The following is a 144,179-nucleotide window of genomic DNA, read 5'->3' as shown; positions in this document are numbered from 1 at the left end:
AATTGGCATTTGATTGCACTCACCATGTCATCATCATCCTCGTCAAATAGGGTGCGGGTCACCTTCCTCATAGCCATTTCCTGAATAGAGAGAAAGATCCGTTGCAATGTCACAAACTATAATATGAACATGTTTGTGGGGCAGGCCGTCATTGAAAATAAGAATTTGTTCTTAAACTGACTTGCCTAGTTAAATAAATGTCAAATAAATAAATAAACAGTGAGTGCCCACCTCTCCGTTGGCACTGATCAGAGTGGTCTGGAAGTGGTCTCCACTGCCCCATGAGGTCTGGGTCTTCCACACCAGGTCAGAAGGGGGGTTGTGGCTGCCGCCAGCTGCAGATGCCCAGATCTGATTCCCCATAAGAACATTCAGAAGTATTTTCATTTTTTTCACAGATAAAATGACCATGTTTAACACAATGGTAATTGGAGCTTTTCAGACACACTTACTGTGACCCTCTGTCCAGCCTTCAGGGTGAATTTAGGGGGGAACTTGAAGGTGACGGGGGTGCCGGAGCCAATCTGTCGCTTCAGCTGCCAGTTTCCCAGGTTCTGGTCCTGTGGGAGTGATGTAGAGGATGGATTTACTGTAAATCCCTAATTAAAGTGCTAAAGCAGTGGCAGTAGATTTGTAAATGTCACTCTTCAGCCTCATCCTATCAACCTAATAAGAAAACAAACTGACTTTAATGTGTAAAATGCCAAACAAGCCCTTCTCACCTCATCTGCTTTGTTGCTGAGCAACACATACTTCCCATCCAGGTCCACTTCATCCACAGTGACACGTCCACTGGCAGAAGCCTGCTGGGTGATGCGTGTTCGTGCCACTGTGCCTCCTGTCAGGCCTGAGGCCTCACTGTCGGTGTTGTTGAGACGCCGCTTCTTGGTAGAGGAACTGCAGTGGACGGTATGGGTGCCTGATCCACTTCCTGTCACTCGCGTAGTGGGAGGGCTGGGAGACAGACGCAACCTGGATGGAGTAGAATTGATCCATGGGTTTTAACAACCGAGAAGGGAGGAGAGCAAGAGTAATTTGTGAATGACTGAGTTTGACATGTATTTGTGCTTCTGACCTGTGTATACAGTACTTTGTAATACTGTATGTGCCACATGTGCCTGTTTGTAGCCCTGTGAGTAAGTACATGTAAAGTATGTGTGTTTTGTCAGTATGTAAAAATTTACAATATGCATTAGTATGCATTACAATTAGTATTGTAGAAATTGCTTTCAGATGTAGTATTTCTAGTTCGTCCCATTAGTTAGAATACCCGACAGATCATCAGTCAATCACCACCAAATTTCTATCCAATCAGAGACATTCTCTTTAGCCTGCTTGTTGTAAGTACCGCCTCCAAGTTGTAATTGCTTATGTATCGTTATTGCTAGCAACTAGCTAGTTAGCCAGGCTAACTATTTTCTATGCATCATGCACACAGTGCATTGCAGTTATGTTTATGCTTGAGATTTAAGAATATTTATGTCCTTTTATTATCGTGGTCAGAGTTTGTTTACATTGTACAGCCTGCTGGTTACTGCGGCAGCTTATTAGAGATAGCAGGTTTAAGTTGTGTTAGTGAGCGCTCTCGCTCTGTCCACCATTTTCATGGTCAGTACACAGTTATTGCACCAGTGGTCACGTGTCCTTGCGGGCCACTTTATAACTTACCGTCTATGTTAGCATACTAGAACTGTATTGTGTAGCAGTGTATAGACTGCAGATGTATTCTGCTATTGTGATTCATGTTCTCCTATACTGCATTATATTTTAGATGTAATGGAAGCCTATTACATACACCATATCATTTTAAGTCAGTATTGTATTCACATCTGTGTGAAGCCTTATTTCATTACATTTACATAGCAAATTGTAGTAAGCTTATCTGGTTAAACCTTTATACTGTATGCATCTTATAGTAATAATCACATTATTGTGTCCTATAATATGTTCGTTTTTCTATTCCTTGTAAAACCACATCCTACAGTTGTTCATTAAAGAACCCTAAAAAGTACCAGTGTGTAGTTCATGGTGGTGAGGTGACTAGCCAATTAAGACGGCATCCATACTGCTCTAGCCGGCAGCCCTTGTAGTGATTCAATATTGAAACCAGCAAGCTAACTTAGCTATCAGAACAGGTTTAACCCTGCCCTATTTTACAAGTATTGTATGTGTGACTATAAAATGCATATTTCTATGTCTTCAGTATACCTCTGCTCCTCTCCCTCCAGTAGCTTTCTGTAGGCACAGATCTCCATGTCCAGGGCCAGTTTGACATCCAGCAGCTCCTGATACTCATCCAGCTGCTGCTGCATCCTCTGTCTCATCTCAGCCATCTCTCTCTCCTTATCCCCCAGCAGACGGCGCGTGGTGTCCCTCTCACGAGACAATGCCTCCTCCAGGTCCCTCACCTTCGCCTCACGGGCTGCCAACTGGAATGGGTGGAAAGGTTCTTATGAAATGGGTAAAACTTACTTATTGACAGGGTATACATATTTTTAACAGCTAAGCTAGCTAGCTAACTCAGTCTAGTTGTTTTCTCAAGGTCAGGGTCGGATGTTCCTTGCAACCGGGAACTAATCTATTTTTCAAAATTAAATTTGATAAGATTTCACAAAGAAGCAATTCAGTGAATAGCCTAAATTGGAAAGGTTTCCTCTACCGACCTTGAGTAAAATCACATTTTAACTTACTTTAATGGTTGTCTGTGTGGTTGGACCTTTTCCAGGTAGGAATGTGAGAAAATATATCTATCTATCTATATCAGGAAAGTACGTCAACTTTTCAAAGCGCTGAAAGAGCGTTCAGATTTCTATCACCTGAAACGTGCAGAAACATGTAAACACGTTGCACAAGCTCTAGAAGTAGGCATGCGTCTCATGCATGTATTTTCATCTTGTATGAATTCATCAGGTGATAGAAATCATCTGAAAACACTACCAGTACTTTGAAAAGTTGATGCAATTATCTAAAGGACCAACCGCACAGACTGGTAAACTGGTAAAGTACGTTTAAATATAATTTTGTTTAACATTCTTGCTTGTAGAGCTTGTGAGAAGAAATTTTCCAAATAAATGTAAGGCAGCCCAGCCCTAACACCTGACATTCTGCTAATTATTTGTATTAGGCACTATTCATTTAACTATTCAATTCTCTCTTGTTTTGGAGTAAGATGGATGTCTAAACCCACTAACTATTTACATAGGCATTCTTTGTATGATATGAAATAAAGTGTTGATTCTTTGAATTATGTCACGCCCTGGTCTAAGTATTTTGTGTTTTTTCTTCATGTATTGGGTCAGGCCAGGGTGTGGCATGGAGTTTTTGTATTGTGGTGTGTTTTGTCTTGGGGTTTTGGTGTGTATATATTTGGGATTGTAGCTAGTGGGGTTTTCTAGCAAAGTCTATGGCTGTCTGGAGTGATTCTCAATCAGAGGCAGGTGCTTATCGTTGTCTCTGATTGGGAACCATATTTAGGCAGCCATATTCTTTGAGTTTGTCGTGGGTGATTGTCCTTAGTGTCTTACTTGTACTCTCTGTTAGTTTGCACTAGATAGGCTGTTTTCGGTTTTCATTACGTTTATTTGTTTTGTAGTGTTTATTGTTTAGTCGTGTTTACGTTTTGTTTAATAAATATGGATCGCAATCGACACGCTGCAGTTTGGTCCGACTCTCCTTCATCACCACTAGAAAACCGTAACAGAATCACCCACCACCAACGGACCAAGCAGCGTGTCAACAGGCAGGAGCAGCCCAAAGAGGAGAGGCGCTATAAGGAGTTCTGGACATGGGAGCAAATCCTAAACTGAGAAGGACCCTGGGCTCAGCCTGGAGAATATCGCCGCCCCAAAGAGGAACTGGAGGCGGCGAGAGCGAAGAGGCGCCGTAATGAGGAGGCAGCACGGCGACTCGGAAGGAAGCCTGAGAATCAGCCCCAAAAATGTCTTGGGGGGGGGGGGGGCTCAGGGAGAGTGTGGCAGAGTCAGGAGTCAGATCTGAGCCAACTCTCCCTGTTTATCGTGAGGAGCCTAGGAGGAGACCCGAACCAGAGCCGGTGTTGGAGGTGAGCGAAACAGAGACCGTGAAGGAGTTAATGGGGAAATTGGAGGAGAGAGAAATGAGGGAGTTGCTGTGTTGGTGCTTTTTGCATGGAATTCGCCCGACGGAATGTGTTGGGGATTTGATGGCACCTGGGTTAGCGCTCCATACTCGTCCTGAGGTGCGTGTTAGTCGGCTGGTGAAGTTGGTGCCAGCCTCACGCACCAGGCCTCCTGTACACATCCCTAGCCTTGCACGTCCTGTGCCAACACTGCTCTCAAGATCTCCAGTACGCCTTCACGGTCTAGCCCATCCTGTGCCACCTCCACACTCCAGTCCTCCGGTAGCAGCTCCCCGCACCAGGCTTCCTGTGCGTGTCCTCGGTCCAGTAACACCAGTACCAGCACCACGCACCAGGCCTTCAGTGCGCCTCGCCTGTTCAGCGCAGCCAGCGCTTTTCTCCTCTCCTGCGCTGCTGGAGTCTCCCGCCTGTTCAGCGCAGCTAGCGCTTTTCTCCTCTCCTGCGCTGCTGGAGTCTCCCGCCTGTTTAGCGCAGCCAGAGCCTTTCTCCTCTACAGCGCTGCCGGAGTCTCCCGCCTGTTTAGCGCAGACAGAGCTGCCAGCCTGCAGGGAGCAGCTGGAGCAGCCAGAGATGTCAGTCTGCATGGAGCAGCCAGAGCTGTCAGTCTGCATGGAGCAGCCAGAGCTGTCAGTCTGCATGGAGCAGCCAGAGCTGTCAGTCTGCATGGAGCAGCCAGAGCTGTCAGTCTGCATGGAGCAGCCAGAGATGTCAGTCTGCATGGAGCAGCCAGAGCTGTCAGTCTGCATGGAGCAGCCAGAGCTGTCAGTCTGCATGGAGCAGCCAGAGCTGTCAGTCTGCATGGAGCAGCCAGAGATGTCAGTCTGCATGGAGCAGCCAGAGCTGTCAGTCTGCATGGAGCAGCCAGAAATGTCCGTCTACATGAGGCAGCCAGAACTGCCAGTCTGCATGAAGCAGCCAGATGTGTCAGTCTGCATGAAGCAGCCAGAGCTGTCAGTCTGCATAGAGCAGCCAGAGATGCCAGTCTGCAAGGAGCTGCCAGTCTACATGGAGCAGCCAGAGCTGTCAGTCTGCATGGAGCAGCCAGAGCTGTCAGTCTGCATGGAGCAGCCAGAGCTGTCAGTCTGCATGGAGCAGCCAGAGCTGTCAGTCTGCATGGAGCAGCCAGAGCTGTCAGTCTGCATGGAGCAGCCAGAGCTGTCAGTCTGCATGGAGCAGCCAGAGCTGTCAGTCTGCATGGAGCAGCCAGAGATGTCAGTCTGCATGGAGCAGCCAGAGATGTCAGTCTGCATGGAGCAGCCAGAGCTGTCAGTCTGCATGGAGCAGCCAGTCTACATGGAGCAGCCAGAGCTGTCAGTCTGCATGGAGCAGCCAGAGATGTCAGTCTGCATGGAGCAGCCAGTCTACATGGAGCAGCCAGAGCTGTCAGTCTGCATGAAGCAGCCAGAGCTGTCAGTCTACATAGAGCTGCCAGTCTGCAAGGAGCTGCCAGTCTACATGGAGCAGCCAGAGCTGTCAGTCTGCACGGAGCTGTCAGTCTGCACGGAGCTGTCAGTCTGCAAGGAGCTGTCAGTCTGCAAGGAGCTGTCAGTCTGCAAGGAGCTGTCAGTCTGCAAGGAGCTGTCAGTCTGCACGGAGCTGTCAGTCTGCAAGGAGCTGTCAGTCTGTAAGGAGCTGCCAGTCTGCAAGGGGCTGCCAGTCAGCACGGAGCCGCCAGAGCTGTCAGTCTGTAAGAAGCCGCCAGAGCTGTCAGCCTATATGGAGCAGCCAGTGCCGCCAGTCTGCCCAGCGCCGCCAGTCTGCCCAGCGCCGCCAGTCTGCCCAGCGCCGCCAGATCTGCCATTCAGCCAGACTCTTCCAGTCAGCCAGACTCTTCCAGTCAGCCAGACTCTTCCAGTCAACCAGACTCTTCCAGTCAACCAGACTCTTCCAGATCTGCCAGTCAACCAGACTCTTCCAGATCTGCCAGTCAACCAGACTCTTCCAGATCTGCCAGCCAGCCAGGATCTGGTAGATATATCTACCTGCCTGAGCTTCCTCTCACTCCTGAGCTTCCTCTCACTCCTGAGCTTCCTCTCACTCCTGAGCTTCCTCTCACTCCTGAGCTTCCTCTCACTCCTGAGCTTTCTCTCATTCCCGAGCTTCCCCTCAGTCCCGAGCTGCCTCAGTCCCGAGCTGTCCTTCAGTCCCGATCTGCTCCTCAGTCCAGTTGACAGGTGCTAAGCTACTTCTCAATACATCCTTCCTCGATTCCTCTCCTCCTTCTCAAAACCCATTGGAGAAGGTCAGAAGGGTAGCTACCTTGTAGCTTCTCATCCAATACAGTTGCAATACAATACAGATGAGGAAATGGGATGTGAGGAATCAAGGAAAGACAAAGTGCGACAAAATCCTAGTAACCATTGAGTGGTGATGTCACCCACCCTTAGACCTAAAGGGTGAGGACTACTAGGCCATGGTCGGCGGTGAGGGTGGACTATCCAGGGAAGAAGGGAGAGGGGACTAAGACATTAAAGGAGTGGGGTCCACGTCCCGCGCCGGAGCCGCCACCATGGACAGACGCCCACCCGGACCCTCCCTATTGTTTTGAGGTGCGTTCGGGAGTCTGCACCTTAGGGGGGGGGGGTTCTGTCACGCCCTGGTCTAAGTATTTTGTGTTTTTTCTTCATGTATTGGGTCAGGCCAGGGTGTGGCATGGAGTTTTTGTATTGTGGTGTGTTTTGTTTTGGTGTGTATATATTTGGGATTGTAGCTAGTGGGGTTTTCTAGCAAAGTCTATGGCTGTCTGGAGTGATTCTCAATTAGAGGCAGGTGCTTATCGTTGTCTCTGATTGGGAACCATATTTAGGCAGCCATATTCTTTGAGTTTGTCGTGGGTGATTGTCCTTAGTGTCTTACTTGTACTCTCTGTTAGTTTGCACTAGATAGGCTGTTTTCGGTTTTCATTACGTTTATTTGTTTTGTAGTGTTTATTGTTTAGTCGTGTTTACGTTTTGTTTAATAAATATGGATCGCAATCGACACGCTACAGTTTGGTCCGACTCTCCTTCATCACCACTAGAAAACCGTAACAAATTAAGTATAGTGTATTTTATGGTGATTTAATATTCCCCGTTTGTCTGTTTCATTTGATTGTCACTCACTCTCAATTTGTCTGATATTGCATAGATTTGCAGCTGATGTCCTTGATCATCGGTGTAACAATCCCTGTATGGCTGACATGGGATGCAACCCCTGTCTACAACAGCACTTCATACCCACAAACCAGCATCCATTATCCTAGTTGGGCTAGGATAACAGTACTTTAGGTCTAAGGGTGGGTGACATCACCACTCAATGGTTACTAGGATTTTGTCGCACTTTGTCTTTCCTTGATTCCTCACATCCCATTTCCTCATCTGTATTGTATTGCAACTGTATTGGATGAGAAGCTACAAGGTAGCTACCCTTCTGACCTTCTCCAATGGGTTTTGAGAAGGAGGAGAGGAATCGAGGAAGGATGAATTGAGAAGTAGCTTAGCACCTGTCAACTAGCTAATGTGCGACACACTCACACATCCTTCTCCACACCAACCTCAGCAGTCAGCAGAGCAGAATGTGTGAACTGAATCAATCTAGCACCCCCATTGGAATGTGACACAAAAAAAGGATGGTGTGCTTTAGGACCATGTGGACACCTCCGAGCGGTCGGGTAGGCTGTTTGGAGAGTTTATCCAACTGGATTAAAAATAAATAATAATGTCCCCCCCCACTTCCGAAGTTGCACCCCGGTTTAATTCTGCTACATTGACTCAGATCACACAGTCGGTGGCTGAGTTATACTGTTGGCGGAGTAGGAGGATGTGAAAGGGGTGTGACTGGAGCAGAGGTGAGTTCTAGTAGCCAATGTAATGTGATGTCTTCCCCCCTGAGACTTAAAGTAGTGTCTCCTGTCCATCATGAATTTATCTATATCTTAATACAATAAGCATATCAGCTGCAGGAGGATTTTGCGTCAATTTGCTTCATTCTGCTACACTCACTGTCCTCCAGTGGTTGGCAAGCTAACTTCAAGTGTCATTTGATTATGTTCGTACTATGTTCGTTCTCAATTCATGGAAACATGAGTCGCAAATGTCTGTGTCCAGTTGCAGCGGGGTCGTTTGAATTTAGAAAATGCTCTGTTATTAAAATAAATAAATGTTATTCTCCATGAAGTAGTCCACCAATGTGTATGCCGCCATATCGTGACATCTGGCACTTTGCGGTGGTTCCACCTGTCTTGATCAATGAGAGAACATTTGAAATAGACAAGATGGCAGCTTACACATTGTTGGATTACTTCATGGCTCAAAACATTTATTTATTTTAATAATTCAAACGGACCCCCTGGAACTGGACATTTTATGAGACTCCTGTTTCCACAAATCGAGAACAAGACAGTATCACAAATACCAGGTTAGTTGAAAAACCTTAGGCAATGTTTTATATTGGCAAACCTGTAACTCCCAGTATAATGGGTAAACATCTTTTGGGGTTAAAGCACATTATCTGGTGTTAAAATCTGTAGCTCAACCTACCCTTGTAATAAAGAAAATAAAAATATATTTCAACTTTATTTAACCAGGAAGGCCAGTTGAGGAACAAGTTCTCATTTACAACTGCGACCTGGTCAAGATAAGTGTGTGTGATATACAGTGTGTGCAAATGAAGTAAGGAGGTAAGGTAATAAATAGGCCATAGTGGTGAAGTAATTACAATTTAGCATTTAACACTGGAGTGATAGATGTGCAGATGAGGCTGTGCAAGAAGAAATACTGGTGTGCAAAAGAGCAGAAAAACAAAAACAAATACGGGATGAGGTAGGTAGTTGGTTGGGTGGGCTATTTACAGATGGGCTGTACAGCTGCAGCGATCCGTAAGCTGCTCTGACAGCTGATGCTTAAAGTTAGTGAGGGAGATATAAATCTCCAACTTCAGTGATTTTTCCAATACGTTCCAGTCATTGGCAGCAGAGAACTGGAAGAAAAGAATGCCGAAGTAGGTGTTGGCTTTGGGGATGACCAGTGAAATATACCTGCTGGAGTGTGTGCTATGGGTGGGTGTTGCTATGGTGACCAGTCAGCTGAGCTTTGCCTAGCAAAGACTTGTAGATGACCTGGAGCCTGTGGGTTTGGCGACAAATATGGACCAGCCAACGAGAGCATTCAAGTGGCAGTGGTGGGTAGTATATGGGGCTTTGGTGACAAAACGGTTGGCACTGTGATAGACTGCATTCAATTTGCTAAATAGTGTTGGAGGCTATTTAGTAAATTACATCGCCAAAGTCAAGGATCGGTAGGGTGAAGAGTGGAGGCTTTGTTGTGAAAAAGGAAGCCGATTCTAGATTTAATATGAGTCTGGAAGGAGAGTTTACAGTCTAGCCAGACACCTAGGTATTTATAGTTGTCCACATATTCTAAGTCAGAACCCTCCAGAGTAGTGATGCTAGTCGGGCGGGCGGGTGCGGGCAGAGATCAATTGAAGAGCATGCATTTTGTTTTGCTAGCATTTAAGAGCAGTTGGAGGTTTGTTAACACAGTGTCCAAAGAAGGGCCAGATGTATACAGAATGGTGTCATCTGCGTAGAGGTGGATCAGAGAATCACCAGCAGCAAGAACGACATCATTGATATACACAGAGAAAAGAGTCGGCCCGAGAATTGAACATGCATGCATGAATTTAACATGCATGAGCCCAAGGCTTTTACGGTTACAGAAGTCAACAAACGAGAGCGGCTGGGGACAAACAGGGCCTGGGTTAACCTGACACGCACAGGAGAGAACCATTATTATCAAATATCACTGTCATGATGGTATGCAGAAAATAAAATTTTAAGGTTCATTTAACTTCAAAATACATCACCAAATATGTTGCTTGAAATAAAACTAATGTTATGTACCATCCTGGTGTGATGATATGCAGTTCAACTTTATCCCCACAAGGTGTCAGTGCTAGCATCTGTAAAGTTCAGTTTTACTGTAAACACACCACTAACTAGGTCTTGGAAAGTGAGGCTGATAATACATGATTGGCACAAGCTAGCGGTTCATTAAAACTAGTTTGTTTCTTTTAAAAAGTAAGCGGGCAATACACTTGGGTAAAATATAGTTGTGTTTTGGAGGATGCAGACGAAGAACTGAGTGACATTGGTTAGAGGGAGAGGGGTTGATAGTTGGGTAATTACTGCTGCTAGATAACTTATGAGGTAAACAATGTGGCAGTCAAACATTGAATTTATATGCTAGCTACATCGTAACTTTGTTGGCTGTCGTGAGAGATATTCATTTATCTAGCTAGCTGGCTAACAATGTAAACTGATATTTTTCTACCTTCATATCACGCTAGCTCCAGTGATATTATTTGCTGTGCTAGCCAAATGAAACACCAGAGCAAACAGAAAATATACAGGAAATAAATGTTGTCTGATGATTTTGTTTAGTGGATCTGGTATTAATAAGTCAATGTGTGTATATTAGTCATTTCCTTTCCACAAAGGTAATCACAATTGTTAATGGCATGAAATGACAAACTTTCGCGAGATAATTTTACTTCTGGGTAACCGAGATTAACTGTGGAATCTTTTGGTTGCACATGTGTATATAACGTGTTATTATTTTGACAAACCTGCACAAATACTATACCTGTTTTTGCAGCTGGCTGAGTTGGGAGGACATAGACTCGATGCGTACTCTGGTCTGCTGCAGCTCCTCATGGGCTGCCCCCACCAGGTGACTGCTCCTGTCAGCAGACTGACGGGCATTCTCCAACTGGCAGAGAACAACAAAAGGGCATCAGTCCTTGGGAGCATGGGGACCAGAATCAGTGGTCGTCTAAACTGATGCTATTCATCCCGTAGCTATGCTGATGAAATGTACTTCAATCAAACTTGTGCTCAAATTTCTCAAATGGTAGCATGCATGTTGGCCTGCAGCTTTCTGAATATAATACTAGCAGGCACATTGCACATCATGAAGCTCTCTTTCTCAACCTCAAAATCTGATGGATGGGCTACCTTAGATGTATAGGTTTTCTCTATGTCATCCTTGTACATCTTGATCTGTAGCTCGTGCTGGGAGCGCATCTCTATCAGGGCCTCGGCCAGCCTGCTCTCAAAGTCCTCCTGTTTTCCGTTACCCAGCTCCACCATGCAAGACTCGTGGCGTCTCTTCGTTTCTCTCAGCTCCTGTAAGAGATTTATCAACAAAACAAAATCTTAAGGACCGGTTTCCCCGACTCAGATTAAGCCTGTTCCTGGATTCAAAATAATTCTCAATGGCAAGTGTTTGTACATTCACTCTGCCAAAACAGTACACAGTAAAGGCTCCCGCATACATAGGTTTGGTTTGCTTCGAGTAGAACTCGGCTAGGCGAAACAAACACCTGTGCTCCCACATTCCCTCAAGTCCTTCTCTTGAATAATGAGGAAAAAACGACAATATTACTGTTTTTTGTCCCTCTTGAGTCACTGTAGCAACAACATAGCCAGAAACACTTCCACAAAATATTCAGGGAATAAATACATTTATTTTGAGGGCTAACATGCTGACCACACAGCCAGTGCTGCATTTCAGGTTAAATTACAACCCAATGTTTATATCCCAGGACAAATTAGCTAGCAACAGCAAGCTAGCTTGCTAAATGTCAATGAATATTTCATTTGTTTCGACCTGTCCCCAAACTAATATAGTTGGTTCAGAGTTTGTTTTGATATTTCAACCTACGTGTCCTGATCATGTCCGGTGTGGATGGACCAAATCAACATGCGTGCGATGGCACATGAGGATGCACGCATCTAGTCTAGTCTATTTATTTATTTTATTTTACCTTTATTTAGCTAGGCAAGTCAGTTAAGAACATATTCTTTTTTACAATGATGGCCTGGCAAAAGGCCTCCTGCGGGGACAAGGGTCTGGGATTAAAAATGTAAATATATGACAAAACACACGACACAACAAGAGAGATACCACAACACTACATGAAGAGAGACCTAAGACAACAACACAGCATGGCAGCAACACATGACAAAAACACGGTAGCAACACAACATGGCAGCAGCACAAAACATGGTACAAACATTATTGGGCACAGACAACAGCACAAAGGGCAAGAAGGTAGAGACAACAATACATCACACGAACAGCCACAAGTGTCAGTAAGAGTGTCCATGATTGAGTCTTTGAATGAAGAGATGGAGATAAGACTGTCAAGTTTGAGTGGTTTTTGCAGCTCGTTCCAGTCGCTAGCTGCAGCAAACTGATAAGAGGAGCGACCCAGGGATGTGTGCGCTTTGGGGACCTTTAACAGAACGTGACTGCCAGAATGGGTGTTGTATTTGGAGAATGAGGGCTGCAGTAGGTATCTCAGATAGGGGGAGTGAGGCCTAAGACGGCTTTGTACATTAGCATCAACCAGTGGTTCTTGCGACGGCTATATTGAGATGACTAGTTTACAGAGGAGTATAGAGTGCAGTGATGTGTCCTATAAGGAGCATTGATGAAAAATCTGATGACAGAATAGTAAAGAACATGTAGCTAAGGTGTTTGGTAAACTATTTCTCAAGTGAAAAATGTGCACGAAAACTAGTAATCTCATTGAGTGAAGAGGAAGAGGCGACTCCAGGATGCTGTCCTTCTGGGCAGAGTTGCAAAGAAAAAGCCATATCTCAGACTGGCCATTAAAAAGAGACGATTAAGATGGGCAAAAAAAACACAGACACTGGACAGAGGAACTCTGCCTAGAAGGCCAGCATACTGGAGTCGCCTCTTCACTGTTGACGTTGAGACTGGTGTTTTGCGGGTACTATTTAATGAAGCTGCCAGTTGAGGACTTGTGAGGAGTCTATTTCTCAAACTAGACACTAATGTACTTGTCCTCTTGCTCAGTTGTGCACTGGGGCCTCCCACTCCTCTTTCTATTCTGGTTCGAGCCAGTTTGTGCATTGTACAAGATCTTCCGTTTCTTGGCAATTTATCACATGGAATAGCCTTCGTTTTTCAGAACAAGATTAGACTGACGAGTTTCAGAGTTTCTGGCCATTTTGAGCCTGTAATCGAACCCACAAATGCTGATGCTCAAGATACTCATCTAGTCTAAAGAAGGTCAGTTTTATTGCTTCTTTAATCAGGACAACAGTTTTCAGCTGTGCTAACATAATTGCAAAAGGGTTTTCTAATGATCAATTAGCCTTTTAAAATTATAAACTTGGATTAGCTAACTCAACGTGCCATTGGAACACAGGAGTGATGGTTGCTGATAATGGGCCTCTGTACGCCGATGTAGATATTCCATTAAAAATCAGCCGTTTCCATCTACAATAGTCATTTACAACATTAACCATGTCTACACTATTTCTGATCAATTTTAAGTTATTTTAATGGACAATTTTTTTATTTTTTTATTTCCCCTAACTTTTTAACGGTAGTGTATGTGCGAATTGTTTTGACGGGGAAGCATATGGTAAGCTTTTAATTTAGCCAATTACCTTTAGCTGGCGAATTAGCTTTAGTTGCCTCAATAAATGCTTTCAATATCGATTTCTACAAATTATAGTTGGTTTGAAGTTAAGACATTGAAATTTGGAGCTATTAACCTTTTCAAATATTATTCCATGTACATTTTGTAATTTATTGATGGTCCTTAAATAGCCCCATAAGGATATTGAATGTCAAACCAAATTGACCATGGGCATTATGATGGGGTCATGTGCAGCTGCGCTCCTAATTGATGATTACTTTACTGCTGCCAGCTGTGGGCATGAGGGCAGGATTAACATAAACCCAACCCAAGGAAAACTGTTATGGAACCCTTCATTACGTGACATACCATTTATTCCTATTGTCTCGCAAATCTGAGTTTTGTACGAGACTGACTTTATGACAAAAATGATTCTATTTACACTTTGTAATCAATTTTAACACTATAACAAATGTTTCTGTCTCATATCGATGCAACATAGACTGTTTTCAAACAAGAAGTTGCTTTTTAGGGGCAGTTGCTGTTTATTCTTAATCGAGAAACGTTACTGACCCATAATGATTACTACTAGTTTTACTGCAAACTAGTCATGGAGGTCTTGTTAAAATGTCTTAAAATGATGATTATCATCATCATGGTAACAGTAGTGACAATGTCCGACAGTCTGACCTCAGTGTAGAGGTTCTTCTGGAACTCCAGCTCTTCTTTTACTGTCTGGATGCGGTTCTCTCCATCCACTCTCCTCAGCATCTCATCCTGCAGCTGCTTCTTAGCATCGCTCAGACTGGTCTCCAGCTGATCGAGTCAGAAAGAGAAATAAGATTTTAGGGTATGGCATTCACACACATGTAGGCAAGCGCACACAAGCATGCACACAATGAGAAGAGATAACAGTGTCAACTAGATGAAGAGATTGAATCAGAATGAACTGGAGTGAAAAAAGTCAGTGACTCACAAAAGCAATAGTGGAACAATAGTGTTGGACAATAGCTGTGTTGAATGGGATTGATAGTGTCTTGGAGAACCAGACAAATTGTGAGTGCGTTCACCTTGGCTAGCTGGGCCTTTAGGTTTCTGACCTCTGCCTCAAGGTTGCGTTTCTCTCCCAGGGCAGTGGTCAGGGATGCATCCTTAGAGTTCAACAAAGCCTCCAGGTCCTTCAGCCGGAGTAGCGCCCCCGCCAGGTCAGACTCCTTCTTTGTGTTCCTGAGGAGACATGCATTCACTGGAATCACTGGTTTGTATGAACATAATTATGATGAGCAGTCTCTTGGAGTGTTGAGTAGATTTTTATATTAATATAATAAAAAAATATGTAATTTTATCTGTCTCCAATCTCAATTGCTACAGAAAGAAAATGTCAGTGACAAGAATGTACCTACACTGACTTGATTACCTACACTGATTATCCCTTCAACAAATAAATCATGTAGATGTAGAACTGTTTTTCCAACAGTTCCTTTTTTTCATTCATACAGCTGTATCCTGTGGCTATTTTAGGGAGATGAAAGCCTGGAGGAGAAAGGTGGGAAAGCCTGGGAATGGGTGGGGGTGTTTCCAGCCCTGTGCTATGAGTCATAGTTATATCTATATCCATCCACTGTGACGCATATGGTAGCCACAAGCCACAACCGTCTTTGTTTGGTTGAGAGACTGCCATGGCAACCCGGCCTGCCTTTGCCAAACACAAGGCTGTCACCATCTCAATATTTATGAAAAAATAATTGAAGCGGGGAGTGGAACACTCCAAACACTGCCACGTATTGTACATTTAAGTTGTGTCCCAAATGGTACTCTATTCCCTTCACAATGCACTACTGTTGACCAGAGCCCTATGGGCCATGGTCAACAGTTGTGTACTTTGTAAGAAATAGGGTGCCATTTGGGACACAGAATGATGACTGGAAAGCACAAACGGGAAAGAGTTAGTCACTGGGCATGGATGCTGTATAGTAGGATGGGATGGGAGCTGTTTGGCTGGATGATGGTTGCAGTCAAACTACATTGAGCAATGAGGAAAATGAAGGAATATGTCAAATAAAACCGAAATCATTTGACACATGCAGGAGGCGTAGGAAGTGGGTGTGTGTAGGCAAACTACAGTCACCGGACAGTTTCATTTGGTGCACCACCCTGTTCATGAAAATGGATCGCTCCTACAGTCACGTGACCATAGCTTGTTATGTAAAGAAGGCAGACAGGCATCGAGGGCATTCAGTTACTGTTCGATTGAACATTAGAATGGGGAAAAACTAGTGACCTAAGCGACTTTGAGTGTGATACAATCATCAGTGCCAGCCACGATGGTTCCAATATCTCAGAAACGGCCACCCTATGCACAAAACAGTACTGTAGTAATGAGGTATAGGCCCAAAATATTATCACCGCCTATTGGCTTTGCTTTCAATTCCCCTGCCAATGCATTGTTGTTCTTTTCAGACAATTTTTTGAGATAGGCTATATGATCACGCTAATAGATCAGTTGTTGTATTACTTATGAGACACAGCTGAGTGAGCATAAATTTGAATAATTTGCTTTTTTAGTGGGCTGATGGAGCCTGCATCTGATAGTCAGTCTGAGCTCAGCAGAGGGAGAGGGCAGCAGACGGTCCACCTCTCAATGTCCCTCCACTCTCCCTTTCCTCCGCTGACAATGACTGAAATGGACAGCATCATCCAGCTGATGGTGAAACTCGAATCGCACCATATTTTGTCTGCCTTATGCACAAATTAATGTTGTTACTCCTATGACCAGAGAAAGTGAAATATTCCTCGGTATTAAAAATGATTAAGTAGGGAGAACGCACATTTTATGACTTATAAAAGTGTTAAATAGAAAGTGTTGACAGTGCTGAGTAAAAACTTTGACATGAACTCACTCATAAAAATAGCAGCTCTTTGCTGTATTCATTGACAGTCTGTCTCTAGTCATGGTTTTAAAAGTGTAGAAATCTCACAGTATCAACACCTGCTATATTACTGCAGACACGATAATCTGAGCCATCTGATTGGCCATTGGTAGGCCAATGCACTTGATTTGCTATATGAAATGGTTCAAAATGGGAACACGTCGCCTACCTGGCGTGTAGGGAAGCTGAATTGAGTGCAGCTACCGCCAACAGCATGAGACTAATAAAAAAAAATTGGATCGCAAGGCTTATCGTTGGGTTTTTTACAGAAATGTTTGGCGATTGACTAGGAATGCCGGTTGATGAGCACTGCAATAGAGCATCTTTGGGATGGGATGGAACGGGCTGTTCGCAGCATGAATGTACCGCCTTCCAATCTGAAGCAACTGCGTGATGCCATCGCATCAGCATTGACCAACATCCCTGTGGAATGTTTCCGACGCCTTGTAGAATGCCCTGAAGAAATCAGTCTGTTCTGGAGGCAAAGGGGGCTCTGACCCGGTACTAGATTAGTACCTAATAAACTGCCCGGTGAGTGTATATGCTACTGATAAGCACAGAAACAGCGTACTTCATTTCAAATCCTTTCATGCATGATAAGTGATACATTTTAGGCTAATCCAAATTACCTTAAAGCCTGATTAAATTGTTTTTGAGGTCAAAGGCAAACAAGCTTTTGATCAGAATCAGAACGTCTTCAAAAGGCATTCAAGCATCCAAGTGCTCACAAGAATGGAGATGCAATACAAAACATCTGGATCTGTTCAGATCTTAGGAAACTGTATATTTGCATACATTTTTAATCAGAGAGACAAAATTTCTGTTGAAACCTCAGACATAGTCAATGCATGCTCTTGAGTTGGTTCCCCAGTGGTTGTTATATAACCACTGGAGACATTGTGGCAGTATAACTTTTACATCTTAAACCTATTTGGGTGAGTCAGAGAACCCAAACTACTCCAGAATGGAAACAGTAGGCATGGAAAGTTTGAATCCAACGCTTAACCATCACACACACTTTCATAAGTTCAACTGACTCTGTAAACCTGTGCAAAATGTGCCTAGCTTTTCTGGCTGTCACAGAATGATGTAATCAGACATTCTTACTCTAATTAATATTAATAGTCTAATAATACTAAACTCAGTTCAACTAAATGGCACATCAATGCTCCACCGCTCTCCCTGCACTCTAATGACACACAGACACACAAACACACACACACCAGGACATTACAGTATGAATGTGTTGTGGTCTTTACAGGGAAGTGCGCAATAGCTATATGGCAGATTATCTTTCTTAATTGAGGGCTTTATCAATTGCATGGTGGGGCTTATAGGATAAAAACATGTTTTTTATATTGGAATATACACCGATGCTGTAGGTACCTGGCCTTGAGCTCCTTGTAGTCCTCCCGCACCTTGCCTAGTTCCAGCTGCAGGCGTGCACGCTCTTTGGCCACCGAGTCAAGAGTCTGCCTGGCGTCAGCAAGCTCGGCCTCATAAGCAGCCTTCATGCCCTTCATCTCCCGGCTAATCTCGGTCTCCGATTCAGTAATGCGTAGCCGCAGCCCTGCATTCTCAGATTCCAGCGAGCGCACCTTGTCGATGTAGATGGCCAGGCGGTCATTGAGGTTGCACAGGTCATCCTTCTCCTGCAGCCGCGTGATGCGGTTGGGGGAGAGCGGGGTGCCCACGCCGCGGGGGGTTCGATTCTGGTTAGGTGTCGTCATGATAGGTGAAGGTAGCCTAGTCTGTACAGGGAGATAAAGATCTTTGTCAGAATTTCAGAACAAGGCCTATATCAAAGTAAATTAACTTGTCATTTGCATATGAATACCACAAACACTCAAATAATCATGAACTTCATATAATCATAAATCTCAGCACTGTTGCCATAGGCCTTTCTAGACAGTAGATTCCAACCCTACCGTTACTCTTCTTTACAATGAGCTGCGGTTGTGGCAACTGCTAGCTAGTGTGTGGACAATAATTGCAGTTTTCGATGTATCAGTTTGGATATAGGTAAAAGTTGGAGTACAGTGGAACATCCCATCCCTGCATTGAGTCCCTTTTTCCGACCCATATCTCGTGCCGGCTCTGCAGTCTCTTAATCTAACCGGGATTGTTCCGACCCCAGTGCAGCTCAGTGTTAACAAGCATAACGGTAAGGTCGGAATCTGCTGGCTATACATTAACATGCAAAAATTGAAAAATGTTATCTAACATTCCAAAAGAAAGTCCTGCTGCTGGAATTTGAAAACAACTGAGTCTAGTCATTCAAAACTTTGGCCATAGAAAGGCTAATCATAATTTAATTTGTATTTTTTTTAAATATATTATCTGTTGGCTAGTCTTTATGTAATTGGATGATCAACTCAAACAAAAACATAAGTTGTGTCTCTATTTCATAGGACAATCTTCCATGAGTCTTACCTTGAAAGGTGGTGTAGGAAGGGGGAAAATGTAAATCAGCGTTTGTCTGATGGTCAACTTGTCTTTCTGACTGTGAAAATAGCTCCAGTTGTCAGTGTATGTTCTGTAAATGAATTACCAGCCTAGGAACACTGTCTGAGAATCAGTCTGTTAGTGCCCATATAGTTGACCACAGAAAGAGAGAGAGAGAGAGATTTCCTCAATGCTCCGCCTATCTTCCCCTCTCTTCATTCACTGGGTGTGTGTGAACTTTAGGGATGAATGTTGAATAGCCCAAGTAAATTCATGATGCTACATTTAAATTGCAAAACAATTGCTCAACACTAAAAGGGCTAATGCAAACATGGTTTGTCAGCATTCAATTCCATGCTTCTTTTATTTCATTTGTGTACAGCTTTTGCCTCTACATGAGTATATCAACTATGAGGTTATAGAAAACATTTAATATTTGATGGTAGGCTATGCAGTCAGAAGTCATCCCTATTCGTGGCAGCTGAACACTTCAATATAAACCCAAAATAATCCCTCACAAACAATGTGATTAAAAACACAAATGGGTATTTACATTGATGATTATTTCAAGACAATATTTAGTTCCAGTAAAGCCATAATAACTAGGCAATGGAATTCTGCAGACTGTGGTGGAGAGCAACTGTAGCTATGACTCATAGACAAGAGGAAAGAAGTAGCCTAGTCCTCCCTAGTGCTACAAGCAAGGGAAGCAAAGCAATCACTTGGAAACCAATTGTCACACCCTGGTCTTAGTATTTTGTGTTTTCTTTATTATTTTGGTCAGGCCAGGGTGTGACATGGGTTATTTATGTGGTGTGTTTTGTCTTGGGGTTTTTGTAGGTCATGGGATTGTGGTTAGTGGGGTTGTCTAGAATAGTCTATGGCTGCCTGGAGTGGTTCTCAATCAGAGGCAGGGGTTTATCGTTGTCTCTGATTGGGAACCATATTTAGGCAGCCATATTCTTTGAGTGTTTCGTGGGTGATTGTTCCTGTCTCTGTGTTTGTTTGCACCAGATAGGCTGTATAGGTTTTCACGGTTATTGTTTTTGTATACTGTTTGTGTTTTCATCTTTATTGAAGGTGTATACAAATAACCACACTGCATTTTGGTCCGATCCCTGCTACACCTTCTTTTCAGAGGAAGAAGAGAACCTTAACACCAATAAAGATATGTGTTTTAATAAACTAGTGTTTGTAATCAAATCGTGAGAAAGATTGCACACTGAATGTTTATTTTATTTATTTTATTTCACCTTCATTTAACCAGGTAGGGCAGTTGAGAGCAAGTTCTCATTTACAACTGCGACCTGGCCGAGATAAAGCAAGGCAGTGTGACAAAAACACAGAGTTACACATAAACAAATGTACAGTCAATAACACAATAGAAACATTTATGTACATTGTGTGCAAATGTAGAAGAGTAGGAAGGTAAGGCAATAAATAGGCCATATAGGTGAAATAATTACAATTTAGCAATAACACTGGGTGATAGATGTACAGATTATGATGTGCAAGTAGAGATACTGGGGTGCAAAAGAGCAAGAATATAAAAAACAATTTGGGGATGAGGTAGTTGGGTGTGCTATTTACAGATTGGCTGTGTACAGGTACAGTGATCGGTAAGCTGCTCTGACAGCTGATGCTTAAAGTTAGTGAGGGAGATATAAGTCTCCAGCTTCAGTGATTTTTGCAATTCATTCCAGTCATTGGCAGCAGAGAACTGGAAGGAAAGGCAGCCAAAGGAAGTGTTGGCTTTGGGGATGACCAGTGAAATATTCCTGCTGGAGTGCTACTGGTGGGTGTTGCTATGGTGTCCAGTGAGTTGAGATAAGGTGGGGCTTTACCTAGGTGACCTGGAGCCAGTGGGTTTGGCAACGAATATGTAGCGAGGGCCAGCCAACGAGAGCATACAGGTCGCAGTGGTGGGTAGTGTTAAGGGTACAGGTTCCCCAAGGGGTACTCCCCACCACCCTCAACTGAAACAGTGGCGCACAGAATGCAAAAATATTCGTAGAAATATTTAACCTCCACACATTAACAAGTCCAATAGCTCAAATGAAAGATAAACACCTTGTTCATCTACCCAGCAAGTCAGATTTCTAAAATGTTTTACGGCGAAAACATAGCACATATTTATGTCAAACCACCACCAAAGACACAGCTCATTTGAATAGCCATTATGAACAAAAGATGCAATCAACAAACGCAGGATTAAAAGAAAAATAATTCACTAACCTTTTGAAAATCTTCATCAGATGACAGTAATAGGACATGTTACACAGTACATTTATGTTTTTTTCAATAATATGCAATTTATATCCATAAATCTCTGTTTACAATGACGCCATGTTAAAAAAATGCTACTCAAATGTCCGGAGAAATTATGATAGCTCCATCATAAACTTTGACTAAATATACATGTTCTACATATAGTTAGAAAGATACACTGCTTCTTAATGCAACTGCTGTGTTACATTTATTTTTAACGTTACTGAATTCGTTCACTAGGCAATAATATGAGACGGCGCTCAGACATTAGCAATATTTCTCCGCTATGTTGGAGTCCACAAAAACACAAAATTACCACATAAATATTCCCTTACCTTTGATGTTCTTCGATCAGAAGTCGTGAAAGGAGTCATACTTACCGAAAACAGCGTTTGGCTTTCAAGTCTGTGTCTTTGGGTTATCAAACGCGACAAATTCCGGCTGAAATGCAGCCAAAATTCTAGGGGTTGCGCATCAAAACTTCAAAATTACATATTATATGTCGACTAAACTGGTCAAACTAAGTGCAGAATCAAGCTTTAGGATGTTCTAAACGTGCAAAACAATTATCAACTCGAACAGACAAACTGACATCGTTTGGTGAATCCTGGAATAAAGAGATCTCCAGACGCGACGTGCGCATGGAAGTGCATGTATTTTCGCATGACCCGAAGGTTTTAGCCCGCCAAAGGGTGAGAGAGCGTGCGATTTTCACAATGAAACGCCCCATTGAAAGGAGACATCGCGCTGAAGAGATAGAAACTGTTCCCAGATCCGTAGCTGGTTGGGAAGGGTGGGGGCCATGATGTCAAAGTTGGCCCAACTTTCCTGATGACGAGAGAGTTTGGGAGAATGGCTGCCCTGAGAGTTCTGCTTTACATACAGACATAATTTGAACGGTTTTAGAAGCTTTAGAGTGTTTTCTATTCAATAATTATTATTATATGCATATATTAACAATTTTGGACAGATTTTTTTTCTGTTTACTATGGGCACGCAATTCCTCCAAAGGGGGCAGTATTCAGACCTAGCCCTAACATATATATATATATATATATATATATATAGGGCTATGGTGACAAAATGGATGGCACTGTGATAGACTACATCCAGTTTGCTGAGTAAAGTGTCGGAGGCTATTTTGTAAATGACATCACCGAAGTCAAGGATCGGTAGGATAGTCAGTTTTACGAGGGTATGTTTGGCAGCATGAGTGAAGGATTCTTGATTTACTTTTGGATTGGAGATGCTTAATGTGAGTCTGGAAGGAGAGTTTACAGTCTATCAAGACACCTAGCTATTTGTAGTTGTCCACAAGTCAGAACTGTCCAGAGTAGTGATGCAAGTCAGGCGGGCGGGTGCGAGCAGTAATCTGTTGAAGAGCATGCATTTAGTTTTACTAGCATTTAAAATCAGTTGGAGGCCACGGAAGGAGTGTTGTATGGCATTGAAGATCGTTTGGAGGTTTGTTAACACAATGTCCAAAGAAGGGCCAGATGTAAACAGAATGGTGAACAGAATGGTAAACAGAATGGTGGATAACCAGCAGCAAGAGCGACATCATTGATATATATACAGAGAAAAGTATTTGCACGAGAATTTAACCTTGTGGCACCCCCATAGAGACTGTCAGAGGTCCGGGCAACAGGCCCTCCGATTTGACACACTGAACTCTATCTGAGAGGTAGTTGGTGAACCAGGCGAAGCCGTCATTTGAGAAAGCAAGGCTGTTGAGTCTGCCAATAAGAATGCGATGATTGACAGAGTTTGAAAGCCTTGGCCAGGTCGATCAAGATGGCTGCACAGTACTGTCTTTTATCGATGGCGGTTTTGATATCGTTTAGGACCTTGAGCGTGACTGAGGTGCACCCATGACCAGCTCGGAAACCAGATTGCATAGTGGAGAAGGTACGGTGGGATTCGAAATGGTTGGTGATCTGTTAACTTGGCTTTCGAAGACTTTAGAAGGGCAGGGCAGGGTGGATATAGGTCTCTAACAGTTTGGGTCTAGAGTGTCTCCCCGTTTGAAGAGGGGGATGACCACGGCAGCTTTCCAATCTTTGGGGATGTCAGACGATACGAAAGAGAGGTTGAACAGACTAGTAATAGGGGTTGCAACAATTTTGGCGGATAATTTTAGGAAGAGATGGTCCAGATTGTTGTGAGCCCAGCTGATTTGTAGAGATCCAGATTTTTCAGAACATCAGCTGTCTGGATTTGGGTGAAGGAGAAGCAGTGGGCAGCTGGGAGGAGGTGCTCTTATTCTCCATGGATTTTACAATGTCCCAAAACTTTTGGGAATTAATGCTACAGGATGCAAATTTCTGTTTGAAAAAGCAAGCCTTAGCTTTCCTAACTGACTGTGTATATTGGTTCCTGACTTCCCTGAAAAGTTGCATATCGTGGGGGCTATTCGATGCTAATGCAGAACGCCACAGGATGTTTTTGCGCTGGTGAAGGGCAGTCAAGTCTGGGGTGAACCAAGGGCTATATCTGTTCTTAGTTCTACATTTTTTGAATGGGGCATGCTTATTTAAGATGGTGAGGAATGCACTTTTAAAGAGCAACCAGGCATCCTCTACTGACGGGATGAGGTCAATATCCTTCCAGGATACCCAGGCCAGGTCGATTAGAAAGGCCTGCTCGCTGTAGTGTTTTAGAGAGCATTTGACAGTGATGAGGGGTGGTCGTTTGACCACGGACCCATTACGGATGCAGGCAATGAGGCAGTGATTGCTGAGATCCTGAGTGAAGACAGCAGAGGTGTATTTAGAGGGCCAGTTGGTCAGGATGATTTCTAAGAGGGTGCCCATGGTTATGGATTTAGGGTTGTACCTGGTAGGTTCCTTGATAATTTGTGTGAGATTGAGGGCATCTATCTTAGATTGTAGGATGGCCGGGGTGTTAAGCATATCCCAGTTTAGGTCACCTAACAGTACGAACTCTGAAGATAGATGGAGGGCAATCAATTCACTTATGGTGTCCAGGGCACAGCTGGAGGCTGAGGGGGGTCTGTAACAAGTGGCAACGGTGACATACTTGTTTCTGGAAAGGTGGATTTTTAAAAGTAGAAGTTCAAATTGTTTGGGCACAGACCTGGATAGTATGAAGGAACTCTGCAGGCTCTCTCTGCAGTAGATTGCAACTCCGCCGCCTTTGGCAGTTCTATCTTGTTGGAAAATGTTGTAGTTGGGTATGGACATTTCTGGATTTTTGGTGGCCTTCCTAACCCAGGATTCAGACATGGCTAGGACATCAGGGTTGGCGGAGTGTGCTAAAGCAGTGAATAAAACAAATTTAGGGAGGAGGCTTCTGATGTTAACATGCATGAAACCAAGGCTTTTTCGGTTACAGAAGTCAACAAATGAGAGCTCCTGGGGAATGGGAGTGGTGCTGGGGGCTGCAGGACCTGGGTTAACCTCTACACAACCAGAGGAACAGAGGATGAGTAGGTTAAGGGTACGGCTAAAAGCTATAAGAACTGGTTGTCTAGTGCGTTCGGAACAGAGAGTAAAAGGAGCAGATTTCTGGGCGTGGAAGAGTAGATTCAAGGCATAATGTACAGACAAGAGTATGGTAGCATGTGAGTACAGTGGAGGTAAACCTAGGCATTGAGTGACGATGAGAGGTTTTGTCTCTAGAGGCACCAGTTAAACCAGGTGAGATTGCCGCATGTGTGAGGGGTGGGACAAAAGGGCTATCTAAGGCATATTGGGCAGGGCTGGGGGCTCTACAGTGAAATAAGACAATAATCACTAATCAAAACAGCAATAGACATGGCATATTGACATTAGGGAGAGGCATGTGAAGCCGAGTGATCATCATCCAATGAGTAGTAATAGGTGAGTCAGGGAGCCGATTCAGTAGTCACTACTACACTAGGTAAGCTGGAGACATGGCGATTCAGACAACTAGCGGGCCGGGCCTAGCAGAAGGGCCTTCGGCGATGTCGTAACAGAAGAGACTGTTGAGACCACCTCGGACGATTACGTCGGCAGACCAGTCGTGATGGATTTGCGGGGCTCCATGTCGGCAGTAAAGGGTCCAGGCCAATTGGCAAAAGAGGTATTGTAGCCCAAGAATTGGCTGGTGGACCTCTTCGGCTAGCCAGGAGATGGGCTTAGCTCGAGGCTAGATCAAGGCTAACTGGTGCTTGCTTCGGGACAGAGATGTTAGCCAGGAGTAGCCACTCGGATTGCAGCTAGCTAGCTGCGATGATCCAGTGTAAAGGTTCAGAACTTGCGGTAGGAATCCGGAGATGTGGTAGAGAAAAAGCAGTCCAATATGCTCTGGGTTGATATCGCGCTGTGCAGACTGGCAGGTATTGACCGAGCTGAGACTGGCTGGTGTCCGAGTAGCTTCTGATGGGGGATCTGGTTCTAAAGTATAAAAATAGCAGACCCGTACCACATTGGGTGAGACGGGTTGCAGGAGAGTATATTCAGTGTGTAGATGGAAAGTGAGATTAAAATATATACGAAATATATTTTAAAAAACGAGGAAAACGATATTTGCATGGGACAGTACAAGACACACATCTGACTGCTACGCCATCTTTGAACCACTTTTGTTTCAGATTGTTTCAGAATTCTAGGCCTATATTGTAGACTAATTTGTGTTCTTATAAATGGAGGACGTAGGCTTGGTGTACTATGATCTTACAGAATCATAGACATACATTGAGTGTACAAAACATTAGGCACACCTAACACCCTCCTAATTTTGAATTACCCCTTTTAACCTCAGAACAGCCTCAATTCGTCAGGGCAAGATGTCAAAAGCGTTCCACAGGTATGCTGGCCCATGTTGACTAGAAGTTGGCTGGTAGTGGATCTCTACTTCAAATAGCTTGTTCCATTTCCTCCCACAGATGCTCAATTGGAATGAGATCTAGTGACTGGGCAGGACACTAGGGATTAACATGGAGAACTAGGATCCTGGGACTGTCCTGGGAAAACTTAACATTTCCTGAAAAAAACTAATGCCAAGAACCGGGAAATGACAAAAACATCCCCAATGTCACACTAATACAACTCCACAAAATAAACAGCAGCAAGTTAGCAAAAAAATGAATAGCACATTATCCAAACTGTCACACCCTGATCGGTTTTACCGGTCTTTGTGCTCGTCTCCAAACCCATCCAGGTGTCGCCCATCTCCCCCATTATCGCCTGTGCATTTATACTTGTGTTCTCTGTTTGTCTGTTGCCAGTTCATCTTGTCTTAATAAGAGGCGTGTCTTAATAACAGTGTGTTTCACGTCTTCCTGCTTTCTCAAGTTTATGTTTCCTAGTTTCCCCGGTTCTGACTATTCTTCCTGCCCTGACCTCGAGTCTGCCTGTCGTTCTGTACCTGCCTGACTGACCCAATTACGAACCTCTGCCTGCCCTGACCCATAGCCTGCCTGTTGTTCTGTACATTATTGACGGACCTATTCCTGATCTTGACCTGTCTTTTGCCTGCCCCCTGTTTGGGCCAATAAACATATGTGATTCTAACTATCTGCATCTGGGTCTTATCCTGAGTTCTGATAGTACGAACTGGCCATGATAAGACTCAGCAGGCAGACCCGCTCCACAATGTTGTCTCCCAGAAAGGAGCCACCAATGGAAGACACGAGGAGTTAATGCAATGCCTTATAGTGGGACTCCTGACCCTGGCGGAATGCCATGACCAGGTGTTCGATACATTGCTGGAGAAATTCAGCGGATTCTCTACAAGGCAGCAAGCCACACCATTATTTCTCCAGACTTTCAGCAGGCCCGCCACCAGCCTACTCCAGTGTCCCGAGATCCCTGCTTACATCATCTGGAGCATTACGCTGGAGATTCTGGAACCTGCCGGGCCTTTTTATCCCAGTGCTCCCTCGTCTTCGAGCTGCAGCCTTCTTTGTTCCCCTCGGACCGCTCGAGGATAGCGTGCATCATAACGCTGATGTCCGGGAGGGCACTTGCCTGGGCTACGGCGGTGTGGGAGCAACAGTCTGCCGTCTGCCTCAGTCTGTAGGAGTTTGTGGCAGAAGTATGGAAGGTGTTCAAGTCTCCATTGTCTGGGAGAGAGGCTGCTCATAAACTGCTCCAGCACAAGACTCCCATAGTGTGGCAGACTACACGGTGGATTTTCACACGTTGACGGCTGAGAGTGCCTGGAACCCGGAAGCATTGTTCGACATGTGCTTCACAGATTATCAGAGGTGATCAAAGATGAGCTCACAGCCTGGGAGTTGCCCATGGACCTCAACTCCCCCATAGCCTTGGCCATCTGGATCGATGGGCGGCTACGAGAACGTAGGAGGGAGAGGAAATCTGTTGCGTCGCTTTCACTCACACTCGATTCCCACCTCGACTCCCGGACTCCCAGAAAACCCAGAAGGCAGTTCCTGAGAAACTCCAACGTCACCCAAGTGCTCACGAGAATTGCCGAGGGCTGTCAACCCTCCTCCTCCAGAGCCCAAGCTACTGGGAAGGGCTCGATTGTCTCCAGATGAACGTTTACGCAGACTGAACACCAGGATCTGTCTGTATTACGGGACTACAGAACATCATCATCACACCACCACAACCAGCCTGCAATGTTGACATGCGGCTTGATGGATGCATGTACTCATGTGGTTTTCTCCATAACCTAGTGCAGTCATAAACTGTGATCATGTCAGCCGACACTTAAGCCATCAACTCGCTGTCAAGCTATCAGCTCTTCAGTTTCCACCTGAATTTGCGTATGCGAATAGACAACACTTTACAGTATCGAATGTTTTCTAGTAGGGAAACTGAGTCATATGCAATCAGGCCTTCATGGTAGAGTGGCCAGACAGAGCAACTCCTCAGTAAAAGGCACATTATGGCCTGCTTGGAGTTTGCCAAAAGGCACGTAAAGACTCTCAGACCATGAGAAACAAGATTCTCTGGTCTGATGAAACCAAGATTGAACTCTTTGGCCTGAATTCCAAGCGTCACATCTGGAGGAAACCTGGCACCATCCCTACATGGTGGTGGCAGCATCATTCTGTGGGGATGTTTTTCAGCGGCAGGGACTGGGAGACTTGTCAGGATCGATGAACGGAGCAAAGTACAGAGATCCTTGATGAAAACCTGCTCCATAGCGCTCAATATTTTATCAATTTTAGAATAAGGCTGTAACTTAACATTTAGAAAAAGTCAAGGGGTCTGAATACTTTCCGAAGGCACTGTAAAAGCTAGATTTTAGCAAAAGTATAAACAACTGTTTCACAAATCCTCTTGTTACTTTTGATAAACAAATGTATTGAGCTAGCGATCTGCCATTCTGGGCATTACATAATAGGCTGCACTAGCACAACTAGCTTGTGTCCACAACTAGTTAGCTTATAACTTTATTAAAAAAATAAATTAAAAATTAAAAAAGCTTTATCCACTGCCTCTCACATTTACCCAAAGCCAACAGTACAGTGGTACTGTAGGCTCAGCTGGAGCAATCCTTGAGTGAAAAGTAAATGGCAGCACTGCAAATAAATGCAATGCTAATTTGTGGTGAAGCCAAATCAAGTAACACTACTACCAAATATTTATATAACTAACCCAAGGTACCCTAATTTCTCCAATTAATCTGTTTTTGCTGTCTTTTGTCACTTGAGTGGCCTCTATTGTCATAATGTGGAACTGAAGACTTGACTGTTTAGCGAGAACAAGGAGAAGTCCTTTGTCATATATGGCCAAATGCTTAATTCTTAGGTTGATAACAGAAATTGACAGAGAAATATTTGAGTGAACATTTTATTTCAGGGTATAAGGGGAAGAGACATTACAGGCTATCCAAAAGAAAACCATCATCCTCCCCCTGGCAGATATCAGCCCTAAATCATTAGATGTAAAACCTGCATAAATATATGCAGGTTTTATCACATCTCAGCGATATGCTGTCTTATATCAGGTGTTTGACACTTAAAAGCAAATCAAATGAGTGCATTAAATGATTAGAGTATACTGTACAGTGCGTGTCTGACTATTATTACAGGAGTTTAAAAAACAGTAGCCTACTTTGAGCTAAGAATAAGTGCTAACAAAGTAACAAGAAGCAGACCCCTAAACAGTAATAGGACAATAAGAAATATAGGATATCTTTAAAAAAACTAAAAGTTAGGAAAACCTATGTGCAACTATAACACATTGACGAGATTGGTTTGACATGAGCGAGACATACTGTAAGAACAATGTGCTGGTGTTACATCAATACATATATCGGGTACATGGGCTTCGATACAATACAGGAACGATACTTTTTAGGGTAAACCTACCTAACCACACTAAGGATGATTACAGTTGAACACAATGTACATCTGTTGAGGCAGGGAACTTTGGCTAGCTCCGTTATGGCCCACTTAACCCCTTAGATTCTGCCTCTCAAATGAACATGCAGATGCAACAAAATAGTGAAATAAAATGTTCAAAAGTTATGGGGTGGCTTTGCCCAACTGAACCCCTTCTGCAGAATCCATACTGTGACCTGTAAGATAATGCACACAGAGATGGTGCATTGGCTGAAAAATTTACACTTATAACACACAGAAACATCCAATAGCACATTTCATTACCTCACAGAACATAACTGTTGAGATGAAGTAGTAGGTGCCTGCGTCAAAGTCCTTGCCATGCGATGACTCTGTATATCTTCCTTATGAGGGCCTCTTGGCACTTGGAGACTGCAGGATGAGCAAACTTGGACCCTTCTTGTCTCATCCTGAAGGATCCAGCCACTTGCTCATCCGGTCATTTGTGACTGTGCCGTAGGGAAAGCTCTCGGTATGCAATATAATAGTTAAGTGAAAGGGTACTGTTAGTCATGCAAATTGTAATTGAGAGACTCATCAAGACAATCAATTTCTTCAGACAAGAAAATTGTCTCAATGTCTTTGTCAGTGAGGGCATCAACGCCGAAGTGGCGGTGGAGAGCAAATGTTCTGGAAAATACCAAGTAATAAAGGTCATTTTTTATTGATCAAATGTTGTATTCCAATAGCAAAATTATGCATCAACTACGAGGTGGACTCCAATTACATACCTGTCATATGTCATCGTCGTCACCACATACTCTGCCAGAGACGCAGCATGGTATCAACGAAGATGCCACAATGCTGACTCATCGAGTTCCCGTGTCTCCACCACAAGGCAGTGAGTTCTGCCATCTACATAAGCAACAATATGATCGAGTTGAACATCTTCATTCAGACCCTTGGTTCAGAACCTGGAGCACAGGCTGCGTATTTAAATAGAGCGATGGCTTCCGGAGCAAACAAAGACTCCAGTTGTCAGAATTTGTCTGAGCCTGGCTCCATTCATTCCGATCCCAGACGTTCCTGAAGGCATTGCTGCAATAAAATACAGGATATTGTTATGTAGCCCTGTACAATCGTACCCAGCAACTTTTGCTAATGTTTTGTTGTCTGAGTGAGGGATATGCTGAACATTTATGAGGACAATGTGTTTTGAAAGATGACATTATAAATATCACTGATGTCATACAAGCAAGCAAAATCTCAAAATTTGCACATTTCCATTTCATAAAACTCGTCATATACAGTCTCAACGTTTATGAACACTATGTTTGATGTACAGTTACAAGATGACATGGCACCATACCCTGGGTTATTCTGAACAGAATCAGCGTGTTTGTCTATTGTGAAGAAAATTCACCATGGCACACACACCTGAATGCACTCATAATGACTCCTTCTAGTAGCACCAAAATTGTGATCCGTTTCCCTGAATTGTATTGTGAAAGCCTAACACCAATATCGTATTTTATAACTTCACTAGTCATGTTGGTAATAGAACAATCTTTCAAATGATGCCCACTTTACCCAGATTGTGATTTTACAATGGACCCTTCCTGAGGACGCGGCTGGGGATGCCGTCTGGGCCGGCAGCCTTGCGAGGGTTAACACGTTTAAATGTTTTACTCACGTTGGCTGCAGTGAAGGAGAGCCCGCAGGTTTTGGTAGCAGGCCGTGTCAGTGGCACTGTGTTGTCCTCAAAGCGAGCAAAGAAGTTGTTTAGTCTGTCTGGGAACAAGACATCGTGGTCCGTGACGGGGCTGGTTTTCCTTTTGTAGTCCGTGATTGACTGTAGACCCTGCCACATACCTATCGTGTGTCGTTGAATTGCGACTCTACTGACGCTTAGCTTGTTTGATTGCCTTGCGGAGGGAATAGCTACACTGTTTGTATTCGGTCATGTTTCCTGTCACCTTGCCCTGATTAAAAGCAGTGGTTTGCGCTTTCAGTTTTCGGCGAATGCTGCCATCAATCCATGGTTTCTGGTTAGGGAATGTTTTGATAGACGCTGTGGGTACAACATCACCGATGCACTTGCTAATTAACTCGCTCACCAAATCAGCATATTCATCAATGTTATTGTCCGACACTATGCGGAATATGTCCACGTGATCGAAGCAATCTTGAAGCATGGAATCCGATTGTTCGGAACAGCCTTGAGCAGACCTGAGCACGGGCACTACCTGTTTTAGTTTCTGTCTATAGGCTGGAAGCAACAAAATGGAGACGGGTCAGATTTTCCAAATGGAGGATGGCTTTATATGCGTAGTGGAAGTTAGAATAACAAGGATCCAGGGTTTTGCCAGCTCGGGTCGCGCATTCGATATGCTGATCAAATTTAGGGAGCCTTGTTTTCAGATTAGCCTTGTTAAAATGCCCAGCTACAATAAATGCAGCCTCAGGCTATGTGGTTTCCAGTTTACATAGAGTCGAATTATGTTCTTTCAGGGCCATCAATGTGTTTGATTGGGGAGGGATATACACGACTGTGATTATGATCGAAGATAATTATTCTAGATAATGCGGTCGGCATTTGATTGTAAGGTATTCTAGGTCAGGTGAAAAAAAGGACTTGAGTTCCTGTATGTTGTTATGATCACACCATGTCTCGTTAATCATAAGGCAAACACCCCCGCCCTTCTTCTTACCAGAGAGATGTTTGTTAGCGCGATGCATGAAGAAGCCGGGTGGCTGTACCGACTCTGATGACGTATCCCGACTTAGCCATGTTTCCGTGAAAAACAAAGAACGTTACAATCTCTGATGTCTCTCTGGAAGGCAACCCTTGCTCAGATTGTCTACCTTGTTGTCAAGAGACTGGACATTGGAGAGTAGTATGCTCGGAGCGGTGCATGATGTGCCCGTCTACGGAGCCTGACCAGAGCCTGACCGCTCCGTCTGCCCCTTCTGCGGCGCCATTGTTTTGGGTCGCCGGCTGGGATCCGATCCATTGTCCTGGGTGGTGGACCAAACAGAGGAGCCACTTCGGGAAAGTCATATTCCTGGTCGTAATGTTGGTGAGTTGACATTGCTCTTATATCCAATAGTTCCTCCCGACTGTATGTAATATAAGCTAATATTTCCTGGGGTAAGAATGTCAGAAATAACACATTAAAAAAATACTGCATAGTATCCTAGGAACGCGAAGCGAGCATCTCTGTCGATGCCGGAAGTTAGAGCATGCACAGACCAGCTGGCTGGTGTGTTTACGGACATATTCAATCAATCCTTATCCCAGTCTGCTGTTCCCACATGCTTCAAGAGGGCCACCGTTGTTCCTGTTCCCAAGAAAGCGAGACTAGTCAAGGACCATGTCACCTCCACCCTACCTGACACCCTAGACCCACTCTAATTTGCTTACCGCCCCAATAGGTCCACAGATGATGCAATCGCAATCACACTGCCCTAACCCATCTGGACAAGAGGAATACCAATGTAAGAATGCTGTTCATCGACTACAGCTCAGCATTTAACACCATAGTACCCTCCAAACTCGTCCCTGGGTCTCGACCCCGCCCTGTGCAACTGGGTCCTGGACTTCCTGACGGGCCGCCCCCAGGTGGTGAGGGTAGGTAACAACATCTCCACTCAGCTGATCCTCATCAATGGGTTCCCACAAGGGTGCGTTCTCAGCCCTCTCCTGTACTCCCTGTTCACCCACGGCTGCGTGGCCATGCACGCCTCCAACTCAATCATCAAGATTGTAGACGACACTACAGTGCTAGGCTTGATAGCCAACAACGACGAGACGGCCTACAGGGAGGAGGTGAGGGCCCTCGGAGTCTGGTGTCAGGACAATAACCTCACACTCAATGTCAACAAAACAAAGGAGATGATCGTGGACTTCATGAAACAGCAGAGGGAGCAGCCCCCTATCCACATCGACGGGACAGAAGAGAAGAAGGTGGAAAGTTAAGTTCCTTGGCGTACACATCACATCAAACTGAAATGGTCCACACAGACGGAGTGGTGAAGAAGGCGCAGCATCGCTTCTTCAATCTCAGGAGGCTGAAGAAATTCGGCGTGTCACCAAAAACACACAAACTTTTACAGATGCACAATTTAAAGCATCCAATCGGGCTGCATCACCGCCTGGTACAGCAACTGCTCTGTTCACAACCGTAAGGCTCTCCAGAGGGTAGTGAGGTCTGCACAACGCATCCCCGGGGGCAAACTACCTGCCCTCCAGGACACCTACACCACCCGATGTCACAGGAAGGCCAAAAAGATCATCAAGGACAACAACCACCCAATCCACTGGCTGTTCACCCTGCTATCATCCAGACGGCGTGGTCAGTACAGGTGCATCAAAGCGGAGACTGTGAGACTGAAAAACAGCTTATATCTCAAGGACAGTGATTTTTACTAAAGTAGGAGGAGGAGGCCGTACTGACCAAGATGCATGCTGGCCATTTCGGAGTGAAGGGCAAGTTTGACAAAATCAACCCAAGCTTCTTCAGACGTAGATTTGTCAAGGAGGTGGACAGAGGCAAGTGAAACAATCTTTTGTTTATTGTATTTGAAATTATTATGATATCAATTAATGTCATATCAGAGGACACAATGTTTCAATTTGTCACTTTGTGCTTATAGGTCAGTACCTCAAGCCTGCCAGAAGTTTGAGAGGGTGAAGACTGTGGTGAAGCCCATCAAAGTTGTTTCACCATGATACATCGGAAAGTGTCCCAATTCAAATTTTGCCCTGATACAGTGGATATTTAGTCAGCCATTTAGTCAGCCACCAATTGTGCAAGTTCTCCCACTTAAAAAGATGATAGAGGCCTGTAATTTTCATCATAGGTACACTTCAACTATGACAGACAAAATGAGAGAAAAAAATCCAGAAAATCACATTGTAGGATTTTTTTATGAATTTATCTGCAAATTATGGTGGAAAATAAGTATTTGGTCAATAACAAAAGTTTCTCAATACTTTGTTATATACCCTTTGTTGGCAATGACAGAGGTCACATGTTTTCTGTAAGTCTTCACAAGGTTTTCACACACTGTTGCTGGTATTTTGGCCCATTCCTCCATGCAGATCTCCTCTAGAGCAGTGATGTTTTGGGGCTGTTGCTGGGCAACACCGACTTTCAAATCATTCCAAAGATTTTCTATGGGGTTGAGATCTGGAGACTGGCTAGGCCACTCCAGGACCTTGAAATGCTTCTTATGAAGCCACTCCTTCGTTGCCCGGGTGGTGTGTTTGGGATCATTGACATGCTGAAAGACCCAGCCACGTTTCATCTGCAATGCCCTTGCTGATGGAAGGAGGATTTCACTCAAAATCTCACGATACATGGCCCCATTCATTCTTTCCTTTACACGGATCAGTCGTCCTGGTCCCTTTGCAGAAAAACAGCCCCATAGCATGATGTTTCCACCCCCGTGCTTCACAGTATGGTGAGAACCATAGTTCTTTGGATGCAACTCAGCATTCTTTGTCCTCCAAACACGACGAGTTGAGTTTTTACCAAAAAGTTATATTTTGGTTTCATCTGACCATATGACATTCTCCCAATCTTCTTCTGGATCATCCAAATGCTCTCTAGCAAACTTCAGACGGGCCTGGACATGTACTGGCTTAAGCAGGGGGACACGTCTGGCACTGTAGGATTTGAGTCCCTGGCGGCATAGTGTGTTACTGATGGTAGGCGTTTGTTTCTTTGGTCCCAGCTCTCTGCAGGTCATTCACTAGGTCCCCCCGTGTGGTTCTGGGATTTTTGCTCACCGTTCTTGCGATCATTTTGACCCCACGGGGTGAGATCTTGCATGGAGCCCCAGATCGAGGGAGATTATCAGTGGTCTTGTATGTCTTCCATTTCCTAATAATTGCTCCCACAGTCGATTTCTTCAAACCAAGCTGCTTACCTATTGCAGAGTCTTCCCAGCCTGGTGCAGGTCTACAATTTTGTTTCTGGTGTCCTTTGACAGCTCTTTGGTGTTGGCCGTAGTGGAGTTTGGAGTGTGACTGCTTGAGGTTGTGGACAGGTGTCTTTTACACTGATAAGTTCAAACAGGTGCCATTAATACAGGTAACGAGTGGAGGACAGAGGAGCCTCTTAAAGAATAAGTTACAGTGTTACGGTTTTCTTCTGGTGAAAGAGAGGCGGACCAAAAAGCAGCGTGGTTATTTATAAACATCTTTAATAAAGATGATAACGTGAACAATATACTTATACAAAACAAGAAAACGTGGAAAACCGAAAACGGTCCTAACTGGTGCAAAACACAGAGACAGGAACAATCACCTAGGAAATACCCAAAGAATATGACTGCCTAAATATGGTTCCCAATCAGAGACAACGATAAACACCTGCCTCTGATTGAGAACCACTCTAGGCAACCATAGACTTTCCTAGACAACTCTACTAAACACAACCCCATAAATCGAATAAACCCCTAGACAAGACAATACACATAAAATCACCCATGTCACACCCTGGCCTGACCAAAATAATAAAGAAAACACAAAATACTAAGGCCAGGGCATGACAGTCCCCCCCCCCAAAGATGCGGACTCCCATAGGGGAGGGTCTGTGTGGGCGTCTATCCACGGTGGCGGCTCTGGCGCGGGACGTGGACCCCACTCCAACATAGTCTTAGTCTGCTTTCTTAGCGTCCTTAGAGTGGCGACCCTCGCCGCCGACCTTGGCCTACTAATCTTAACAAAGGGCCCCACTGACTGAGGGGCAGCTCGGGACTGAGGGACAGCTCGGGACTGAGGTAGCTCGGGACTGAGGGGTAGCTCGGGACTGAGAGGAAGCTCAGGACTGAGAGGAAGCTCAGGCAGGTTGATGGCTCTGGCAGATCCTGGCTGACTGGTGGCTCTGGCAGATCCTGGCTGACTTGCGGCTCTGGCGGATCCTGGCTGACTGGCGGCTCTGGCGGATCCTGGCTGAATGGCGGCTCTGGCGGATCCTGGCAGACTGCCGGATCCAGGCAGACTGACGGATCTGGCATATCCTGGCGGCTCTGGCGGATCCTGGCTGACTGGCGGCTCTGGCGGATCCTGGCTGACTGGCGGCTCTGGCTGCTCCATGCTGACTGGCGGCTCTGGCTTCTCCATGCTGACTGGCGGCTCTGGCTGCTCCATGCTGACTGGCGGCTCTGGCTGCTCCATGCTGACTGGCGGCTCTGGCTGCTCCATGCTGACGGGAGACTCTGGCTGCTCCATGCTGACGGGAGACTCTGGCGGCTCCCCCCCCCCAAAAGAGAGGGAGACTACGGCTGTGCTCGCAAGGAGGAAGGCTACGGCAGCGCTGGACAGGCGGGAGACTCCGGCAGCTCTGGACAGACGAAGCGCACTGCAGGCCTGGTACGTGGTGCTGGCACTGGTGGTACTGGGCCGAGGACATGCATAGGAAGCCTTGTGCGGGGAGCTGCCCCTGGAGGGCTGGTGCGTGGAGGTGTTACTGGAAAGACCAGACCGCGCACTGGAGCTCTTGAGCACCGAGCCTGCCCAACCTTACCTGGTTGAATGCTCTCGGTTGCCCTGCCAGTGCGGCGAGGTGGAATAGCCTGCACTGGGCTGTGCAGGCGAACCGGGGACACCGTGCGTAAGGCTGGTGCCATGTATGCCGGCACTGGAGACCAGATGCGTAGAGCCGGCTTCATGGCACCTGGCTCGATGCCCACTCTACCCCGGCCGATACGAGGAGCTGGTATGTACCGCACCGGGCTATGCACCCGCACTGGGGACACCGTGCGCTCCACAGCATAACACGGTTCCTGCCCGGTCTCTCCAGCCCCCCGGTAAGCACAGGAAGTTGGCGCAGGTCTCCTACCTGGCTTCGCCATACTCCCTGTGTCCCCCCTCCAGCCCAATAAATTTTGGGGGCTGACTCTCGGGCTTCCATCCACGCCGCCGTACTCGTCTCTCCAACTCCATTCTCCTATAACCCTCCTCGCCCTGCTCCAGCGAATCCCAGGCGGGCTCCGGCACTCTCCCTGGGTTGACAGCCCACCTGTCTATTTCCTCCCAAGTCGTATAGACCTGACTTCGCTGCTCCTGCTGCCGCTGCCTGTCACCTGCCTCTGATTGAGAACCACTCTAGGCAACCATAGACTTTCCTAGACAACTCTACTAAACACAACCCCATAGATCGAATAAACCCCTAGACAAGACAAGACACATAAATCACCCATGTCACACCCTGGCCTGACCAAAATAATAAAGAAAACACAAAATAATAAGGCCAGGGCGTGACATACAGGTCTGTGAGAGCCAGAAATCTTGCTTGTTTGTAGGTGACCAAATACTTATTTTCCACCATCATTTGCAAATAAATAAATAAAAAATCCTACAATGTGATTTTCTGCATTTTTTTTCTCATTTTGTCTGTCATAGTTGAAGTGTACCTATGATGAAAATTACAGGCCTCTCTCATCTTTTTAAGTGGGAGAACTTGCACAATTGGTGGCTGACTAAATACTTTTTTGCCCCACTGTAAATTGTTTTGTAATGGTTGACCACAGCAGAGATCAATATGATAGAATGTGTGTGTGTGTGTGTGTGTGTGTGTGTGTCAGTATCCTTACAAATATGAAAATCTGCATACTGTATGACACAGATATGGGTAAAAATAAAGTGATATTCTCTCTAACACTTTAAATGTTTGGGGTGGTGTCTGACGGCGAACGATCACTTTACCAAGTGCGTGGAGGCCACACCATTAAGGTCAGTAAAGCAAGAGAACGTGCTTAACTCTAAATCACCTTCTGCAACCTATTAAAAAGGGTCCTTGTAACCAAAAATGTTTTTCCGTTTTGTATGATACCTATCAAGGACGAGACTGGCGAGGCCACCTTCAAGGCGATGATGGACATCTTCAACACCCACGGTTTTCCTGAGGTCATCTTGAGTGACAGAGGTCATGAACGCTGTAATAGGTTATATTCTGTCACCATGGTTTGTTTTATTTATTTTTTACAATTTGTTTTTGTTTTTCCATGGTACATAATCATACATATTTCAGTATCTTGCATTGTCAATAGATATCGCTTTTCCACTCCCTTCTCCAGGTTTGGATGACTGGACCAACCAGACCCTCAAGACTGCCATGGGCAAGTCCCTTGAAGGGTACCAGGAACGGTGGGAGAACAACCTGAAGGCAATTCTCTTTGCACACAACAACAGCATCCAGGCCTCACCGAGTACGGACAGGAGCCGCAACTGTTGACTGAGGTAAACAATGCAATTGTATAAACAATTATTGCATATACTGTAGTCTTTCAAATTTGTGATTGGCAAATTACTTGGTTTGGAAGAAGGAAGAAATGATGGCAAGACCTGGGGACCAGCATACGGTAGGCTATACCTTCCAAAACTGTTGAAAAGTGCATATCTCCCATTTACAACTCTGCACTAATTCATAACATTTTCTCACAGTAAAGTTTAACCTGTGTGTTTGCTTGTTTACGTCTGTCTCCTACCATGTTCCCTTTAACTAGATTGGAATGCTGCCGCGGTCATCCACCTCTTCAAAGGGGGAGACACTCTAGACCCAAACTGCTACAGACCTATATATATCCTACCCTGCATCTCTAAGGTCTTCGAAAGCCAAGTTAACAAACAGATTACTGACCATTTTGAATCACATCGTACCTTCTCCGCTATGCAATCTGGTTTCCGAGCTGGTCATGGGTGCACCTCAGCCACGCTCAAGGTCCTCAACGATCATAACCGCCATCGATAAGAGACATTACTGTGCAGCTGTATTCATCGACCTGGCCAAGGCTTTCGACTCTGTCAATCACCACATTCTTATTGGCAGACTCAACAGCCTTGGTTTCTCAAATGATTGCCTCGCCTGGTTCACCAACTACTCCTCTGATAGAGCTCCGTGTGTCAAATCGGAGGGCCTGTTGTCCGGACCCTTGGCATTCTCTATGGGGGTGCCACAGGGTTCAATTCTTGGGCCGACTCTCTTCTCTGTATACATCAATGATGTCGCTCTTGCTGCTGGTGATTCTCTGATCCACCTCTACGCAGACAACACCATTCTGTATACTTCTGGCCCTTCTTTGGACACTGTGTTAACTAACCTCCAGACGGGATTCAATGCCATACAATTCTCCTTCCGTGGCCTCCAACTGCTCTTAAACGCAAATAAAACTAAATCCATGCTCTTCAACCGATCATTGCCCGCACGTCCAGCATCACTACTCTGGACGGCTCTGGCTTAGAATACGTGGATAACTACAAATACCTTGGCTAGATTGCAAACTCTCCTTCCAGACTCACATTAAGCATCTCCAATCAAAAATGAAATCTAGGGGGCGGAGCTAGCATGTTGGAGTGAACGGCTGTGCGTGAGAGGCTCCTGCAACTTTTTTGCTAAATAACCTAATTTAACCTACTTTATGGCACTTTTTACAACAAACGTTTCTTTCTAATACAAGATTGTAACTTTTTATATGAAAATGCCGAGTAATAAGCGACCAAAGGACAATAAATCCACAGCGGAGGCCTACTCCCCACTAAACAACGAGACAGACATGGCGGGAGGCACATGCAACAACGTGACACTTACAGTACTTACCCGGGCTTTGGGGGAGCTACGTGTTGCTATAGCTGAGGATCTTAAGGCCACTATTGCTGAACTGGACACCAAAATCGAGAGCATCATTCGAACGGTCGCTTCGCATGGCCAGAGTATTGTGGACCTTGAGAAAGCTTCTGAATTCAACGCTGGTAGGATCGACGAGTTAGAGAAGCTATGCACGTCATTGCAGGATACTGTGCAGAGGCTTTCAGTGAAAGTGGTGGACCTGGAGGGCCGATCCAGACGTAATAACCTTCGCGTTGTTGGTCTGGCAGAGGGGGTAGAGGCGGGCTCTCGCCCCACCGTCTTCTTCGCCAAGCTATTGAAGGATGCAATGGGATCGGATGTTTTGGATTCGGATCCCCAGCTGGACCGTGCACATCGCTCCCTTGTCCCAGTGCCTGGACCGGGCCAACGTCCTCGCCCAGTAATCATCTGTTGTCACAGTTTCAAGACCAAGGATCTTATCCTGCGTGAAGCTCGAATGAGGGGCAACCTGTCACATAAAGGGCATCCATTCCGTGTCTATGAGGATTATGCGCCTGATGTGGCAAAGCATCGCGCCGACTACAGAGATCTCATGACCAAACTCTACAAACTCCATCTTCGCCCAGCCTTACTCTTCCCTGCAAGACTAAGAGTTACCCCGCCTTCTGGTGAGAAGATTTGGCTCTCCTCTGTTTTGGACGCAGAGAAGTTTATCCGGGGATATACACCAATCCCCCGTACAGGTTAGAGTGCCTTGTTATTGCGTGTTAGGGTCTGCTCATGGACTCGAATCCATACTATACCATACTGGGTGAAAACGTATTAAACGGGCTCAACAAGGGCTACTGAACATGTAAGACGCTGAGCAGACCAATGGAGGGCGGTCAGAGCTCTCATTTAACGTTAAATTCACTTTCATCCCGGCTGTGCTCAGCGATGCATATTTGATCACTGACACCTTCGGACGGATATACTTATATTCCCCCACTTTTGTTTTGTTTCGTTATTTATTTTACAATCCTTACATTATTCTTACTATCATACCATTTATTTATTGCTTGCAGGGGACTGGGGGTGATGGTTGGGAGGGGGCAGACACCTGGTTAGCAGGTTGATGTTTTGTGCGGTTCTGCCTTTGTCTGGCCGTGGGCCTCTCTCCCGACTAGAGTCCCACCAGCCCTCTTTAGTGCTTATGTCTGTGTAGGTGTGCGTACATATAATTACTATTTGTACTTTATTACTATTTTCTCTTAGCATTTTAGTATTATGTATGTGTATATTTTAAATCAGTGTAGATTGTTATTCTGGGGTATGAATGTTTGTATGTGTAGGTGTGAATATGGATGTATATACATATTCTTTAAATATATATTTTTATATATGATTTTTTTGTGTGGGTATTTACACATACATGTATATATGTGTGTATGTATGTATGTATGTATGTATGTATGTATGTATGTATGTATGTATGTATGTATGTATGTATGTATGTATGTATGTATGTATGTATGTATGTATGTATGTATGTATGTATGTATGTATGTATGTGTGTGTATATATAGGTATGTGTATGTATATGTGTGTGTGTATGTATGTATATGTGTGTGTATGTATATGTGTGTGTATGTATACATGTGTGTGTATGTATACATGTGTGTGTATGTATACATGTGTGTGTATGTATACATGTGTGTGTATGTATACATGTGTGTGTATGTATACATGTGTGTGTATGTATGTATGTATGTATGTATGTATGTATGTATGTATGTATGTATGTATGTATGTATGTATGTATGTATGTATGTATGTATGTATGTATGTATGTATGTATGTATGTGTGTATGTGTATGTATATGTGTATGTGTATGTGTATGTGTATGTGTATGTGTGTGTGTGTATGTATGTGTATGTATATATTTTATTTTTATTAAACATGTTTTTTTTATGGGGGGAACGTTTAATTTAACAAATCCTTGTTCCGATCTCCTGACCCACAGTATGTAAAGGTACGGCTGACTATGTCGGTTGCGGATGGTTTATTTTTTGACCGGCAGTGCTTAGCAATATAATCTTGAGGCTATATCTTGCTTATCTCTGGGATTGACCCAGGATGACGCTTAAATGCGCAATATGTTTAAGTTGCAACTTATTCGGTTTAGGTTTATTAGATGCTAACTGAACACTTAACTCGCGGGAGCCTCCTCAGTTCATATGTTAGTAGAAGTTCCAGGATAGTGAGAGGTGAACGTATAGTTGGGATTTTATTTTTGTTTTACCTCTTGTTCGAGGTCGCGCCGTGCTTTTTTGGCATCGGCCAGACAATGTGTTTTTTATTTTTCCTTTTTTTTTCTCTCCTGTTTGTACATGCCTGTTAAATGTGGGTTGATGGGGGGGGGTAAGTGTTGGGGAAATTAGGGGAACAGGGTGGGAAGTAAAAGTGCTTGCAGGGGGGGAGGGGTGGGTTGGATAATGCTCGGGTGTAGGTGCTACATATGCTGATCGTGATGGTTTGGTGCGCTTTCTTACCTTTTTATCAAGTTACATGGTATGCAGGCCACCATAGGAACTACAAACGAGAGGAGGGCGGGGCTTACATTCACTTCCTGGAATGTCAAGGGTTTAAACGAACCAATTAAGAGGGGCAAGGTCCTAGCCCACTTGAAAGCACTCTCGTCTGATATTATATTTTTGCAAGAAACCCATCTGAAGAATAACTCTCATAGCAGACTTAAGTGTAGGTGGGTGGAGCAAGTGTATCACTCTAACTTCTCTGCCAAGACGAGAGGCACAGCGATTCTGGTACGGAAAGGAATTCCCTTTCTACATAAAACCACTATTGCGGATAAAGAGGGTCGGTATGTGATCGCAATAGGAGAAATCCACTCTACCTCACTAACTCTACTAAATATCTATGGGCCAAACATTGACAACCCCTCTTTTTTCAAAAGAGTCCTTGCCCTGATTCCGGATATCTCTCATACTAACCTGGTCATTGGAGGGGACCTTAACTGTGTGCTAGACTCAAATCAAATCAAATCAAATGTATTTATATAGCCCTTCGTACATCAGCTGATATCTCAAAGTGCTGTACAGAAACCCAGCCTAAAACCCCAAACAGCAAGCAATGCAGGTGTAGAAGCACGGTGGCTAGGAAAAACTCCCTAGAAAGGCCAATACCTAGGAAGAAACCTAGAGAGGAACCAGGCTATGTGGGGTGGCCAGTCCTCTTCTGGCTGTGCCGGGTGGAGATTATAACAGAACATGGTCAAGATGTTCAATGTTCATAAATGACCAGCATGGTCGAATAATAATAAGGCAGAACAGTTGAAACTAGAGCAGCAGCACTAGACCAATATTTGGATAGATCCTCTACCCGGCGAACCCCTACCTCCTATTCAAGCGAATTCCTGAATACCTACATAAAAAATTCGAACTTATTTGATATATGGAGGATCGCTAACCCTACGGGTAGGGAATACTCCTTTTACTCTCATGTTCACAAGGTTTACACTCGAATTGACTACTTTTTGTTGGATGCTAGACTACTCCCCTATACCTGTAATGTGAGGTATCATGATATTATAATCTCGGACCACAGTCCACTCACCTTCTCCCTGGGATTGGGTGACATTGTACCAAACGAGAGGGTCTGGAGGTTGAATCCTCAGCTCCTCACAGAACCAACATTCTGTGAATATCTTAAAGACCAAATGACATTTTTCTTTGATACCAACGACAACACCGAGACCTCCCCAGCATTATTGTGGGAAACACTGAAGGCTTATCTGAGAGGCTGTATCATCTCCTTTCAGGCTGCCAGTAGTAGGCAAAACAGAGGAAAACTGGAAGAACTGGAGGGACAAATTCACTTACTGGATAGGGAGAATGCTAGCCACCCATCTATGGAGAAACATAAACAAATTACCTCTTTAAAATTGGAATATAATCAGATTCTCTCAGCTAAAATTGCTAAATCTTTTCTCTATGCCAAGCAAAAATATTTTGAGTTTGGTGACAAACCACACAAATTACTCACCAGACAACTTCGAAAAAATGTGAGTGACCGAATGATTCACAGGGTTAAATCTGCATCTGGGGAATTACTCTCTTCCCCCAAAGACATCAATGACAGATTCCGGCAGTTTTATGAGACTCTATATACATCTAAAGCGGATCCTAACCCCTTAATTATGCAAACATTTTTGGAGGACTGTAATCTTCCTGCCCTGAACCAGGAAGATTCTAACTTCCTGAATAAGGAAATATCTCTTGATGAAATTCGAGAAACAATTAAATCTCTAAAGAGTGGCAAGACCCCGGGCCCAGATGGATACCCTGGTGAATTCTATAAAACATTCAGCAACATGCTCTCTCCCTACCTGCACAAAATGTTGGTTCAGGCCAATGAGGATGGAGCTCTCCCTTCTACTTTGGACGAAGCATTCATTACAGTTATACATAAGAAGAGTAAAGATCCAGAAGAGGTAGGATCATACAGACCAATATCTCTCCTTAATACAGACCAAAAGATTTTAGCAAAAACTCTGGCTAACAGGCTTAGCACTTTAATTGGCAAATTGGTCCATTCGGATCAGACCGGCTTTATCCCTAACAGAAACTCATTCTTCAATCTCAGGCGCCTCTTCAATATTATGTATTCTCAGAGGTTACCCAACGTGGACCTTGCCGTCATATCTCGACACCGAAAAGGCCTTTGACCAAGTTGAGTGGCCCTATCTATTCAAGGTCCTACAGAAATGTAATATTGGAGATGGGTTCATAAATTGGATCCAGCTTTTATATAGGAACCCCTGTGCCAGAATACTCACTAACCAATCATTGTCGCCCCGATTTAACCTCAACAGGGGGACAAGGCAGGGTTGTGCGCTGTCGCCTATGCTCTTCGCCCTAATTATCGAACCGCTCGCTCAGACGATTAGATCTCATGCAGCAATACATGGCTATAATACTAAAGACACTCTAAATAAGATCTCCCTATACACAGATGACATCCTCCTCTATGTAGCAGAACCCCAGGCTAGTATCCCAGCTATTCTTGATGTGATCAATTTGTTTGGTACCTTCTCGGGATACAGAATAAATTGGAACAAGAGTGAATTAATGCCCATACGGTCGCAAAATACCTCCTGGCTAGAACATCTCCCATTTAAGTTATCTTCAGAAAAATGTACCTACCTAGGAATTGTAGTTACCAAACAATACTCCTTACTATTTAAAGAGAATTTCCCCTCTCTGATACAAAAACTCAAAGCAAACATACTATTTTGGAGAACTCTCCCAATTTCTTTGCTCGGAAGAATTAATGCCATTAAAATGGTCTTCCTCCCACAACTGCTCTACCTATATCAGAACATCCCAGTATTCATACCTAAATCCTTTCATAAACAACTGGACTCAATTATCAATCCTTTCATCTGGGATTATAAAACACACAGGATAGGTAAAAAACACCTCTGTAAATCCAAGATGGAAGGAGGATTGTCTCTCCCAAATTTGATATTTTATTACTGGGCCGCTAACCTCCGCGTTGTTACGTTTCTGTTGGATGACGTACTTCCGGCATCCAGCTGGCTTAGTATGGAGCGTGAGGAGTGTCACCCCTTCTCTATTGGCGCTGTGATTTTGTCGCCAGTCAATCTGGAGATGTCACTTTATTGTAACAATCCTATTATACATAGCACAGTCCGAATCTGGAAGCAAATTAAAGTCCACTTTGAGCTTAGACCAATGTCATTCATGCTCCCTGTCGCCAGGAATCCCTCCTTTGCCCCTTCTAACCTTGATAACACCTTTGAGCGATGGGGAGAGTTGGGGATAAGTACCATAGGGGATTTATACATAGAAGGGACCTTTGCTTCCTTTGAGTTGCTGAGGGAAATTTATAATCTTCCCAGAAGTAATTTTTTCAGATACCTACAAATTAGAGACTACGTTAGAAAACACCTCCCGACATTTGGGAATGCTAAACCTTCCATGTTTGACGGATGCATAAAAATATGCCCCACCTCAGATAAACTGATATCGCGTCTATATGATGCTTTTCAATCTGTTAGCACACCTTCTACTGATGCCATCAAGGCAAAATGGGAGGAAGAACTAGGGACTGACATCTCGGTGGCAGACTGGGAAGAGAGCTTGGAGTATATCCACACATTAGTTCCAGACATCGTCTCATACAATTCAAGATATTACACAGATTACACTATTCCAAAACTAAACTGCATAGGATATTTCCTGACACATCCCCTACATGTGATAAATGTCAGGCTACGCAGGGTACACTACTCCACTGCTTTGCCCTATGCTCTAGCTTGCATGGTTATTGGTGTGGAATTTTTGGGATCCTCTCTGAAGTTTTGGAGACTTCAATAGATCCAGATCCGCTTCTGATAATCCTGGGAGTATCTGAGTCCCTAAACGGATTAACCAACCCCCAAAAACAACTAATCTCGTACGGTCTCATCTCGGCAAAAAAACTCATCTTGTTGTTTTGGAAAAGGAGGGAAGCGCCCTCTACCAAATTATGGCTCAGTGAATTGGCAAACACTGTACACTTAGAAAGAATTAGATATATTCTGAACAATAAATTATCAACATTTGATCAAATCTGGCAGCCTTTCCTCTCCTACTTGGATGAGTCGGCGCTGTGAATTTGTACTTTTTAACGCACTCTCAATTGTAATATTTGAATCTACCTCTGGTCAGCATGTGCTGGCCCTACCACCCGAGCAGTTGGGAGGGGGGGGGGGGGGGGGGGGGGGGGGGGGGGGGGTTGGGGGGACATCTTCCCTCTGTCTTTCTACGTGTCCTTGTTTTGTATGTCGTGTTTTGTACTATTTGTTCTGCACCCAGAACTCTGGGTCTTGTTGTGTTTTATGTTTAGATAAGAATTGTATACCTGTCTTGTATACCTATACACCATTCTTGTGTGTGTTTAATAAAAAATATTTGAATCAAAAATGAAATCTAGAATCGGCTTCCTATTTCGCAACAAAGCTTCCTTCACTCATGCTGCCAAACATACCCTCGTAAAACTGACCATCCTACCAATCCTTGACTTCGGCTATGTCATCTATAAAATAGCCTCCAACACTCTACTCAGCAAACTGGATGTTGTCTATCACACTGCCATCCGTTTTGCCACCAAAGCCCCATACACTACTCACCACTGCGACCTATACGATCTCGTTGGTTGGCCCTCGCTTCATACTCGTCGCCAAACCCACTGGCTACAGGTTATCTACAAGTCTCTGCTAGGTAAAGCCCCGCCCTATCTTAGCTCGCTGGTCACCATAGCAGCACCCACTCGTAGCACGCGCTCCAGCAGTTATATCTCACTGGTCACCTCCAAAGCCAATTCCTCCTTTGGTCGCCTTTCCTTCCAGTTCTCTGCTGCCACTGACTGGAATGAACTGCAAAGATTACTGAAGCTGGAGATTCCCATCTCCCTCACTAGCTTTAAGAACCAGCTGTCAGTACAGCTCACAGATCATTGCACCTGTTCATAGCCCATCTGTATACAGCCCATCTATCTACCTCATCCCCATACTGTATTTATTTATTTAGCTCCTTTTGCACCACAGTATCTCTACTTGCACATCCATCTTTTGCACATTTACCATTCCAGTGTTTAATTGCCATATTGTAATTACTTCGCTACCATGGCCTATTTATTGCCTTAACTCCCTTATTTGACCTAATTTCCACTCACTGTATATAGACATTGTTTTCTTTTTTTCTACTGTATTATTGACTGTATGTTTTGTTCATTCCATGTGTAACTCTGTGTTGTTGTATGTGTCGAACTGTGCTTTATCTTGGCTAGGTCGCAGTTGCAAATGAGAACTTGTTCTCAACTAGCCTGTCTGGTTAAATAAAGGTGAAAAAAAAGAAAAAAAAACTGCTCCTGTTCTCCAGGACCTAGGGGTTCTGCCCAACACCCAGGCCTGGATCCACCTGATGTCCTCCATTACCAAAGACCCTCCAACTTTTCCTTACATCATCTACAGATACTCTTATTGTCATGTTATTATATGCCAAGAAAGTGGTCTTGCTCTATCATACTGGGCACACAATATGTGAGATAACACTAGTACTGCAAACACTCGGAACAAAGAGAGCAGCAGGCCCTGGACTTTTCAGCCTCTCTCTTCAAGTCCCCCTTCCGAGACTGGCTGCCTGTTGAAAACAAGTGACAGGCATAACTTCCCACCCACACAGCAACCTCCTCTATATCCCACGCACCAGAATTTAGTATTTTAGTCTATGATTGCCATGTGAGTGTAAAAAAAATTGGCACAAATGTACCCAAAACATATCAATGTTTATATATAAAAATCTTAAATACTACCAGGTTGGTTTTCACAGCTGTTTCACCAGGTGTTCATTATTGTAAGTTGTAAGGTTTCCTTTGAGGGTATTTATTAGTTCCAGCAGCCTAGTGGTTAGAGTGTTGGACTAGTAACCAAAAGGTTGCAAGATCAAATCCCCAAGCTAACAATCTGTCATTCTGCCCCTGAACAAGGCAGTTAACCCACTGTTCCTATGCCAATCATTGAAAATAAGAATTAGTTCTTAACTGACTTGCCTAGTTAAATAAAGTTTTTTTTATTTTTATAAATAAATATCCTAGGACCTACAATAGATACATATATATTCAACATCAAGGGTGTACTAATGTGCTATGCAAGAAATTATATTATTTCAGTGTAATAATAGGGCAGGTTAAAATACTGACTTTGTAATCTGTAAGGTAAGTAACATTAATGTGTCAAGCAAGATTACATTTTCTTAGCTATTTCTGAAATGTAGTAACGTTTAAGACATGGATGTTATGTTGTTGTAATGTTAACAAGATGCCCAAAAGTAGTTAGAAGTAATGTTTTCATTTTATTAGCTAAACACAACTCGTTTAAACAGCTACATTTTTGCGGAAATCAGCCTTATTTGCATAGCAGGGATGAAAAGAACATCATTTAGACTGTAATGATCTCCAAAATTCAAATCATTAGATCATCATACCATTGATACAGCAATGAAAGTGACCGTGGGACACTTTTTGGCTGGGGGCCATTATTTGGCATGACAGGCCCACAACCTCCAGGGGACCAACAACCCCCCAAAACAATGTCTGTTGGCCCTTACAAAAAAATATAGCAGTTTTAAAACTGCAATAAAAGTGCAGTAACTACAGTCGACTGTGGTATTGTGGACACAGTAATTGTGGAATAACTGCAGCGTTCTGTAATTATACTGCACTCTGACTGCAGTTACACAGCAAAATTACTGCAGTAAAAAAAAAACGTATTTTAGACGCAGTATTTCTTTGACAGAAACTTTTTTGGTAATGTGGGGCTGTGGAGCTCAGGGGTCCCAGTGCATGTGCACAACATGCTCATTAGTAAAGTTAGGCTGCTGATTTCAATTGCACTAGACACTGTGCTTGACTCTGCCATGAGCTCACCCGAGCTGAGTACCAGCACCCCAAATGTTATACTCCTTGAGCTTCTGTTTCTCTTATAGAATATTAGCTCAAAAGTATTGTGGAGCTCCTGCACCTAAATATAAACAGTACATAGACCCAACATGAATACCGGAACATATTTCAGTCAGTCCAGCACTGACTACTTTTGTTCAAGGCTGAGCTAGAACTATTCGGATACAATACTTTAATTGTACAAGTTCAGCGGAATCAAGAGTCAACCCGTGTTTAGAATAGACTCCACTCCATACTTTATTATCCACAACGACAAGGCAACTTTAGACGCAGCCTTGCGGATGGATACATTTAACACCACTACGAGTGCAAATAGCCCAACCAGGGAACAATAAATAAAACATTTATAGAAATAAACCAGTTAATCACGGAAATATCTGCCAAATTCCCATCTATAAATCCGACGGTAAATGTCGTTAGAAGTTTTTACAGTAGCCAATTCTGACACCCGAATCTCGCATTTTCCAAGAAGAGGGGGACGTGATAGAGTCAAAAGAACACGCAGAACGAAACCACCCTTCCAGCTCTACAGCGGTCTCCATTTTAACTGTTTGCCCTGTCGGTACCTCACGTGTTCTGGACGGTCTTTCTCACATGACCCTTGTTTGTCCCCGTGATCAGTACTTCCAACTCCGTTTTTCAGTGTCGCGGAATATCACATTTTAAACTGTAACCTTCATGGATATGCATGAACAGAGTTTGGACAGCTCTACAGGGTAAGAAAACGCATTCTACGCTCACAATAGCTTCACAGGCCTAGGCACCATCTTTGTAACACATTAGCGCTAGCCATATGAACAAATGTTTTATTTCCTGTAATATATTTCGTTTTGTAAATCCAATGCGTAAGACCAATATCTTTTGACGTGTTTGTCTAATATGTCGTGCTTTGCATTCAGTTATTATTGCTATGGTTTATTTACTCGACTCAGTCAAGCGAGACCAGCGACAGTCGTGTAGGTCAATTGTGTAGCTGTAACTTGTCAAATTATTACAACCGTTTTAATGTCCGTGATGTGATTAGAAAATGTATGATGTCGCGGTTTTTGTTGTTGAGAAATGCATCAAAATAAGATTCATAATAATGCACGATTTATATACACAACTTATATACTTATATACTTCTCAGTGTTACGTCAGTAGATAAATTTCCTCCTGTGATTAGTTTGTTTGCAACCCATGATGAACAGCAATGATAATATCATTATGGGTTACATGAAACTGGCTACATTTGAATAATGCATTTGTTTCAATGATTCCATTATATTATTGTGCAATATTCCACTATTGGTTTAATAATAATTTATCTAATTTGTAAAGCGCGTTCTCACACCCAAGGCGCATCCTTAAAAAGTTTTTCTGAACAGCACGGTCTTGAGCTGTGCCTTCAGTTCGAAGGATTAAAAGTGGCCGTTACCAATTTGTCAACGTTTTCGAAGTGGAGGGAAAGTCTAGTGTTGACCTGCTGATGCATGCAAATCTGATTACAAAAAACCGTCAGCCAATATGCGTCAATTTGACTAATTCAACTTTAGCAGTCTAGTATGGTGATGAGTCCACTTTTCGAATGTCACCTTTTTTTTCCGCTAACACAACGCCAGGGGCACTCTTGCTACTTACATCAGTGCACAGTAACACGCTGCGCGCGTGCGCTAACGTGTATACATTTATTTTGCCCCCCTACACCAAACGCGATCACGACACCTGGTTAAAATATCAAAACAAACTCTGAACATTAATTTGGGGACAGGTCGAAAAGCATTAAACATGTATGGCTAGTTAGCTTGCACTTGCGAGCTCCTCGCTCCTCCTATTTAGGTAGGTTGCTGTTGCTAGCTAATTTGACCTGGGATATAAATATTGAGTTGCTATTTTACCTGAAATGCACAAGGTCTTCTACTCCGACAATTAATCCACACATCAAACGGTCAACCGAATCGTTTCTAGTCATCTCTCCCCCTTCCAAGCTTTTTCATCTTTGAACTTATATGTTGATTGGCATCTACACTTTCATAGTATTACCATGACAACCGGCAAAACAGTTCATCTTTCAATCAACCACGTGGGTATAACCAATGAGGAGATGGCATGTCGGTACCTGCTTCTATAAACCAATGAGGAGATGGGAGAGGCAGGACTTGCGGCGCAATCTGCTTCAGAAATAGGAATTACTTATATTTTAGCCATTGGCAAAGCAGACGTGCACAAGCAGTGTGGGTGCAATAATTGAATAAAAAATATTCCTACATTTATTTTGCAACGCGAGCGGTATAGTCAGGGTATAAGAAGTACACAGTAATGCACAGATTGACTCCTAACCCGCAGTCTCCTGTTATATCCGCAGGGCTGACTGTTTTAGGGTCGTTAGGCTAAATATTGTGTGGATGAAAGGCAGGCGGGTTGAATAAAGAGAAAACAATACATAAAAAAAGTCCATAAAGGACCATATTATGCAATTTATATCTATAGGCTACCTTGAGGTTTTCTTTAATTATATTTGGCTATTGCTGCGTAAGCCTAAACTTTAGGGCCTAACTACGCACGCTAAATACCCAACACGCCAACGGGCAGAAAAAGGTAATGCTGATTTTTGGAGGCAAAAAGCAGAATGTCGGAGTTTAATTCGATATTAAAAAGCTGCGAAATGTAGAGTGGAAAATAAGAGAAGGGAGGGCAAGAAAAGTAATGTTTGGGAAATAAAGAGGATGATACCATTGCCGGTGTTGTGCTAAATCTCCCCAGGCCAGAACCCCCCCTCCCCCCTCTTTGTGCACTCACTTCATTGCTGCGACATCTTTGCTAGTTGAGATTTCTAATCACGTTAGGCTGCGTTTCATTAGATTTTTTTATGTCGGTTTGATCGCGGGGGAGGCACTAGTAAAATCTGCAGTTTTTGGTTTGGCTATTTGTTTCAAGTGTATGAGTCTATAAATAAATCTCTGACAATTTGCCATCTCTCCCATGTCTTATTCAACTAGTAGTTGTTTATGTTTATTGCTTGCCTACATTTTACTCCCTCCTCTATGTTTAATATAACACACATATAAATTATACATTTCGTTTGCCTATCCTGACGTGAAGTTTGTTCTATAGAAAATATTTGACTATGATTGTGTGCAACAGAAAGTATTTGACTCTAGCCACAAAATTAAGGAAATTAGAAAGGCCATTTTCTTGCCTGCCGAAATCTCCCCCTAATAATTTCCTTAATTTTGTGGCTAGAGTCAGATACCTTCTGTGGCACACATCAGAGTCAAGTACTATCTATAGAACAAACTTCACGTCAGGATAGGCAACCAAAATGAATAATGAATGTACAGTTGAAGTTGGAAGTTGGCATACTTAGGTTGAAGTCATTAAAACTTTTCAACCACTCCACAAATGTCTTTTTAACAAACTATAGTTTTGGCAAGTCGGTTAGGACATCTACTTTGTGCATGACACAAGTAATTTTTCCAACAATTGTTTACAAACAGATTATTTCACTTACAATTCACTGTATCACAATTCCAGTGGGTCAGAAGTTTACATACACTAAGTTGACTGCCTTTAAACAGTTAAAAAATTTCCAGAAAATGATGTCATGGCTTTAGAAGCTTCTGATAGGCTAATTGACATAATTTGAGTCAATTGGATGTGTATCTGTGGATGTATTTCAAGGCCTACCTTCAAACTCCGTGTCTCTTCGCTTGACGTCATGAGGAAATTAAAAGAAATCAGCCAAGACCTCAGGAAAAAAAATGGTAGACCTCCACAAGTCTGGTTCATCCTTGGGCGCAAATCACAAATGCCTGAAGGTACCACGTTCATCTGTACAAACAATGATACGCATATAAACACCATGGGACCACGCAGCCGTCATACCGCTCCTAGAGATGAAAGTACTTTAGTGTGGAAAGTGCAAATCAATCCCAGAACAACAGTAAAGGACCTTGTAAAGATGCTGGAGGAAACGGGTGCAAAAGTATCTATATCCACAATTAAACAAGTCCTATATTGACATAACCTGAAAGGCTGCTCAGCAAGTAAGAAGCCACTGCTCCAAAACTGCCATAAAAAAGCCAGACTACGGTTTGCAACTGCACATGGGGACAGAGATCGTACTTTCTTGAGAAATGTCCTCTCGTCTGATGAAACAAAAATATAACTGTTTGGCTATAATGACCATTGTTATGTTTGGAGGAAAAGGGGGAAGCTTGCAAGCCGAAGAACACAATCCCAACCATGAAGCACGGAGGTGGCAGCATCATGTTGTGGGGGTGCTTTGCTTCCGGTAGTGACTGGTGCACTTCACAAAATAGATGGCTTCACGAGGAAGGAAAACTATATGGATATATTTAGGCAACAACTCAAGACATCAGTCAGGAAGTTAAAGCTTGGTCGCAAATGTGTTTTCCAAATGGACAATGAGACCAGACATACTACTACAAACTGGCTTAAGGACAACAAAGTCAAGGTATTGGAGTGGCCATCACAAAGCCCTGAGCTCAATCCTATAGAAAATTTGTGGGAAGAACTGAAAAAGCATGTGCGAACAAGGAGACTTAAACACCTGACTCAGTTACACCAGGTCTGTCAGGAGGAATGGGCCAAAATTCACCCAACTTATTGTGGGAAGCTTGTGTGTAACGTTTGACCCAAGTTAAACAATTTAAAGGCAATACTACCAAATACTAATTGAGTGTGTGAATCATAAAACACGGGATGAGATGTTAAACACTGTCCATTGTGCCAATAGATGGAATGCACTCACATGAGATTTGCCGTGATGTTGACAGAGTGGCATGGGACGTTTATTTCTTAGACTGGGTTAAGATGTCAATTTTGGGACACATCCTCAGTAGTGTACCTTCGAATCAGTGGGTGTTTCAGCCTTTAATCACTAAACACCCTCATCAAAGGTGGCCAGCTAAAGGGTGATCAAGCCTTAGTTTGTGTCCCATGCCCAATTAAGATGTCCCACGGGACTATGCAAGGCAGGGGCGTCCTCTTCCCTGAGCCAGCCCTACAGCTGACCGCATACCTCATATGCCCTCTTCAAGTTGTAGGGATCTGAATTGGGTTCTCGTGTGGGGGTGGGGGGTCATGAAGTTATAGCCCAGCAAGGGTCCTTCCGTTTCATCCAGATCCGCTGGCTGCCTCTTTCAGCTGCTTGAGAAACTGCTCTGACGGTCTGCCGCAGAGCCTGTCCATGGATTCCAAGTTCTTTCAGCAACCTGATGGTGTTAGAAGCCACGAATCCTCTGCATCCCACTTCAACTGGCCAGACTTTTGCATTCCAGCTACGCTGAGTTGCGTATGCTGCCAACTCTGTGTAATGCAGTTTCTTACGCTCCTAGGCCTCTTCAACAGAGTTTTCCCACGGGACTGTGAGGTCTATGGTGTACACAGCCTTTCGTGAAGGGGACCAGAGTACCATGTCTGGCCTAAGGTTGGTAGAAGCAATTTCAGGTGGAAAAATGAGTTGCTGGCCAATATCGACAAGCATCTCCCAGTCCCGGCCATGGCTAGGTTTCTGGCTTTGTAGGAGGATGCTTGGGCCTTTTCTGTCCCTCCCAGATGAATATTGTTGTTTTGATGGGATTGCTTGTTTTTGGAGGTAATGAATTGGTTGCACTCCTCTTGGTCTCAAGTGCTGCAGCCTGGCTCTTGAGGACCTGATTGTGCCCCCAGGTGTAGCAGCCTTGTGAGAGGCTGGTCTTGCAACCTGTCATTATATGCCTGAGAGTCGCTGGAGCTGGGCAGAGGGGGCAGGTTGAGTCCTCGCCATACCATTGTTGTAGGTTTTTTGGTGATGGAAGCACATCATAAACAACTCTTATGATGAAGTTGATGTTGCTTGCCTCCATTTGCCAAAGCTCACTCCAGTGGATCTTTCTCCTCTCCAGGCCTTCCCTCCATGTCCATTGCCCTTGTTTAGCAAGAGAGACAGCCTTTGCACTTCTTGCAGTCTCCTCCTGTCTGCGCACCTCCTCGACCACCAGCTTCCTGCGTTCAGATGTTGTTGCCTTATGGAACGTTGGTTTGCTTGCTGCCAGGCCAAAGCCTCCTCTTCCATGCTGGATATTCCCCACAATGTCTTGGTGTCTCAGGGCTGATGTTGCTTGCTTCACAGCCTTGGATGATCCATTTCTGTCCAGTTTGTAGAGGAGGTGCAGCCTTGCTAATGGTCTGATCTTTGGAGTCCTTCAATGTCATCTGAAGTCTTACTTTAGAGCACTTGTACTCCTCCGTTAGACTTGTAAGAGGTAGTTCAAGGACCCGTTTGCCATAGAGGCCGATGATACTGAGGCATCGTGGGACACCCAGCCATTTCTTCACGTATGAGGTAATGGTTCGCTCCATCTTCTCCACTGTTGTTATTGGGACCTCCATAGATGGTGAGTGGCCATATTACCTGGGGGAGAAGTCCAAACTGTAGGCCCCAAAGCTTGAGCTTTCCAGGCAGTTGGGTCTTGTTGATGTTCTCAAGACCGTCAGCGATGTCCTGCCTTACTTGCTGCACTTGATCTTTATCCCGGAGGCTTTTGTTGTACCATCAAACCCAGGCTCTTGACGGGTTGCTCAGACAACGTTGGTATCGGGCCATCTCCAATGCAGAAACTCACATCTTTAAGCTATCCCTTGACTATGGAGATGCTTTGAGATTTGCTTGGCTCGATTTTCATCCGGGCCCACTTGATGTTATCCTGCAGTTTTGCAAGTAGCCGCCTGGTGCATGCTGCAGTGGTGGTCAGTGTAGTCATGTCATCCATGTATGCTCGGATAGGTGGGAGACAGAGCCCTTCCTTAGTTCTCTCACCGCCGACCACCCATCTCAATGCCCTGATGATGACTTCCATGGCCATAGTGAAGGCCAGAGGTGAAATTGTACAGCCTGTCATTATGCCTACTTCCAAGCGCTGTTGTGATGTCAGGTCTTGGAAATAGGCCTTTACCAGTGTAGTGATGGGTTCTGGTACGTGGAAAATGTTGACGGATTCCCAGAGGAGTTCATGGGGAACTGAGCCAAAGGCATTGGCCAGGTCGAGGAAGATGACATAGAGGTCTCTCTTGTCCTTCTTAGCTGTTTGGATCTAGTGCCAAATCATACTAGTATGTTCCAGGCAACCAGAGAAACCAGGAATGCTGCTTTCTGTACAAATGTATCAATGTACTTGTTCCTTTCCAGATAAGTGGACAGCCTCTGTGCTGTTATACTGAAAAAGATCTTCCCTTCGATGTTGAGAAAGGAGATTGGTCGGAATTGACTGATGTCTGTCGCATCCTTCTCTTTCGGGATTAGCACACCACCAGCCCTTCGCCATGCCTTTGGTATTATTTCCTTCTGCCACACTATCCTCATGAGCCTCCAAAGAAAGCATAGAACATCCGGGGCGTTCTTGTAGAGCTTGTATGGTACTCCATTAGGCCCAGGAGCCGAGGCCGCTCTTGCTCTTCGGACAACGTTCTCTACTTCCTTCCATTTTGGAAGGTCAGTGTCCAGATTGAATTCTGGTGGTTGAATTGGTGGGATGATTATCTGCTCATGCCTTTTCATGTCCTGGTGCACCTTTTCCAGATGTTCTTCCAGTTCTGGCTTTGGAGTTTTTAGGATTCCGCACTTTTCCTTTGCGAAGAGGTCTTTGACAAACTTTTTTTTATAGAACCGTGTTCTTGAGTGTCTTCCTACGAAGTTTCCTTAAGTTTTCCGCTCTTTGCAAGGTTGCCAGCCGACATTTTAATGTCTTCTTGGAGTAGCATGAGACCTTCTTTCTCTGCATCAGAGGCCTTCTTCCACTGCTTTCTCAGCTGCCTTCTCTCTCTGACAAGTATCTCGATCTCTTGCTGCCTCCTAGATTTGGCTGGCACGGGTGGTGTCTTGCCACTTCTCCTTTCGTTTACTCCAAAGCGCTCTTCTCTGTAGTGGTAGATGTCTCCCATCCTTTCAAGCTTTTTCTCTGCTGTTCCTACCTGTTCCAAGATTTTTGTCAGGTCGTTGTTGATTGTTTCCCACTCTCTTTCAACAGCTTTTGGCCACTTCACACTCGGTCTGTGCCCTTTGATCTTTTCCTCTTTTAGAGGTCTCTGTGGTTGGGTTAGTTCATCCACCGGCATTTCTGTGCTTGTTATCTTCCTCCGTTACAAGGGTGCTGATGCTCTGCGAACTTTGGTTTGTGTCCCGTCGCTGTGCTTCATTCGACTGATTTGACTGGCTGCTTTGTAAGAAGTACTGGTCAATGCGAGGTCCCTGTCTCTGCTCTCCCAAGCACCTTTTCCTCCCTTGATGGATCCTTAACCCCCTTGCCGATGTTACTCTCTCCCAACCACAGCTGCACACCTGAAGTATGGTTGTCTCATGTCTGTGTTCCTACTCGTAGTCGTTTCCGTTCCTGGGTCCGTAACTGTGTGATCAGTCATTGAGCCATCTTGCGCCCCAGCTCTCGCAGGCTCTAGGGGTATGTTCCTTTGTTGACTTTCAGTAGCACTTAGCGGGTGTTTCCAACATACTGAAGCAGCGTCGGAGAATGCCAACATGGGTAGCTAGCCCATGACAGCCCCAGTGGGGTCTATTCCCTCCGGTCAGCTGTCTCTCCAAGCTGTCACACAGACTTTCCTATGTTGTCAGCTGTCCTTTCACAGCAGTCACTGGACTGGTCCAGATAATCAGAATCATAAAACACGGGACGAGATGTTAAAAACTGTCCATTGTGCCAATAGATGGAATGCACTCACATGAGATTTGTGAACTTCTGACCCACTGGGAATGTAATGAATTAAATAAAAGCTGAAATAAATCACTCTCTATTATTCTGATACTTCACATTCTTAAAATAAAGTGGTGATCCTAACTGACCTAAGATAGGGAATTTTTCCTAGGATTAAATGTCAGGCATTGTGAAAAACTGAGTTTAAAAGTATTTGGCTAAGGTGTAATGTAAACTTCCAACTTCAACCGTATTTATTTTAGCATCTTGAAAGAATGTGAATGCACAGTTATACCGTCTGTGAAGGTGCTATGTTTATCAGCAGCTTAAAAGCTGATAGTATTCCAACCACATAAAATAGGCCTATTCATCCAAGCCAAACAGAAATCTTATCAGAAACATTTTGGGTCATTTTCACAGATTTCTCTTTCCTTTACAACCGGTGAAACTGATGTAATATGGACATTTTGCAAACAAAATATTTCCTGTAATTTTTTTTTGGGGGGGGGGGGGTTGTTGCATTTTCATTAGGGATGTGACGGTAATTGAATAACCGTGTAACTGACGGTTATGGATGAAGCCCGCCATGAAAATAAAATAACCGTCAAAACTGTTTAAATAGGTCTACATGCATTTGAGGATTTATTTTATGACAACTTCATTTTCATGTAGGTCACATGACCTAATAGCGGGAGTGTTGACTTATGACAAAAGCAATTGTTTTGCTAACTTAGTCTGGCTATTAAACGTACTGTGTCTCCTCTTTCCAACTTTCCTTTGATGCTTGAGCAGCTCATCCCTAGATGTGCGGGGTGTAGAGCACTATAGGCACAAAAAAAAATGTATGTCTGGACTTTCTTTTATTCAATGCACATTATCATTGCTTGCTAGTAAATAAATCGGCCTTTAGACAAACTATTTTTTCATTTTTTATTTTTTTTACTTCATTAATTATTCAACAGCAGTCGACAAGATTGTTCTGGCTCTGTGGCCTAAAATGCTCAAATTTTGTGTCAAGTGGACACGTGCCATCCTCTCCAACCTGGCATGGTATTATTTGATACAGAATATTTTCTTAATTGATAGACTGGCCGATATACCACCCTAGACGAGACAAAAAAAAATGCCACCCACATATCCCCACAAAGTAGAATACCGTTAATCCCTGTCATTTGGTTACATACATTTCTGTTAATGCAATATATTAATTACAGTAATATACCCATCTCATTGTCAGAGTGGAAATGTTGTTTGCAGAGCTCACAACCTGCTACACTTGTGAGAAACAAGTTTTGGTTTATTTCATACCATAATTTACACGCTCCATGTGAGAGTAATGAGCATGTGTCTGGTTTCTCTATCCTGTTAGTCTTGATGGCACGCAAGTCCTGAGCACACACAAAAGTATCTGGCCTGCTTAACGTAAATGTGCTGCCATCCTGTTAGAAGGTAACAGATTATTTTATTACAATGGTTAAATTGGATTTTCATTGTGTTCAATGGTGTTATTTGCCCCCTAGTGGCGCTTTCTGGTACTTAGAAAGACGACGCAAACAGGAAGTACAGAATTAGTTTTGCACGCAAAGAAGCAGCTACAAACAACGCTACGGTGCAGGTCTTTCGGTTATTTCTTGTCACGCTTCAGCCTTGGAAATATTTGTTTGTAAGTTCGATTCAAGCATTTAGCTAATGATGATAATCTTGTTATTGATAGAGTTGCTTACATATCAATATTGGTTGCATTTACTCACAAATTGCAATGCCTTTAAATGTATGTCGTTAGCTGTATTACTTTGCTCGTGCGTCATGCAAACGAATTGTAAAATATACAATACTGTAGTTTTGTTACTGTTCCTAGTGTAATATGCTTTGTTATTCTACATAAATGTTTGTACATTAGAGTAATGAAAGGAGCCAATTACCATATGAGTAACAATTAGCTATATGGTTTGGCATCATGCCAGATGCATGGTACCTTAGCACATGCTTTGTATTTATGCAACTTCAAATGTTTAATGTACAGCTACAGTATGTCGGTGTGAATTGAATACTAAAGTATATTCTTTTCTGTATTTTGCAGTTTCACAACATAAACGTTTTCAATATATTCATTCAAGAAAAGTCATGCCTTGGGAGTTTTATTGAAGACTTAGCTAACAACTATCTGTCTAGTTTTGCATGGGAACGCAACTCAAGGACAGAATAGTAAATGTCAAAAAGTGCCCAGTTGGGCTTCTGTCATTTCTTTATTATCTTTACCTCACACAGTAAGACAATGAATTCTGTAGAAGTATTATAATAATATTTTACATGCATTCTTTCCAACACTCTCCCCTTTAATCAGTATCGCTGATAAATATGCTGTTGCGTGTATTTGTTTCTTTTAATGATTGTCAATGTCATCTTCATGCTATAGCATAGCTGTCCCCTTCATACTTTCCTTGTCAATTCATTATCTTCTAGCCTACTTTTGGTAGACCTAGGTTTTTTAATTCATTTAAGGAAAGGCAAAATATTTGCTCTTGAGTCTGACATGCGTTGGTGGCTTTGATTGACGTGTGCTTTTACAGGGGTGGGTGTGTGAGTTTGCTGACTCTATAGGCCTATATGTCCATTTAGAAAGTTTCCTTAAGTATCTTGTCTGGACACCATCTCTTTATTAAAAAGTAAATGCTCCTGTCCTGATTTAATATTGTTGAATACCAATTTTTAGGAGCTTAGGCTACATTATTTCTCTGATTACGGTGTCCTCTCTTTGAAGGACATATGCCAATGCCATCGAATGACAGCAACAGGGTTTGTGACGTTATGTGAATATTTCGGGAAAAGTGGGAGAAAGCCCATCAGAATTTGTTTGAATGGTTTTGTGCGTCAAAATAGGATCTGCATTTATTTTTTTTATATACAGAAAAGCCAACCTATGATAAATTACAGGCCTCATCTTTTCAAGTGGGAGAACTTGCACAATTGGTGGCTGACTAAATACTTTTTTGCCCCACTACTGTACTCTATACCATCTACTGCATCTTGCCTATGCCGTTCGGCCATCGCTCATTCATATATTTTTATGTACATATTCGTGTTCATTCCTTTACACTTGTGTGTGTATAAGGTAGTTGTTGTGAAATTGTTAGGTTATATTACTTGTTAGATATTACTGCATGGTCGGAACTAGAAGCACAAGCATTTCGCTACACTCGCAATAACATCTGAAAATGCTCAGATTCTTTCCAACCTGGCACTTCTTTAATTTGTTGATTTTTAATAAGTAATAACCTGAATAATAATGAAACGCCATGATAATTCAAAGTGTATTGGCTTGTTTCAAATAGGTTTTATTAAGAAGCATATCTATGTAAACAAGTGTACAAACATTATTTTTTTTCTCTTCCCCGTCCCCGAACAGTTGTTGGTGACCGTGTACATTGGCCTGGCCAATTATGTAACCTCATATTACAAGACGTCATAGCTCAAATTTTCATCCCAGTCCCAAAGCTTAACTTTACTGATGTCAACTAGATAGATTGAATGCTTCAATCATTTATGACATTATTCTGGTGAGCAAGGGTTTATTTAGTTATCTAGGGCAACATAATGACAGAAATGGGGCCTCCCAAGTGACGCAGCAATCTAAGGCACTGCATCGCAGTGCTAGAGGTGTCACTACAGACCTCGGTTCGATCCTGGGCTGTTTCACAACCGCCGTGATCGGGAGTCCCATAGGGCGGCGCACAATTGTCCCAGCGTCGTCCGGGTTTGGCCAGGGGGGATTTACTTGGATCATTGTGCTCTAGCGAGTTCTTCTGGTGGGCTGGGCGCCTGGAGCCCGACGTCAGTTGAACTGTGTTTCCTCTGACACATTGGTGCGACTGGCTTCCGGGTTAAGCGAGCGGGTGTTAAGAAGCGCGGTTTGGCGGGTCATGTTTCGGAGGATGCATGACGAAACCTTTGCCTTCCGAGCCCGTTGGGGAGTTGCAGCGATGAGACAAGATCTAAATTGGGGAGAAAAAGGGGTGTCAAAAAATTATATAATGACAGGAGGTTAATGTAACAAATAGCCTACTAAATTGGTTGAAATTATATGCAGAAACATATCAAAATCAGTCACAACAAATCCTTCACCCCCGTCAAAAAAATAGTTCTGCCTTTCCTACAGTGGGTGCGGGCTGCCGATTTTTCACTTTTTCATATATAGTCTGCCGGTTGCGGATGGCTTATTAGCAACTGCGGGCAGGTGAACAAATGGCTGACTCATGCACCACTAGTACACACAGTCACTTATAGTCCAGCGAATATAGGTTAAATAATTGTTCAATTGTATGATAAAAGTATCAGACTTGGTACATTACTACTAGATACATTAAGGAACATTTTAAAAGATTGGAGGCAGTATGGGAAGCTTGTCACTTAATCTGGATGTCCTGTTCAAAGAAAAATAGGGTAGTCATTCCAAACAATATAAAAATGGATTTGTAATGTAATCTACCTACTATATAAACCGGTAAGGTAATATAGACAATAATTATCATCATAAAGTACTCTTAAGGCCTTCATGGAGGTCACATCAAGTTCGTTTTGACCATAGACCAGCGGTTATGGGGGGGGGGGGGTGGACGTGGACTTTGATAGAGCCACCAAATTTCACACACACCTAGGGCATGTCTAAATAAGTATTTTGGGCTAAAGTGCCATCACAGATTTTGTCCTTTACCCCCCCCCCCCCCGGCGGTCATTTCCAATGTGGCCGCTGAAAAATAGGCAAAGACACCCAAGATGGGAACTTTTTGGGATAGATTTCACCAGGGATACTCTGATCATGTCAGGGAGCAAGCAGACACCAATGTTCCAATATGTATTAAGGACATGTGGTTGGACATGGTGAAGTTGGATTTGTTTGTGGTTCTGCAACAAAGAAGACATTATAAGCAGGTTGCTTTACATAATGTAAAGGTGATAAGGACGAATCTATTAAACCAAAGGCACCATGCCTTGACTTTTTCCACATTTTGTTACGTTACAGCCTTATTCTAAAATAATATTTTTTAATTCCGTCATCGATCTATATGCAATACCCCATAATGAAGACCAAATGCAATTGATTGGACATGATTTGGAAAGGCACAAAGAGAGATCCTTGATGAAAACCTGCTCCAGAGCGCTCAGGACCGACTGGAGCAAAGGTTCACCTTCCAAAAGGGCAACGCACTGAGCACACAGCCAAGACAACGTAGGAGTGGCTTTGGAACAGGTCTCTGAATGTCCTTGAGTGTCCCAGGCAGAGTCCGGACTTAACTGATCAACCATCTCTGGAGAGACCTGAAAATAGTTGTGCAGCGACGCTCCCCATCCAACCTGACAAAATCAAGGGGTCTGAATACTTTCCGAATGCACCGTATCTCAAATAAGGAAATTATGACATCATAATGTTATGACTTGGGCTCCTAACTTTTTTTTTGGGGGGGGGGGGGGTGTTTATCAGGGCAGGCCTTATAATGTGACAAGTGTGTGCCATTGAGAGAGAGTCAACAGGTGAAATCAACTTGGCTGATCAAGTACATTTCAGTAGTATGCTGCTCCAATCACGATTCACATCTCCTAAAATAATTGGTATGTTTGAGGGGGGTCTGGAAAACAAAATAAGATGCCATATACATATCCTTAAATTTTTTTGTAGAAAAGTGGTGAAAATGTGTGCAAAACAAATTAGTTAGTTCTAGTAGTTGACATGTAAACACTTTTTAAAAAGTAATATGGGTGTTCGCTGAAGCTTATTGATTGCAATGATACAGTTGAAGTTGGAAGTTTACATACACCTTAGCCAAATACATTTAAACTCAGTTTTTCACAATTCCTGACATTTAAATCAAGTTAAAATTCCCTGTCTTATGTCAGTTAGGATCACCACTTTTAATTAAGAATGTGAAATGTCAGAATAATAGTAGAGAGAATGATATAATTCAGCTTTTATTTCTTTCATCACATTCCCAGTGGATCAGAAGTTTACATACACTCAATTAGTGTTTGGTAGCATTGCCTTTAAATTGTTTAACTTGGATCAAACGTTACGGGTAGCCTCCCACAATAAGTTGGGTCAATTTTGGCAAATTCCTCCTGACCGAGCTGGTGTAACCGAGTCAGGTTTGTAGGCCTCATTGCTCACAAATTTTCTATGCGATAGAAGTCAGAGCTTTGTGATGGCCACTCCAATACCTTGACTTTGTTGTCCTTAAGCCATTTTGCCACAACTTTGGAAGTATGCTTGGGGTCATTGTCCATTTGGAAGACCTATTTGTGACCAAGCTTTAACTTTCTGTCTTGATGTTGCTTCATTATATCCACATAATTTTCCTCCATCATGATGCCATCTATTTTGTGAAGTGCACCAGTCCCTCCTGCAGCAAAGCACCCTCACAACATGATGCTGCATCCCCTGTGCTTCACGGTTGGGATGGTGTTCTTAAGCTTGCAAGCATCCCCCTTTTTACTCCTAACATAATGATGGTCATTATGGCCAAACCGTTCTACTTTTGTTTCATCAAACCAGAGGACATTTCTCCAAAAAGTACGATCTTTGTCCCCATGTGCAGTTGCAAACCGTAGTCTGGCTTCTTTATGGCAGTTTTGGGGCAATGGCTTCTTCCTTGCTGAGCGGCCTTTTCAGGTTATGTCAATATAGGACTTGTCTTACTGTGGATATAGATCATTTTGTACCCTTTTCCTCCAGCGTCTTCACAAGGTCCTTTGCTGTTGTTCTGGGATTGATTTGCACTTTTGGCACCAAATTATGTTCATCTCTAGGAGACAGAACGGGTCTCCTTCCTGAGCGGTAGGAAGGCTGCGTGGTCCTATGGTGTTACGTACCATCGTTTATACAGATGAACGTGGTACTTCAGGCGTTTGGAAATTGTTCCCAAGGATGAACCAGACTTGTGGAGGTCTGATTTCTTTTGATTTTCCCATGATCTCAAGTGAAGAGGCACTGAGTTTTAAGGTAGGCCTTGAAATACATCCACAGGTACACCTCCAATTGCCTCAAATTATGTCAATTAGCCTATCAGAAGCTTCTAAAGCCATGACATAATTTTCTGGATTTTTCCAAGCTCTTTAAAGGCACAGTCAACTTAGTGTATGTACACTTCTGACCCACTGGAATTGTGATACAGTGAGTTTTAGTTTTAAGTGAAATAATTGGTCTGTAAACAATTGTGTCATGCACAAAGTAGATTTTCTATCAGACTTGCCAAAACAATAGTTTGTTAACAAGAAATTGTTGTTGAAAAATTAGTTTTAATGACTTCAACCTAAGTATATGTAAACTTCCGACTTCAACTATATACACTTCCTTTAGAATGTATTTACAATCTTTGACATTTTGCTGTGTTACAGTCTGAATTTAAAATGGATTACATTGAGATTTTTTTGTATGTTTAATAAAAAATGTCAACAAGTATTCAACCCCTTTGTTATGGCAAGCCTAAATAAGTTCAGGAGTAAAAATTTGCTTAACCAGTCACATAATAAGTTGCATGGACTCTGTGCAATAATAGTGCTATACATGATTTTTGAATGACTACCTCATCGCTGTAGTCCACACATAAGATTATCTGTAAGGTCCCTCAGTCGAGCAGTTAATTTCAAACGCAGATTCAACCTCAAAGAGCAGGGAGGTTTCCAATGCCTCGCAAAGAAGGGCACCTATTGGTAGATGAGTAAAAATAATAGAAGCAGACATTGAATATCCCTTTGAGGATGGTGTATTAATTACACTTTGGATGGTGTATGAATGCACCCAGTCTCTGCAAAGATACAGTGGTCCTTCCTAATTTAGTTGCCGGAGAGGAAGGGAACCACTCAGGGATTTCACCATGAGGCCAACAGTTAGATTTTAATGGCTGTGATAGGAGAAAACAACCGAGGATGGGTCAGTAAAATTGTACACTACCGGTCATAAGTTTTTTAACAACTACTCATTCAAGGGTTTTTCTTTATTTTTACTGTTTTCTTCATTGTAGAATAATAGTGAAGACATCAAACTATGAAATAACACATATGGAATCATGTAGTAACCAAAAAAGTGTTAAACAAATCTAAATATATTTTATATTTGAGATTCTTCTAATAGCTACTCTGGCATTCTCTCAACCAGCTTCATGGGGTAGTCACCTGGAATGCATTTCAATTAACATGTGTGTTTTCTTAAGTTAATTTGTGGAATTTCTTTCCTTCTTCTTTCCAACTGGGGGGGGTATACACAGAAGATGGTCCAAATAGGGCTAAGTCAATATTATGGCAAGAACAGCTCAAATAAGCAAAGAGAAACGACAGTCCGTCATTACTTTTATTACTTTGTCAGTGAATACAGAAAATGTCAAGAACTTTGAAAGTTTCTTCAAGTGTAGTTGCAAAAACCATCAAGCACTATGATGAAACTGGCTCTCATGAAGATCACCACAGGAATGGAAGACCCAGAGTTACCTCAGCTGCAGAGGATAAGTGCATTAGAGTTACCAGCCTCAGAAATTGCAGCCCAAATAATTTCTTCACAAAGTTCAAGTAACAGATACTTCTCAACATGAACTGTTCAATGGAGACCGTGTGAATCAGTTCTTCATGGTTGAATTGCTGCAAAGAAACCACTACTAAAGGACACAAATAATAATAAGAGACTTGCTTGGGCCAAGAAAAACGAGCAATGGACATTAGACTGGTGGAAATTTCTCCTTTGGTCTGATGAGTCCAAATGTGAGATTTTTGGTTCCAACCGCCGTGTCGTTGTGAGACGCGGTGTGTGTGTGTGTGTGTGTGTGTGTGTGAACAGATGATCTCCGTATGTGTATTTCCCACAGTGAAGCATGGTGGAGGAGGTGTTATGGTGTGGGGGTGCTTTGCTGGTGACACTGTCTGTGATTTATTTAGAATTCAAGGCACACTTAACCAGTATGGCTACCGCAGCGATACGCCATCCCATCTGGTTTGGGCTTAGTGAGACGATCATTTGTTTTTTAACAGGACAATGATCTAACACACCTCCATGCTGTGTAAGGGCTATTTGACCAAGAAGGAGAGTGATGGAGTGCTACATCAGATGACCTGGCCTCCACAATCCCCCGAACTCAACCGAATTGAGATGGTTTGGGATGAGTCGGACCGCAGAGTGAAGGAAATGCAGCCAACAAGTGCTCGGCACGTGTGACCTCCATTAAGACTGTTGGAAAAGCATTCCAGGTGAAGCTGGTTGAGAGAATGCAAAGCTGTGTGTGCAAAGCTGCCATTGAGGGTGGCTATTTTGAAGAATCTCAAAAATAAAATATATTTTGATGTGTTTAACACTTTTTTGGTTACTACATGAATCCATATGTGTTATTTCATAATTGTGATGTCTTCATTATTATTCGACAATGTAGAAAAATAGTAAAAATAAAGAAAACCCTTGAATGAGTAGGTGTTCTAAAACTTTTGACCGGTAGTGTAGTTACTTCACAATACTAACCTAATTTGACAGAGTGAAAAGAAGGAAGCCTGTACAGAATAAAATAAATATTCCAAAACATGCATCAGGCACTAAAGTAATACTGTAAAAAATGTGGCAAAGCAATTCACTTTCTGTCCTCAATTCAAAGTATTATGTTTGTGTCAAATCCAATACAACACATTAGTGACTACCACTCCATATTTTCAATCATAATTTGTATGCTTGTAAACGTTAAGGATTGGAGTTTTTCAGGATAAAAAATAAACCGAATGGAGTTAAGCAACAATAAAATCTGTAATAAGTCAAGGGGTATGAGTACTTTCTGAAGGCACTATAATATAATATAATATTATGTTTTGTGTACATTTTAAGAAACTACAGCAGACCTTCCCTGTACACGTCCACTCTTTATGTAAAATCCCATGGCAATGTATTATGTCCTGGTGGCCTTTGGTCGCCAGGGGGTAATGGACAAAATATATGATGGCTCTAGCCAAAAATACTTCTTTAGACATGTCCCAGCTGTGTGTGTATTTGTGGCTGTATCACAAAGTCCACAATTTTTCCCGTAGACACTGGACTATGATCAAAATAACCTTAATATGACCCCCCATGAAGGTCTTAAAGCTATTTTATGATCAGAATGATTGTCTTTATTATCTGTGGGGTTTATATAGTGGGCAGATAACATTGTTTGGAGTGATTTTACCCTATTCTCTTTTAACAGGAAATCCGATTGGCAGCCATTTATTAAAATGGCCGCACTGGTTGACTGACATGCTTCCCAGACTGCCTCCAATCTTTAAAATGTTCGTTAAGGTATTTAGTATTAGTGTATCAAGTTTGATACTTGTATCATAAAGTGGAACGATCTTGGTATATTACGTTCTTATCTGCTGGACTATTATTAATTAGCCTATTGCACACAGCTGATCAATTGAATATGAGTGTTATAACAAAAAAATCCCTTCTCTTTCCGTCAGTCACGAGAAACAGGAAACAGAGGAGATTTTCCAACTGGAAGGTAGGTATCGGGGTGTGTGAAATTTACTCAGTTCAAACGGATAATTATGGAATTTGTGTGTGAGTGAGAGAGAGCTTAAGTGTGAGTTCTAACGTGCTAGTGTGTTTTTCTCAAAAGGTGTGGGGACGGAGGAGCAGACTGCAGCTACCATAGAGAGTGTACAGCAGGCCGCAGCTTTTGCGGATCATAATGTTCAATACCAGTTCCGCACAGAGAACAGTGGAGGACAGGTGAGCTCAATCAATGACCTAGCTAATTTTGAACACACACAGTTCTTACTACCACAGTAACACAAAATCCCCCTTGTCTGGATGAACAAATGACAAGAATAATCTGTAGATTGTGTAAATGATTTTGTCTGTATATTCTGTTTATTGTTGTCAGCACCATTTCTCCAGGTCAAATTCCTGGTACATGTCAAATGTACTTGGCGAAGAATCAGAATAAACCATATATCTGAAATGTTTGCCATACTCCTGTCCGGACCTTTCCCCTTGACTTTCTTCACTCCAGGTGACCTATCGTGTGGTCCAAGTGACAGATGACCAGCTAGAGGCAGCAGGCGACGGGACTGGAGCAGTCAGTGTGGTTTCCACTGCTGCATTTACTGGAGTACAGCAAGCAGTGGCACAGGTGTATGTGTTGGCATGGCATACCCTATCATCTTAGGGGAGTAGTGCTGTCTAATTTGCCTTTTCTCTCGCTCTCTCTCTCTCTAGGCTGTCATTCAGAACCCCTTCAGTAATGGGGGTAGTCCAGCGGGGGAGACAGTGGGTGGGGAAACGCGTTTTGCCTATTTCCCTGCTGCCACAGTCAGTGTCAGTGATGGGGCAGCCACAGCAGTGTCGGTGCAGGCTGACCCAACACTCACACAGGCCGGAGGTGAGTAGCCACCAATCCTAGTATGAAACCCACATATAGTGTACCCATTCACTAGTGCAGCTCACTTAATGTTATGGTATTGAACAAAGATATACTGTATACATATATAAAAAAAATATTACAAATGAATTTGTAACCCTCTCTTCTGAGTTAGCCCAACACCAAGATACTAGGTTATGTGGTCTGTAGTCATAATGTGAAGGTTAATGTGTGTATAACCATAAATAATGTAGTGCAGTGCCTCCACCTAATAAGTAATGTAACCCTAAAGATATATATTTACAGGGGGAAAAAAGCACATAGATATCCCCTTGAACTATGATAAAGAATGATCACAACAAACAAGATGTAGTTTGTTTATCCGTCTTTATTATTAAAGTCAAGACGGATTGAAACTGAATTGATACAAAACTCAAGCTTGAATCAAGTTATTAACCAAAAATGATCAACATAATTTCAATTACATCTATGTACACTTAATTAGTAAGGACCTGATAGTCACAGCCCTAAATCCAGATCGTGACTGATGAGAAGCGAACGGGCCAATGGCTGTCCCATTCAAACACTGTAGATTAAAAGTCCCTCTTCTGAAAAGGATAAAAACACAGTACTCCTCGAATAATGGAGACTGGTCCAAATGTAGCTAATTATATAGCTACAGTTCATCGCTTGTTTTACCACAACCAGTAGATAACATTACTAAAATCACCCAGAGCTCAGTCTCTCACAGCATCTGTCTGTCGAGGCTCTGAGCGGAGAGAAAAAGCAGAAATCATCCAATGATAGTTGAACCAAAAACAAATCCAATGCTGTCCTCACGGTGGTCTGGGATGCGGGACTAGCTAAGAGTTCATCACTTTGGTTTACCGCATTACAACAGCTTTTTAAAGCAATAGCTAAAACAATGAAATAGTTGTCTTGCTAGCTCACGGAGTTCACAGGGTGGTCCTCCCTTCACTCTCTCGCATGTCTAACTGTTGCCTTGTGATGGTATATCTCCAAAATATGTCCCACATGCAACAGTAAATCATTTTCTGTAAAAATACATGTATTTGACTGAATATAGTTTTGACTATTGCCTTTATCTCAATAGGGCCAGAGACATTAAGTCACAATAGTCTTTCTTGGGAATCCTATAAATCCCTGATTTGTATTACCTCTGACACTAGGTCAGTTCTATGTGATGATGAGCCCACCTGATGTGTTGCAAGCTGGCACGCCAAGGACCATTGCCCCTCGCACACAAACCTACACCACGTGAGTACGGCTTCACCTGCCACACAGTTTAGTGTTCCATACACATTCATCACTCCCCAATGCTCCTCCATCTATGTGGTTCATCTCACTTCTCCCTCCCAACTCCACATTGGAATGGACTTTCCCTAGCTAAACCTTCAGGAAATTATCACCTCTTTGTATTTACCCGCCAATTTTGGCATGATTGGTTTGTGATTGTGTGTATCATGAGAAAACATTCAAAAGAAATCAAAACATAAGAGAACAAAACTGTCCCACTTGCCTACTATCCCCAGAGACCACGGTGAAAATGAGATACTACAGCATGGCAGTTCAAACTGGTGAGGATAACTTTCGCTCGCATCCTCTAAAACTAACCCCCTCTCCTCCCATCCTTGGCAGATGTGTGGTGAATCCACAAGTTGTGATGAATCATGTGTCTTAGTGTACCTGTCAGGTGAACGTGATGTATAGTGTTGTGTGTGTGTGTGTATATAGCTTTGGGTTATAGGTTCACCGAAGGAGTCCTCTTCAATGGGGCGAAGAAATGTCTCTGGAATACTTTATTTGGATAGTCCATCCATAGATACTCTGCAGTCAGTAACATTTCAGATCACAATCTACTAACCCTAGCCCTAACCCTAAACTTAAGCCTTACTTTAACCATAGCCCTAACATTAACAAGCAGTTGCTTATCAATAGATCATTTGTTGATAGTATGATGGAGTCATGCAGGTCCCATGTGGCTCAGTTGCTAGAGCCTGGCACTTGCAATGCCAGAGTTGTTGGTTCAATTCCCATAGGGGGCCAGTACAAAAAAAGTATGAAAATGTATGCACTCAATACTGTAACTCGCTCTGGATAAGAGCATCTGCTAAATGACTGACAAAATTATTACTTTTGCGTAATGTATATGAATACACAGTCAATTTGTTTGTTTTTATGAGTGTGTATTTTACAGTGCTTAACGGGGACATAATGTTATAATTTATTTGTCTTTGTCTCCTTGCAGGAAGATGGATGGTCCACGGGCACCTAGGGATGAGAGAAGGAGAGCACAACACAATGAAGGTAAACTGATTACAGAAAGTATTTATCTGGCAAATGGAAACTGGAAAGTAAAAGTTCAGATTTACCATGGGCATAGAGAGAAAAAGGAGGAGCATTAAGAAAAACATTTTTTGTATAATAACACTGAACAAAATGATAAATGCAACATGTAAAGTTTTGGTCTCATGTTTCATGAGCTGAAATAAAAGGCCCTAGAAATGTTCCATGCGCACAAAAAGCGTATTTCTCTAAAATGTGCACAAAGTCGTTTACATCCCTGTGTGGCTGATCAAGAAACTGATTAAACAACATGACCACTACACAGGTGCGCTTTGTGCTGGGTACAATAAAAGGCCACTCTAAAATGTGCAGCTTTCTCACACAAAAAAATACCACGATGGCTCAAGTTGAGGGCGCTTGCAATTGGCATGCTGACTGCAGGAATGTCCACCAGCGCTGTTGCCAGATAATTGAGTGTTAATTTCTACCACAAACCGCCTCCAACATCGTTTTAGAAAGTTTATCAGTACATTCAACCAGCCTCACAACCGCAGACCACGTGTAACCACGCCAACCCAGCTTCTTAACCTGCAGGATTGTCTGAGACCAGCCACCTGGACAGCTGGTGAAACTGTGGGTTTCTGAAGAATTTATGCACAAACTGTCAGAAACCACCTCGGGGAAGGTTCATCTGCGTGCTCGTCATCGTCACCAGGGTCTTGATCTGACTGCAGTTCAGCATCATAACAGACTTCAGTGGGCAAATGCTCTCTTTCGATGGCCACTGGCAAGCTAGAGAAGTGTGCTCTTCACGGATGAATCCCAGGTTTCAACTGTACTGGGCAGATGGCGTCGTGTGGGCGAGCGGTTTTCTGATATCAACGTTGTGAACTGAGTGCCCCATGGTGGCTGTGCGGTTATGGTGTGGGCAGGCATAAGCTACAGACAACAAACACAATTGCATTTTATCGATTGCAATTTTAATGCAGAGAGAGATGCCATGACGAGATCCTGAGGACAATTGTTGTGCCATTCTTATGCCGCCATCACCTCATGTTTCAGCATTATAATGCACAGTCCCATGTCACAAGAATCTGTACACAATTCCTGGAAGCTGAAATTGTCCCAGTTGTTACATGGCCTGCATAATCACCAGACATGTCACCCATTGAGCATGTTTGGCATGCTCTAGATTGACGTGTACAATGGCGTGTTCCGGCTAATATCCAGCAACTTCGCACAGCCATTGAAAAGGAGTGGGGCAACATTTTTCAGGCCATAATCAACAGCCTGACCAACTCTATGTGAAGAAGATGTCACGCTGAATGAGGCAAATGGTGGTCAAACCAGATACTTACTGGTTTTCTGATCCATGCCCCTCTTTTAATAAAAAAAAATAAAATCTGTGACCAACGGATGCATATCTGTTTTCCCAGTCATGTGAAATCTATAGATTAGGGCCTAATTAATGTATTTGAATTGACTGATTTCCTTATGAACTGTAACTCAGTAAAATCTTTGAAATTGTTGCATGTTGTGTTTTTTTATATTTTTGTTCAGTTGAGTATATTGTGTAAATGGTGTTGACCCGAGGCTTAATCCCTCTGTTCGTTATGTGATCTTGTATTGGAACCTTAGCTCCTTCAAATTATTAAGATATGGCATTATTAGAGTGCTATCTGAAAGCCACTAATAACATCATTCACATACTGTCAACACTCATTACATTTAGCATCAGCTGATAAACCACGAGTACCATCAATCTTTCAATTTTATCACTGTCTTTGTTAGTTTCAGTAGTCTCCATATCTATTTCCTTCAGCTAGGATCCTTATACTCTTCCCGATTTAAAAAATATATATAAATTAAAATAAAATAAAAAAACCCTGTCAATCACTACGGATCACTCTCGAACAATGTTTTGCTTTTACCCCTATTGTAAGGTTTAATGGATGGGGGATGATGCCATTGTCCCCCTTTTACATTTTAGTCTACCTTAGCAATGTTACTCTATATATTTATTACCAATTTCCGTTGGATATTCACTTTCTGCCTCACACTCATTAACTGTCTTATTTTGAGATTTAATATGACCGAAATTATAAGATACATCAGCCAATTCAGAAATGGAGAGACATTATTTAAGGTAACTCTTGAGACTTGAGTTTCTATCTGGGATCAACATTTTATTATAACTGGGCTAGCACTGCCTAACAGTCCACTGTCAAAGAAGTGCTCTGTCCATAAGGTTTCTGGTACCTGAGACAGAATCGACTGAGAGACCGAGCCAGTTTCCCACTCCGAGCCAGTTTCCCACTCCGAAGTTCTGGGGATCCTATCCCCAGAACTTCATTGCTGGGGATATCAACGAAAACTCCAGGAGTACAATAAATTGTAGCCATAAGTTAAACAAGTCTACCTATCAACTTAAAAGGTTGCGTGGGTGAATACAGAAAATCATGTTCAACATTCAATGGTCCTATTGAACAGGGCATGGGTTTTGTTTCAGAATGTATTACCAGAGTGGTATTTCTTTAATTCTTTACGAAGGCTCTGATTAACGTGGCAATGATATGTGTCATTGGAAGCTGTTTAAAAAGCATAGAACACGCTCCAACCTTTGTTTAAGACTTTATTTCACAGACCCTTTAGACTGTCATACAGTGCTTTAACCTTATCATTATCAAATGATCTGTAAAGGGGCCACTGAACATTTCGCCAAATACTTTTTACACCACCTATGTACGTCTAGGTGTGGGTGCACAAGTGTATATTGTTGTATTGTTTACTCCTGTTTTTTTTTGTTTCGTTTTTTACTTTATAAAATCTCTAGTAACCCATTATACACGCATACAATTTCATCTCTCTTTATCCAACTACACCTCTCAACCGACACAATTCTACCAACTTTATTAACCGTACCTTCAATGCAATCCAACCGATTCCTGCTGTAAAGTAGTCTAAACTATGTGTATTCAATGTATTCAACTATGTGTATTCTGATTCCTGCTAATACATACAGTATCACAACTAACTTTTCACTTATTACCAATCTAATAATTCGTTAACTTCCTGTAATTACCTCAACCTTCTCACTTACAGTGCATTCGGGAACTATTCCTATTCCTCGACTTTTTCCAAATTTTTGTTATGTTACAGCCATTCTTAAATGGATTACATTGTTTTTTCCCCTTCGTCAATCTTCCACACAAAAATGGAAATGGACATTTTACATAAGTTTTCAGACCCTTTACTCACTTTACTCAGCACTTACTTTACTCAGTGACAGCGATTTACAGCCTCGTCTTCTTGGGTACAAGCTTGGCACACCTGTATTTGGGGAGTTTCTCACATTCTTCTCTGCAAATCCTCTCAAGCTCTGTCAGGTTGGGTGGGGAGTGTCACTGCACAGCTATTTTCAGATCTCTCCAGAAATATTTGATCGTGTCCAGGCTCTGGCTGGGCCACTCAAGGACATTCAGAGACTTGTCCCGAAGCCACTCCTGCATTGTCTTGGCCGTGTGCTTTAGGGTTGTTGTCCTAAGAGCTCTGGAGCAGGTTCATCTAGTCTCCTAGCCACTGAAAAACATCCCCACAGCATGATGCTGCCACCACCATGCTTCACCACAGGGATGGTGCCATTTTTCCTCCAGATGTGATGCTTGGCATTCAGGCCAAAGAATTCAATCTGGGTTTCATCAGACCAGAGAATACTGTTTCTCATGGTCTGAGAGTCCTTTAGGTGCCTTTTGTCAAACTCCGAGCAGGCTGTCATGTGCCTTTTACTGAGGAGTGGCTTCCATCTGTCCACTACCATAAATGCCTGAATGGTGGAGTGCTGCAGAAATGGTTGTCCTTCCGGAAGGTTCTCCCATCTCCACAGAGGAGCTCTGTCAGAATGAGTTCTTGTTCACCTCCCTGACCAAGGCCATTCTCCCCCGATTGCTCAGTTTGGCCAGGCAGTCAGCTCTAGGAAGAGTCTAGAATAAGCCTGTAAAATGACAAAATATGGAAAAAGTCAAGGGGTCTGAATACTTTCCCGAATGCACTGTATCCCTTGAAGTTACAACAGCTCACCCCAAATTCTACCACCACAGGAGTATGGCTCATGCTGTAGCTTTGACAACTAAAATATGGGATTATTGTGTTTGCAGTGGAAAGACGGAGAAGAGACAAGATCAACAACTGGATTGTCACCCTCTCAAAGATCATCCCAGACTGCAACATAGACAGTACCAAGACTGGAGCAGTGAGTGTGGTCAATTTGCCTATAGAGATTAAGTCCCATAGAACCAACTTTATCAGGACACAGATTAATCCTAGTCCTGGACTAGAAAACATGCTCAATGGAAACTCTCCATTGAAATAGGTTTTTAGTCCAAAACTAGGCTTAATCTGTGTCTGAGAATCTGATCCGCAATGGCAGATTGTTCAAAATCACGGTTTCTTATAATAGAAGTAATGTGCAACCTCTTCTCTCCAGAGTAAAGGAGGGATCCTGTCGAAAGCGTGTGACTACATCCGGGAGCTGAGACAGAATAACCAGAGATTGCAGGACAGCTTCAAAGAGGTGTTGAGAGTTCAGGCAGACAACGAGCTACTCAAACAACAGGTACACACTTATATGTGTAACTCGCACATTCCACTATGCTGTCTGTTTCGTCAACACGTCGTGTGTATTCATTGGTTCACATTGTAGCAAAACATTTTACAGTAGAACAATTTTGCAACGAAAAAGATAATTGCTTACATTTATTTGAGTCCCTCCCCGTTTCAGCCTGTTTGCATTTGTTTGGTCATTTTTCATGCCTATGTATGAAGGTCTTATAAATCAAATCCAATTTTATTTGTCACATACACATGGTTAGCAGATGTTAATGCGAGTGTAGCGAAATGCTTGTGCTTCTAGTTCCGACAATGCAGTAATAACCAACAAGTAATCTAACTAACAATTCCAAAACTACTGTCTTATACACACAAGTGTAAGGGGATAAAGAATATGTACATAAAGATATATGAATGAGTGATACCCTACATTATTCATCTCATATGTATGTAAACATTATATTAGGTAGCATTGTTTAAAGTGGCTAGTGATATATTTTACATAATTTCCCATCAATTCCCATTATTAAAGTGGCTGGAGTTGAGTCAGTGTGTTGGCAGTAGCCACTCAATGTTAGTGGTGGCTGTTTAACAGTCTGATGGCCTGAGATAGAAGCTGTTTTTCAGTCTCTCGGTCCCAGCTTTGATGCACCTGTACTGACCTCGCCTTCTGGATGATAGCGGGGTGAACAGGCAGTGGCTCGGGTGGTTGTTGTCCTTGATGATCTTTATGGCCTTCCTGTAAAAGGCCTACATTGAAGAGTCTTCTCACATTTGGTAGTGTTGTCATTTGGTTGTTAACATTGTTTAATTGCGACGTTCTGTCATGTTATAGATTGAGGAGATGAAGAATGACAATGCATTGCTTCGAGCTCAGCTACAACAGCACGGCATAGAGATCAATGGAGATACGACACCACAGTGATCTACTGGACACACACACACTCTTACTTACTCACTGGAACACTGGTAAAATACAAATACTTATAGAATGCATGAAAGTACACATGCTCACGTGTATGCATCATCAGAAATTGCCACGCATACACACAGAACAGAGGGCTTGAGAGGAAGAAGTGGACTGCTGACTGATCAAGCCCCCTCCAACTCCCACACACACTCTCTTCCAAGGCTGAAAGCTCAAATTCATGACTCTGTAACTAAATTAGTTCCGCACTTCTGCTCAAAGAATAGCCAACACTTCAAATGTCGTGCATTCACCTAACTCTGTTTTGTTTTGTTATGGACAATGACAATACACATTCTGTTTTAACCTGCTGCAGTTTTCCATTACTTTTTTTGGCATTTGTTGTGAGTTATACTACCGTGTCTGACATGAATGAATCCTTTTGTTTGTCATTTAATGTATTAGTTTACAATTATAGTGCAAATATAGGGCTGAATTTTGCTGTTCCATTTTCCCTTAGAGATTACAAACCATGGTAGACATCAGGCACCTTCATCCTTTGATGCACACCATTTCAAAGGGTTGTTTCATTGTCAAGTGGAGGTAGATAAGAGAATATTGATTTAAGCTGTTTTAAAGGCCTGCGATGTAAAGGTATGGTTGTTGTATTAACACTAGGCCTGACATCGCAGACGATCAGGGCAGTAGGTGATAGCATAGCTCAGGTCATTAGGACAATATATAATATTGGTTCCCAAATAAATTTCAGTCCCCTCTTCCTTGCTTTAATTCCTCTTATCTCTTGTATTGTCCCATCTGGTGCACAGTAAATCATTTAACCTGAATATCAGTCTCACTATATGGTAATGATGCATATTGGGCATGAAATCATGGTATGTATCTGCTTGTGATGGGTCACTTACCGGAATTCAATACATTAATTGGAGCATGTGTCAGCGTTGCCATGTATAAGATGATACATATCCCTGAGTCTCTATGATGGGGGATGTTCATTTACAGGCATTCAATTCAAATTTGGGACACTGGGTAACTCAACTAAATATTGAGGATCTGAGGGAGAGTTGTCTATTATGGAATTTCACCATCTCCTCCAGTAATTTATAAGTTTGAGAACCAGTGCTATGAAGGATAATTGTAGCACATCCCAGGTCAGCAGTGCTTTAAGGAATTGTTTGTGAGTGAAGGTTGTCAGCATCCTTGTTTTATCTCTACTGAAAGCAATCACAGCATGGCATTCTAACCACTGGCAAGATTTATTCCAATTGTACAATAACATTTCAATGTTTATACCATAGCATTGACACAGTCATTGGATTGGTTCTGTAGTAAGGTGGAGGTGCATTTTCAAGAGCTATATGCCCAATTCCAAGTCGATCCCTAGGCCCTACACTTGGATTGGATAGGTAAGCAATGTGGTGTTTGCGCCACCTTGCATTCTGATTGGCTAGGTGACATTTTCCGCATTGCTTACATCATATCCTTTTACGCCTACACTAGTGCCTTGGGGATAGAGGCAGGAGGTGGGTTTGGAATTGAGCTGCAGTCTTAAAGAATTTCTGAACCAATCCTTTACCAAATCTGTTTTGATGTAAAGGGCATGTTATAGAGGGGTCCAGACACGCTAGCGATTTCACTTGGTTTTGAGAAACTTGGACCACCCGCAATAGACTTCCTCATTGCTCGTTCTGCAGTATGCTGCTTCTCCGTGTAGCCCGCTCAGCAGAGCTGGTAGGGGAAATGGCTTGAGTCGAATCAAATGGAATATAATGTTGCGGATAAAGTTTAAATTGTGTTATTCCGAAGTGTATAACATCTAAAGACCTGCATCACTATACTGAGAGTGTGGCCATTTCTAAAATTATGTATTTTTCCGTAGCTCCTATACTGCAGAACGAACAATGAGAAAGTCTATTTCGGGTGGTCTAAGTTTCTCAAAACCAAGTGAAATCGTTAAAGTGGACACTTATATAACATACTATTTACATTAAAAATATATATTTGTTCGGACATGGTGAAGCAATCCTTTACCCCCTTATAAAAAAAACGTGGGGGCAATCTTGTCTGTTTTAAAACACCTTATCCAGGGGAGTGGCTAACCTAATGTTTACTGCTCGCTATAATTATCCCTATCTGGCTCGAAGTACCATGAAAAAGAGTGGTCCTTTGAGACAGATATGGACAACAATATACTATATAACTGAAACAAATATGGACAACAGACTTTAGTTTCAGAAGCATGAGCTAGCAGGGAGAATATAGTTGCCATGTAATTTTGAACTTGTAGGTCAATTTGTCTTGTATTGCCAATAGGGCTGCTGAAAACTCTTTGTCCACCAAGAGTCAGCTGTTCTTTCGACCAATCGATTGGTCAAACATTTTTAAACATGTATTTTTCCATATATAGACACACCCAATGTGTTTTAATAAATTATACTATATGCATTGAGCATGTCTGATGCTTTAAGACACAAATTACTCAAGAGGGAGCCAGAGATAAAGACCAAAAAGAACCAAAAAGAAGGCCAAGTAAAACGCTGGAGAAAGCTCTCACTGAAGATTCAGTTAAGCACCTTGGGGAGGGCCACTGCAGCGGCCGCTGTCAAGCATATAAAACCTGTCAATGTTTTAGCCTACTCCGTAGTTGCATTCTAACTTACTGTTTTCAAGTGGTATGTCAAATTCGTTGTTGAACTATGAGAAAACCGCTGTTTGCACTATTTGCATTCTACTTTTTGTTTGTCTTAAGTAGGCCGTAGACACTGTATGTACCGGTAGGTAAATCTTAGGCTATGATTAGGCTCATTTGCATGTGCCGTCTGGAAAGAATCTGCCGGATACACAGTTGAATGAAAGGGGATGTTTGGCATATATGTTATTAGTAATACACCATACAATTCAGGAAAACACATTTGTTATAAAATATTTTTATTAGTGTTACACCATTGTTCTTACATAACTTAACCATATACAATTTCAGTAGCACAATTAGTGCCTTCAGAAAGTATTCATAACCCTTGACTTATTACACATTTTGTTGTGTTAAAGGCTGAATTCAAACTCTATTACTTTTTTTCACCAATCTACACACTACCCCATAATGAAAATATGATTTTAGAAATGTTTGTAAATGTATTAAATTAAATACAGAAATATCTAATTGACATACGTATTCACACCCCTAAGTCAATACTTTGTAGAAGCACCTATGGCAGAGATTACAGCTGTGTGTCTTTCTGGGTAAGTCTCTAAGCGCTTTCCACACCTGGATTGTGCAACATTTTCCCATATATTATTTTCAAATGTCTTCATACTTTGTCAAATTGGTTCTTGATCATTGCAATTTTCAGGATTTGCCATAGGTTTTCAAGTAGATTTAAGTCAACTGTAATTCGTCCACTCACTGTCTTCTTGATAAGCAACTCCAGTGTAGATCTAGCCTTGTGTTTTAGGTTATTGTCCTGCTGAGAGATGAATACATCTCCCAGTATCTGGTGGAAAGCAGACTGAACCAGGTTTTCCTCTAGGATTTGTCCTGTGCTTAGCTCCATTCTGTTTATTTATTTATCCTGAAAAACTCACCAGTCCTTAACGATTACAAGCATACACATAACATGATGTCGCCACCACTATTTTTGAAAATATGGAGTGTGGTACTCAGTAATGTGTTGTATTGGATTCGCCCCAAGCATAACACTTTGTATTCTCGACAAAAAGTGAATTACTTTGCCACATTTTTTTGCTGTATTACTGTAGTGCTTTGTATTTAATAGGATGCATATTTTGGAATATGTGTATTCTCTGCAGGCTTCCTTCTTTTCACTCTGTCAATTAGGTTAGTATTGTGTAGTTACTACAATGTTGTTGATCCATCCTCAGTTTTCTCCTATTACAGCCATTAAACTCTGTAACTGTTTAAGTCACCATTGGCCTCATGGTGAAAACTGGTTTCCTTCCTCTCCGGCAACTAAATTAGGAAGGACGCCTATATCTTTGTAGTGACTGGGTGTATTTATACACCATCTAAAGTGTAATTAATAACTTTACTATGCTCAAAGGGATATTCAATGTCTGCTTTTATTATTTTTACCCATCTACCAATAAGTGCCCTTCTTTGCAAAGCATTGGAAACCTCCCTTTGGTTGAATCTGTGTTTGAAATTCACTGCTCGACTGAGGGACCTTACAATTATCTGTATGTGTGGGGTACAGAGATGAGGTAGTCATTCAAAAATCATTTTAAACACTATTGCACAGAGTGAATCCTTGCAAGTTATTATGTGACTTGTTAAACACATCTTTACTCCTGAACGTATTTAGGTTTACCATAACAAAGGGGTTGAATACTTACTGACTCAAGGCATTTCAGCTTTTAATGTAAATGTTTTGAAAAACATCATTCACTTTCACATAGGGTATTGTGTGTAGGCCAGTCACAAAATGTGGAAAAGGTCAAGGAGTGTGAATACTTTCTGAAGGCACTGTATGGACTTTGACGTCACACTAAGATGGCACACTCCATCACACTGGATTGGTCCACTGAGACAGGCACGAATCAGACGGGTGTCTTGTGTGCCGTGGAGAAAATATAAATACGCGACAGCTCAACCAAAAAATGATCTGCCGACCAACAGCCTATTGACCAAACAATTGACCATTTGACTGATTAAATGGGGTCAGCCCTAATTGCCAATCTGCTGTGTCAAACAAGGCACTAAACTGAATTCAATCCCATTGTATCTATAATGTTAGAATGTACAACTTGTAAACTAATAACCAACACAGTTCACTGAATATACAGGACTCAAAAAGAGCATTTATCTGTATTTATCTAGACCAGCACATAGGAGTGCAGGTGTCTATTGGCATGGATTACAGTTTGGAGAGGGAGCTCATGATTGCTGAATGGATGTCAAACGGTCCTTATCAGTTCTTTTGCATCACTGAACCCCTGTCTTGTTTACAGTTCTAATTTTCAGACATTATCTGTCAGCATTTCAGTAGGTAACACTACTCGTTAGCCATATTTTTGTCTGATTTTGTGTTTGATTGTTCACCTGTATAAAAATATAAGCCTTAACTTTTTATAAAACTTTAGTTAATGTAAATGTATTACCTGTGTTCTGAATAAGTAAAATCATTAGTAGAGATTGGATTGACGCATAAATTCAGAATTAACTCAATGTTAACAATATACAAAACAAATAAATAAACTGAGTGTACAAAATATTATGAACACCTTCCTAATATAGAGTTGCACCCCCTTTACTCTCAGAACAGCCTAAATTCGTCAGGGCATGGACTCTACAAGTTGTCAAAAGTATTCCACAGGGATGCTGGCCTATGTTGACTCCAGTGCTTCCCACAGTTATCTCAAGTTGGCTGGATGTCTTTTGGGTGGTGGACCATTCTTGAGACACACAGGAAACTGTTGAGCATTAAAAACCCAGCAACGTTGCAGTTCTTGACAAACTAAAACTGGTCTGCCTGGCACCTACGACCATAATCTGTTCAAAGGAACTTACATCTTTTGTCTTACCCACACAATCCATGTCTCAATTGTCTCAAGGCTTTAAAATCCTTATTTAACCTGTCTCCTTCCCTTCATTTACAGTGATTGAAGTGGAAGTGGATCAATAAGGGATCATAGCTTTCATCTGGATTCACCTGGTCAGTCCATGTCATGGAAAGAGCAGTATATTGTCTGTTGTGGTGAAGTTTTATGAATAACCCCTATTTTGTACTGATACAAAGCAAAAACAGTTTTTTAGAAATACCTTATTTGCATAAGTACAGACCCTTTGCTATGACTGTCGAAATTGAGCTTAGGTGCATCCGGTTTCCATTGATCATCCTTGAGATGTTTCTGCAACTTGATTGGTGTCACGGTTGTCGTAAGAACGGGACCAAGGCGCAGCGGATGTTGAGTTCCACATATTTATTGAAAAGTGAAACTAAACGTGACTACGTGGTGCACAGGCACAAACACAAAACAATATCCCACAAACACAGGTGGGAAAAATAGCTACTTAAATATGATCCCCAATTAGAGACCACGATTACCAGCTGCCTCTAATTGGGAATCATACAAAACACCAACATAGAAAAATTTATCTAGAACACAGAAATTATAAACTAGAATACCCCCTAGTCACGCCCTGACCTACTACACCATAGAGAAACAAGGGCTCTCTATGGTCAGGGCGTGACAATTGGAGTCCATCTGTGGTAAATTCAATTGATTTGACATAATTTGGAAAAGCACACCAGTCTATACAAGGGCCCACAGTTGGCAGTGCATGTCAGAGCAAAAACCAGGCTATGAGGTTGAAATAATTATCCGTAGAGCTCCGAGACAGGATCGTGTCGAGTCACAGATTTGGGGAAGGATACCAAAAAAGGTCTGCACCATTGAAGGTCCCCAAGAACATAGTGGCCTCCATCATTCTTAAATGAAAGGAGTTTGGAACCACCAAGACTCTTCCTAGAGCTGTCGGTCTGGCCAAACTGAGCAAGGCCTTGGTCAGGGAGTTGACCAACAACACAATGGTCACTCTGACAGAGCTCCAGAGTTCCTCTGTGGAGATGGGAGAACCTTCCAGAAGGACAACCATCTCTACAGCACTCCACCAAATCAGGCCTTTATTGTACAGTGGCCAGACAGAAGTCAGTCCTCAGTAAAAGGGCACATGACAACCTTCTTGGAGTTTTCCAAAAGGCACCAATAGAACATGATTCTCTGGTCTGATGAAACCAAGATTAAACTTTTTGGCCTGTATGCTAACTGTCACGTATGGATGAAACCTGGCACCATCCCTATGGTTAAGCATGGTGGTGGCAGAATCATGCTGTTTTTCAGTGGCAGGGACTGGGAGACTAGTCAGGATCGAGGGAAAGATTAACGGAGAAAAGTAAAGAGATCCTTGATGAAAACCTGCTCCAGAGAGCTCAGGACCTCAGACTGGGGTGAGAGTTCACCTTCCAACAGGACAACAACCCTAAGTACACAGGAGGACGCAGGAGTGACTTCGGGACAAGTCTCTGAATGTCCTTAAGTGGCCCAGCCAGAGCTCGGACTTAAACCCGATCGAAAATCTCTGAAGAGACCTGAAAATAGCTATGTTGCGGCACTCCCATTCCAACCTGACAGAGCTTGAAAGGATCTGCAGAGAAGAATGGGAGAAACTCCCCAAATACAGGTGTGCCTAGCTTGTAGCATCATACCCAAGAAGACTCAAGGCTGTAATCACTGCCAAAGGTGCTTCAACAAAGTACTGAGTAAAGGTTCTGAAAACTTATGTAAATGTAATATTTCATTTTTGTATTTTTAATACATTTGCAAACATTTCTAAAATTATGTTTTTGCTTTGTTATTATGGGGTATTGTGTGTAGATTGATGAAGGAAAAATAACTATTTAATCCATTTTAGAATAAGGCTGTAACGTCACAAAATGTAGAAAACGTCAAGGGGTTTGAATACTTTCTGAATGCACTGTAATTAAAAGTGTGGACACCCCTTCAAGTTAGGCTATTTCAGCCACACCCATTACTAACAGGTGTATAAAACCAAGCACACAGTCATGCAATCTCCATAGACAAACATTGGCAATGGCTATACTGAAGAGCTCAGTGACTTTCAACATGGCACTGTCATACGATGCCACCTTTTCAATGATGCCACCTCAAATTTCTGCACTGCTAGAGATGTCCCGGTCAAATTTAAGTGCTGTCATTGTGAAGTGGAAACGTCTAGGAGCAACAACGGCTCAGCCTCGAAGTGGTAGGACACACAAGCTCAAAGAACACGACCGCCGAGTGCTAAAGCATGTAGCGCTTAAAACTAATCTTTCCTAGGTTGCATAACAAGTCCCTACAGCAATATTCATCATCAGTGTATTTTTTTTAAATTATGGATCCCCATTAGTTGCTGCCAAGGCCCCTACTCTACTACCACATCAAATCAAATCACATTTTATTCGTCACATGCGCCGAATACAACAGGTGTAGACCTTACAGTGAAATCCTTAGTTACCAGCCCCTAACAGTGCAGTTTAAAAAAATATGGATAAGAATAAGAGATAAAGGTAACAAGTAATTAAAGAGGAGCAGTATAAAATAACAATATATACAGGGGGTGCCAGTACAGAATCAATGTGTGGGGGCACCGGTTAGTTGAGGTAGTATGTACATGTAGGTAGAGTTAATTACAGTGAGTATGCGTAGATGACAACAGAGTGGCAGTGGTGTGGAGAGGAGGGGAGGAGGGGGGGGGGGGGGGGGGGGGGGGGGGGGGGGGGGGGGGGGGGGGGGGGGTGCAAAGTGAATAGTCTGGGTAGCCATTTGACTAGATGTTCAGGAGTCTTATGGCTTGGGGGTAGAAGCTGTTTATAGATGCCTCTTGGACCGAGACTTGGCGCTCCGGTACCACTTGCCGTGTGGTAGCAGGGTGAATAGTCTATGACTAGGGTGGCTGGAGTCTTTGACAATTAAAAGGGCCTACCTCTGACACCACCTGGTATAGAAGTCCTGGATGGCAGGAAGCTTGGCTCCAGTGATGTACAGGGCCATTCGCACTACACTCTAGTCTCTTGCGGTCGGAGGCCCGAGCAGTTGCCATACCAGGTAGTGATGCTCTCAATGGTGCAGCTGTATAATCTTTTGAGAATCTGAGGACCCATTCCAAATCTTTTCAGTCTCCTGAGGGGGAATAGGTTTTGTCGTGCCCGCTTCACAACTGTCATGGTGTGCTTGGACCATGTTAGTTTGTTGGTGCTGTGGACACCAAGGAACTTGAAGCTCTCAACCTGCTCCACTGCAGCCCCATCGATGAGAATGGGGGCATGCTTGGTCCTCTTTTTCCTGTAGTCCACAATCATCTCCTTTGTCTTGATCACGTTGAGGGAGAGGATGTTGTCCTGGCACCACACGGCCAGGTCTCTGTCCTCCTCCCTATAGGCTGTCTCGTTGTTGTCGGTGATCAGGCCTACCACTGTTGTCATCTGCAAATGTAATGTTGGTGTTGGAGTCGTGCCTGGCCATGCAGTCATGAGTGAACAGGGAGTACAGGAGGGGGCTGAGCACACACCCTTGAGGGGCCCTTGTGTTGAGGATCAGCGTGGCAGATGTGTTGTTACCGACCCTTACCACCTGGGATCGGCCCGTCAGGAAGTCCAGGATCCAGTGTCAAAGGGAGGTGTTTAGTCCCAGGGTCCTTAGCTTATTTATGAGCTTGAGGGGCACTATGGTGTTGAACGCTGAGGTGTAGTAAATGAATAGCATTCTCACATACAGTTTAAGTCGGAAGTTTACATACACTGAGGTTAGACTCATTAAAACTCATTTTTCAACGACTCCACAAATTTCTTGTTAACAAACTATAGTTTTGGCAAGTCGGTTAGGACACCTACTTTGTGCATGACACAAGTAATTTTTCCAACAATTGTTTACAGACAGATTATTTCACTTATAATTCCCTGTATCACAATTCCAGTGGGTCAGAAGTTTACATATCGTAGACTCGTCAACAAAGATGTTAGCATGTTCCAGAGATTTCTGTAAGTCTTTAGCTGTCAATTTAGGATTCTCCTTAACCTCATTGAGCATTCTGCACTGTGCTCTTGCAGTCATCTTTGCAGAACGGCCACTCCTAGGGAGAATAGCAACAGTGAACTTTCTCCATTCATAGACAATTTGTCTTACTGTGGACTGATGAACATCAAAGCTTTTAGAGATATTTTTGTAGACCTTTCCAGCTTTATGCAAGTCAACAATTCTTAATTTCAGGTCTTCAGAGATCTCTTTTGTTTGAGGCATGGTTCACATCAGGCAATACTTCTTGTGAATAGCAAACTCAAATTTTGTGAGTGTTTTTTATAGGGCAAGGCAGCTTTAACCAAAATCTACCGTCTCGACTCACTGATTGGACTCCAGGTTAGCTGACTCCTGACTCCAATTAGCTTTTGGAGAAGTTATTAGCCTAGGGGATCACATACTTTTTCCAACCTACAATGTGAATGTTTAAATGATGCATTCAATATAGTCAATAAAAATATAATTTGTGGGTTATTAGTTTATGCACACTGTTTGTCTATTGTTGTGACTTAGATGAAGTTCAGATCCAATTTTATGCCCAATTTATGCAGAAATCCAGGTTATTCCAAAGGGTTTTACATACCTTTTCTTGCCACTGTATGTAACTCTAAAACATGTGCTACTTGACTGAAGAGAAAGTTTAATTTAAAAAAGGGTGATTTAATCCTAGTAAAAATTCCCTGTCTTAGGTCAGTTAGGATCACCACTTTATTTTAAGAATTTGAAATGTCAGAATAATAGTAGAGATAATGATTTATTTCAGCTTTTATTTATTTCATCACATTCCCAGTGGGTCAGAAGTTTACATACATACATATCCTGACAGAGCTGGTCTAACTGAGTCAGGTTTGTAGGCCTCCTTGCTCGCACACGCTTTTTCAGTTCTGCCCACACATTTTCTATAGGATTGAGGTCAGGGCTTTGTGACAATACCTTGACTTTGTTGTCCTTAAGCCATTTTGCCACAACTTTGGAAGTATGCTTGTCCATTTGGAAGACCCATATGTGACCAAACTTTAACTTCCTGACTGATGTCTTGAGATGTTCCTTCAATATATCCACAAAATGTTCCATCCTCATGACGCCATCTATTTTGTGAAGTGCACCAGTCCCTCCTGCAGCAAAGCACCCCCACAGGATGCTGCCACCCCTGTGCTTCACGGTTGGGATGGTGTTCTTCGGCTTGCAAGCTTCTCCCTTTTCCTCCAAACACAACAATGGTCATTATGGCCAAACAGTTCTGTTTTTGTTTTATCAGACCAGGGGACATTTCTCCAAATGGTACGATCTTTGTCCCCGTGCAGTTTTAAACCGTAGTCTGGCTTTTTTAATGGGGGTTTTGGCTTCTTCCTTGCTGAGCGGCCATTCAGCTCATACCTCTCCTTCCTGAGCGGTATGACGGCTGCGTGGTCCCATGGTGTTTATACTTGCATACTATTGTTTGTACAGATGAACGTGGTACCTTCAGGCGTTTGGAAATTGCTCCCAAGGATGAAACAGACAATTTTTTTGTCTGAGGTCTTGGCTGATTTCTTTTGATTTTCCCATGATGTCAAGCGAAGAGGCACTGAGTTTGAAGGTAGGCCTTGAAATACATCCACAGGTACACCTCCAATTGACTCATATGATATCAATTAGTCTATCAGAAGCTTCTAAAGCTAATTTTCTGGAATTGTCCAAGCTGTTTAAAGGCACAGTCAACTTAGTGTATGTAATCTTCTGACCCACTGCAATTGTGATACAGTGAATTCTAAGTAAAATAATCTGTAAACAATTGTTGGAAAAATTACTTATGTCATGCACAAAGTAGATGTCCTAACCGACTTGCCAAAACTATAGTTTGTTAACAAGAAAATTGTGGAGTGGTTGAAAAACTAGTTTTAATGACTCCAACCTAAGTGTATGTAAACTTCTGACTTCAACTGTATGAAAAAACAAATATTATGAAAAACGAATTCTTAGAAATATCTGTCACCTTCCTCCTCTTTAAAATACTATCTGACATGAGCACATTTGGAGAAATTACAACAGGTAGTTCGGGAGGCTTATTATCAATGATTCTCTTTCCTGTGCGTATTTATTTTGTTTTTATCAAGCTACCTCCTAGTATGAGACAAAGGTCACGGCCTAATAACCACCAAGCCCAGGACTCTGGATCAAAACAACCTCTTTTGGGTTGCATCCCAAAAGAGGACCCCTTGACTTTTTCAACATTTTGTTACGTTACAGCCTTATTTTAAAATTAAATAATTTATTTCCCACATCCATCTACACACAATACCCCACAATGGTTTTCATACCCATAACAGTACCCCATAACAGGTTTTTAGAAAATTCTGCTAATTTATAAAAAATAAAACACTAAGACATATGTATTCAGACCCTTTACTCAGTACTTTGTTGAAACACCTTTGACAGCGATTACAGCCTCACGTCTTCTTGGATAGGATTCTACAAGCTTGGCACAACTGTGTTTGGGGAGTTTCTCCCATTCTTCTCTACATATCCTCTCAAGCTCTGTCAGGTTAAACGGGGAGCGTCGCTGCACAGCTATTTTCAGATCTCTCCAGAGATGTTCGATCAGGTTCAAGTCTGGGCTCTGGCTGGGCCACTCAAAGACATTCAGAGACTTGTCCCGAAGCCTCTCCTGCGTTATGTTGGCTGTGTGCTTAGGGTCGGTGTCCTATCTGAGGTCGTGAATGCTCTAGAGCAGGTTTTCATTAAGGATCTCTCTGTACTTTGCTCCATTCATATTTCCTTCGGTCTTGAGTAGTCTCCCCATCCCTGCCGCTGAAAAACATCCCCACAGCATGATGCTGCCACCGCCATGCTTCACTGTAGGGATTGTGCTATCATTGCGTTTACTTGATAGCTACCTACACAAATAGCTAGCTAGAACAAAGTGTTAATAAGAAATTCATTAAAAAGATTAAAAGCAATACAAAAGATTTCCTCCAGATGTGATGCTTGGCATTCAGGTTAAAGTGTTAAATGTTGGTTTCGTCAGACCAGAGAATCTTGTTTCTCATGGTCTGAGAGTCCTTTAGGTGCCTTTAGGCTACATCCAAGTGGGCTGTCATGTACCTTTTACTGAGAAGTGGCTTCCATCTGGCCACTCTACCATAAAGGCCTGATTGCTGGAGTGCTGCAGAGATGGTTGTCCTTCTGGAAGGTTCTCCCATCTGGAGCTCTGTCAGAGTGACCATCAGGTTCTTGGTCACCTACCTGACCAAGGCCCTTCTCCCCCGATTGCTCAGTTTGGCCGGGTGGACAGCTCTAGGAAGTCTTGGTGGTTCCAAACTTGGTGGATCCAAAGTCTTGGGGAGACCACTGTGTTCTTGGGGACCTTCAATGCTGGATAATGTTTTTGCTACCCTTCCCCAGAGCTGTGCCTCGACACAATCCTGTCTCGAAGCTCTACATACAATTCTTTCAACCTCATGGCATGGTTTTTGCTCTGACATTCACTGTCAACTGTGGGACCTTATATAGACAGGTGTGTGCCTTTCCAAATCATGTCCAATCAATTGAATTTACCACAGGTGGACTCCAATCAAGTTGTACTTGAACATTAAAAACCTGTTTTTGCTTTGTCCTTTTGGGGTATTGTATGTAGATCGACGAGGAAAAAATACAATTTAATACATTTTAAAATAAGGCTGTAATGTAACAAAATGTGGAAAAAGGGAATGGGTCTTTATACTTTCCTAATGCACTCTTCCCTAATTTTGACCAGAGCCCATTATCTGATCAAAAGTAGTGCACTATATAGGATGCCATTTGGGATCAAGTCTTGGCCAAACAATGTGGATAGATGGAGTATAAACAGGGCCATTAATGCTAATACTCAATGAACATAGATTACCTTAAACATGTGTTATGGAATAGGTTAGGTAGTTTAGTTCTTAGGAGCACAATTAGACCCTACTCTACCACTTCCACACTCCATCACCAGGTGGCAGCAGCAACCAGTCAGTTGCTGTACTCTGCCAGGAAGTCTTGATTGTGCACAGATGTGGCAATTAGAGGGTGTGGCTGCTTACAGAGCCGTGAGCCTGCTGGAGTTTGATGGCAATTTCGTTTACTTTTTGCATGTATTTATTTTAGTCACCATAAACTGAACACACGATAATCCTTTTGGGTTGGCTGACCAAGAGTCAAGACAGAGCTGGCCCTGGACCCTGGTAAGGTTGCCATCTATTGGGGCACATGCATACAACACAGTCTGCATACTCTGACATCTCACATGAATGCACACAATAAATCAGGTAACAGACTATATATTAGCTAGGCCTAGGACTCCTAGAATTAGAAAGTGAAGAAGTGTCAGTAGGCAAGCTAGCTGATTTCTTAATACATGTGCAAATTAGTCATGTTTCTTGAATGAAATCACATTCAGAGATAATCTGCCTCCCTGAGAAACTAGATAGGCCAACCTGTCATTTGGAGAAAAAAAATCAGAGTATTCAGAAAATGATCATGTAATTTACATCAATAGCATCCCATTCTATTGATATCAATATCTTTACAAATGTTGATGATACATTTTAACTGAATTAACTCTTAGGAGAATTACTTACATTGAGATGCACTGTGCAGAAATTGCTCCACCATTTCCTGGCTGCTAAACTTCTAAAAGTTCGCCTCATTTCAGTTCATGTGACAAAACAAGAAAGTATCGCCTAATTTCAGTTTGTGACAAAACAAGAAAGTATCGCCTAATTTCAGTTTGTGACAAAACAAGCAAGTATAGTGTAGAGAATCATTGTACCACCTAAACCACTTTAATATATTTTCAATAACCAATAATATTGTATTTTCAGCTGTTTTGAAACAAAACCGAAAGACACAAAAACATAACTTTAGAACGGGAAGCATCGAAATAAGGCACATAGAACAGACCTACTGCTTCTTAGACTTGCTTTCAAAGAAAATGACATCTATAATTCATATTTCTATGTAAAACTGGTCAGGTCGCCCAAAAAGTTACATATTGCAGTTTTAATATGATGCCGATCTTTTTTGATACACAATGTTCAATTGATAACACATAACGGAACTTACAGAAGATAGGTGTAAGACTATGACCGCTGTAAAACGCACAGAATACACAGGGGCCTAAAAGATAAACATAGACACAAAAACACAATTGAGATGCGAATGTGCATATTTATGGTATGGTTAATAAATTGAGGGAAATAAGGTTACGGTCAGAGAACCCTAAGGTTGTGTGTGTGAGATGAATTGGTGAGCCTAGGCCAGCTCCAGGTTGTGTCTCCCGCTGGAGATGGTGAGGGGGACCACGGCGCCAGAGGACACGTCAGTGAAAGCAGCGGAGGCGAGGCGGCTGCGTGTCTCAAGGCTGCGCTGCTCTAGAGAGAGGGCGTCCTTCTTACGGGACAGATCCTCCCCCATATGGGCCTGGTGCAGCTGGAGAGCCTGGAGGGCATACCTGGAGAGGAGGAGAAAGGAGGAAGATCGACATGAGACATGTTATTGGCATGGGATGGTTAATTCTCATTTTGTTCATAAGAATCAATAGTCTACATTAGATGTAATTCAGAAAGACATTACTCACTGAGCCTGGGCCAGTTTCTGTTTCAGAGCCAGAATGGTGGCCTCCAGCTGATTGGCTTCATCCACAAGCCCATACTGAACCTGGTTCAAACACAACAAGCTGATAAAGTCCCGTTTTAAATCTGTTGACCTCTCCAATTCAACATTCCTGTTAATTCTTACAATTGCTTTACAGTACAGTATTTTCACGACCACAAAACCTATTGAAAATGGCAGTAAATGAACCAGTGCCCGTCCAGGTGTAGCCTACCTCATCCCTACAGAGATCGACTCCAGGCCTCTTGGTCCTGTTCTCCAGCCGGGTGTGGACCAGCTTTAGTGGGGCCATCTTAGCCTGGAGATCATCCTCTAGACTACGGATGTCCCTCTCCATATCTGAGATCTCATCCTGGGACTAACAAAAAAACAGACATCCATATGATCCCGGCTAGGGATTTTGTCAGCCGGTGATTGTCAAGCAAATAACAGCCGGTCTCACGTAATTGACCGTTAATTAACATAAACACATTTAGCATCTCCTGGCTTCCACAGATAGCCTACATGCCACTGATGCAGACGTTTGGAGCATCTACATTTTAAAATCCATGTAATATAGTCTACACCATCCCAATTAAATCCATTATTTATTTTAGACCGGTCTAAAGAAACATGATATGAAGAAAATGTAGTCTATTTCAGAAGAACCAAATAGCATACTCTGAGTTGTCCTTATATTAGGCCCTGATCTGGCGAAGCCATATGGCTGTGGGCTACACAGGTTCATTTTAGCAGACAAGATTTGCTTAGAATTCAGTGGCATTATTTCCTATTTTATAGTATGAAGAATACAATTGAACATAGCTGAATAAAATAGAAAGGATATTTTCTCCAAACCATTTAAGGGAGTGCGCACATGCGGTTATTACTTTGGCAAAGTGGGTGGGGTTGTATCCTGCCTGGTTGGCCTTGTCCGGGGGTGTCGTCGGACAGGGCCACAGTGTCTATGAACGTGTGAACATCTTGGCCATGTACTGTTATCTCCACCCGGCACAGCCAGAAGAGGACGGGCCACCCCTCAGAGCCAGGTTTCTTCCTAGTTTCCTGCTTTTCTAGGGAATTTTTCCTAGCCAGCGTGCTTCTACATCTGCATTTCTTGATGTTTGGGGTTTAGGCTGGTTTTCTGTACAGCACTTTGTGACATCGGCTGATGTAAAAAAGGGCTTTATAAATACATTTGATTGACTGATTCTGTGTTGAGCGGATAACAAAGAAACAGGTTCTCCTATATGCTTAATTTAGAGTTATTTATGTAACTTTAGTTGTGATAAAAAGGCTTTCTTTTGATTTTGAATACATTCTAAGGCTGCATGATGCGACTCTAATGATGACTTGAATCCCCTTTCAGTGGCCATTGTGCCCTTGGGAATTATAATTATTATATTCAGCGCTTCTCCGAGCTGCATGCTCCGAAGCACCACTAACTCACATGACTCTCTACTATCCCCCATAGTACAAAAGTTGACCTATTCTGTGTGAGAAATAAATATTCCAAACATAGTCTGGGAAAGTTGTGGGATGCGATAGATCCCAAATTAATACAACCACTTAGCATTAAAAAATAATGTTTTTAAGCAATGGAACAGATCAGAATGTTTAGCTTAAAATGTTGATAAACTATTAGACTAATTCTTCACATTATAGCGCAAATGTTCCTATTAGCAGGAAAACACCATTCTCAAAAGTGACCTAAAATATGATTATGTATGTAATGCTTTTATGTTAAAAGGTGCATTTTTATGGTGAAAATTATCCTCCCCAAACTTGAAACTCACGCGCTGCGTACGTATGCCAGTTAGGCTCTACACCTGTTGTAAAGATGATTAATGTGCTTCATTTTAAGATGTTATTTGGTCACTTCTGTTGTGATACAAACCTTATCAAAACATATAGGCCTATGGGCTAGGCTACATGGTGTGCAACTATGATTTAAAAGCCGCAAAAAAAAAGGTATGCACTGTTTATAAATCAGACTATTATTGATTTAATCTTGTCTTTACATATAGTAAATAATATATGTGTGAAATTTGTTTTGATTTGGAATGGACCATTGTCATGTCTCGAAACAGGGACAGGGGAAAATGGAGGACGCTTTTCCCGTGGTTCATTTTCATGCCAGCCTGTTGTAAAGAGATGCAATGTGTGTAATATTAGGACAGTTGAGAAATAAATATAGTAGGCCTAGCCTATAGAAAGCTGATGGGATCTTCTTTTTAATAGAGGCCATCACTCTGTTTTCATGCAATTGCATAGCCTATAGAAATGTTGCACAACATGAGCTCTCATGAAGTGTTTGTTTAGATTTTTGATTACATTTGCATTGATGTCAGAGTGATTAGAGGGACAATAGAGTGTTGAGTAACAGGCAGTTAGCAAGTTTGGAGGCTACTAATGACCATGAACAGCATCAGAGCTTGAAGCCTAATTACCGTGACTAAATGGTCACATGAAATTTAACTGACATTATGTCTTGTGACCGCCGGTGTGGCGGTAATACGGTCACCGTAACAGCCCTAATCCTGGCCACTCTTCTAAACATTTGACCCCACTGTCAAGCCAGGTTAGGCCAAGCCAGTTAATTTTGACCTGCAGCCTAAAGCGTTGTGCCTAATTCTGCATGTTCACGCCTTGCATGTCTTCAACATTGATAAAATCAGTTTGGCACTGAGGAGGAAGAAGAGGTGGAGAAAGGTTGACTACTCACGCTCTTCATCTGCCACTGCGTCTCATCGTGAGCCTGCTCCAGGTGGTGAGTGCGTTTACGGATGGCAAACACTGTGGCGATTCGCTGAGCATCCAGCTCATTCTGCAACTGAGGGATGACAACCCACACACATCTTTACCTATAACTCTCACTTAGTCTTACGGACACATTCTAGCAATATCTATGAAGCAGACCCAATCAGATACCACACACAACAACAGAGAGCCCTGTGAAAGCAGTGAGAGTGCATCCCAAATGGCACCCTATTCCCTATGTAGTGCACTACTTTTGACCCTTTGGGCCCTGGTCAAAAGTAAGGCAATAGGGTGACTTTTGAGACACAAAAAGAGACAGTGGTGTTTTATAGGAGCCAATACAGAAAAGTGATATTGATATAGGGCTGGCCATATGGTAACGCTACACTCCTCTCTCCCTACCCCAGGCCCCATTTCACACCTGTGCCCTGGTGACACTCATGTCCTCCCTCAGCTGCAGTGATGCCTGCATCTCCTCCTGAGCTCGGGCCACGTTGTACTGGCTGAACTGCTCCCACTGCTGGGGGGTGGTGGAACTGCAACAGCACATTTTACACATTCAGGTATAGGTATTTTACAGCAGTGGCTAAAATAAGGGAGGATTATTTTTTTTTCTATGAGCATGGCCTTATTTCTATTACAGCATATTGGATGACTGTCATTCATATTCCATTAACCAAGCTCAATTTAACATTGATAGGTTTAGGCTACTGTATGATACTCAAATTTTCCCTGTACCCATCACAAGGTTGCTACAATCTATGAATGAATGTTTACAACGTAGGTGCACAGGGTGAGAGAATTTTCAGTAATCAAGGTGACAGACATTGATATGTTCAATACCGCCTTGCACACTATTGCCTGCATCTAACTGATCTACGGTATAATCATTAGTCAAACAATTGCAAATGTGAGTTTTTACAGGTATGTTTATCCTTGTTTTGTTTAATTCCGATTAAGATTTTTTTTTTTCAACAGAAACAACGGGATGAATACACCTCTGAACACACGCAAACACAGTTCACTTTCATAGCAACCACATCACTTTGCTCGTATGTACAGTGCCTTGCGAAAGTATTCGGCCCCCTTGAACTTTGCGATCTTTTGCCACATTTCAGGCTTCAAACATAAAGATATAAAACTGTATTTTTTTGTGAAGAATCAACAACAAGTGGGACACAATCATGAAGTGGAACGACATTTATTGGATATTTCAAACTTTTTTAACAAATCAAAAACTGAAAAATTGGGCATGCAAAATTATTCAGCCCCTTTACTTTCAGTGCAGCAAACTCTCTCCAGAAGTTCAGTGAGGATCTCTGAATGATCCAATTTTGACCTAAATGACTAATGATGATAAATACAATGCACCTGTCCATCAATCCATCAAGTAAATGCACCTGCACTGTGATAGTCTCAGAGATCCGTTAAAAGCGCAGAGAGCATCATGAAGAACAAGGAACACACCAGGCAGGTCCGAGATACTGTTGTGAAGAAGTTTAAAGCCGGATTTGGATACAAAAAGATTTCCCAAGCTTTAAACATCCCAAGGAGCACTGTGCAAGCGATAATATTGAAATGGAAGGAGTATCAGACCACTGCAAATCTACCAAGACCTGGCCGTCCCTCATAACTTTCAGCTCATACAAGGAGAAGACTGATCAGAGATGCAGCCAAGATGCCCATGATCACTCTGGATGAACTGCAGAGATCTACAGCTGAGGTGGGAGACTCTGTCCATAGGACAACAATCAGTCGTATATTGCACAAATCTGGCCTTTATGGAAGTGGCAAGAAGAAAGCCATTTCTTAAAGATATCCATAAAAAGTGTTGTTTAAAGTTTGCCACAAGCCACCTGGGAGACACACCAAACATGTGGAAGAAGGTGCTCTGGTCAGATGAAACCAAAAATGAACTTTTTGGCAACAATGCAAAATGTTATGTTTGGCGTAAAAGCAACACAGCTCATCACCCTGAACACACCATCCCCACTGTCAAACATGGTGGTGGCAGCATCATGGTTTGGGCCTGCTTTTCTTCAGCAGGGACAGGGAAGATGGTTAAAATTGATGGGAAGATGGATGGAGCCAAATACAGGACCATTCTGGAAGAAAACCTGATGGAGTCTGCAAAAGACCTGAGACTGGGACGGAGATTTGTCTTCCAACAAGACAATAATCCAAAACATAAGGCAAAATCTACAATGGAATGGTTCAAAAATAAACATATCCAGGTGTTAGAATGGCCAAGTCAAAGTCCAGACAGACCTGAATCCAATCGAGAATCTGTGGAAAGAACTGAAAACTGCTGTTCACAAATGCTCTCCATCCAACCTCACTGAGCTCGAGCTGTTTTGCAAGGAGGAATGGGAAAAAATGTCAGTCTCTCGATGTGCAAAACTGATAGAGACATACCCCAAGCGACTTACAGCTGTAATCGCAGCAAAAGGTGGCGCTACAAAGTATTAACTTAAGGGGGCTGAATAATTTTGCACGCCCAATTTTTCTGTTTTTGATTTGTTAAAAAAGTTTGAAATATCCAATAAATGTCGTTCCACTTCATGATTGTGTCCCACTTGTTGTTGATTCTTCACAAAAAAATACAGTTTTATCTCTTTATGTTTGAAGCCTGAAATGTGGCAAAAGGTTGCAAAGTTCAAGGGGGCCGAATACTTTCGCAAGGCACTGTATGTATGTATGTACGTACAGTGGGGCAAAAAATATTTAGTCAGCCACCAATTGTGCAAGTTCTCCCACTTAAAAAGATGAGAGGCCTGTAATTTATCATAGGTACACTTCAACTATGACAGACAAAATGAGAAGAAAAAAAATCCAGAAAATCACATTGTAGGATTTTTAATGAATTTATTTGCAAATAATGGTGGAAAATAAGTATTTGGTCAATAACAAAAGTTTCTCAATACTTTGTTATATACCCTTTGTTGGCAATGACAGAGGTCAAACGTTTTCTGTAAGTCTTCAAAGATTTCACACACTGTTGCTGGTATTTTGGCCCATTCCTCCATGCAGATCTCCTCTAGAGCAGTGATGTTTTGGGGCTGTTGCTGGGCAACACAGACTTTCAACTCCCTCCAAAGATTTTCTATGGGGTTGAGATCTGGAGACTGGCTAGGCCACTCCAGGACCTTGAAATGCTTCTTACGAAGCCACTCCTTCGTTGCCCGGGCGGTGTGTTTGGGATCATTGACATGCTGAAAGACCCAGCCACGTTTCATCTTCAATGTCCTTGCTGATGGAAGGATACATGGCCCCATTCATTCTTTCCTTTACACGGATCAGTCGTCCTGGTCCCTTTGCAGAAAAACAGCCCCAAAGCATGATGTTTCCACCCCCATGCTTCACAGTAGGTATGGTGTTCTTTGGATGCAACTCAGCATTCTTTGTCCTCCAAACACGACGAGTTGAGTTTTTACCAAAAAGTTATATTTTGGTTTCATCTGACCATATGACATTCTCCCAATCTTCTTCTGGATCATCCAAATGCTCTCTAGCAAACTTCAGACGGGCCTGGACATGTACTGGCTTAAGCAGGGGGACACGTCTGGCACTGCAGGATTTGAGTCCCTGGCGGCGTAGTGTTTTACTGATGGTAGGCTTTGTTACTTTGGTCCCAGCTCTCTGCAGGTCATTCACTAGGTCCCCCCGTGTGGTTCTGGGATTTTTGCTCACCGTTCTTGTGATCATTTTGACCCCACGGGGTGAGATCTTGCATGGAGCCCCAGATCAAGGGAGATTATCAGTGGTCTTGTATGTCTTCCATTTTCTAATAATTGCTTCCACAGTTGATTTCTTCAAACCAAGCTGCTTACCTATTGCAGATTCAGTCTTCCCAGCCTGGTGCAGGTCTACAATTTTGTTTCTGGTGTCCTTTGACAGCTCTTTGGTCTTGGCCATAGTGGAGTTTGGAGTGTGTTTGAGGTTGTGGACAGGTGTCTTTTATACTGATAACAAGTTCAAACAGGTGTCATTAATACAGGTAACGAGTGGAGGACAGAGGAGCCTCTTAAAAGAAGAAGTTACAGGTCTGTGAGACAGAAATGTTGCTTGTTTGTAGGTGACCAAATACTTATTTTCCACCATAATTTGCAAATAAATTCATTAAAAATCCTACAATGTGATTTTCTGTATTTTTTTTCTCATTTTGTCTGTCATAGTTGAAGTGTACCTATGATGACAATTACAGGCCTCTCATCTTTTTAAGTGGGAGAACTTGCACAGTTGGTGGCTGACTAAATACTTTTTTGCCCCACTGTATGTATGTATGTATGTATACACATAAATACATTTACAGTTGAAGTCGGAAGTGTACATACACTTAGGTTGGAGTCATTAAAACTCATTTTTCAACCACTCCACAAGTCAATGGTTAACAAACTATAGTTTTGGCAAGTCGGTTAGGACATCTACTTTGTGCATGACACAATAAATGTTTCCAACAATTGTTTACAGACAGATTATTTGACTTATAATTCACTGTATCACAATTCCAGTGGGTCAGAAGTTTACATGCACTAAGTTGACTGTGCCTTTAAACAGCTTGGGAAATTCCAGAAATTATGTCATGGCTTTAGAAACTTCTGATAGGCTAATTGACATCATTTGAGTCAATTGGAGGTGTACCTGTGGATGTATTTCAAGGCCTACCTTCAAACTCAGTGCCTCTTTGCTTGACATCATGGGAAAATCAAAAGAAATCAGCCAAGACATCAGATTTTTTTTTTCTAGCAATTTTGGGAGCAATTTGCAAATGCCTGAAGGCACAATATAATGTTTTGAGGAAAAAGGGGGAGGCTTGCAAGCCGAAAAACACCAATCCCCCCCCGTGGCAGCATCATGTTGTGGGGGCGCTTTGCTGCAGGAGGGACTGGTGCACTTCACAAAATAGATGGCATAATGAGACAGGAAAATTATGTGGATATATTGAAGCAACATCTCAAGACATCAGTCAAAATGGACAATGACCCCAAGCATACTTCCAAAGTTGTGGAAAAATGGCTTAAGGACTACAAAGTCAAGGTATTGGAGTGGCCATCACAAGACCTCAATCCTATAGAAAATGTGTGGGCAGAACTGAAAAAGCATGCGCGAGGAAGGAGGCCTACAAACCTGACTCAGTTAGACCAGCTCTGTCAGGAGGAATGGGCCAAAATTCACCCAACTTATTGTGGGAAGCTTGTGGAAGGCTACCTGAAACGTTTGACCCAAGTTAAACAATTTAAAAGGCAATGCTACCAAATACTAAGAGTGTATGTAAACGTCTGACCCACTGGGAATGTGATGAAAGAAATAAAAGCTGAAATAAATCTACTATTATTCTGACATTTCATTCTTTAAAAAAAAGTGGTGATCCTAACTGACCTAAGACAGGGAATTTTCTAGGATTACTGTAAATGTCATTAATTGTGATAAAATTGATATTTGGCTAAGGTGTATGTAAACTTCCGACATCAACTGTAACAGTTTGTCTCTGTGGATCGGTGTTACTGAAGGTTCTGTTTTACCACCACAATATATATATACACACACACACAGTACCAGTTAAGTTTGGACACACCTACTCATTCAAGGATTTTTCTTGATTGTTACTATTTTCTACATTGTAGAATAATATTGAAGACAAAAAAAATTATGAAACAACACATGTAGTAACCAAACAAAGTGTTAAACAAATCAAAATATATTTTATATTTGAGATTCTTCAAATAGCCACCCTTTGCCTTGATGACAGCTTTGCACATTCTTGGCATCCTCAACCAGGTTCATAAGTCGCCTACAGTGCATTTCAATTAACAGGTGTGTCTTGTTAATTTGTGGAATTTCTTGTGGTATTCCTTCAAGACTGGAAAAGATTCCTCATGAAGCTGATTGAGAGAATGCCAAGAGTGTGCAAAGCTGTCATCGAGACTAAGGGTGGCTACTAATTGTGAAGAAATTACAAGATTGTTAATAATACTGTTATTACACCAAATGGTTATTTTATGCAACAAAATAGGGTTCTTAGAACTCTATTGTGTCTGTGTGAACTGAGAGGAGTTTCAGAGATTTAACTCTAGCAACTGATTTATGATGGTCTTGTCCTCTCTCAGAGCCCACATTCCATAGAATGAGTTGGTGTTTGTGTGCCGGGAGGTACCAGGGTGGAGATGGCTCCGGTATGGATAACGATGATAGGAACTTTGTTTTGGGGGCCAGACCCTGGTTTCTACATAATGAGAGCAGTCTTTACAGCAGATACTGTCGGCTGTGAATTATTAGTATCTTTCATACAAATCCTAACCTTGTGACCCATTCCATACATCTGTTGTTTGTCATGAACATTCAGGAGGATGTACTTTGCTATAAAATAGTGTGGCTAAAATCAGCTCGTTGGCTCTCAACTAATCATCTTGGGGTGATTCGTCAACCAGCTTCATTATTGCAATAATTAATCTATGTTATTAATACATTTTGAATAAAGTCATATCCTGATTGGTGATTGTCTCTCCTCATTATTGATTAGAATTCCCACGACACTTTTGAAGAATCTCATCAAATATATTTTGATTTGTTTAACACTTTTTTGGTTACTACATGATTCCATATGTGTTACTTCATAGTTTTGATGTCTTTACTATTCTACAATATAGAAAATATAAAAAATAAAGAAAAACCTTTGAATGAGTAAGTGAGTAAGTCTGAGCTGGGTGTTTGAGTAGGCTAAACTAGCTTGCTGCATTCACTTAGCTAAGTGAAAGTGAACGTTTAAAAAATGACAACCAAATATAGCCAGGTCTCTCTTCCTCTTGCTTCTCCTTAATTTTAGGACATTAATTTGTTCAAAACTGTTAAACTATTGTCTTTCTCTCTCTTGAAGTAAAAACGATGTACATTCAAATCATTTGAAAGGCAAGTGGTGGCTTTGCAGAAAATCATTGGATGAGTTGAGAGCCTGGTAAATTAATATTGTAGCTAGTTAGACATGCATATGCATGTAAGAATGGCAATTGTACGAGGTGCTCATTGACAACAAAATATAAGTAGGTTTGATCTAGAGATCCTGCTCTGAATTTCAGAAGGCCTAGTATTTCTTTGTATTGTACTGTACACCCTCATTCCAGCTCACCCTATGGGTATGCGCAGGGGGTTGGGCTTCAGGGAGGTCTTAGGTGATGTCACAGTGATAGACAAGCAGGAGAGGTCAATGTCCTGGGCCTCAATCTTGTTCTGAAGGTCATGGGTCAGCTGCTGCCGGGACACCTGAAGAAGACTGGAGAGAACAGCCATTGACAAGTACTGAAACCGCAAAATATGTGATAGAGCAGCACCAGAGTTTAAATCAAAACATGTCTTACCTTTTTGTAGTTCATAAATTCAACGTGAAACATGATATCTATAGTATGATTAACATGGTGGCGCATCGTACTTCCGCGTGGTCTCCGTGCTGCTGTGCAGTTTGTCGCTACTTGGCTACCTACCAAACTCACTTTTACTCTTAATAACCATTTAATAAAACTCTGTATTTAACAAGTTTAGAAACGTCTTAGTTTTGTCCTCACATAACACTTTTAATTAAACTTTTTCACCCGGACGCTTTATCTGCACATGGATCTGCAGGACCTCCTCCAGCCAAAAAGCAAAGTAACATTATGCCTTCTCATGGCAGTCGCTGTAGTCATAATATATCGCCTTATATAGTGAGAATAGGCGAGTTTAGACACATTCGTTAGGCAAGGGCAATTTAAATGTAGAGAATAATGATACAGCATCGATGCCACAAGTAAATACAGGTAAACTCTGCAAAAAAAGAAATGTCCCTTTTTCAGGACCCTGTCTTTCAAAGATAATTCGTAAAAATCCAAATAAATTTCACAGATCTTCATTGTAATGGGTTTAAACACTGTTTCCCATGCTTGTTCAATGAACCATAAACAATTAATGAACATGTACCTGTGGAACTTTTGTTAAGACACTAACAGATTACAGATAGTAGGCAAATAAGGTCACAGTTATGAAAACTTAGGACACTAAAGAGGCCTTTCTACCTACTCTGAAAAACACCAAAAGAAAGATGCCCAGGGTCCCTGCTCATCTGCGTGAACGTGCCTTAGGGATGCTGCAAGGAGTCAGGAGGACTGCAGATGTGGTCAGGGCAATAAATTGCAATGTCCGTACTGTGAGACACCTAAGACAGCGCTATAGGGAGACAGGATGGACAGCTGATCATCCTCGCAGTGGCAGACCAGGTGTAACGCCACCTGCGCAGGATCGGTATACCCGAACATCACACCTGTGGGACAGGTACAGGATGGCAACAGCAACTGCCCGAGTTACACCAGGAACGCACAATCCCTCCATCAGTGCTCAGACTGTCTGCAATAGGCTGAGAGAGGCTGGACTGAGGGCTTGTAGGCCTGTTGTAAGGCAGGTCCTCACCACACATCACTGGCAACAACGTTGCCTATGGGCACAAACCCACCGTCGCTGGAACAGACAGGACTGGCAAAAAGTGCTCTTCATCGACGAGTCACAGTTTTGTCTCACCAAGGTTGATGGTCGGATTCGCGTTTATGGGACACAACATTGGTCAAACGGTTTCTTACCACAGCTGCTCGAACGCCTTGTCGATGCGCTGCTGGAGCACCCGCTGTGCTCCGTCGATCATCTCCACTTCCTTCTTCAGCTGGGCCTCCACTGGGTCGCTGACCAGCTCGTTGCCGCGGCGACCCTCCCTCAGGGTCAGGCACTCCACCGTGACCTCTAGAGGCACTGCGGTGGCTGTCAGAGCCCGCTCAGTCTCCTCCTTCCCCTGAGACACAGAGGCAGAGCAGCCAAACTCACCTACACTGTACTAGCACGTCAATACATCACCCTACAACCTGGTTTATTGCTAAGTCTAATAAATGTAGAAAGCTGCCTGAATGTTTTTTTTTTACCAGGTAATTCACACTTTGTTTTTACGTTGAAACAATGGCATGCCAGATTAATACTAATCTGAAATCTCACCAGGGTTAAGGCATCCATCTCTTTCTCCACTTCCTGTATGCATGATTCCAAAGTCTCTCTCCAGCGGGAGATATCCCAGATCCTATCACTCAGTCTGCGAGAGCTGTCACTCTTATCCCAGTTAGTCTGTGGGAGATGAGGTAGAGAGAGAAAGAGGAGGGAGAGAGATTGAGAGAGTGAGGGGGAGAAAGAGGGAGAGTATAGAGAGAGATGGCATGAATAACTGTGATGATAATAAATAATAGTCCATGACAATTTATGTGTTAACTAATTTATAAGGCTTTGTCAGTACAGTCACAAAGTCAAGCAATTACTGAATTGGTTGTTTCATTACATAGTCACAAAATCTTACCTTGCTGGTTGTCTCATTGCGTAAGGCCCTCCCTTCCTGCCTTGTCATGTGTGACATGTGTCTCCTGTGTTCTGCTGTGTCAGATATCTGCTTGTTACTGGTGTCCCAGTCAGACACACTGTACCTGAGCCCAGGCTTGGCCCTACAGTGCTCTACACTCTCATGCTCTGAGTGCATTCTCTGACCACGTTCTCTTGAGTACATTCTTGTGAGGACAAGACTGTGGAGAATGGATAAAACAACACATTTGAGAAGCACTCACACTCAACTGTAGCACCTCATGCTTTACACCCTCATGCTTTATTCGTGGTTATCTGGCTAGCTAACAATACTGGTAGCTAGCCAGTTAGCCCTATTGACTTATGTGATCGCTATATACAGTACGTAGGCAGATAAACATGCCAAAATTAACTCCGCATGTATTTATTAACGTATGAGGTTTAAATATTGTAGTCAGGCAACATGAGATGTGAATAGGCAACATTTCAATCCGAATTCGGAGTGCATTTTGTCTGGCCAAATAGTGCTCGCCATTGATTTCAAGAAAGTTTGCATAATTTATTTTGAAGCTTGGATCGAGCCATGCTTCAAAATATGTACAAACGGAGTAGGCATTCGCGAAGTGGCCATAATTTGATTTGGACTCGTACTCCGTTTCTCCCGTGCTCCAATTTGCATTGCTCGGGGCATGGTCAGAGAGAACAACGAGACAGACATTTCACCGGATATATAAAAGTGAAGCATCCACTTGGCGTTTCCACTCGTAGTGGGGAAGCCAAGTGTCCGGCAGTTGGAGAAGCAGGAACGAGATGGATTTGGCTGATATTCTGCACATTTTCTCATCGATGAAACATTTGATCTCATTAACAGTTTTCTGTTCCCAAAACTATCCTCTGATTCGAACAGCGTGGACTATATTTTGTAGGTTTACCCCTTAGTAAAGTAAGAAAAAACGTGCATTGTTTAGGAGTGCAAAGGCGAATTTAGCCACTTTTGAGTCGGCGTTCCCTAACAGAAACATGAAAGTATACGCTACAACAGGATCTCGCAAGCTCCTGCTTGGCCTCTGCCCAGGTCCTTGCTTGTTCTGCCAACTATGACTAATTTGTTCCCTATCTTGGTTTAGTTATACACATGTTTGGCACGGTAGCATGCATTTTGAGAAACGCCTGCAAGACTAGGCCTATTCAAATTTAAACTAGATACGGTTTCTCCGCAGCCTATGCTTAATTCATCACACAGACTAGGCTACTGTCATTAACTCCAGGTGTTTGAATAATGGAAAATACCTGCAGTCTTGTTTTTATGGTGGCTGTTTTGATAGCCTAATAAATTCGTGCTCATTTGATATTGAACCTATAGGTAGACAACCTTTATCCATACAACATGGCTTTGGTATTATGGCACAAGCTAAATTGTTACATAATGGAACTTTCGAACTATATTTACTTACCCAAAGTTCTCGAATTTGCGGAAATCCTGGAGTGTCTGCACCGGTGTTTCATAAACTGTCCCTCACAAACTCTTGTAGACTGTCTCCAGGTAACGCACAGACGCAACGACTAAATAATTAAAATGCCTTGGCAACGTTAAACAAATATCCCTATGAGGGGCTTTAGCGATTGACAATCTTTAACTGTCAGATGACGCAACACGGTAGCCTACATCATAATGTGGAGTTCTATGACTGTCAGCTGATGCAAAAATGTACCCAAATAGAATAGTTGGCGACAGATTGGTCTCCAACTTGGAGAAATAAATGTATGCTGTATCCTGGGCCATTAGTGCTCCCCTATATGCTTTTCTTTTCTGTGAAGCCAACTATGGTCTTACTCTAATTCTAGAAGTACAACTAAGTCATTTAATTGAAGAAATGCATAATAGAATCGTACACTTAAGTGTAACACCCCATCACAGTTGAATACCGTAGCTACAGTATCTGTCTGGCTAGGAATGAAGCAGAAAATAACTGCAAGAGTCAACATGCATCACTTATCCATTGGCTCAATGAATACACCAACAGATTTCATACATAGTTTTAATTAAAACAATTACATATGACAACCAAATAAAAAGGCTAAACAGCATCAGACAGACAAAAAAAGGTATTTGCAAATATAATTTTTTTTTGCATATTGTTACCAAATGAATTTGTCATTTGCATCTTATTAATAAGTACGATATGCAGCCAACCACAAGAAGAGGTGCAGGGTTTGGAGATTTTCGGGGGAATTCTTTCCTAGGCAAGCAGGCATTCTTGTGGCAAAATTGCATGTTGTTCTCTGTCTGTAAACCTCTAGCTGTAAGATATTGAGAAGAAATGTATACATGCAAGAGCAGTGGTTCTAAACAACTAGAATGCATTTTTGTTTAGGCCTGGAATAAATGGTTGGGTTCACCAGAGTTACTTCCCAAATGGCACTATTCCATCCATCTATATAGTGCACTACTTTTGATCAGAGCCAATATTAGTGCACTATAAAAGAGAATAGGGTGCTATTTGGGACATAACCAAAGGTGTTTGAAAGAATTTAGCATCAACATGTGGCAAATGGTATGCAAAGTGGCTCTCACAGGATAGTAATTAAAAAGAAGAGGTACTCTGGTCAAAAGTAGTGCACTATATAAGGAATATGGTGCCATTTGGGAAGCACCCCCTGGTGTAACCCCAACAGCTAGTTGCTCAGAGCCTAAAGATCACTTTGTTTATTGCTGTTCACTTTGGGTAGAACACCATCACTGAACATCTATCTACTAAAGGTTTAAACAAAGGGAACCAGGGTTGGAAATCCCATGCATTACAGAAAACTATTTTCCACCTGAGGAGGGTGGCAGTCTAAAATATCCACTATAGTGTCATGCCCAGTTATTAAATGCAACTTTTTTGGTTGTGCCATGCGAGTGCCTGCCTACCTTACCATCCCCATAAGCATTTTTGGTCCTGACACCTCAAAACTGGTTGGTTCTGCATATTATTGTGTTCTTATACTGTATGTCAGTGTCACAAACAGACACCCAGGCACCCACACAAAATTGGCATGTATCAATATATACGTATCAATGTAGACATAGGCATATTGCCCTCAACGTTTTGAAAGTAAGATCTCTTTGATTTACTTGTTTTCAGCACCATCAGGAAAAGGCACAGTCTACAGACTATTCTGTCCAAGGATAAAACCTTCACTCCTTCCACAAGAAAAACTTTGAGGGATGCACACAGTCAAATGTTGGAGGAAATCAATCAAAATGTAGGTCACATTCACTACAGGTTCTAGAAGACTAGGCTCTGTGAGATTAATGGAACCTACTGAATGGAAGCTAGGCTACTCTCCAGAGATTGTTAGTTCATTGAACAGAGAGGAGGGTGATGGGAAATAGCAGGAGGTTCATCCAATCAGTCACAAGACAACAGCTGCCACAAAAAAAACAAGCCCCCCCCCCCCCCCCCACACAGTAGGTTATTTAAATGCAGCAGATGTAGCTTCGATATGACACGCTTTGCTTTAAAAGCTGCAATATGTAACTTCATTGGCGACTCGACCAAATGCACATAGAAATGTGAGTTATAGATCTGTCACTCATTGAAAGCAAGTCTAAAAAGCGGTTGATCTATTGTATGTGCACTTTTTCTAGGCTTCCCGTTCTTACATTTCGGGTTTACTTTCGGTTTTGTACACCAGCTTAAAAAAGCCAAAAAGCCAATTTTTTTGGTTATTAAAAAGATATTTCACAGCAGTTTAGATGGTACAATGATTCACTTGCTTGTTTTGTCACAAACTGAAATTAGGGGAACTACTAGAATTTTAACAACCAGGAAATAAACGACAGTCTATTGAATTATTACATTTGGATTATTATCAGTGACTATATCACTATGGTCTTTATTTCATTATTATCGTCACATTTGTTCTACTTTTCTAGAATTTATTAGCAAAAATAAGTGGCTCATTATATTATTCCATATTTTAAATATACAAATATTTCTCCATTTCGGAATTAAAAATGCATTAGAATAACAAAAGAAGGCATCTGATGTCCAGCTTTTAGTGGGGGGGGGGGGGGGGGGGCAACACATGAAGGAGCCTAGTTCAACCTCAAATGCAACCATACTTCCCTATAGTGCACTACTTTTGCCAAGAGGTCTATGGGTCCTGGTCAAAAGTAGTGCATTATATAGCCATGTATTACCCCCCTACCTCAGAATGATGCTACGTTCGTAACCAAGTGGGAATTTACCACATACGACTGGGGAAAATCCACTGGAATGGCCCTCCAACTAGTAATTACTAGTGTGAAATTTGTCTATCAAGCCGATCTCACACATGGTGACCTCTGACATAACCTACTAAGGAAATTACCTGTGCAACAAAACATAAAACATCTATCTATTAATATGGTTTTTGAACACTAATTTGATTGCAACCATGATCCATTATATATACATAAAAGGTATGTGGCCACCCCTTCAAATGAGTGGATTTGGATATTTCAGCCACACCCGTTGCTGACAGGTGTATAAAATCAAGCACACCGCCATGCAATCTCCATAGACAAACATTGGCAGTAGAATGGCCTTACTGAAAAGCTCGGTGACTTTCAATGTGGCACTGTCATAGGATGCCACCTTTCCAACAAGTCAGTTCATAACATTTCTGCCCTGCTAGAGCTGCTCTGGTGAACTATAAGTGCTATTATTGTGAAGTGGAAACACCTAGGAGCAACAACGGCTCAGCCACGAAGTGGTAGGCCACAAAAGAGCACAGAAAGGGACAACCGAGTGCTGAAGTGCGTAGCGTGTAAAAATAGTCTGTCCTCGATTGCAACACTCATTACCGAGTTCCAAACGGCCTCTGGAAGCACAAGAACTGTTCGTCAGGAGCTTCATGAAATGGGTTTCCATGGCCGAGCAGCCGCACACAACCCTAAGATCACCATGCTCAATGCCAAGCGTCAGCTGGAGTGGTGTAAAGCTCGCCGCCATTGGACTCTGGAGCAGTGGAAACGCGTTCTCTGGAGTGATGAATCGCTCTTCACCATCTAGCAGTCCAACGGACGAATCTGACCTCAACCCAATCAAACACCTTTGGGATGAATTGGAAGGCCGACTGCGAGCCAGGCCTAATCGCACATCAGTGCCCGACTTCACTAATGCATACTTCACTAATGCTAGTGGCTGAATGGAAGCAAGTCCCCTCAGCAATGTTCCAACATTAGGTGGAAAGCCTTCCCAGAAGAGTGGAGGCTCTTATGGCAGCAAAGGGAGGGCGTACTCCATATTAATGCCCATGATTTTGGAAAGAGATGTTCGACGATCTGGTGTCCACATAATTTTGGTCATGTAGTGTAGCTGTACTTTTAGGTTATGGTTTTGTTGGACATTAGACAAAAATCGGCATTTCTCAATGAGTTAAAAGTGTGTGAATGCCTCCAAATGGTATTTATAACTTCACAACTGGTAAATTCCCACCTTCCACTTGGTTACGAACACAGCACAAGCTCCCAATGCTCTGCCTCCTAGCTGCAAAACCCGACCCACTGGCTCTAGAGGTCGATTCCGTGGCAACGTGAGTGTAGAGCGAATTCCTTCCTGTACTACTGCTGTACAGACTTAAATTATTCACACAAGCAGGGCAGTTACACATTAGCCCACAGTTGCAGTTGATCAGATCCTACCTATGCTGTTCAAGTAAAATCAAATGCTGGTAATGTCTGACATCTTGCAAGAAAGTAACAATTTTAGCTGTGACAATTCGCACAAACCCCAGGGGCGGAGCTGTATTGTATTGATGTCCACAAACCGGTGTAAACCATGTTACTAAACAATCGTACCCTCTGGGAATTAAAGTATGTCCCCTGTATCATAGTGAGAGAGTACTCTCTATTGTTACTCCTGATCCTTGAAAAACACCCAATGAATCTCAATCTCTGACTACAAGAGACAGTCTGTCTACTAAACCCCCCCACAACAAACTGCATCTCTCAGCACCAGGGCATGTGTCTCACCTGAAACACATGCATCTTTAAGTGCAGTAAATTGTCATTCTTATAGTCTCTTTGTACAAATATATATGAACAAAATAAAAATGTAGTATAGCAGCTAGTTTTGTTCTGGTAACACGTGGCTATAGGACAATGAGTGTGGCAAAACATCGGCCATGCTACAACGCGGCTGCTTCTTTTGCAAAGGCAGTGAGAGCAGGGATCAATTGTATCCCAGTCAGACAAGGCCCATACAATCCATTCCCCAAGCAGATGACCCCAGGCACGTTGGTTTGGTCCAAGTGGAACGAGATGAAACTCAAAAGCCTCACCTGGAGGATACTTCACAGCAAGGCAAATGGAGAGACAATGCCCTTCAAATACAATGTGACAAAATGGCTTGATAAAACTCTGAAATATGAATGCTTACTTTTAACAGTGCAAAATGAATCCTACCACCAGTGTTAAAATGAATGAGACAGAACCGTTAGCTAACTGTCCCCACCTTCAATTGGTCAGTCTACATACTCAATAATAATTCACATTAAAAACTAAATCAATGCTGCCACACCCTCTCTGCTCTCTAACCCCAGACAGTCCTGGACAACATATCATGCTTACAGTAATGCTTGGATGAAATAATATGACTGGATAACTAAACTAACTAATCTCACAGGAGCTCTAATGAAAAGAAATACACCCTTTGTCTTTCAAATTCTTCTTCACCCCCAAATCAGGCACTCATTTACCCAATTTACAAAAAGCTGTCATTTGTCACCCCCACAACAATTTTATGGCATCAATTCTTGGCCCGGTTTACATTCTTTATCCGTTATAACTTGCCCATGTCCGATCATAATGGCCCAAAAATATCAAATTGGCATGTTAACCATTGGACCGGTTTTCTGCATTAACGACGTATTGCACTTAAGAATTGCATGACATCATCAGTTCCTTAGTTAAAAATGTGAAAAACCTCTTTGGCCATTGACAGACAAACTAACGGTGTTCTATTGCTGAAAATGAATGTTAAATAAGACTAATCTCTTAAAATAGCAGGAGTAAAACTAAGGAAAAGTGAAATCTGTAGCTACCACAGTGAACTCTGTAAAGGTTCTGAGTAGGTCCATGATGTGGCTAGGGTTGATATTCTAACAGTACTTAACAGGTAATCCCTAAAACAATGGCTGTGGCTGTATGTAAAAAACAACAACTCTGTTGATATTGATAGAGAATGCAGTGTTAAACCTTGACTACAAGTAAGTCACCATTGGCTTAGAGAGAGTAGAGTAACTAGGCGAGCAGCTTGCCGTATGAAAAATGGCATAGCTGTGATTCACGAGCGTTCTTGACAAACGGGCATCATCATGGCAATCAGACTTCTACAGAACATAAGAAGACGCACATACAACAACAAGCTGACGGAGACATGTAAAGAGGACAACTTATACAATTGAACCCCTTGGATAGACAAGTCAGCATATCATTCATCACCTTGTTGAGGAAACAAGACTGATCCTCACTGGACCTGCTATGCCCCCACACCCTGAAACCATCCTTATCAATTCCCCTGTCTTGTCTTCTACACTCTGGCATTTTGAAAGTAACACAAAGCAAAAGTTGGGCTGCTGTCAAACCTGTAAGGCGAGGACATGACTTGCACAGCTCAAGGAGCAATATCAGAGACAATCCATAATCAATTAAAAACACAGCAGAAGAGAACAGGCCGGGAGAGGATTGGCTGGTTTCGTATTGCATAACGTTTCTGTACTCCACTCTGGCTGTTGTAGTTGTTGTTGCCTTTAGCAGCTTGGCATCCCCTTGTCAGGACCAGAGCTGTGCCAGCCCGGGGTCCAATGTGAGATTGACAAGGCTGACAGAATACCCCTCCCAACACCCCACTCTCAGGCGAAGTACATGGTCCTCAGTGTGTCGTGATGAATCTGAACAGCCTTGGCGAGGGCTGTGGGGTCTCGGCCATTACTCTGCCCCGAGACATGGCTGCCCTCCGCACTGCGTGTGTTCAAGAGAAGGAAGTGGGGAAACGAGAAAGGGATAAGGACAGAAAGGGAGGGAGAGAGCCTTTTTCTTGAATGAACATTTTAAAATCAATACATGATATCGACCTTTAGTTTCTTTTTACCTGATAAACAGCAAGACATTGATTTTAGCCCTACAGAAAAGTATACTGATCACAATTAAATGAATCCCCCCACCTGTCATGTTCTTTGTCCACCAGGTGGTAGCGGGCGCGGAAGGCCACCAGGTGGGCGTAGTAGGCTGGCGCGGGGATGGAGACTGAGCGGGTGCAGCGGACGTAGGTGTGGCACAGCTGGTAGGTGAGCAGCTGGAACTCGTCAGCCGTGAAGCAGTTGTCGTCCCACAGAACATGGTAGTGGGAAGGTCTGCTGGTACCCTGGAGGGAGTAGGTGAAGTCAGTAATACCACAGGGACAATGCAGGTTCCATGGAGAGAATACCAGCATTGATTCAACACTGACAATGAAGTTCAGTGGAAATTAATAGAAGCCGATAAACCTCTGAGAAAATATGACGGCAAGAGTCAACATTAGGGAGAAATAAGCAGGAGATACTACCTGAACTTGTCCAATAAGAATGCTATTGAACACAACCCTGGTATGAGTCTTGACACACACCTGTATTCCTGCATGGCTGCAGAGGTAAAAGTCAAACTCATAGGGGTGGGTTATATCTGTGTCCACAGTGGTGCCTGCAGGAATGTTACCACTCCGTCCAACCTGCCAAATAAACACTCCATTTAAAAACAGTTAAACAACCAATCTATACCTAGCAAAGTAAATCGTTAATGTACAACGAGAGATCCATAGCACCCCTTACCCGCTCATTCCGGTCAGCACAGAAGAGTCGTGTGTGATGGCGCTTCTGCACTACAATGTAGGTGATTCCCGGCTGGTACTCTTTCTCCAACATGATACAGGCTTCTCTGATGGCCAGCAGCTCATAGTACAGCACCTGCCACACAGAGAGAAGTCAACACATCAGCAAAGAGTGGCGAGCAGTGAAGAATTTAGGGTTGATTACCAATAGCTAAAGATTTAAGATTAAGACTCAAGTTTAAGGTTCATAAACTATGAACATCATTGCTATTTGTAATAAATGCATTTCAACATAGGGACATCCTTTGGCTTGGTTGTAAACTTTAAATGAGAGATTGAAGGGGGTCAGAAGTATTTTAACTAACCTGTCTGAACTGTCCCTCTGACACACCATCCCTATAAAATATGATTCTGGTTGGTTTGTAGCGGGTAGACTTGTAGAACTGGATGAGGAGCTCCCGCACCATGGAGGCCAGGTCCTGGATCACCTCCTGTCTGGGTCTCTGGACCCTCACTGTGGCACAGTACCTGCTGGGGTGGGCATCCATACTGCCCACCACCTGGATAGGGCCAGAGAGAGGGAGATGGTCAGAAACATGACTTCTGACACCATGTTTCAGAGTACTATTGTAGGGGTCTGGGTAACAAAACAAACGAGTAGATTACCAATGTACTAGATGCCTCAGACCCCTTGACAACTAGATAGACAGACAGACAAGGCAGTGTTTGTGAGGAAAGTGGCAATGGAAACTAGAATGACAGGAAGAAACTGACCGCAGCGATGGATGGCTTCTTTCCGTCTCCGGCTGGAGGATGAGTGACGTCGGCCCCCAGGAAGATAACAGGCTGCTGAAACACCGAGGGACTGGGTGGAGAGAGCGACAAACACAAGGCACATAAATCCTAACTAACTCCAACACCATCATTAAGGTTGCCGATGACAACAGTGGTAGGCCTGATCACCGACAACGATGAGACAGCCTATAGACAGGAGGTCAGAGACCTGGCAGTGTGGTGCCAGGATGACAACCTCTCCCTCAACGTGATCAAGACAAAGGAGAAGATTGTGGACTATGCTGCTGCTACTCTGTTTATTATCCATGCATAGTCACTTTACCTCTATCTACATGTAGAGTTGAAGTCGGAAGTTTACATACACCGTAGCCAAATACATTTAAACTCAGTTAACAGTTCCTGACATTTAATCCTAGTAAAAATTCCCTGTTTTAAGTCAGTTAGGATCACCACTTTATTTTAATGGGAAATGTCAGAATAATAGTAGAGAGAATGATTTATTTCAGCTATTATTTATTTCAGCTATTATTTATTTCAGCTATTATTTATTTCATCACATTCCCAGTGGGTAAGAAGTTTACATACACTCAATTAGTATTTGGTAGTTGAGTGAATTTTGGCCCATTCCACTTGACAGAGCTGGTGTAACTGAGTCGGGTTTGTAGGCCTCCTTGCTCACACACACTTTTTCAGTTCAGCCCACAAAGTTTCTATAGGATTGAGGTCAGGGCTTTGTGATAGCCACTCCAATTCCTTGACTGTTGTCGTCATTAAGCCATTTTGCCACAACTTTGGAAGTATGCTTGGGGTCATTGTCCATTTGGATGACCCATTTGCGACCAAGCTTTAACTTCCTGATGTCTTGAGATGTTGCTTCAATACATTCACAGTTTTCCTTCCTCCGTGATGCCATCTATTTTGTGAAGTGCACCAGTCCCTCCTGCAGCAAAGCACCCCCACAACATGATGCTGCCTCCCCTGTGCTTTACGGTTGGGATGGTGTTCGTTGGCTTGCAAGCCTCCCCCTTTTTCCTCCAAATATAACGATGGTCATTATGGCCAAACAGTTCTATTATTTTTTCATCAGACCAGAAGACATTTCTCAAAAAAGTATGATCTTTGTCCCAATGTGCAGTTGCAAACCGTAGTCTGGCTTTTTTTAAATGGCAGTTTTGGAGTAGTGGCTTCCTCCTTGCTGAGTGGCCTTTCAGGTTATGTCGATATAGGACTCGTTTTACTGTAGATATAAATACGTTTGTACCGGTTTCCTCCAGCATCTTCGCAAGGTCCTTTGCTGTTGTTCTGGGATTGATTTGCACTTTTGGAACCAAAGTACGTTCATCTCTAGGAGACAGAACGAGTCTAATTCTTGAGCAGTATGACGGCTGCGTGGTCCCATGGTGTTTATACCTGCATACTATTGTTTGTACAGATGAACGTGGTACCTTCAGGTGTTTGGAAATAGTTCCCAAGGATGAAACAGACTTGTGGAGGTCTACACATTTTTTCTGAAGTCTTGGCTGATTTCTTTTAATTTTCCAATGATGCCAAGCAAGGAGGCACTGAGTTTGAAGGTAGGCCTTGAAACACATCAACAGGTACACCTCCAATTGACTCAAATTATGTCAATTAGCCCATCAGAAACATCTAAAGCCATGACATTTTCTGGAATTTTCCAAGCTGTTTAAAGGCACAGTCAACTTAGTGTATATAAACTTCTGACCCACTGGAATTGTGATACAATGAATTATAAGTGAAATAATCTGTCTGTAAACAATGGTTGGAAAAATTACTTGTGTCATGCAGGTTATATCCTGCCTGGTTGGCCCTGTCCGGGGGTATCATCGGATGGGGCCACAGTGTCTCCTGACCCCTCCGGTCTCAGCCTCCAGTATTTATGCTGCAGTAGATTGTGTGTCTGGGGGCTAAGGTCAGTCTGTTATATCTGGAGTACTTCTCCTGTCTTATCCGGTGTCCTGTGTGAATTTAAGTATGCTCTCTCTAATTATCTCTCTCGGAGGACCATGCCTCAGGACTACCCGGCATGATGACTCCTTGCTGTCCCCAGTCCACCTGGCTGTGCTGCTGCTCCAGTTTCAACTGTTCTGCCTGCGGCTATGGAACCCTGACCTGTTCACCGGTCGTGCTACCTGTCCCAGACCTGCTGTTTTCAACTCTCTAGAGACAGCAATAGCGGTAGAGATACACTCAATGATCGGCTATGAAAAGCCAAATGAAAAGCCCTTGACATCTACTGTGATTATTATTATTTGACCATGCTGGTAATTTATGAACATTTGAACATCTTGGCCATGTTCTGTTATAATCTCCACCAGACACAGCCAGAAGAGGACCGGCCACCATTCATAGCCTGGTTCCTCTCTAGGTTTCTTCCTAGGTTTTTGGCCACCGTTCTTATACACTTGCATTGCTTGCTGTTTGGGGTTTTAGGCTGGGTTTCTGTACAGCACTTTGAGATATCAGCTGATGTAAGAATGGCAAAAAAATACATTTTATTGATTTGATTTAACCTGTGCCCCCGTACCGGTACCCCCTGTATATAGCCTCGCTACTGTCATTTTATTGTTGCTCCTTAATTATTATTATTATTTCAGTTTATTTTAGTAAATACTTTAACACTTTTTGGCTTAGAGCTTGTAAGTAAACATTTCACTGAAAGGCTTACACCTGCTGTATCCGGCGCATGTGACATTTTATTTGTATCAAGATTGGTCCACCACCCAAGGGACATCCAGCCAACTTGACAACTGTGGGAAGCATTGAGTCAACATGGGCCAGCCAGCATCCCTGTGGAATGCTTTTACAAGGTAAAATGTAGGTGTCAGAGTCCATCCCCCTACAAATTGAGGCTGTTCTGAGGGAAAATGGGGGGGGTACTCAATATTAGGAAGGTGTCCTTAATGTTTTGTATACTTAGTGTATGTATCTCTGCTAAATAGCACATAAGTGTTTTCAAATCACCCAAATAGGGGTTTTCTGCCAGTGGAAACACACTCTTTCACTCTGTGCGTTACCGTTGGTGTGGCACCAGGATGTTGTTGATGCCCCCCAGTTTGACGTTGATCTTGAGGCAGAGGTTGGAGAGGGTCTGAGGGGATGTCTTTACCACGTTCTTCACCTGCACACACTGAGTGGCCATGCCCAGGAGGGTGTCTCCGACCCGCTTCACCTCAGCTGTGGGAAAGAGGTAACCATTTTACAGCTGTTGCCATATTGTAGGACACAGGTAACCATTTTACACCTGATACCATCTTGTACATGGCACATACAGTACCAGTCAAAAGTTTGAAAACACATACTCATTCAAGGGTTTTTCTTTATTTGTACTATTTTCTACATTGTAGAATAATAGTGAAGACATGAAAACTATGAAATAACACATATGGAATCATGTAGTAACCAAAAAAAACTGTGTTAAACAAATCAACATACATTTTTATTTGAGATTCTTCAAAGAAGCCACCCTTTGCCTTGATAACAGCTTTGCACACTCTTGGCATTCTCTCAACCAGCTTTTCCAACAGTCTTGAAGGAGTTCCCACATCGGCTGAGCACTTGTTGGCTGCTTTTCCTTCACTCTGCAGTCCAACTCATCCTGAACCATCTCAATTGGGTTGAGGTCGGATGATTGTGGAGGCCAGGTCATTTGATGCAGCACTCCATCACTCTCCTTGGTAAAATAGCCCTTACACAGACTGGAGGTGTGTTTAAGGTCATTGTCCTGTTGAAAAACAAATTATATTCCCACTAAGCGCAATCCAGATGGGATGGCGTATCACTGCCGAATGCTGTGATGGTTAAGTGTGCCTTGAATTCTAAATAAATCAAAGGACAGTGTCACCAGTAAAGCACCCCCACACCATCACACCTCCTCCTCCATGCGTCACGTTGGGAACCACACATACAGAGATCATCCGTTCACCTACTCTGCATCTCACAAAGACACGGTGTTTGGAACCAAAAATCTCAAATTTGGACTCATCAGACCATCAGACCAAAGGACAGATTTCCACCAGTCTAATGTCCTTTGCTCGTGTTTCTTGGCCCAAACAAGTGTCTTCTTCTTACCGGTGTACGTTAGTAGTGGTTTCTTTGCAGCAATTTAACAATGAACGCCTGATTCACACAGTTTCTTCTGAACAGTTGATGTTGAGATGTGTCTGTTACTTGAACTCTGTGAAGCAATTATTTGGGCTGCAATCTGAGGTGCAGTTAACTCTAATGAACTTATCGTCTGCGGCAGAGGTAACTCTGGGTCTTTCATGTGGCGGTCCTCATGAGAGCCAGATTCATCATAGCGCTTGATGGTTTTTGCAACTGCACTTGAATAAACTTTCAAAGTTCTTGAAATTTTCCAGATTGACTATCCTTCATGTCTTAAAGTAATGATGGACTGTCGTTTCTCTTTGCTTATTTGAGCTATTCTTGCCATAATATGGACTTGGTTTTTTACCAAATAGGGCTATCTTCTGTATACCACCCCTTACCTTTTCACAACACAACTGATTGGCACAAATGCATTAAGAAGGAAAGAAATTCCACAAATGAACTTAAGGCACTCCTGTTAATTCAAATGCACTCCAGGTGACTACCTCATGATGCTAGTTGAGAGAATGCCAAGAGTGTGCAAAGCTGTCATCAAGGCAAAGGGTGAAGAATCTAAAATATTAAATATATTTAGATTTAACACGTTTTTGGTTACTACATGATTTCATGTGTTAGTTCATTCATAGTTTTGATGTCTTCACTATTATTCTACAATATAAAAAATAGTCAAAATAAACAAACACCCTGGTGTGTACAAAATTTGGACTGGTACTGTATATACTCAGGCTATGGAGATAACATACAAATAAATAGTATGTGAATAGAGTTTTTAGAAAATAAAAGTTAAAAAACGAATTCATCAAACGTAAAACAAAATTAAACAGTGTCTAGTCTGTACCATAGACTGGGGTCTTTCCAGGTAGGATGACGATGATGAGCTGCAGGCCAGCGTAGGTGTTCTTCAGGTGCCTGAACATGGGCTCTACGCTGTCTGATCCCTGAGCGTACTTACAGAAACATGGCTGGCCCTGGATGGGCATCCCAGCATCCTTAGAGATCTTACGCAGCTGGTCAGTAAAACCTCTGTAGAGATGTAGGGGATGAGAAAAAGAGCAAGAATGAGAAAGAGAGGGAGGATGAGGAGACCCAAAGAGACAGTTACAGAGACGTACAGTACCAGTCAAAAGTTTAGACACCTACTAATTCAAGGGTTTTTCTTTATTTTTACTATTTCTGTCATAGAATAATAGTGAAGACATCAAAACTATGAAATAACACATATGGAATTATGCAGTAACCAAATATATTTATATTTTAGATATCCAAAGTAGCCACCCTTTGCCTTGATGACAGCTTTGCACACTCTTGGCATTCTCTCAACCAGCTTCATGAGGTAGTCACCTTCTTAAGTTCATTTGTGGAATATCTTTCCTTCTTAATGCTTTGAGCCAATAAGTTGTGCTGTGACAAGGGGGTATACAGAAGATAGCCCTATTTGGTAAAATACCAAGTATTATTATTAAGGCAAAAAAAGCTCAAATAAGCAAAGAAAAACGACAGTCCATCATTACTTTACATTCCAAGAACTTTGAAAGTGCAGTTGCAAAAACCATCAAGCGCTATGATGAATCTGGCTCTCATGAGGACCGCCACATTAAATACCCAGAGTTCCTCTGCCGCAGATGATAAGTTCATTAGAGTTAACTGCACCTCAGATTGCAGCCCAAATAAATGTTTCACAGCGTTCAAGTAACAGACACATCTCAACATCAACTGTTCAGAGGAAACTGAGTGAAATCAGGCATTCATGGTCAAATTGCTGCCAAGAAACGACTACTAACGGACACCAATGAGAAGAAGAGACTTGCTTGGGCCAAGAAACACGAGCAAAGGACATAGACTGGTGGAAATCTGTCCTTTGGTCTGATGAGTCCAAATGTGTGATTTTTGGTTCCAACTGCCGTGTCTTTGTGAGATGTAGAGTAGGTAAACGGATGATCTCTGTATGTGTGGTTCCCACCGTGAAGTATGAAGGTGGTGGTGTGATGGTGCTTTGCTTAACCAGCATGGCTACCACAGCATTTTACAGCGATATGCCGTCCCATCTGGTTTGCGCTTAGTGGGACTATCATTTGCTTTTCAACAGGACAATGACCCAAAACAGGCTGTGTAAGGGCTATTTGACCAAGGAGAGTTATGGAGTGCTGCATCAGATGACCTGGCCTCCACAATCATCCGACCTCAACCCAATTGAGATAGTTTGGGATGAGTTGGACTGCAGAGTGAAGGATAAGCAGCCAACAAGCTCAGCATATTTTTATTTTACCTTTATTTAACTAGGCAAGTCAGTTAAGAACAAATTCTTATTTACAATGACAGCCTACTGGGGAACAGTGGGTTAACTGCCTTGTTCAGGGGCAGAACCACAGATTTTTACCTTGTCAGCTCGGGGATTCGATCTTGCAACCTTCCGCACTAACCACTAGGCTACCCTGCCACCCCATACATGTGGGAACTCCTTCAAGACTGTTGGAAAAGCATTCCTCACGAAGTTGGATGAGAGAATGCCAAGAGTGTGCAAAGCTGTTATCAAGGCAAAGAGTGGCTACATTGAAGAATCTAAAATATATTTTTATTTAACACTTTTTTGGTTACTACATGATTCCTTATGTGTTACTGCATAGTTTGTCTTCACTATTATTATACAATGTTGAAAATAGTTTTAAAAAATAAAACCCTTTGAATGAGTAGGTGTGTCCAAACTTTTGACTGGTACTGTTAGTGTTGCAGACACCAACCAAAAGAAACTAAGAAATGTGATAACATAATAGATATGCTAATAATGCTATTTTTTTGTTGATTATAATGTTATTGCATTGGGTTGAGTATTTATCTGTTGAAAAAGAGACCTGTGTGTGTGTTTATGATGTATGTTTGTATAAGACAGACAGCACTCACTTGAGGATCTCCTCACGACACTGCCTCTGTGTGGCAAAGCAAGCGATGGCCCACATCTTAATCTCCACCCCAGTGTGGAACTGTTTGCCCCTCATGTCCCACACGCCGTGGCTGGGCGTGGCCACCGTGCGGTTCTGCAATGACACCGCAGGGTTCATCTGCTGGGACTGCCACCCACACACACACATACATAAATACAGACAGTACAGACATAGACAGAAAGTTGGAGAGACCAATTGGTTCTAAAAGATTGAGAAAATGTTTGTATTTTCTTCAAAATGGTCATTTAATGAATCTAAAAACATTGTCATGCCATTTGTCATAGCCTTCACACAAGTAAAGTAGTATATCATTATTTTCCTAGAAAAAAAACAGAGGTGGGTGAAAGAGAGAGGGTGGTAGAGATTGACAATTGGCGGCAGGTCGCCTAGCAGTTAAGAGCGTTGGACCAGTAACCGAAAGGTTGCTGGTTCGAATCCCCGAGCGGACTAGGTGAAAAATCTTTCTATGTCCTCTTGAGCAAGACACTTAACCCTAATTTCTCCTGTAAGTTGATCTGGGTAAGAGCGTCTGCTAAATGACGTAAATGTCAAAAGTGACTAAATGAAAGGGCAAGAAAGAGAGAGACGGGTAAGCTAAATTACAGAGACATGCGGATGAAGGATGATTTAAAGGGTAGGTACCATGAAGTGTTCCAAGCTTGCCCTGCCGCCGTACTGCAGCCCGGGGGCCGGCAGCACACGGCCCGTCACCTGAGCCATCTCGTCACGCACGCGGAACTGAAACTCCTGGACGAACGGGTCCGCCTCATAGTTCGCACTCCGCACCTGGATACAGAGTTGGAGTGAATGAGAGAAGAGGTGGATAGAGGGGTAGGACGGAGGGAGGGGTAGTAGCAAAACAGGAAATTATTAGTTTGGAGGAGATGATAACTTAAGCAGGTGCATCATATTGGTGGTGGATGAGACGAGTTTCCCCCTTACTACAGTATGTAAGTAATTTGAGTATCTGGAAAAGTGCGATATCAATTAGTAAGATGAATTATAAAGACATGTCACTCAGTAGTCGTAACACCTCGCAGTCATTCAAGGGCGCTATAGATAGTACTCACCAGCCTGCTGATCTCCTCCTGTCTGTCTGGGGCAGAGCGGGCCGTGGCTTTGATCATGGTGGACGTCTGGTTATCAGTGAGTTTTTTAATACAGCGCTGGCCAGCTACTATGTTGCACACCTGCAAGGAGACACATAGGAATGTGAGTTAAAGTAACTTAATACCGTAGAGAGAGCAGAACTGGTACAGTTTTATGCTTAGGGCCCCGAGTTGATCCTGACCACATGAAAGACAATAACTCAGGTCTCTACTTATGCTGACTAAGATCACGGCTGCTGAGCGCAAACTCCCATAAACAAAGCAATAATGCACATAATCAAAGAGGTTGATAATTGGTCAAAAGTACAAAGAGCCAGTAGTACTCACCTCCAGAGGCAGGTAGGTGTGTTTCTGCTCCTGGCCCACCTGTAGGCAGGGGAGGTGGGGGTACTTCAGCTGCAGGCTGTACTTCTCTCTGAAGTACTGGGCCACTGTGCGCTCCACTGTCTGACCATTCTCCAGCTGCAGGGGGAACCTGGGGGTTCGGGGAAGAGGAACATGGAGTTGATGTTTTTGTGACTTTGTGCTCATCTAGTTCTCATGTTTAACTCTTTGGGGTGGCTTCCTGGACACAGATTGCTTTTTATTCCAGGAATAAACTTCATCTCAATGGAGAATGTGTCAGAGTTAAACTACACATATCCCCATCTCTCTGTGTAGGTACTCACGTCTGGTGGCTGGCAGGACGACGAGTCACGTTACACACTCTGTACTTCCTCCGCATCGTCCCGCAGTGGGTCACTTCCACCTTCAGACCTGGACACAACAAAGGAAGGAGGGGAATATGTGTGAGAAGAACTATCCAACTATAATTATATAGTTTCAATGCCCAATGCAAACACATTTTCATGTGGTGTGTACAATTTGGTAGGTAGTAAAACAATTACCAATATCCCTACAAACAAAACAAAGTCAGAATGACAAAAACATTAGCCCTGGAGTTCAACAGTGATGCAAGGAGTCTAGCAGTGTTAGCACTCCCGAGCCTGGGGTGGTGGTGACGTCACTCTGCATACCTTTGATCTCTTTGGTGAACTTGACCCTGTGGGAGTCGGTGAGGGGCCGGGGCTGCTCATCTATGTTGTGGATGTCCAGGACCTCGCACATGAACTGGATCACCGGCTGGGCCTTGTAGAACGCCGTGGCTGATACTATAGATGAGAAGTGGTCAAATGAAAATAAGTTACTTCAATGCGGAAGGATCCAAGTTATGATAGTCTACAACCAAATCCAAAGAGTAAGAGTTAGATTAGGTTCAGTCGAAATCAGTGACTTCAATGTAGCTAAGGAACCCAATTCTGATAGCTTTACAACCAAAGAAAAAATTTGGGATAGGCTGAATTCTATTCCAATTGGACTAATCAAAGACATAAGTAAACACGATGCAACTCAGACACTTCCACGCTGCCTCCGTGCTGTTTGATGCTACTTGGCAGGAGCCAAACACTTTTAATAACTATTAAATCAAACTCTGTATTTAACTAATTTACCAACGTCTTAGTTTTGTCCTCACTCAACGTTTTTTCAACCAAGTTTTCTCCCTGGACACTTTCTGAACATGGATCTGTAGGACCTCCACCAGCCGAAAAAGCTGAGTAAAATGATGACTTCGAATTGCAGTCGCTATAGACCTACTCATAATATGCAGGAGAACTATCGCCTTATGTTGAGGATAGCCAAGTTGCGAGACGCAATCGTTAGGCAAGGGCAATTCTGTGCCCCCAGTAAGTATAGGTAGTAGTGTGAAATCCCCCCCACAGGACATTTTTTCCACAGCTTCTGGAAATAAATGCTGCTAGCAGTCTTAACCAGTGTCGCTCATTCAGCCAACAGTCACTTTCAACCGGTTTTCCCCACTAAGCAGTGAGTCGGAGTCAGAGCCCGAGCATTCTCAGGTCCGTCCTCCACCCGTTTACGGGGTCTGAGCGGCCGAAGCCTCCCACCATTAGCTCTGACAAATTTAAAACCCTAGTCATTGCCAGCTTAGTGGAGTCTGCCCATAGCACAGTCATTGTAGTCAGCTCAGTTTCCCCCATCAAGACAGTGTGTGTCTCTCCCCTCCTGGAGGATCTGCCTCAGGACTACCTGGCCTGATGACTCTTGGCTGTTGCCGTCCCCAGTCCACCTGGTCGTGCTGCTAATAGTTTCTGCTGTTCTGCCTGCGGCTATGGAACTCTGACCTGTTGTCCTGCTGTCTTTAACCTCTGAATGTTCAGCTTTGAAAAGCCAACTGACATTTACTCCTGCGGTTCTGACCTGTTGCACCCTCTACAACCACTGTGATTATTATTTGACCCTGCTAGCCATCTATGAACATCTTGAAGAACGATCTGGACTTAATGGCCATGTACTCCTATAATCTCCACCTCTCACAGCCTGGTTCCTCTCTAGGTTTCTTCCTAGGTTTCTGCCTAGGTTCCTGCCTTTCTAGGGTGTTTTTCCTAGCCACCGTGCTTCTATATCTGCAATGCTTGCTCTCTGGGGTTTTAGATTTGGTTTCTGAATAAGCACTTTGTGACAACTGCTGATGTAAAAAGGGCTTTAGAAATACATTTGATTGATTGAGACCTCACAGACTGAGTGAGCTACTACATCATCATCATCATCCAGACAACATGGAAGGAAACAAGTCCCTGCCAACAGTAAAGAATATATTTTTTAATCATTGTCCATGTTCTTCACAGTCAAGGGCCCTCACCGTCAATGTTGAGCATCATCTTCCACATGGCGGGCCGCACCGACTGGTGGAAGCCGAACCACACCTCCCTACCCCCGCCCAGGGGGTGGTCGTAACCCTCTGGGGCGGAGAAGAAGGAGCGCCCCACTGGGGTGTACCTGGGGAGAAGAAAGAGGGTCACCTTTCACAGACAGAAAAATGAATTGAACTCTACTAATCATGTTTTATTCTAGATCTAGCTTCATTGGGTTATACATCTTTGAAATAATCTATACTATAGATATAATACACTGCTCAAAAAAATAAAGGGAACACTAAAATAACACATCCTAGATCTGAATGAATGAAATATTATTTTGAAATACTTTTTTCTTTACATAGTTGAATGTGCTGACAACAAAATCACACAAAAATGATCAATGGAAATCAAATTTATCAACCCATGGAGGTCTGGATTTGGAGTCACACTCAAAATTAAAGTGGAAAACCACACTACAGGCTGATGCAACTTTGATGTAATGTCCTTAAAACAAGTCCAAATGAGGCTCAGTAGTGTGTGTGGCCTCCACGTGCCTGTATGAACTCCCTACAACGCCTGGGCATGCTCTGATGACAGTCTGTGGTGGATGGAGCGAGACATGATGTCCCAGATGTGCTCAATTGGATTCAGGTCTGGGGAACGGGCGGGCCAGTCCATAGCATCAATGCCTTCCTCTTGCAGGAACCGCTGACACACTCCAGCCACATGAGGTCTAGCATTGTCTTGCATTAGGAGGAACCCAGGGCCAACCGCACCAGCATATGGTCTCACAAGGGGTCTGAGGATCTCATCTCGCTTCTTAATGGCAGTCAGGCTACCTCTGGCGAGCACATGGAGGGCTGTGTGGCCCCCCAACGAAATGCCACCCCACACCATGACTGACCCACCGTCAAACCGGTCATGCTGGAGGATGTTGCAGGCAGCAGAACGTTCTCCACGGCGTCTCCAGACTCTGTCACGTCTGTCACATGTGCTCAGTGTGAACCTGCTTTCATCTGTGAAGAGCACAGGGCGCCAGTGGCGAATTTGCCAATCATGGTCTTCTCTGGCAAATGCCAAACGTCCTGCAAGCACAACCCCCACCTGTGGACGTCGGGCCCTCATACCACCCTCATGGAGTTTGTTTCTGACCGTTTGAGCAGACACATGCACATTTGTGGCCTGCTGGAGGTCGTTTTGCAGGGCTCTGGCAGTGCTCCTCCTGCTCCTCCTTGCATAAATGTGGAGGTGGCGGTCCTGCTGCTGGGTTGTTGCCCTCCTACGGCCTCCTCCACGTCTCCTGATGTACTGGCCTGTCTCCTGGTAGCGTCTCCATGCGCTGGACACTACGCTGACAGACACAGCAAAACTTCTTGCCACAGCTCGCATTGATGTGCCATCCTGGATGACCAAAAAAAGCCGATACCAATTATTGGAGGACCAAAAAAGCCGATACCGATTAAGCGGCCAATTTTTTTATTTTATTTGTCATAATGACAATTACAACAATACTGAATGAACACTTATTTTAACTTAATATAATACATCAATAAAATCAATTTAGCCTAAAATAAATAATGAAATATGTTCAATTTGGTTTAAATAATGCAAAAACAAAGTGTTGGAGAAGAAAGTAAAGTGCAATATGTGCCATGTAAGAAAGCTAATGTTTAAGTTCCTTGCTCAGAACACGAGAACATATGAAAGCTGGTGGTTCTTTTTAACACGAGTCTTCAATATTCCCAGGTAAGAAGTTTTAAATTGTAGTTATTATAGGAATTATAGGACCATTTCTCTCTATACGATTTGTATTTCATATACCTTTGACTTTTGGATGTTCTTATAGGCACTTTAGTATTGCCAGTGTAACAGTATAGCTTCCATCCCTCTCCTCGCCACTACCTGGGCTCGAACCAGGAACACATCGACAACAGCCACCCTCGAAGCAGCGTTACCCATGCAGAGCAAGGGGAACAACTACTTCAAGTCTCAGAGCGAGTGACGTTTGAAACACTATTAGCGCGCACCCCCGCTAACTAGCTAGCCATCGGTTACACCAGCCTAATCTCAGGAGTTGATAGGCTTGAAGTTATAAACAGCGCAATGCTTGAAGCATGCGAAGAGCTGCAGGCAAACGCACTAAAGTGCTGTTTGAATGAATGCTTACAAGCCTGCTGGTGCCTACCATCGCTCAGACAGACTGCTCTATCAAATCATATAATTAAGTCTAACATAACACACAGAAATACGAGCCTTAGGTCATTAATATGGTCGAATCCGGAAACTATAATTTCGAAAACAAAACATTTATTCTTTCAGTGAAATACGGAACCGTTCCGTATTTTATCTAACGGATTGCTGTTACATTGCACAGCCTTCAATGTTATGTCATAATTACGTATTACCCAAACTGTTCCCTGACTCTGCGTGCAATGAACGCAAGAGAAATTACACAATTTCACCTGGTTAATATTGCCTGCAAACCTTTCTTTTAGCTAAATATGCAGGTTTAAAAATATATACTTCTGTGTATTGATTTTAAGAAAGGCATTTATGTTTATGGTTAGGTACACGTTGGAGCAATGACAGTCCTTTTTCGCGATTGTGCAATGCATTGATTATATGCAACACAGGACGCGCTAGATCAGTGGTTCTTAACCTCGGTTCGATCGAACACCAGGGGTTCGGTGAGTCAGTCTCAGGGGTTCGGTGGAGGTCAAGACACACATCCGATTCATATGATTCGTGATGACACGCTCCGCTTGGCCATCATTGGCTGCAGGTGATCACACTACATCGCTTGGCCTATCTGTGCTGCAGGGAATTTGGTGCGCTCAGTAGTCGACTTGTGATTGTCGTGATGGTACGTCTTGTGATTTCTTTCTTAATATTTTAATCCCTTCATACTTACTATGTCGAGCAAAAAAAGAAAGTGGTCGGACGAATATGTACAATATGGATTTCCATGTATAACCGAACGTGATGGGAGTCAGTGTCCTAACTGCATGATTTGCAATGCCAAGTTGTGCAATTATAGTCTAGCACCGGCAAAACTAAGAGAGCACTTCCTTAAGCTGCATGGAGATGGAAAATACAAGAACACAACGCTTGCTGAATTCAAGGTGAAGAGAACCAGATTCGATGAAAAGGCTACTCTGCCTGTTCTCGGCTTTGTACCCATCAACAAACCGATCCTCACAGCATCGTACGAAGTTGCTTACCTGATCGCAAAGCAGGGCAAACCACACACCATTGGTGAAACACTCATAAAACCAGCTGTGTTGAAGATGGCGAATATCATGCTGGGAAAAGAGGCCGAAGTTATCCCAAATTCCTCTTTCAAATGCAGCGACAGAATAGAGGACATGAGCAAAGACATCTTGGCTCAAGTAGTTGCAGATCTGATTTCAAGCCCGGCAAAATTCAGCCTTCAACTCGACGAGACCACAGACGTTTCCAATCTAAGCCAGCTTGCTGTATTCGTGCGCTATGTGAAAGACGATTTTTATTTTGTAAGCCTTTTACAACAACAACTAAGGCAGCCGATGTGAAGAAACTTGTGGATGACTTCTTCAAAGACAACAATCTTTCATGGGATATGGTTTCTGCAGTTTGTTCGGACGGAGCTCCAGTCATGCTGGGAAGAAAGTCTGGTTTTGGTGCGCTAGTGAAAGCCGATGCACCACACATCATTGTTACGCATTGTATTCTGCACAGGCATGCGTTGGCAACAAAAACCTTGCCTCCAAAACTGGCAGAAGTATTAAAAATTGTAGTGGAATGCGTGAACTATGTGCGAACTAGTGCTCTGCGGCATCGCATCTTCAGTGTGCTGTGTAAAGAAATGGGCTCTGAATTCGAGGTACTTCTGTACCATTCTAACGTTAGGTGGTTATCCCGGGGACAGGTGCTGAATCGTGTTTTTGCCATGCGTGTGGAATTAGCCCTGTTTTTGCAAGAGCACCAACATTGTCATGCAGATTGCTTAAAAAATTCTGGGTTCATTCTCATTTTAGCGTACATGGCCGATATCTTCGCAGCTCTCAATCATCTCAATCAAAAGATGCAGGGCGGTGGAGTCAACATCATCGAAGCGGAGGAAAACCTGAAGGCTTTTTAAAAAAAGCTACCGTTATGGAAACGACGAACAGAGAACAATAACTTCGCAAACTTTCCCCTGCTGGACGACTGTGTAAGTAAGATCGAAGATGTATCTGGAATCGGAGACATTTCTGTACCCGCTGAACTGAAGCAAGCAATTGCCACGCACTTAGATGAGCTTGCAAAGTCTCTCGACGGATACTTCCCTACAAGAGAGTCATATCCAGCATGGGTGAGACAGCCGTTCACGTTTAGTGTTGAGACAACAGATGTCAATGATGAATACCTCGATGAAATCATTGAAATTCAGCAGAGCCAGGTTCAACAGCAACTCTTCAGAACAACAACGCTTTCAACGTTTTGGTGTCAACAAATGGTAACGTACCCTGTTATTGCTAAGAAAGCTCTGGAGATTTTCATACCGTTTGTTACAACATATCTTTGCGAGCAATCCTTTTCGAGGATGCTGGACATAAAAACGAAGAAAAGGAACCGACTTTGTTGCGAAAATGACATGAGAGTGGCACTTGCCAAGGTGAAGCCGCGCATTTCTGAACTGGTCTCTGAAAGGCAACAGCAGAAGTCACACTGATTTGCAGTAAATATTAATTATTATGTTTTTGTTTTTGTGTGAAAATGATCATCTGTGTGAAAATGTTTTGATGATTTTGTTCTTTGAACACAGTGATGATGATGCACGGTTCATTTTGTGCACCAGTCAAATATATACCTATGTTTTGAATGTGATTTTTTTTTTTCAATTAAGAAGGGTTCGGTGAATGCGCATATGAAACTGGTGGGGTTCAGTACCTCCAACAAGGTTAAGAACCACTGCGCTAGATGAACTAGTAATATCACCAACCATGTGTAGTTATAACTAGTGATTATGATTGATTGATTGTTTTTTCTAAGATATGTTTAATGCTAGCTAGCAACTTAACTTGGCTTCTTACTGCATTCGCGTAACAGGCAGGCTCCTCGTGAGGCAGGTGGTTAGAGCGTTGGACTAGTTAAAAGTAAGGTTGCAAGATTGAATCCCTGAGCTGACAAGGTAAAATTCTGTCGTTCTGCCCCTGAACAAGGCAGTTAACCCACCGTTCCTAGGCCGTCATTGAAAATAAGAATGTGTTCTTAACTGACTTGGCTTATTAAATAAAGTTGTACATTATTTATAAATTTTTTAAATAGGCAAAATCGGCGTGCAAAAATACCGATTTCCGATTGTTGGGAAAACTTGAAATCGTCCCTAATTAATCGGCCATTCCAATTAATCGGTCGACCTCTAATATAAATACATTTATACTCTTAAACTGCACACCAAACAGAATAGCTTGTTCCACATCGAAAAAAATAAAAATAAAACACAGCATAGAGCTTTTTATAGCAGTTCTACAGTACGTGGACACGCCTTGGCCCTCAGACCATAGATAAATCTGTATGCCAGTGCTGTCCACTAGGGCGGCAGCAGTCACTCACTTCATGGAAGGCAGGTGTCGCAGCACCACATCCACTGCGTGTACAGGGTTGGTGCTGATGGGCTTGTCCAGCTCCAAGGGCTCAGGCATGGTGCGCCCCATCAGGACCTCGTGCAGCAGGTGCCAGCTGACTAGCGACACAAACTTGATGGACACTTTGAAGGGGCGATCCTTACCCCCCTCCCCTGGCAGGGTGACATCCAGATCCACCTGAGGAGAATATATATGGGAGCTCAAGCAACTCAATGTATCACTAGCACACCCATCTGACATTCAACATTGTAAATTACACTAGAAATGTTATCATGTGTATCTTGTGTGCGCGCGCAACTCACCCCCGCTGTGGCGACTGGTAGGGGGTTGGCTGTGTAGAGGCTCCTCTTCCCATCGTAGACTGGCCTTCGGTCCCCAAAGATGGTCACCTTGAAGTGCTTCACCATGGAGTCCACCACCTCCCTATAGGGGCACCAGAGAGACAAATATATAAACTCTCCAACACTGCTCCATAACCCTGGTCTTTTAAGTGGGTAAAGTGATGCAAAGTACAGTTCATGAGATCACGTGAAAGATCTGCAGCCAGTTTGTGTGGGTTTGAGAATATTGACGCTGACTGACGGACAGCTGTTTACCTGTTGACGCGACGTGGGCACTTCTCGGGCTTGATGTCTACTTCATAGAGGTAGACGTCCATCTTGGGGATATCCACCTGGAAGCAGTTGGCCAGCAGCTTGATAGGCTTCCCCATGGTGCCAAAGCCAGGCCTCCGTGGCACTGAGAACAGGGCCTGGGCCCCAACATCTCCTAGAGGGAGAGAGAGAGAGGGTGCCAGTACTCAATATAAAAACACTTATGAAAGAGGTTGTGGGGGAGAAGGAAAGAAAGGGATCAAGAGAGAGTGAGTGTGACGAAGTGAGAACAAGAGCAAAATCAAACTGTAGATAGGAAGTAGTAGATAATGTGGCGAAAGGCAGTTATAAAAAGGCTGTGAGGGTATTGTGGGATCCCACTTAAGGTGGTGATGAAATAGGAGTCATGAGTAGCCTAGTTTTTTTTTCCTCCCCAGAGCTATTGACACTAAAGGCCAGAGTTTTATGGTCAATTTCACCACGTTAAGGCATTGAATTATCCTAACTGACAAACACAAGCTTTGGATGAGAGTAGAGTAGGGGTGTGCCAGCCACACTACGCCAATTCTACCAAAGCACTTTCATTGACAGCCTCATCGGAAACTACTCCGGTAATCATGACGTCACAAAACCACACACTACCCACACTCAGATGAGCCGTAAACGACCTACTCCGACACCCACACAAAAGACATGACATCCACTCATATACTGGAAAACATCCAATCAAAATCATGTGGAAAGAAGAATATAATAAACCATATTTTTGACCTATGAGTTAAATAGGATGTATTCTTCACATATTGTAGACCTTAAACGTAGAATTACATGTAGAACATTTATTATAGGATCTCTATGACCTCAAATTGAAAAAAAAAGATGACTAGGCCTAAAGGGGAAACTGAAAAGGTGAGGCTGTCCTGGTTCATAGCACTGTGTCAGGGTCAGAGAAGGACCCTGTAGTAAAGTGCTCCGGGATAAAGTTTCCCCTAGGTACAGATCTAAGATAAGCTTGCCTACCCCAATACTAAACTTAACCATTAGGCCTCATGGGGGAAATTACCCAGCATTTAGGGGCAACTTCACCCTACTCCCAGAAACACGGTGAAGTGGAGTGGGATCGTCTGTGATGACGCGTCCCCCAGTGTCTTATCACTCGCTCCTGTGTCGTTTCCATGCCAACATCACCTATGTTGTTGCCACTTCTCCATGGTAACACAGACCATGCTAACAAGAGGGAGTCCAAGAGCGGGTGTATTTGAACGTATGTCTCGATAAACCAGGAAGATTATGATCAATATTCGAAGATGTAATCTTTTTTGGGGGGTAATCTGAACCTTGCCTATATGAAGTAACAGAAGGTGACTGGAAAACACGGTGATCACACGACTACATGGGCAGAAGAAACCGAAAAGGACAAGGCATGGCTGAATAGATGCTTATCACCTCAGATGCTAGTAGCCCACGTGAAGACTTTCCAGAACTCAAGGCAAAATTTCTAATTATTCTCACTACTGCCACCTACAATGTGGGGCGGTAAAGAGCCCTCCAGCCAAATACAGAGCAGTCAAAAATGGTTCTACCAACCCTGACATTCCCAAAGCCATCTTTGAGAAACTGGCCATCATTAAAAAAAAAACAGACTACCTCCAAATCAATAGTCTCTCTCAGCCACTGTGCAGCAACATCTCAACCAGGTGTCAACCCAAAGCAAAAAAAAATATTGACCATTGAAGCTGAAATACAGAAACTGCAACAGGTGAATCTCCAAATGCGACAGAATATCATGTCATTGAAGTCCAGCGCCACAGCCGGAGATGGAACCTGAAACTGAGGACTGGGAGAGCATACGGAGCGTTACCATTGACATCCTCGGGAAAGTAGCACCCAGGATTCGTGACAAGCTCCCAGATGTCATCGACGTGGTGCACCGCCTGGGAAAGCAAAGAGATGACAGATCTCCACGGACAACCATCATGTGGTTCACAATGTGGGGCGGCAGGTAGCCTAACGGTTAGAGCGTTGGACTAGTAACCGGAAGGTTGCAAGATCGAATCCCCGAGCTGACAAGATAATAATCTGTCGTTCTGCCTCGGAACAAGGCAGCTAACCCACTGTTCCAAGGCTGTCATTTACAATAAGAATTTGTTCTTAACTGACTTGCCTAGTTAAATAAAAGCTAAATATAATAAAACTGTGAGAATCTGCAGAGATGTCGTATGGAAAGAAGCCAAGGAGTCCAGGTTTCTTATGGAGAAAACTCGATTTTCAACCACTCCACAAATTCCTTGTTAACAAACTTTAGTTTTGGCAAGTCGGATAAGACATCTACTTTGTGCATGACAATACATTTTTCCAACAGTTGATTGCAGACAGAGGTTCATTAAGTTAAATTCACTGTGCCTTTAAACAGTTTGGAAAATTCCAGAAAATTATGTCATGGCTTTAAAAGGTTCTGATAGGCTAATTGACATAATTTGAGTCAATTGGAGGTGTACCTGTGGATGTATTTCAAGGTCTACCTTCAAACTCAGTGCCTCTTTTGCTTGACATCATGGGAAAACTGAAAGAAATCAGCCAAGATCTCAGAAAAATAATTGTAGACCTCCACAAGTCTGTTTCATCCTTGGGAGCAATTTCCAAACGCCTGAAGGTACCACGTTCATTTGTACAAACAATAGTACGCAGATATAAACACCATGGGACCACGCAGCCGTCATACCGCTCAGGAATTAGACGCGTTCTGTCTCCTAGAGATGAATGTACTTGGTGTGCGAAAAGTGCAAATCAATCCCAGAACAACAGCAAAGGACCTTGTGAAGATGCTGGAGGAAACGGGTACAAAAGTATCTATATCCAATATCCACAGTAAAAACAAGTCCTTTATCGACATATCCTGAGAGGCCGCTCAGCAAGGAAGAAGCCACTGCTCCAAAACCGCCATGAAAAAGCCAGACTACGGTTTACAACTGCACATGGGGACAAAGATCGTACTTTTTGGAGAAATGGCCTCTGGTCTGATGAAACACAAATAGAACCGTTTGGCCATAACGACCATCGTTGTGTTTGGAGGAAAAAGGGGGAGGCTTGTAAGCCGAAGAACACCATTCCAACCGTGAAGCCCGCATCATGTTGTGGGGATGCTTTGCTGCAGGAGGGACTGGTGCACTTCTCAAAATAGATGGCTTCATGAGAAAGGAAAATTATGTGGATATATTGAAGCAACATCTCAAGACATGAGTCAAGAAGTTAAAGCTTGGTGGCAAATGGTTCTGGATGGACAATGACCCTAAGCATACTTCTAAAGTTGTGGAAAAATGGCTTAAGGACAACAAAGTCAAGGTATTGGAGTGGCCATCACAAAGCCCTGACCTCAATCCTATAGAACATGTGTGGGCAGGACTGAAAAAGCATGTGCCAGCAAGGAGGCCTTCAAACCTGACTCAGTTATCCCAGCTCTGTCAGGAGGAATGGGCCACAATTCACCCAACTTATTGTGGGAAGGTTGTGGAAGGCTACCAGCAACATTTGACCCAAGTGAAACAATTTAAAGGCAATGCTACCAAATACTAATTGAGTGTATGTAAACTTCTGACCTACTGGGAATGTGATGAAAGAAATAAAAGCTGAAATAAGTCACTCTTTTACTATTATTCTGACATTTCACATTCTTAAAATAATGTGGTGATCCTAACTGACCTAAGACAGGGAATGTTTACTAGGATTAAAATGTCAGCAATTGTGAAAAACTGAGTTTAAATGTATTTGGCTAAGGTGTATATATTCTTCCGACTTCAACTGTATATGGGTAAAACTCTTCCTCCTCATATAAGACTTTCTTTTTGGATCTTGCTGATAAGCTTACTGAGCTGCAAAACAAGAATACAAAATGCATGGCTTATAATAGCTGGAGACTTTAACGAAACACCTGATACTCTTTAGATAGATTTCCACCTAGAATAGCTCAAAGATCTCAGAATAGTGACGTCTCATTTTGCTGTAAACTGACAGTGATCAATACATGGCGCTTCTTTAATACTAACTTAAATAATACACCTGGTGTAATAGGTCAATGACGAATCAGATCCAGAATTGATCTGTTTTTAATTTCTCCCCCACTTTTACAGTATGTACAAGAAGTAAATCATAAACATGCTCCTTTGACTGATCATAAAATTATATTATTAGAATGTTCTGAAAAATCCAGTGACATTCGAGGATACTGGAAATGTAATAATTCACTCCTAAATGATCCAGTCTTTAACAAGAGCATACATAACTTGACCATAGACTTGTTTAACTCAAATGATTTAGAACCAAAGCATGGAAGTAACTGGGAAATATTTAAATTCAAGAAAAGATCTAAATCGCCATTACACGCAGTAAGGAACTAAAGAAGCAAAACATTTTTTTTAAATTAGCTTATGAATAAATGTAATGTTCTCTTAGAAAAGGATACCCTTTCAACAGAAGAAGAAACGGATTTGAATACATCTCGATTAGAACTAGATCAAATGTACATTTATTTAGCTAAAGGGGCCTTTATTAGATCTAGAGCAAAATGGGTTGAGGAGGGTGAGAATTTTTTTTAACTAGGCAAGTCAGTTAAGAACAAATTCTTATTTCCAATGACGGCTTAGGAACAGTGGGTTAACTGCCTTGTTCAGGGGCAGAACGACAAATCTTTACCTTGTCAGCTCAGTGATTCGATCTTGCAACCTTTCGGTTGCAAGTCCAAGACTCTAACCACTAGGCTACCCCCCCCCCCCTAAATATTGGCAATACCTTGTGTAAAGACCCAAAGATAATCTCTAACTTTGTGTATTCTTTCTGTGAAAATCTGTATAAATCCAATTTGAATGGGATTGAATGTGAACATTTTATAAAACATGTCCATGGTCATGTTCCAATGATTTCTGATGAGTTCAAGTCCATATGTGAAGAGGAGTTTTCGATTGTATAGATTTAGAGATGCTCTTAAATCTATGAAGGGCACCTGGAACAGATGGTCTTTCTGTGGAATTTTATTTACACTTTTGGGAACATTTAGAGGGACCAGTATTCAACATGTTCCAAGAATGGCTAGCTATGGGTGAGATGATTACTACCATAAAACAAGGGGTTATTTCCTTAATACCAAATCCTGATAAAGATCCTTTTCATAGGTAATTGGAGACCCATTACATTATTAAATACAGATTAGAAATGGATAACTTTAGCATATGCTAATAGACTTAAATGGGCCTAAACCACCTTATTAATGAAACTAAAACTGGTTTCATGAAAGGTCGCCACATCAGCTGTAACATTAGGTTAGTTTTAGACTTGATTGATTACGCTGAGTCAGTTGACCCAGAGGCTATTATTTTATTCCTCAACTTTGATAAACTATTTGATACAATTGAACACAAATTCCTAATACATTCGCTGTACACTTGGTTTCGGGACTAACTAAGTCTCTGTTATCAATGTTTTATAAAGATATTAATAGTTCCATTATGATTAATCGTAACACATCTAAAAGATTTAATATTCACCATAGTGTACGCCAGGGTTGCCCTATTTCAGCACTTATATTATTTCTACAACTAAAATAAATATCTAACATTTTAAACAACCCTGAATTAAAAGGTATTTCAATATTTGGAATATAACTAATATAAAATTAGCAGATGATACAGCTCTGTTTCTAAAAGACAAGGATCAAGTTGCTATTGCACTTAATATTATGAAATCATTCTCTTCTGCTTCTGATCTGGATTTTAAATAATGCGAAATATTGTCCCTGCATGACTCAAATTACCAATCTGTTGAGAATATTGCAGTGAAAGACAATGTGAAATATTTAGGGGTGTACATGGTGAAACACCATATTGTCCGTCAACGTCTCAATTTCATATGAGATTAAAGTAAACAAAATCCACCTTTAATAACTGTCTCCAACGTATTATTGGAATGGTTTTATTGTCCAAAGCAGAAGGTCTGTCACGTTTTGTCTACCCTGCTATCCCTATTTGTAGCTGATCAAACCAGCAAGGATATCAACAACAACAAAAAACTTTCCTAGACTTTATATGGAAAAATAAAACGCAAACTTAAGAAGTCTGTAATATCAAACCAAAGAGCTGATGGTGGGCTTGAAGTACTAGATTTCATTGACATCAACAATACCTTTAAAGTAAACTGGATAAAAATATGTATACTTAGATCAGAATCTATATGGTACTTCATTCCCTGTCATATTTTTATGAAATTGGGTGGTCTTCAATTTGTGGAAGTGCAATTGTTCTCCAGCAAAATTACCCATCAAACTGTCCAAATTTCATGAACAAGCCCTTTTAGCCTGGAAACGATGTTATGTCCACAACTTCTCCCCACACAAGCCACTTCTGTGGAACATCTATTTGATAAAGAAGGAAATATACTCTTATAGAAAGTTCTTAGAAACACAACTTCCCAATACATTATAAAGAATTTAATTCTATATGCAAAGCAATATCTTCAGGACTTAATTAATGAAATCTCATTTGTGTTTTGGCAAACATGTCATGATAGATGCACAACTTATGTTACAAGGTTTCCCCCTGCTGGATAAGAAATGTAATACATTCATAAGATAACTTTTTCACTCCGAGAACAAGATCTCCTAGAGGGAAAATATTCTGGAACGCACATATTACTGAAATTGAATGGAAGAAAGCTTGGTTGCTCCCTCACCCATTTTGTATGTCAAATAAAGTTGTAGTTTTTTTTAAAATCACTTTAAAATCCGGCACAAAAAATATCCTTGCAATAACTTTATGAATTTAGAGGACATTTTCTGTGATAAAGGAGAAACTATCATACACATTCTGTGTGTGTGACTCTGTGAAGATATTTTGGAGCAAGTATTTACAATTTTTATATAATCAATAAGACCCATGTATTTACAATGAAAGATGTAAAATGTTATTATTCAAATGAAAACAAAACCACTGAATTAGTCGTTAATTTCTTCATTCTCGCTGGTAAATTGTATATACACAAAAACAAATATTTGAAATCTGTCCCTAAATGCAATATATTTTCACTTGAAATCCAATATCTAATAAAATCTCTAGAATTAGTCAATAACAAAAAAACACAATTCTTACAACTCTATCATAAGTTTATACAACTATAACCCCTGGCTTCTTTCATATTTTTTGGTCATTTTCTTTTAACTTTTAAAATCAATCTATTTCATTTTTTCACTTTTAATGCTATTTTATGTTTATTCAGAAAAAATACACATACAGCAGCAACCCTGCATACCACTGCTGGCTTGCTTCTGAAGCTAAGCAGGGTTGATCCTGGTCAGTTCTTGGATGGGAGACCAGATGCTGCTGGAAGTGGTGTTGGAGGGCCAGTAGGAGGCACTCTTTCCTCTGGTCTAAAACAAATATCCCAATGCCCCAGGGCAGTGATTGCCCTGTGTAGGGTGCTGTCTTTCGGATGGGACGTTAAGCGGGTGTCCTGACTCTCGAGGTAATTAAAGATCCCATGGCACTTATTGTAAGAGTAGGGTTGTTAACCCTGGTGTCCTGGCTAAATTCCCAATCTGGCCCTCAAACCTTCATGGTCACCTAATAAGCCCCAGTTTACAATTGGCTCATTCATCCCCCTCCTCTCCCCTGTAACTATTCCCCAAGTCGTTGCTGCAAATGAGAACGTGTTCTCAGTCAACTTACCTGGTAAAATAACAGCTAAAAAAATAAATAACCATGTAGTGATGTAATTTGAAATGTTATATGTAGAAAATGCTGACAAGGAAAAATGGACAAAAACACAAACTGATCTCATCAAGGGTCTAGCTTAGCTTACCTGTGGAAAGGAAGATGGTGTGTTGGAACAGAAATAGCCTATGCGCTCAAACCTTAACTTTATACACCGACTGAACCTAAACAACCAAGTGGGCAGCAATGGAGGTGTGGATGGTTAACTGCCTCTTCTTTCTCCTTCCCTTTATAGTTAGGGCTCTGTTGGTTTACACATACAAAACAAACACCATGTGAAAGCTGTAGGCTTTCAACATAGTGAGTCTGCCAGTTGTTTTTAGCCAGGTACAGGCACTCGGCAGCTTTGACGAAGATGTACTCTGAAGGACCCTATCGTTAATCCTTTAGCTCCAAGGACATTACAATGCCTTCAGAAAGTATTCATACCCCTTGACTTATTCCACTTTGTGTTACAGCTTGAATTCAAATTAGATATATTTGTTTCCTCGTCCATCTACACACAATACACTATAATGACAAGTGAAAACGTGGTGTTTTTAGAAATGTGTTCAAATTTATTGAAAATGAAATACAGAAATATCACATTTTCTTAAGTATTCAAACCCGGGTCAATCAATACATGTTAGAATCACGATTACAGCTGTGAGTCTTTCTGGGTAAGTCTAAGAGCTTTGCACACCTGGATTGTATAATATTTGCAAATAATTATTTTTAAAAGTCTTCAAGCTCTGTCAAGCTGATTGTTGATCAATGCTAGAGAACCATTTAAGTCTTACCATAGATTTTCAAGAAGATTTAAGCCAAAACTAAACTTACTAGGTCACTCAGGAACATTCAATGTCATCTTGGTAAGCAACTCCAGTGTATATTTGGCTTTGTGTTTTAGGTTATTGTCCTGCTGAAAAGGTGAATTTGTCTCCCAGTGTCTGTTGGAAAGCAGACAACCAGGTTTTCCTCTAGGACTTTGCCGATACCCAGCTCTATTCTGTTTTTGTATCCTAAAACACTCCCTGGTCCTTGCCGATGACAAGCATACCCATAACATGATGCAGCCACCACCATGCTTGAAAATATGAAGAGTGGTACTCAGTGATGTGTTGGATTTGCAGTTTTACTTTAGTGCTCTATTGCAAACAGGTTGCATATTTTGGAATATAATTTTTGTACAGGCTTCCTTCTTTTCAAACTGTCATTTAGGTTAGTATTGTGGAATAACTACAATGTTGTTGATCCATCCTTAGTTCTCCCATCGTAGCCATTAAACTCCTGTTCCTGTTTTAAAGTCACCATTTGGCCTCATGTTGAAATACCTGAGCGGTTTCTGTCCTTTCTGGCAACGGAGTTAAAAAGGACACCTGTATCTTTGTAGTGACAGGGTGTATTGCTGCAACATCCAAAAGCATACTTAATTACTTCACCATTCTCAAAGGGATAGTCAACATATGCTTTAAAAAACATTGACCCATCTACCAAGGTGCCCTTCTTTGCAAGGCATTGGAAAAACTCCCTGGTCTTTGTGATTGAATCTGTTTGAAATTCACTGTTTGAATATTTACTCCTAAACTTATTTAGGCTTTCCATAATAAAGTGGTAGAATATTTATTGACGCAAGACATTTTAGCTTTTAAATTTTTAAATTTGTAAAAAATGTCTACAAACAGAATTCCACTTCGATATTATGGAGTATTGTGCATAGGCCAGTGACAAATTTTTTATTTAATATATTTAAATTCAGGCTGTAACAACAAAATGTGGGGGGAAAAAATACTTTGGTAGACTGGCTCCGGGAGCCAAAACAGCCAAATATTCCATCCACATGTGGATTGATTCTCAATTGCAAAACAATTCTAGAAACATAAGGCCTTTCATATCACATCAAAATAATTTCACATTTTTAACCAGCTTTACCACAGTTGCAGCCAACAGTATTTTTCAGTGACACCTTCTGGCGGCCACAGGTTTTCGGTGCATGCTAGATAGCTAATTACCACCGGTGGTCCCTCGGTCTTCCGTACACCCTTGTTGTAACATGGAGATATGGCCCTGTGGGAACACTAACCCTAGAAAGGTGTATATCAAGTTAACCTTCATGCCATTTTAGTCTTGCTGATATAAAACGCCCTTATGCATCCAAAACCCTACCACAAGCAATGCGTGTTAATGTTCAGACCGAGCGTCGGACCTTTTAACAAAACTCCCTTGTACAGAAGACGCCTTTGTCCAATGGCTCTTACGTGTAAGTAATGGAACGGAGAGTCATGATCAAGAGCTATCGGCAGTTGTATCCTACCTTTGGCTCCTCTCTCGAGCCACATTAACACACGTGTCATTTGGTGTGTGCAAATGTATCCTTTTTTCCCCTAAAAACACCTCCTTTGGAGGAAGTAGGCAATTTTATTAATCTATGCATAATTTATCTACCACGCCTCATTTAAGACACAAAATACAGATTAAAGCAGAACTATGCAGAAATTGCTCTTCCATTTCGTGGTTGCTAAAATTCTAATAGCCTAATTCAGTTGTTACAAGACAAGCAATTATAGTGTAGAGTAATACATTTGTGAAATCTATTTTCCATATCCAAAAATACTGTATTTTCAGCTGTTTGAAGGTGTAAATAAAAAGACGTAAAAAAGACCGGGGAGTATAAAAATAGCGCACATAGAACAGATCTACCGCTTCTTAGACTTGCTTTCGATGAGAACGACAGCGCTATAACTCACATTTCTATGTGAATTTGGTCAGGTCGCCCAAAACGTTGCCACTTTAAGATTTGATGTTAAACTGATAGAATAAGATGGACCTTATTAACCTAATGACATGGCCTCTTGATTCCCATAGTCTCGTAAGCAGTCATCCTGTTCGTCAGAAAACATGCCGATCCACCAGACTGTGTCGAGTCGAATGAGTGCTAAGAAAGCAGACAGCACAAATCATATCCATCTCCAATCATGGTTGGTTTCAATGTTAACAGCTCAAAAGTATGCCAACAACCATTACTCTCAAAGCAGCTGCCCATTGGTTATAGTTAACAGACTTTGTGGCTGATCTGATTATTGAGCGAGGCTACAGTGAGCACCACTCAATAACTTCTGACACCAGATGGTGTGGAAGGCAGGCAGGCAACCTCCAAACACACACACAGCCAGCCAGTCTCTCACAGGCTCCAGATGAGGCACACAAGCATTTCGCTACACTCGCATTAACATCTGCTAACCATGTGTATGTGACAAATAAAATTTTGATTTGACCTGATGGGCCTTCCACCTGCCTATGACAGACATCTGCAAAACGTTTACCAACTGGCTAAGCTAACGTAGCAGGCATAAAATAAACCCTGAAACTATACTTAACAAAAATATAACATAACAATTAAATCATTTACTGAGTTACAGTTCATAAGGGAAATTTAAATAAATTCCTGGATATACATGGGTGGTCCTTGGAGGGCATGTTCAGTGTACTGGTCTTGACAAGAAGATAAAAAAAAATATTTAAATAGCTGTCTTAGCAGGTTTTCTACTACACTGTTCAACCAATCGAGTAAATGTGGAGAAGGAGTTAAGATGGAGTGTCGTCTTGTTTATGTCCAAAAGCGGAAGTCACGTCACAGGCTCTCTTTCCATTTCCCCTGAAAACTCAAACATCCGGTTGATGCAATAGGGTCCAGCTGCAACATCATCTCTCAGAGCAGTCATCCCTCAGGTCTCTATGCTGCTACCTACTGATATGTCATCTCTTAGCGCAGTGCATCTCTCAGGAAAAGTGGGGGTGTGAAAGGAACCACATAAGGAGAAGTGGGGGTTTTCAAGGAGTCTTATCACTAGAAGCGCTGGAATTCCATAACTACTAGAACCGCCATGACTTGATATTTCTATTATTATTATTTAAAATATTGATTAATAAAATAGTCGAATGTATGATTAAAAAAAAAAAAAAAAGGTAGCTAACGTTAGCTAGCATTTTCATTTACGAAAAAACTAAGTTTACCATCCGGTAGCCATGGATGTAACATTCAAAGACACAGCTCACAGTTAGTGAATACATACTTTTTTTAATTACTGAAATTCCATACTGTCATTTCTGCAGACTAACGTCCGATAACCCAAATAACGTTGAGTGGCAACTTTTGAAACTCCTTATATAGAGGGCTTGCTGACTCCTGACGGCCATATAGGAAGAGCAGCGCATTAATTATCACCCGAGTGACTACCGCAAACTGCATGATAACAGAACCTAAAACTAGTTGATTCATCAACCGTGATTCATTTGATTATGTACTACTGTAGGTTCAGCAGCTAACCTTTATCAAGACACCCATGTCGACTGGATTCCCACTGTGAAGATGTGCAGTGCTGCAGCAGCATTAGTTTCTACTACTTGGTCCTTTTCCAGATATGAAAAGAGACGTCCCTCCAATTATACGAGATGGTTGTTATATGCTGCACTTTGGTCAAATCTGAGCGAGTCGGTTGTGCCATTTGAGTAGAGCACCTTTACCTTGTCGTCAGGACAAAAGTGCCCCCTTAAACCGTATGAATATCTAAAATATAATTTGGAACATGTGAAAGACTATTGTAAACATACTGTACTTTAATTATAGCGAATATTATTGTATGGGTGAAAGAAAATCATTGTCATCTCTGCTTTGCTAGCCTCATAAAAACATATTTAGCATTGACAATGTAATTGTTGTAGTTATCACAGTGGCACCTCTAAGTGCCACTCAGCTCTTCTTGGAGAAAAGTATCTGGCATTGAACTTGGTAGTAGTAATTGTGTGTATGTTTTAAGCTAAGGATCTTATCTCCAGCTTTCAGACATTTCACCACCCAGATTACAAGGGTTGAATTTTTTTAAACCAAAAATGTAATATCAGTACACGGCATGTACAAAATCCAGTATAATGATTAGCCACATATACATTGTCTACTGGTATCATTTTTAAATTGAGAACATATAGCTGAACAATATGTAAACA

At 42.4% G+C, this 144,179-nt stretch overlaps 4 protein-coding genes and 1 long non-coding RNA gene across 15 annotated transcripts in view; 2 read left to right on the top strand and 3 right to left on the bottom strand.

The window, feature by feature from the left end:
* LOC109903127 (lamin-A) overlaps positions 1 to 19,158 on the bottom strand; it is a 20,043-nt gene extending 885 nt beyond the window's left edge. Inside the window, exons 1-11 of the mRNA XM_020499752.2 lie at positions 18,913 to 19,158; positions 17,866 to 18,230; positions 14,620 to 14,776; positions 14,240 to 14,365; positions 11,109 to 11,279; positions 10,738 to 10,863; positions 2,209 to 2,429; positions 723 to 972; positions 453 to 560; positions 232 to 351; positions 24 to 80 (exon numbers count right to left, since the gene is read on the bottom strand). Of these exons, the coding sequence (XP_020355341.1) occupies positions 24 to 80; positions 232 to 351; positions 453 to 560; positions 723 to 972; positions 2,209 to 2,429; positions 10,738 to 10,863; positions 11,109 to 11,279; positions 14,240 to 14,365; positions 14,620 to 14,776; positions 17,866 to 18,209 (1,680 nt within the window). The 5' untranslated portion in view covers positions 18,210 to 18,230; positions 18,913 to 19,158. The remainder of the gene's footprint in view (positions 1 to 23; positions 81 to 231; positions 352 to 452; positions 561 to 722; positions 973 to 2,208; positions 2,430 to 10,737; positions 10,864 to 11,108; positions 11,280 to 14,239; positions 14,366 to 14,619; positions 14,777 to 17,865; positions 18,231 to 18,912) is intronic.
* Positions 19,159 to 49,823: 30,665 nt separating this feature from the next.
* usf2 (upstream transcription factor 2, c-fos interacting) lies at positions 49,824 to 78,199 on the top strand. Of its 8 annotated transcripts, XM_020500712.2 has the most exons (12): positions 49,868 to 50,274; positions 68,445 to 68,526; positions 68,701 to 68,741; positions 68,859 to 68,971; positions 69,255 to 69,374; positions 69,461 to 69,623; positions 70,793 to 70,880; positions 71,156 to 71,200; positions 71,872 to 71,930; positions 76,064 to 76,158; positions 76,393 to 76,521; positions 77,350 to 78,199. In XM_020500712.2, the coding sequence occupies exons 1-12, from the start codon at positions 50,247 to 50,249 to the stop codon at positions 77,437 to 77,439; spliced, it is 1,053 nt and encodes a 350-aa protein (XP_020356301.1). In that variant the 5' UTR covers positions 49,868 to 50,246; the 3' UTR covers positions 77,440 to 78,199. The 8 variants fall into 8 exon arrangements, 7 of the variants coding, with proteins under 7 accessions (XP_020356303.1, XP_020356304.1, XP_031644346.1 ...); XM_020500714.2 differs by lacking the exon at positions 68,445 to 68,526 and having other exon boundaries at positions 49,824 to 50,274; positions 77,350 to 77,792; XM_020500715.2 differs by lacking the exon at positions 69,255 to 69,374 and having other exon boundaries at positions 49,863 to 50,274; positions 77,350 to 77,792.
* Positions 59,721 to 60,362, top strand: LOC116353390 (uncharacterized). Its single transcript, XR_004202819.1, has 2 exons — positions 59,721 to 59,908; positions 60,326 to 60,362. It is a non-coding gene; the product is annotated as an uncharacterized LOC116353390 (long non-coding RNA).
* A 13,599-nt stretch (positions 78,200 to 91,798) lies between the features above and the next one.
* tekt2 (tektin 2 (testicular)) lies at positions 91,799 to 106,385 on the bottom strand. Of its 3 annotated transcripts, none has more exons than XM_020499753.2 (10): positions 106,191 to 106,385; positions 104,738 to 104,957; positions 104,386 to 104,511; positions 103,983 to 104,188; positions 102,506 to 102,649; positions 95,804 to 95,918; positions 95,348 to 95,455; positions 92,858 to 93,001; positions 92,609 to 92,688; positions 91,799 to 92,482 (listed from the first exon to the last, which is right to left on the bottom strand). In XM_020499753.2, the coding sequence occupies exons 2-10, from the start codon at positions 104,939 to 104,941 to the stop codon at positions 92,284 to 92,286; spliced, it is 1,326 nt and encodes a 441-aa protein (XP_020355342.1). In that variant the 5' UTR covers positions 104,942 to 104,957; positions 106,191 to 106,385; the 3' UTR covers positions 91,799 to 92,283. The 3 variants fall into 3 exon arrangements, with proteins under 3 accessions (XP_020355342.1, XP_031644343.1, XP_020355343.1); XM_031788483.1 differs by lacking the exon at positions 106,191 to 106,385 and adding an exon at positions 105,460 to 105,949; XM_020499754.2 differs by lacking the exon at positions 106,191 to 106,385 and adding an exon at positions 105,388 to 105,494.
* A 376-nt stretch (positions 106,386 to 106,761) lies between these two features.
* LOC109903778 (protein argonaute-3) lies at positions 106,762 to 131,639 on the bottom strand. Of its 2 annotated transcripts, none has more exons than XM_031788481.1 (18): positions 131,446 to 131,639; positions 131,152 to 131,272; positions 130,818 to 131,026; positions 125,243 to 125,379; positions 123,561 to 123,695; positions 123,213 to 123,300; positions 122,872 to 123,019; positions 122,506 to 122,625; positions 122,078 to 122,221; positions 121,395 to 121,561; positions 119,335 to 119,519; positions 117,404 to 117,563; positions 114,348 to 114,438; positions 113,939 to 114,133; positions 113,575 to 113,709; positions 113,373 to 113,474; positions 112,933 to 113,132; positions 106,762 to 112,729 (listed from the first exon to the last, which is right to left on the bottom strand). In XM_031788481.1, the coding sequence occupies exons 1-18, from the start codon at positions 131,559 to 131,561 to the stop codon at positions 112,621 to 112,623; spliced, it is 2,562 nt and encodes an 853-aa protein (XP_031644341.1). In that variant the 5' UTR covers positions 131,562 to 131,639; the 3' UTR covers positions 106,762 to 112,620. The 2 variants fall into 2 exon arrangements, with proteins under 2 accessions (XP_031644341.1, XP_031644342.1); XM_031788482.1 differs by having other exon boundaries at positions 121,395 to 121,528.
* Positions 131,640 to 144,179: the final 12,540 nt, after the last annotated feature.

This window comes from Oncorhynchus kisutch, linkage group LG14 (genome assembly GCF_002021735.2).
Source record: "Oncorhynchus kisutch isolate 150728-3 linkage group LG14, Okis_V2, whole genome shotgun sequence".
NCBI lineage: Eukaryota > Metazoa > Chordata > Actinopteri > Salmoniformes > Salmonidae > Oncorhynchus > Oncorhynchus kisutch.
Note: the sequence above shows the minus strand (reverse complement) of the source record. Positions and strands in the feature narration are given on the sequence as shown.

Bases quoted from the DNA above. Each gene is read 5' to 3' on its own strand.
- usf2 (XM_020500712.2), top strand. From the start codon at position 50,247: ATGAACAGAGTTTGGACAGCTCTACAGG. The intron at 68,972-69,254 runs GTGAGCTCAATC...TCTTCACTCCAG, and splicing joins CAGAGAACAGTGGAGGACAG to GTGACCTATCGTGTGGTCCA. The intron at 76,522-77,349 runs GTACACACTTAT...GTCATGTTATAG, and splicing joins ACGAGCTACTCAAACAACAG to ATTGAGGAGATGAAGAATGA.
- LOC109903778 (XM_031788481.1), bottom strand. From the start codon at position 131,561: ATGGGGAAGCCTATCAAGCTGCTGGCCAACTGCTTCCAGGTGGATATC. The intron at 121,562-122,077 runs GTACCTACCCTT...TGTGGGTGGCAG, and splicing joins CAAGCTTGGAACACTTCATG to TCCCAGCAGATGAACCCTGC. The intron at 113,475-113,574 runs GTAAGGGGTGCT...TTTATTTGGCAG, and splicing joins GTGCTGACCGGAATGAGCGG to GTTGGACGGAGTGGTAACAT.
- tekt2 (XM_031788483.1), bottom strand. From the start codon at position 105,572: ATGTGCAGAATATCAGCCAAATCCATCTCGTTCCTGCTTCTCCAACTG. The intron at 95,456-95,803 runs GTGTGAAATGGG...GTCATCCCTCAG, and splicing joins TGAGTGTCACCAGGGCACAG to TTGCAGAATGAGCTGGATGC. The intron at 92,483-92,608 runs GTGAGTAATGTC...CCTCCTCTCCAG, and splicing joins CAGAAACTGGCCCAGGCTCA to GTATGCCCTCCAGGCTCTCC.